Source organism: Saccopteryx bilineata, chromosome 3 (assembly GCF_036850765.1).
Source record: "Saccopteryx bilineata isolate mSacBil1 chromosome 3, mSacBil1_pri_phased_curated, whole genome shotgun sequence".
Classification (NCBI taxonomy): domain Eukaryota; kingdom Metazoa; phylum Chordata; class Mammalia; order Chiroptera; family Emballonuridae; genus Saccopteryx; species Saccopteryx bilineata.
Genome location: NC_089492.1, coordinates 245,464,005 through 245,608,183, shown reverse-complemented (window position 1 = coordinate 245,608,183; position 144,179 = coordinate 245,464,005). Strand labels below are relative to the sequence as shown.

General features: G+C 39.1%; 2 protein-coding genes and 1 non-coding gene across 7 annotated transcripts in view; 1 reads left to right on the top strand and 2 right to left on the bottom strand.

Moving 5' to 3' along the window:
• Nucleotides 1-11,934: 11,934 nt before the first annotated feature.
• Nucleotides 11,935-12,010, bottom strand: TRNAD-GUC (transfer RNA aspartic acid (anticodon GUC)). The gene has a single exon. It is a non-coding gene; the product is annotated as a tRNA-Asp (tRNA).
• A 27,418-nt stretch (nt 12,011-39,428) lies between these two features.
• On the top strand, nt 39,429-115,077 carry PRKAA2 (protein kinase AMP-activated catalytic subunit alpha 2). 3 transcript variants are annotated; one of them, XM_066269085.1, is made up of 10 exons: nt 39,492-39,647; nt 56,960-57,034; nt 62,527-62,668; nt 93,201-93,294; nt 94,217-94,361; nt 96,070-96,157; nt 97,523-97,747; nt 103,225-103,729; nt 105,451-105,577; nt 107,225-115,077. In XM_066269085.1, exons 2-10 carry the CDS (start codon nt 57,016-57,018, stop codon nt 107,461-107,463), a joined length of 1,584 nt encoding a protein of 527 aa, XP_066125182.1. In that variant the 5' UTR covers nt 39,492-39,647; nt 56,960-57,015; the 3' UTR covers nt 107,464-115,077. The 3 variants fall into 3 exon arrangements, with proteins under 3 accessions (XP_066125181.1, XP_066125182.1, XP_066125183.1); XM_066269084.1 differs by lacking the exon at nt 56,960-57,034 and having other exon boundaries at nt 39,429-39,647; XM_066269086.1 differs by lacking the exons at nt 39,492-39,647; nt 56,960-57,034 and adding an exon at nt 39,814-40,082.
• Nucleotides 115,078-128,094: 13,017 nt separating this feature from the next.
• The window catches only part of FYB2 (FYN binding protein 2), a 122,294-nt gene continuing 106,209 nt past the window's right edge, over nt 128,095-144,179 (bottom strand). For 2 of the 3 annotated variants that reach the window (XM_066269080.1, XM_066269081.1), the window contains exons 16-20: nt 135,577-135,660; nt 133,143-133,233; nt 129,214-129,370; nt 129,087-129,120; nt 128,095-128,747 (exon numbers count right to left, since the gene is read on the bottom strand). In XM_066269080.1, the coding sequence (XP_066125177.1) occupies nt 128,726-128,747; nt 129,087-129,120; nt 129,214-129,370; nt 133,143-133,233; nt 135,577-135,660 (388 nt within the window). In that variant the 3' untranslated portion in view covers nt 128,095-128,725. Of the gene's footprint in view, nt 128,748-129,086; nt 129,121-129,213; nt 129,387-133,142; nt 133,234-135,576; nt 135,661-144,179 lie in introns of those variants that run through there. The other variant, XM_066269082.1, reaches the window with a different exon arrangement.

Sequence of the window (144,179 nt, the reverse complement as noted above, 5' to 3'; positions counted from 1 at the left end):
TAGTCATAGATAATTTAAAATTTTTATGATCTATTAATGCACAATATTGAACAAGAAATCTTTTCTAAATGTTAAAATTAGAACCTTGCTATAAAGGAGGGCTTTGCTGTTTGATATTATTTTCATATTAATTTATTTAATTATATACATATAATTTAATAGATATTATTTTTATATCTGGGTAGGTAGTTCTATATTCCTGTAGTAACAGAACATAGTTTCCTTTCTTTATTTTGTTTCCTGTGGTCATTGGTGGAGAGTGAAAACTGAAGTATTTAATAAGCTTATCGTTCTATTTTATTAGGATGAAACTGTTTCTTCATGTAATTTTCTGCACTGGATTAGATGAAAGGCAATGGATTTTATTGTAAAAATGAATCATTGTCCTTCTAAGTTGTGTAGTATAAAGGGAATCGTGACAGATATATAACTATTAGTTATTAATACACACATATAAACACACAGGCATATTGTAGGTTATTGCCTGGCTTCTAAATATTTGCACTCTGTAAATACACTTAGGACCATAAGGTCAACATCATGTTAGCAGTGATACAAATGGACATATTCCACAATCTGCATATAACATTTGCATCTTTTTTGTTTCTAAAGTCACTTCAAACAGTCTGCCTTTCACTTACATTGCTTATGGTTTTCACACAAGTGTGCTTACAAGGTTGACTTTTGTATTAATCATGTTTTGCTGCAGTGACAAACAACCCCAAAATTTCAGTGGTTTACACTAATTAAGATTTATTTCATGCTCACAGACCCACGAATTGTCTACAGCTTTGATGAGCTCTATGTATTTTTATTTTTTTCACTGTGGGACTATTTAAGGAAAGCTCTTCTTTTGGCAGAGATCAGGAACTCAAGAGGTCAAGCCAACCCACATAAGCATATTTAATACCTCTGCAAGCATGGGTGCATGTCACATCTGCTCACATTCCATTGGCCAGAGCAAGTCACATGGCCACTCCCCTTATCCATGCAGAAGGAAAATATATTCCTTCACCTGGAAGGAGGGAGGAATAGGAGAGTAAAAATATTAGTTGAAAAATAATATAACCTATCATGACTGCAGATTTAAAACACAAGTTATATCCTTGAGTTACAAAAAAGCGTTAAATACTAAAATATCATTGCAAATTTATTAAATTTTAATACATATTTGGACAGGTACTTACAAAGGACTTGATTGTATGGGAGCCAGAGTGAAAATTTAGATTAAAAAATCTGTTATAGTAACTAAATCTAAGAAAGTGCAAAACAAAACACATTCATCCCTCTTTGGGGTTTCCATAGCACCTATGCTTACTTCAGATATATTTCATATAGCTATTCTTTCTGATTGTTCATTTCTGAAGACAGGCACAATATCTAATATCTTTCTACACCTAAGGCCTAGCAAAATCCCTAGCACAGAGTGATAACTCAGTGAATGTTGAAATACTGAAGGAATCATAAGTACAATACATAATCCAGAATACAATAGTTTCACCTTATCTGCAGTTTCACATTCCTTGGTTTTATTTATTTGGTTAACCTCAGTACAGCAATATTAAGTGGAAAATTTCAGAAATAAGTAATTCATAAGTTTTAAATTATGTGCTGTTGTGAGTAGCATGATGAACTCTCCCACTTGCCAATGCTGTCCTGCCCAGTGTGAATGAACTCTTTTCCCAGTGTATTCACACAGTATATGTTAGTCACTTAATAGCCCTCTGGATTATCAGATCAACTGATTCAATTTTTCAGTGCTGGCTTCAAGTAACCCTTCTTTTATTTAATAATGGTCCCAAAGCCATTTGCACAACTTTTATTACAGTATATTGCTATAATAGTTTGTTCTATTTTATTATTAGTTATTGTTTTTAATCTCTTACTCTGCCTAACTTATAAATTAAACTTTATCACTGTTATGTATGAACAGGAAAAACATAGTATATAAAGGGTTCAATGCTATTTGTGGTTTCAGGTGTCCCAGGAGTCTTAGAATATATTCTTCTCAGATAGAGACTACTGTATGTTATTCTTTTTTCTATGGAAGTTATTTCTACTTTATAACATGGGAAAACTAACATTTTATTTTTTATATATTTTTATTTTCTCCTTTGTGGTTTTTTTTTTTTTTTTGTATTTTTCTGAAGCTGGAAACGGGGAGAGACAGTCAGACAGACTTCCGCATGCACCCGACGGGGATCCACCCGGCACGCCCACCAGGGGCGACGCTCTGCCCACCAGGGGGCGATGCTCTGCCCCTCCGGGGTGTCGCTCTGCCGCGACCAGAGCCAGTCTAGCGCCTGGGGCAGAGGCCAAGGAGCCATCCCCAGCGCCCGGGCCATCTTTGCTCCAATGGAGCCTTGGCTGCTGGAGGGGAAGAGAGAGAAAGAGAGGAAGGGGAGGTGGAGAAGCAAATGGGTGCTTCTCCTATGTGCCTTGGCCGGGAATCGAACCCGGGTCCCCCCGCACGCCAGGCTGACGCTCTACCACTGAGCCAACCGGCCAGGGCCACCTTTGGTTTTTTGTTTTTTTTTTTCCTTATCTGGGTCTTCTCACTTTTCCTTTCCTCAATGAAGTAAAATAAAATAGTTGAACATGTTTGGTTTGATATACTTCAAATATCTTCCATCAGATAAGCTTTGTGCATGTGTGTGTGTGTGTGTGTGTGTGTGTAATATAGAGATATCTGTGCAAACACTTTTTATACATTTTGGAAATAACTACAGGGTACTCACTATTCATTTAATATACTGGTGATGAAAAGCAGTTCTTGAACTGGGTTCTTTCCACACTTTTTTGTGATTTGCTTACTGGGAAAACCTTCAGGGATTCAAATTATGTAGTTCTGAGCCTGTCAGAAGGATTATTACCGTAGTAGGACAGTTAAAAAGATTTCAGCTAGATTGTATAATGCAGTGCCTTCCCAGTAAACAGCAGACAACAATATACAGGAGTAAGAAAGGTGATGATAAAATAAATGGAAAATAAAATGAAAGTAAGTATAATGCAAACTGGTCTCTTAACATTCAACACTTCAATAAACCTTTCAGTTTCTATAAAATTATTGTTAAACTTACTTGGCTCAATTTCATATTTTTCATAATTCAACTTCACACTGAAGTCATAAAATATTTAAAATTAAAGTCATACAGGCCCTGGCCAGTTAGCTTGGTTGGTTAGAGCATTGTCTGAAAACAATAAGGTTGTGGGTTCAATCCCCAGTCAGGACACACATGGGAAGCAACCAATGAGTGCACAACTGAGTGGAACAACAAATAAATACTTCCCTTCCCCTTCCCTTCTTCTCTCTGTCTAAAAATTCAAAAATTAAGCTCTGGCAGGTTGGTTGGAATGTCGTCTAGAAGTGCAGGGGTTTCCGGTTCTATCCCTGGTCAGGGCACATACAGAAACAGCTAGATGTTCCTGTCTCTCTCTCTCACTCCCTGCCTCTTTCTCAATAAACAACCAAACAAACAAATAAATAAGTAAAGTTCATACAAAATTGCATCTTTGCAAGTCATCCAGAAATAATACAGAGATATCATCTGTACAACTTCCCCTGCTTTTCCAAAGCACAACTTTCCAATTCTGTAGCTGGTTTTAGATAAACTATATGACAAGAATAGAAATATTATTTTAATGTAGCTACACAATAGGAAACAAAATTTACTTATGGTTTTTATATATGCATTTTATCCTACTATGGGAACCTAATTGTTCACGACAAAACTTTTGAGGACCCAAATGGATATGATTTCTTCGTTCAAGTAAACTTGGCTTTTTAAAGTATCAGTTAAAATGTGAAAACATTTTAGGAACTAAACAAATTATTCAAATCACACAGCAAAACCAGCTTGCCTAATGAAATATTAGATTTGTAATAAATATTCATATTTTAATTTAATACCTTAGACACATCATGGCAGAAATAATAAAGTATTTAAAAATAGTTATCATTTGAAATCTCAAGATTCTTTGTTTAGTGCAGATACATATTTACCATCCAATAACATCAAGTTGTTTTTACCTGGTGCTTGACTCAAACTCACTAAAACTCATGTCATAAAGCTATGATATTGAGCTTCAAACAGCAAAGGAGTGAAAACATACAAATTCTTGTAGGGATTTATTTTTTAATTTATATTAGGAAAAATGTTCCTAATTCATGGGGAAAAGTAAGGAGCTATTCATAAACCTTTGGCTTATTTCCACGAAAATGCTTCATTTATTGAACAGGAAATACGTGTAGAATGTGCTTTTAACTCAGAATTCATTCCTCCAATTTATAAAAGCTGTTCATTCCTTCTATTACCAATCCAAATATTTCCTCACCTGATGATACCTTTCAAAAACCTTAACTCCTTAAATAAAGCTCAGCAATAAAGTGTCTGTGGCACCGTCTTTCGTGAGGAAGAGGGAAAAGCAATACCTTTTCAAACTATAGAAATGATCCCTGAAAGTATAGTCTTAGCAATACCTTTTCAATGTTGATAACTTCTAGTGAGTGACAAGGTTGGGGGTCACTTGGTATGACAAGAAACTTGCCAGAGGGGCATGCTTCTGGTTTAATTGATACTATGGCAACCTTTTTTCTGGTGAAAGCCTGAAGTTTGCTAGGATGTGTCCAGATTTTGTAGAATGGATTTTCGACTGCTGGGAATCAGCAACAGATTGTTGAGAACTTTACTGTTTGGATCAGGAATGGAAAACAAGTAAATGTCAATAAGGTGGAACAGACTTAACCAGCAAACTAAGAAGCAAAGTAAGAAACAGCGGGTTAGAGTTAACAACAGGTGTGTATACAACCAGTGCAGAGAGCCTTTCCAGCAATAATTTAGGGCTGAACCTGAGTTTTGGGTTCAAGGACTATAGTCTATGATAGTACTTAGAAACATGGGATTTATTTAAAATAGGTTTCATTAATTCTGTCTCAAAATATGTTTTTCCTTCATTTGCATGTTGTTTTCATTATGTGATCACCACACAATTTAGCTTTTGTCCTGTGAGCATCATAAAGATACCATATGATTTTAGACTAGGGGAATAAAAATAAAATGGTAGAAGAAACATAAAATCACAGTCCTCTTTTACAAGTCTATGTTTCTGAAGGTATTTATGTCATAAGCAATGAAAATAAGTAAAGTAAAAAAAAGTAAAGTAGCCTGACCTGTGGTGGCGCAGTGGATAAAGAGTCTACCTGGAAATGCTGAGGTCGCCGGTTCGAAACCCTGGGCTTGCCTGGTCAAAGCACATATGGGAGTTGATGCTTCCAGCTCCTCCCCCCCTTCTCTCTCTCTGTCTCTCCCTCTCCTCTCTAAAATGAATAAATAAATTTTAAAAAATTAAAAAAAAGGAAAGTAACTTCTTTCCTGAGAGTTTGGTGACAGAAATATATAATGAAGTGCCATTTTAATCCGTGAGTGAAAAAGTAAGTAACTTGGTTTTAAATTGTTTCAAAAAAAAAAAAATTGTTTCATGGGTATAATTTTTGAGGTTTGAATTGGATTCTTTAAAAATTAGCATTTAAACTTAACAAAAACAATTTATTTAATGATCGAAATTTATAGTAAGCCAGATAATAATTACCCCAAAAATCTATATTAAAATTGTTATGTTATATAAAAAGTAAATTAGAATCACTTAATAAAAGAAGAATGCCTTTAAATTTCTTTTCTTCATTGTTCCCCAAACAACATTTGAAAGAGCTTATAAAAGTCTTGCAATACAAATTTAAAAATATAAATGGAGATATTAAGGTGACTTATTTTTATTCTCATAAGGAAAATTTTAAAGCCCCATTTTTGAGAATATAGTGGAAGATAGCTTTGACCTCTATATTTTTTCCTGGAAAAACTCATGGGAGAGGCTGTGATAAATTTTTCATTATACATTATAATTATGAGCATTTCCCTAATCTCTGTCTGTAGCCAAGTAAGCCTGAAATTCTACACAACTTAATATAAAATCTATGTGATAGCAGGTGGATCAAATAATGAAAGAGTATAAGAGCAGGATAATAGTGGGATGCCAACCACATGCTCACTTTCCAAATTCTGGCAAGGGCCCCAAAGTGTCAAATTTGCACGGAGACTTCCTCCCAGCATGCTTTGTTCTCCCTCGTCCCTTTTCCCCAGTAATAGGAGAAGCTTTCTGGGGAACTAGGATGAAGACACAAAGAAGGGGGGGAAAGTGAGGGAAATACAAGCTGCCTTCAGTCTTTGGGAAAGTATAACATTTACCCAGAGAAGGTAAGCACTAGACAAGTGGTGGAAGAAAGCCGAAAGACAGGTGCTCTAGAGTTGGGCTGCCAAATTATGGTTTGTGGTGGTAACTGTATTGGATGATCCCCTTCACATGTTGTTCAGTCCTTTCCTGAGAATTTTGTTTCAAGTTCTGCTTTGTAAAGGGGCTGTAAACTATTGTAAAAGAACACAATCACCCTTTCAATTGTTAAAGAGTAGTTGTCACTGGGAGAAGAAAATAGCCCCAAATCCCTCCTCTTCAATTTTGAGGCTCTGTGGACTGTAGAGGGCGCCACATGGACAAGCAGTGCTGAGGAACACTGGGAAATGGAAAAGAGTAAGTGTCACTTTGGTTCCACAGAGAATACAGAGGTCAGCTTAACAAAACCTCAGGGAAAACTCAGTTCCTATAACATTTCTGTTTGTTTCCAAGGCTAGCATGGACAATATTATCTTCCTGTATCCCATACAAGTAAATCATTCATGGCTCTATTAGGAGTGGACTAATTTTGTACAAAAGGCCAAGTCTGAATTCCATTTGAACTTGGTGGAAATAGTGTTCCTTCCTCCTTTTATTCATTCATCAAGTATTTAAAGAATGCTTACAATGTGTAAGGCTCAGTGGGGCAAGAGGTTGTTAGAAAAGTTACTAACAATAGTATAAGTACAGTAGTTTATTAACAAAATAAGTTATATCATATTCAAGAGTGCTGCCTTTATGGCTCTCTCCTAAGGGAAAGGGTAGAATTATGCCAAGGGCTCTAGGAATTTCTAAGGGTATGCACTACTCAAGTCTAGCAGTATACACACACACACACAAAGAAGAGTTGAGAGTCATACAGAATGGCAGTATACTGAAGAATAAAATGTCCTTATTCTTAGGCTTTTATAGTCACTGTATATCAATAACTGTCCAGGAAAGTAATAATTACACAACAGCTACAGGTTAATAGAATGCCAGAATGAAAGATAAATTCTAGCTCAGGGTGATGAGGGAATACTTTGTGAAGGTGGAAAAAGATGGGCATGATTACATGATCTAAGACTTTAAAAGGCAAGATAGCACTTTAATTATTAAACAATACATTCTTAAAACATTTATTGAGAACCTAAGTGCTTGGGATACAAAGATAAACAGGATAAAATCCATGCCTTTAAATATTTCAGGCAGGGGACATATACACCAAAATAAAACAGAGAAAAAAATGCCACAGAACAAATACCATGTTATGGTACAATATGGTGCTAGAACAGAAGTGATACAAGATCTTACAGGACGGAACAGAAAGAAACCTTTAGTGCCGCCTGGGAGCAGAGAGGCAAATTAAAATAAAATTTTACCTAAACTGAGATTTCATTCATTTGTTACTCATTCATTCAACTAACATGTATTAAGTGCCTACTGTATGTTCACAGTTCTTGCTCTCAAAGGACTAATAGTCAAATGGTGGGCCAGACATATAAATAAATTAGTATAATGATAGATTTAATTAATTATAATGCACACAGCATTATTAAAGACAGGATGGTCAAATGTATCTGGGAGTTTGAGAAAACTCTGCATAGAAACATGTAGGAGTATTTGTTTGGCAGATTGTGATTGAGAATCCCAAGAAATAAAGAAGTTCCAGACAGTGAGAACAATGGGAGAAAAGGTACAGCAGCGTGTGAGAGCTTGGTGTGGACACCAAATAGAAACAAATTAGGCCTAACCTGTGGTGGCACAGTGCATAAAGTGTCAACCTGGAACACTGAGGTCACTGATTTGAGAATTTGTCAACCTGGAACACTGAGGTCACTGATTTGCCTGGTTAAGGCACATATAAGAATTGATGCTTCCTGCTCCTCCCTACTTCTCTCTCTCTCCTCTCTGAAATGAATAAATTTTTAAAAAGTTTATAAGAAAAAAAGAAATAAATGTAATGTGGTTAGAGCATTGGGTAAGGAAGATGAGGCAAGAAATTAGGTTGGTAGGGACTAGATTCTAGAAGGTTCTTAATACAGACTTAAAGACTTTAGATTTTATTCTGTAGGCCAATATTTTCTCAATTGGATTCCACTAAGTTGAGTTGCAAGGCTGTGTCTCAGGAAGACAAAGGCTATGCTAAATGGCAGATTTTAGGGGTCCATGAATTCAATGGTAAAGTGTTAAACAATTTTTAGGCAACATAAAGTTTTTTAACATTTTTTAAAAGGAGGTAATTAATAGGCTAAGAAAGATTCATCCACAATGCAATGCCAGAAATCTAAGAGTCATCCAAAATTGCTTCATTTCTCTCTTAATTCATAATTAAGCAGTTACTAATCTTTTTCTTTATAAATGGATTTTTAATCTTACAGTTGAAACTATTATATATATAGGTAAGCTATTGCTTTATTGACTTTTTTTATTCATAAGTGAGATTTTGAAATTAATTTTAATGGGGTGATATTGATAAATCAGGGTACATATGTTCAGAGAAAACATCTCTAGGTTATTTTGACATTTGATTATGCTGCATTCCATCACCCAAAGTCAAATTGTCTTCTGTCACCTTCTAACTGGTTTTCTTTGTGCACCTCCTCTCCCCCAGCCCGTAACCCTCACGTCTTGTCCATGTCTCTGAGTCTCATTTTTATGTCCCACATATGTATGGAATCATATTGTTCTTAGTTTTTTCTAATTTACTTATTTCGCTCAGTATAATGTTATCAAGGTCCATCCATGTTGTTGTAAATGATCCAATGTCATCATTTCTTATGGCTGAGTAGTATTTCATCGTATATATGTACCAAAGCTTTTTTTTTTTTTCATTTTTCCGAAGCTGGAAACTGGGAGGCAGTCAGACAGACTCCCACATGCGCCCGACCGGGATCCACCCGGCATGCCCACCAGGGGGCGATGCTCTTTGCCTCTAAGGCATCACTCTGTTGCATCCAGAGCCATCCTAGCGCCTGAGGCAGAGGCCACAGAGCCATCCTCAGTGCCCAGGCCATCTTTGCTCCAATGGAGCCTTGGCTGCGGGAAGGGAAGAGAGAGACAGAGAGGAAGGAGAGGGGAGGGGTGGAGAAGCAGATGGGTGCTTCTCCTGTGTGCCCTGGCCGGGAATCGAACCCAGGACTCCCGCATGCCAGGCTGACACTCTACCACTGAGCCAATCGGCCAAGGCCTGTACCAAAGCTTTTTAATCCACTCCTTCTCTGACGGACACTTGGGCTGTTTCCAGATCTTCACTATTGTAAACAATGCTGCCATAAACATGGGGGTCCATTTCTTCTTTTGAAACAGTGCTATGGTGTTCTCGGGGTATATTCCTAAAAGTGGGATAGCTGGGTCAAAAAACAGTTCGATTTTTAATTTTTTGAGGAATCTCCATACTGTTTTCCATAGTGGCTGCACCGGTCTGCATTCCCACCAGCAGTGTAGGAGGGTTCCCTTTTCTCCACATCCTCATCAGCACTTATTCTGTGTTGTTTGGTTGATGAGCGCCATTCTGATTGGTGTGAGGTGATATTTCATTCTGGTTTTAATTTGCATTTCTCTAATGCAGTGGTTCTCAATGGTTGAGAACCGCTGCTCTAATGATTAGTGATGTTGAGCATTTTTTCATATGCCTATTGGCCATCTGTATGTCCTCTTTGGAGAAGTGTCTATTCATTTCTTTTGCCCATTTTTTGATTGGATTGTTTTCTTCCTGGTATTGAGTTTTTCAAGTTCTCTATAAGTTTTGGTTATTAACCCCTTATCAGACATATTGTCAAATATGTTCTCCATTGTGTAGTTTGTCCTTTTATTCTGTTCTTATTGTCTTTAGCTGTGCAAAAGCTTTTTAGTTTGATAAAGTCCCATTTGTTTATCCTCTCTTTTATTTCACTTGCCCGTGGAGATAAATTGGCAAATATATTGCTGCGAGAGATATCAGAGAGCTTACTGCCTATGTTTTCTTCTGAGATGCTTATGGTTTCATGGCTTACAATTAACTCTTTTATCCATTTTGAGTTGATTTTTGTGAATCGTGGTCTAGTTTCATTTTTTTGCAGGTAGCGGTCCAATTTTTCCAACACCATTTGTTGAAGAGGCTTTCTTTACTCCATTGTATGCTCTTACCTCCTTTGTCAAATATCAGTTGTCCATAGAAGTGTGGGTTTATTTCTGGGTTCTCTGTTCTGTTCCATTGATCTATATGCATGTTCTTATGCCAGTACCGGGATGTTTTGAGTACAATGGCCTTGTAGTATAACTTGATATCTGTAAGTGTGATACCTCCCACTTTATTCTTCCCTTTCAAGATTGCTGAGGCTATTCATGTTCTCTTTTGGTTCCATATAAAATTTTGGAATATGTGTTTTATATCTTTAAAGGAAATCATTGGTATTTTAATCAGTATTGCATTGAATTTATAAATTGCTTTGGGTAATATAGACATTTTAATGATGTTTATTCTTCCTAACCATGAGCATGGTATATGCTTCCACTTGTTTGTATCTTCCCTGATTTCTTTTATCAATATTTTATAATTTTCCGAGTACAAGTCTTTAATCTCCCTGGTTAAATTTATTCCTAGGTACTTTATTTTTTTCGTTGCAATGGTAAAGGGGATTGCTTCCTTAATTTCTCTTTCTGACAGTTCATTGTTAGTGTATAAAAATGCCTCTGATTTCTGAGTATTGATTTTATATCCTGCCACCTTGCTGAATTCATTTATCAGGTCCAGTAGTATTTTGACTGAGACTTTAGGGTTTTCTATATACAATATCATATCATCTGCAAATAATGCTAGTTTTACTTCTTCTTTTCCAATTTGGATGCCTTTTATTTCTTTTTCTTGTCTGATTGCTGTGGCTAGGACTTCCAGAACTATGTTGAATAAGAGTGGTGAAAGGGGGCACCCCTGCCTTGTTCCTGATCTTAAGGGGATTGCTTTTCATTTTTGCCCATTGAGTATGATGTTGGCTGTGGGTTTGTCATAGATGGCCTTTATCATGTTGAGGTATGTTCCCTGTATTCCCACTTTGCTGAGAGTTTTGATCATGAATGGGTGCTGGATTTTATCAAATGCTTTTCAGCATCTATTGAAATTATCATGTGGTTTTTCTCCTTCCTTTTGTTTATGTGATGAATCACATTGATTAATTTGCAAATATTGTACCAGCCTTTCCTCCCAAGAATAAATCCCCTTGATCATGGTATATAATTTTTTTCATATATTGCTGGATCCGGTTTGCTAATATTTTGTTGAGGATTTTTGCATCTAAATTCATCAGGGATATTGGCCTATAATTTTCTTTCTTTGTGTTGTCTTTGCCTGGTTTTGGAATCAGAATTATGCTCGGCTCATAAAAGGGGGCTTGGAAGTCTTCCTTCCCCTTGAATTTTTTGAAATAGCTTGAGAAGGATAGGAGTTAGTTCTTCTTTTGTGTGTGTGTGTATTTTTCTGAAGTTGGAAATGAGGAGGTAGTCAGACAGACTCCAGCATGTGCCCAACCGGGATCCACCTGGCATGCCCACCAGGGGGCGATGCTCTGCCCATCTGAGGCGTTGCTCTGTTGCATCCAGAGCCATTCTAGTGCCTGAGGTAAAGGCCACAGAGCCATCCTCAGCACCCAGGCAAACTTTGCTCCAATGGAGCCTTGACTGCGGGAGGGGAAGAGAGAGACAGAGAGGAAGGAGAGGGGAGGGGTGGAGAAGCAGATGGGCGCTTCTCCTATGTGCCCTGGCTGGGAATCGAACCCAGGACTCCTGCATGACAGGCCAACGCTCTACCACTGAGCCAACTGGCCAGGGCCATTTCTTCTTTGAATAGTTGGTAGAATTCACTTGTGAAGCCAACAGGCCCAGGACTTTTTTGAAGGGGGGGAGTTTTTTGATAACTGTTTTGATCCCATTTGTTGTAATTGGTCTGTTTAGGTTTTCTGATTCTTCCAGATTAATTTTTGGAAGATTATATGTTTTAAGGAATTTGTCCATTTCATCTAAGTGGTCTAGTTTTTTGGCATACAGTTCTTCATAGTATTTTCTTACAATATTTTGTATTTCTGTTGTGTCAGTTGTTATTTCTCCACTCTCATTTCTAATTTTATTTATTTGAGTCCTCTCTCTTTTTTTCTTGGTGAGTCTGGTTAAAGTTTCATCGATCTTGTTTACCTTTTCAAAGAACCAGCTCCTGGTTTCATTGATACTCTAGTTCTTTTAGATTCAGGATCAAGTTGTTTATTTGAGCTTTTTCTAGCTTCTTAAGGTATGCCTGTAATGCTATGAACTTCCCTCTCAGGACTGCTTTTGCTGTGTCCCATAAATTTTGAGTTGATGTATGCTCCTTATCATTCATTTCTAAAAATTTTTTTATTTCTTCTTTGATCTCATTGTTAACCCATTCGTTATTTAATAACATGCTATTTAGTTTCCAAGTTTTTGAGTATTTTTCAGTTTTTCTGTTGTGCTTGATTTCTAGTTTCATGCCATTGTGATCAGAGAAAGTGCTCAATATGATTTCAATCTTCTTAAATTTGTTCAGACCACTTTTGTGCCCTAACATGTGGTTTATCCTAGAGAATGTACCATGAGCACTTGAAAAGAATGTATATTCTGCTGCTTTAGGGTGAAAGGTTCTGAAGATATCTATTAAATCAAGTTGATCTAGTGTGTCCTTTAAGTCTGCTATTTCTTTGTTAATTTTCTTTCTTGAGGATCTATCTAGTGATGTTAGTGGGGTTTTGAAATCCCCTACTATTATAGTATTGCTGTTGATCTCGTCCTTTAAATCCATCAAAGTCTGCTTTATATATTTAGGTACTCCTATATTAGGTGCGTAGATATTTATAATGGTTATAACTTCCTGTTGGATTGCTCCCTTTATCATTATGTAGTGACCTTCTTTATCTCTTACTATAGCCTTTATTTTAAAGTCCATTTTGTGTGATATAAGTATTGCTACCCCAGCTTTTTTTTCATTTCCATTTGCATGAAATATTTTTTCCATCCTTTTATCTTCAGTCTATGTGCATCTTTTGTTTTAAGGTGTGTCTCTTGTAGACAGCATATGTATGGGTCCTGTTTTCTTATCCATGCAACTACCCTATGTCTTTTGATTGGATTATTTAATCCATTTACATTTAAGGTTATTATTAATATGTAGTTGTTTATTGCCATTTTATTCTTTAGACTGTGTTCCTCTTTTGCTATATTCTTTTTCCCCTTTGATCTGATTACAACAGGCCCCTTAGCATTTCTTGCAGCCTTGGTTTGGTTGTAGTGAATTCCTTGAGTTTTTTTTTTTTTGTCTGGAAAGATTTTTATTTCTCCTTCAATTTTAAACGATAGCCTTGCTGGATAAAGTAGTCTTGGTTGTAGGCTCTTGTTCTCCATTACTTTGAATATTTCTTGCCATTCCCTTCTGGACTCAAGTGTTTCTGTTGAGAAGTTGGAAGGCATTCTTATGGGGCTCCTTTGTAGGAGATAGCCTTTTTTTCTCTAGCAGCTTTTAATATTTTCTCTTCATCACTTAGCTTTGGTATTTTAATTATGATGTGTCTTGGTGTACATTTCTTTGGGTTTCTCTTTAATGGAGTTCTCTGTGCTTCTTCAACTTGTGAGACATTTTCTTGCCTTAATTTAGGGAAGTTTTCAGCTATGATATGTTTGAACAAAGTCTCTATCCCTTGTTCTTTCTCTTCTTCTTCAGGAACCCCTATGATGCGGATGTTATTTCTCTTCATATTGTCACAGAGCTCTCTTAAGAGTTTCCTCTGACTTTTTGAGTCTCTTTTCCTTTTTTTGCTTTGCTTCCATGCCTTCATTTATCTTGTCCTCTAACTCGCTGATTCAATTCTCAGCTTCATCCATCCTGCTTTTAATTCCTTCCATTGTGTTCTTCATTTCTGATATTGTATTTGTCATTTCCGACTGATTCTTTTTTATTATTTCACTGTCGTTTTTTATATTTGCTAACCCTTTATTTTATCCCAATGACCATCTATTGTTGTTCTAAGATCTTTGAGTATGCTAACAATCATTTTAAACTCTGCATCTGGTAATTTGGTTATATCTGATTCATTCAGGTCCTTTTCTGGGGATTTCTCTTGATTCTTTTGTGTTGCATTTCTCTGCCTTCTCATCTTGTCTGTGTAAAATAAGGTTTTTGCCACTCTAGTCTACTGGGTGTGGCCTCTGTGTTCCCTAGGTGTGGTCTGTCTGCAGGCCTGCAACCCCCTCTGCTGCTGCTGCCTAGTGCATTTGGGTATGGGTGTTGCCTGTACCAGCCCACTGGGGCTGTTGCTGTGGTTTCAGCCTCTCCTTCATGGGTCGGGCTGTGATCGTGTGCTCAGGTGTACAAGCCTCTGTGGCCTTGGCCTTTGCCCCGCCCTTGTGGGTGGGGTTATGTTCGGCCCTGAGGGCAGGGTTGAGCACCTTTGCTCAGCTGTGGGTCTCCACCTGATTTCAGGATTTTGCCCTCCCTTCTGCAGGAGGAGCCCGCTCATGGGACGGTTGCAAGCCTTGGTTCCATGGGCTGGGTTGGGCTGCGTACCCACACTCAGTTGTGGGACTCTGCCTGTTCTGGGCTTTCGCTCCACTCCCGCATCAAGCCACAAGCCTCAGTTCTGTGGACGAGGCAAGGCTGCACTCTTGCGCCCTTACTCAAGGTGGGTCTTTGCCCCTTCCAGGGCTCCTGCCCTTCCCCTGTGGGCTGGATTGCAGGTAGCCTGCTGGGCTTGACCACTTTGCAGCGTCCCCTCCTCCCCAGCCAGGCAAGATGGAGCTCACATCTGGGCCTCAGTTGTGACCAGCCAGCTTCCGCCGTAGCCGACAGAACCATGCTTCCGTGTCCTGCCACTGCCCGCTCTCGGGAGAGCCCTCAGCCATGTGGGTGGGGGTGCTGCAGCTTAGACCCTAACACTCACTACTGTAGTTCCACAAGCTCCCTCCTTCTAAGCGACTCTGCTCTAAGTACCACGGGAGAGCTTGTTTGACTGGTGTTCCTGCTTCCCTTTGCTGGTATTGCTGTTTCCAGGGGAAATATTCACTTCAGATTTGGGGAGTGACTTGTCCCAGGGGTTAGGGTGGCTGTCTCTCAAAGTGTATCTCCCTGTGCCTCCTAGATTACACTCTCTTCCTACTGCTCCAGTTCTCTCCTCTCTCTCCATCCCCCAGAGCCCTGGGTGAGTGGTTGTGAGAGAGGTTTTCTGCGCGGTCCCTTTAAGAAGAATCCTGGGTCTGAGAAATCAGTCTCTTTCTCACAAACAGTATCCTGACTTGTTTCCAGCTAAATACTGTCCATATGCCTCTTCTAGGCTCTGGGGCTGCAGGCTGGGGCTTTGTTCCTGGGACTCAGGACCCTTCCCTCTCTGCTAAACTCACTTCCTGCCATGCGAGTCTTTCCAGGCTGTCATTTGCTCCGGGGAGCTGGCCAGCCCTCTCTACATTTCTGCTTTTCCTACCAGTCTCGGTGTGGCTTCTTCAGTGTTCCTTGGTTGAAGAGTCCTCTTAGTTTAGTCCAAAGTTGGTTTTTCCATATGATGGTTCTTAAAATTAAGTTGTAATCCACTTTGGTTCTGGGAGGTGGAAGTTGGTATGTCTGCCTACTCCATCGTCATCTTGTCACTGCTGTAGTTACTAATCTTATTTATTCTTTTTAAAAATAACTCTCACATCCATTCTTTCCATTTGTGTCCTACTAGAACTGCCAGTGGTTCAGGTCCTCTTCATTTCTCCACTGGTGAAATACAAGAGCCTTCTAACTTGCTGCTTCATACTTTTCAGTCCTATCCACAACTTTGTTATATCATATGTCATACTGTTTTGAAATTTATTAACCTAAGTGTATATGTTTTCCATTAGAGTACAAAAAAAAAGCAGGTATGGGATTCCCTGAAGGTTCATCAAACCGGTATGCACTGCCAAATATTCTCTAGTTTATTCACTCTATCTTACACCACCACTTTTTCCTTTTCTACTGGACCATTTCCATCAGCATACAAGAATGCTGTATTTTTCCTCATCCTAAAAAAAATCTACCCTTGTCTCCACATACCTCTTCATAGCAAAACTCAAAAACTTCTCTGCTCCCTTTTATAGTAAAACTTAAAAGAATTATATAGACTCATCTTATCTATTTCTTCACTTTAATTCTGGCTTTTATCTCCATTATTTCACTAAAAAATCATTTGTCTAGGTCACCAAATCCAATAGTCAACTCTTCATGCTCAACTCACTTGATGTATTGGTAACATTTGACATGGTTGATAATAGTGTCTTGAAATATTCAAAATACTTCCTTAAATTTCCTCTTATCTTAGTGGGTATTCCTTTTCAGTACCTTTTGCTAACTCTACCTTTTACAGATTTTTAAATCGTGACTATCTCAGTCTAAGAATCTCTTTTTTTGTTGTTGTTTGTATTCATTTCCTACAGAATCTCCAGTTGTATGGTAATATGTATATGCTGACGATTTTAAAACGTACATTTTCAGTTTGAACTTCTTCCTTGAAGTTCATGCTCTGTGATCAATTACCTATTTGATATGTCCTTTTGAATTTCTATTAAATGTCTCAAACTTACCAAGGTCAAGCAGAATTTTGTTGCTCCTCGTCACTTTCCTCTCAACTTGTTCCTCATGAAGTCTTTTGCATTTCAGTCAATAGTACTCTTGTTCATCTAGTTGTATGGGCCAAAACCTCAAAGTCTTTCATTTCTTTTCTGTGATTCTTCTCACATCTCTCATCCAACCACTGACAAATCCTCTTAGTGCCAACATCAAAGTATATGACAGATCTGAATGACTCTTATCATATTCACTGCTACTACTCTAGTTTAAGCTACTATCAATACTCAAATGGACACAACAATTGCCTCTTAGTTTCTTTGCTTCTATTCTTGTCACCTTAAGACTCTTTTCCACACAACCATCTAGAGCAATGGTAGTCAACCTGGTCCCTACTACCCACTAGTGGGCGTTCCAGCTTTCATGGTGGGCAGTAGCAGAGCAACCAAAGTATAAATAAAAAGATAGATTTAACTATAGTAAGTTGTTTTATAAAGATTTATTCTGCCAAACTTAGTGAAAATCTGACATAAAGTACTTGGTAAGTAATTATTATTATATGCTTTAACTTGCTTTATAAATTTTATAAAGTAAAGTTACTTCCCTACTTTATAAATCACCATTACCATGGAACCAGTGGGCGGTTAGAAAATTTTACTACTAACAGAGATACAAAAGTGGGCGGTAGGTATAAAAAGGTTGACTACCCCTGATCTAGAGAATTCCATTAAGTTTGTCATTCATAACCCATCACTCTTGTTCATGAATTATCCAAAAATAGGTGATTACAAGAAACCTAAAGTTTTTAATTTAGTTTATCCAGTATGATCTGGCTTTAGGCAGTCTAGTTGTAAACCCCTCCTTTTCATTCTTGTACTTACTGCTCTGGACACATTGACCTGCTTGATATTTTTCAAATATGCTCTTTTTACTGTCTCAGAGCCTTTGCACTTGCTCTTCTATCTCTCTGAAATGCTCTAATTCCGGATAGTTCAATGGCTCCTTCAACGTGATTTCAGGTCTCAAATACTATATTCTCAGAGAGACTTTCTTTGACAGCCTATATAAAATGCCTATTCAACCTTTCCCCCATTTCCATCTTTGTATCCATTTATTCTGCTTAGTTTTCTTTATAGTACTTGCCACTACTATATATATAATTACATTATTTATATTACAAATATATATAATACTAATTATATGTATAAATATATTATATATATATCATTAATTGTATATATAATTACATTATATTATAGAGTAGTCCCCCCCATCTGTGTTTTCACTTTATTCGGTTTCAGTTACTCTGGTCAGTCAGCCTTGGTTCAAAAATACTAACTAAAAAATTATAGAACGAAACAATTCATAAGTTTTAAATTGCATGCCCATCTGAGTATCATGATAAAATCTTGCATTTTCCTGCTCTCTCTTGCCCGGGTCATGAATCATCCTTTTGTCTAGTGTTTCCAAGCTGTATACACTACCCACCTATTAGTCACTTAGTATATCTGTCTAGGTTATCAGATCAGTTATCAGATATTGTAAGACAGAGTGACCACATTCAATTAATTATTACAGTATATTGTTATAATTGTTCTATGTTATTATTAGCTGTTATTAGCCTCTTATTGTGTATAAATTAGAAATTAAACTTCATCATAGGTATGGTGCATAAGGAAAAAAAGTACATATAGGGTTTGGTACTATCCATGGTTTCAGATATCATTGGGGTCTTGGAGCGTATCCCCCATGGATAATGGGGGACTGCTATACATTTGTTTGATCGATTATTGTCTAGTTTGTCCACAAAATGTGATTCTCTTCCTGACTGCCTCTTATCAGTCTTCTCTAGCTCATCTAGGCCCCATTTTGGGGCATGTGCTCAAGAACCCAGTTTTTTTGTTTGTTTGTTTTGTTTTTAAGAACCCATTTTTTTTTCTGAAGTTGGAAACGGGGAGGCAGTCAGACAGATTCCCACATGTGCCTGACCGGGATCCACCTGGCATGCCCATCAGGGAGCTATGCTTTGCCCATCTGGGGCATCACTCTGTCACAACCAGAGCCATTCCAGTGCCTGAGGCAGAGGCCACAGAGCCATCCTCAGCGCCCAGGCCATCTTTTGCTCCAATGGAGCCTCGGCTGTGTGAAGGGAAGAGAGAGACCGAGAGGAAGGAGAGGGGGAGGGGTAAAGAAGCAGACGGGCGCCTTTCCTGTGTGCCCTGGCCGGGAATCGAACCTGAGACTCCTGCACGCCAGGCTGACGCTCCACCACTGAGCCAACCGGCCAGAGCCTAAGAACCCAGTTTTAACAAGAGTCCTTCTAAGTTAGTGTAGCCAGGATAATCATTGTCAATATCCAGCAAAATTCTTTTTTTTTTTTCCAGAGACAGACAGAGTCAGAGAGAGGGATAGATAGACAGGAATGGAGAGATGAGAAGCATCAATCATGTTTTTCATTGCGACACCTTAGTTTTTCATTGATTGCTTTCTCATATGTGCCTTGACTGCGGGCCTTCAGCAGACCGAGTAACCCCTTGCTCGAGCCAGCAACTTTGGGTCCAAGCTGGTGAGCTTTTGCTCAAACCAGATGAGCCCATGCTCAAGCTGGCGACCTTGGGGTCTCAAACCTGGGTCCTCCGCATCCCAGTCTGATGCTCTATCTACTGCACCACTGCCTGGTCAGGCCCAGCAAAATTCTTTATTGTTAACTCTTTGGCTTGCCTTCAGCAAGGATCCTGTTAGGTCAGTTTAGCAATGAATTACCCTATCCTTTTAGTAATTTCCACCACTGACCCTACCACCCTGTTCCTTGGCTATAAATTCCCACTTTTCTTTATTGATTCAGAGTTAAGAGCAATCTCTCACCTCTACTGCAAAACCCCATTGCAGTTCTCATATCTATCACAGGAATCCTGCACAAAGCAGGCCTTACCTTCTTTAACAATGGCATAATTAATTTTTTCTTTAACAAATGTTAACGTCAATGGTAAACAAGACACACTATCTATCATGACTGTCTTAGTCTTATCACATATATGTCCAGTGCCTAGACTAGTGCTGAGCACTCAGCAGGCATCAAATGTATCTTTGTGCGATGAATAAATATATTTAGAACAAGGAACAAGATACTAAAAAAAAAAATTCTGGGAATCTTTAATTGGTGGAATAGCTGCTTGTATACCACTTTTAAAGCATTTCAATATTTTAAAATTTAAGGGTGAAAGTTTATTAATCAATACTTTATTACTTTATTAAGACTTTTAATTTCATAGAATCAGAATCTCAAAGTTAAGAGCTCTTAAAGGACACATAGTATAAGCCAATATTCTAATTTAAAAAATAAATTGAATTCTCTGGCTGCTATTGTTAGAAGATCTTTATTCTTGGAGAGAGAATTATTTTATTATTTACAAAGCATTTGGAAATTACTTAATTATCTTAAGTGTGCACTAATTAATCATATCAAAGCTTTGTAGCTATTGTTAACAGGATTGAGTCAATGGCCAAAATATTAACACCCACTTGAGGTCATTAAAGGTGTATTATAGAGGACTTCAAATAATAATATGTATACTGTATAGTTTTGTTAAGGGTTGTTTAATTCTAAAGTGCAGTCATAATAAAAATGCTAATAAATTCAAGGCAACATTGGTATCTCCCAGTCAAACCTTAGAAGTTTAAAGTGTTCATTCAGTATAGATAGGCACTGAATCCATGCAAATATGTGGGGGGGAGTAATTGATTTAACTGATCTAAAAGTGTGTTTGAGCTTTTTCCAGACAAGCTGTCAACACACACATGAAGCAACAGTCAAACAATGCTGTCAGATTCATACTATTTATGCAGCAACGCAAACAACCTTTGTTATTCCAATCAATGTATCTGCTTATGGAGGAAATCTGATCCAAAATGTTTTATTTTTTCTCAGCTACACTGAAAATTACAATGTTGACTCATACTGAAGCAATTTAGAAGTGTATGCAGCCACAAAATGAGTTATGTTAAGTTTAATATCTGTTACTAGGGTACCTGCTAAAAACTACATTTTTTTATTATTGAATTTATTGGGGTGATACTGGTAACAAAATTATACAGGTTTCAGGTACACAACTCTACAACACATCTCTGTACACTGTGTTGTGTGTTCACCACTTCAAGTCAAATCTCTATCTGTCGCCATTTATCCTCCGCATACTCTCCTCCCCTTTCCAACACTGCCCCTCCCCCAGCAATCACCACACTGTTGTCCTCGTTCATGAGTTTCCTCTTTTTTGCTTGATTTTTCCACCCCTTCATGCAGCCCCCCCACAGCTGTCACCTTGCTCTCTATCTAATCTGTCTCTATTTTGCTTATTGGTTCATTTTGCTACTTAGATTCCACATAGAAGTGAATTCATATGGTACTTGTACTTGGACTTTCTCTGGGTGGCTTATTTCACTTAGCATAATGTTTGCCAGGTTCATTAATGCTATTGCAAAGGGTAAGATTTCCTCTTTTTTGTTTTATTGTATTCCAAGTAGTATTCCATTGTGTACATATTACATTTCCTTGAAAGGGTTTTAATTATTGCATCTACTTATCTTTTTGAAGGGGTTGGGCCAGGCAATATTCTCTCAACATTACAAACCAATAATAATAAATGTCAAGAGGTAAATGTGTGTAGAAAAAAATAATATTCTAATATTAGTTTGTTGAGATATCTTGGACTATAGACTAGCCTAAAATACTTTATAGTAATCTCCCTTTTTCCTTTGATAGCTTCATTCTAAAATGAGCATTAGGATTTGGGAGGTGAATTTCCTAACAAAGGGAAATAGAACTTTAAATGTAATCCAGTTGAACACTATTAGTTTTACCAATGAGATGTGAAATTATCTGTTTAAGGACATTGCTTCATGGCTAATGTGGGACATGAACTCAGGAGTTTTATTTCTAAATACTGTGCTTTATCTACAACATCATACTACTTCTTATGATCAAGAATACTTATTGAGCCAAATCCAACAGAGTTTGGGATATCCAACAAGTAAAATGGCCCAGCTGTTTCACAAATAAATGACATTTTTTAAAAAGAGGGGGAGGAGAAATCATCATATATTAAAAGACATATCAGAACTACATCAACAAAATGGTAACTGTAGACTTTCTTTTTTATCTTGTTGAGAATAAACCAAAAGTAAAACTGTATTTTTAAGACAATGAGGGGAAATTGAACAAAGTGGTATTCCATAATAGCAAGGAATTATTGTTAAGTTTAGTAGCTATAATTAGTGGTAGTATGCTTACGCTAAAAACAAGTTCTTATCTGTTAGAGCTATACACCAGTACTTAGCAGTGAAATAATCTATCTGATTATTTATTTTAAAACACCACTGGAAATAAACAAATTTAAAAAATGCAAGGATTGGAGAAGACAAGATGGCGCTGAAGTAGGCAGACGTACAAACATCCACCTCCCAGAACCAAAATGGATTGCAAAATAATTTTAAGAACTATCATCTGGAAAAACCAATTTTGGAGTAAACTAAGAGGACTCTTCAACCAAGAAACACTGAAGAAGCCACACCAAGACTGGTAGGAAAAGCAGAAATGCGGAGAGGGCTGCCCAGCTCCACAGAGCGAACGGCAGCCAGGAGAGACTTGCGTGGCAGGAATTGAGTTTAGCAGAGAGGGGAGGGTCCTTAGTCCCAGGAACAAAGCCCCAGCCTGCAGCCCCAGAGCCTAGAAGAGGCGTAAGGACAGTATTTAGCTGGAAACAAGTCAGGATACTGTTTGTGAGAAAGAGTCTGATTTCTCAAACCCAGGATTCTTCTAAAAGGGACCGTGCAGAAAACCTCTTTCACAACCACTCACCCAGGGCTCCGGGGAATGGGGAGAGAGGAGAGGACTGGAGTAGCAGGAAGAGAGTGTAATCTAGGAGGCACAGGGAGAAACATTTTGGGAGACAGCCACCCTAACCCCTGGGACAAGTCACTCCCCAAATCTGAAGTGAATATTTCCCCTGGAAACAGCAATACCAGCAAAGGGAAGCAGTACACCAGCCAAACAAGCTCTCCCGCGGCACTCAGAGCAGAGTTGCTCAGGAGGGAGCTTTTGGGTCTATAGTAGTGAGTGTTAGGGTCTGAGCTGCAGTGCCCACACCCCACACGACTGAGGGCTCACTGGAGGGCGGGCAGTGGTGGGACGCGGAGGCGCGGTTCTGTCAGCAGGGTGGAAGCCGGCGGGCCGCCACTGGGCTCACATGTGAGCTCAGTCTTGCCCGGCTGGGGAGGAGTAGGTGTGCAAAAGTAGTCAAGCCCAGCCTGCCAGCAGCCTATAATCCAGCCTGCGGGAGAAGGGTGGGAACCCTGGAAGGGGTGAAGACCAGCTCCTGAGCAAGGGTGCAGGAGCACAGCCTTGCCCTGCCCATGCAACCGAGGCTTGTGGCCTGACTTGGGAGCCAGCTCCTCCCGTGGGGGTGGAGCCAAAAAGCCCACAACAGGCAGAGTTCCGCTACTGAGCTGAGCATGGGCACACAGTCCCGCCTGGCCTGTGGAGCCAAGGCTTGCAGCCGTTCCACGAGTAGGCTCCTCTTGCAAGGGCGGGGCAAAAGCCCAGAAACAGGCAGAGACCCGCAGCTGAGCAAAGGTGCTCGCCACTGCTCTCAAGGCCGAGCATAACGCCACCCACGGGGGTGGGGCAAAGGCCAAAGCCACCAAGGCTTGTGCACCCGAGCACATGATCACAGCCACTACTGTGAAGGATAAGTGGAAACCACAGCAACAGCCCCAGTGGGCAGCACTGGCAATGCCTAAAGCCAAAAGCCCTAGGCAGCAACAGAAGAGGGGGTGGCGGGCCTGCAGACAGGCCATACCTAGGGAACAGAGGCCATACCCAGTGGACTCCAGTGGCCAAAACCTTCCTTTACACAGAGAAAATGCGAAGATAACAAAACGCAACACAAATGAATCAAGAGAAACCCCAAGAAAAGGACCTAAATGAATCAGATATAACCAAATTACCAGATGCAGAGTTTAAAATAACAATTGTTAGGATGCTCAAAGATATTAGAACAATAGATGGTCATTATGAACACCTAAGTAAAGAGATAGCAAATATAAAAAAGGACATTGAAATAATAAAAAAAGCCCTGGCCGGTTGGCTCAGAGGTAGAGCGTTGGCCTAGCGTGTGGAGGACCCGGGTTCGATTCCCGGCCAGGGCACACAGGAGAAACGCCCATTTGCTTCTCCACCCCTCCGCCGCGCCTTCCTCTCTGTCTCTCTCTTCCCCTCCCGCAGCCAAGGCTCCATTGGAGCAAAGATGGCCCGGGCGCTGGGGATGGCTCTGTGGCCTCTGCCCCAGGCGCTAGAGTGGCTCTGGTCACAACATGGCGACGCCCAGGATGGGCAGAGCATCGCCCCCTGTGGGCAGAGCATCGACCCCTGGTGGGTGTGCCGGGTGGATCCCGGTCGGGCGCATGCGGGAGTCTGTCTGACTGTCTCTCCCTGTTTCCAGCTTCAGAAAAATGCAAAAAAAAAAAAAAAATAATAATAATAATAAAAAAGAATCAATCAGAAATGACAAATACAGTATCTGAAATAAAGAATACAATGGAAGGAATTAAAAGCAGGATGTATGAAGCTGAGAATCAAATCAGCGAGTTAGAGGACAAGATAAATGAAGGCATGGAAGCGAAGCAGAAAAAGGAAAAGAGACTCAAAAAGTCAGAGGAAACTCTAAGAGAGCTCTGTGACAACATGAAGAGAAATAACATCCGCATTATAAGGGGTTCCTGAAGAAGAAGAGAAAGAACAAGGGATAGAGACTTTGTTCAAACATATCATAGCTGAAAACTTCTATAAATTAAGGCAGGAAAACATCTCACATGTTCAGGAAGTACAGAGAACTCCATTAAGGAGAAACCCAAAGAAATCAACACCAAGACACATCATAATTAAAATACCAAAGCTAAGTAATAAAGGGAAAATATTAAAAGAATATCACCTACAAAGGAGCCCCCATAAGGATGACTTCTGACTTCTCAACAGAAACAATTGAGGCCAGAAGGGAATGGCAAGAAATATTCAAAGTAATGCAGAACAAGAGCCTACAACCAAGACTACTTTATCCAGCAAAGCTATTGTTTAAAATGAAGGAGAAATAAAAAGCTTTCCAGACAAAAAAAAAAAAACTCAAGGAATTCACTACAACCAAACCAAGGCTGCAAGAAATGCTAAGGGACCTGTTGTAAACAGATCAAAGGAGAAAAAGAATATAGCAAAAGAAGAACACAGTTTTAAAGAATAAAATGGCAAGAAACAATTACATATCAATAATAACCTTAAATATAAATGAATTAAATGATCCGATCAAAAGACATAGAGTAGCTGCATGGATAAGAAAACAGGACCCATACATATGCTGTCTACAAGAGACACACCTTAAATCAAAAGATGCACATAGACTAAAGATAAAGGGATGTTAAAAAATAATGCATGCAAATGGAAATGAAAAAGAAAGCTGGGGTAGCAATACTATATCACACAAAATGGACTTTAAAACAAAGACTATAGTTAGAGATATAGAAGGTCACTACATAATGATAAAGGGAGCAATACAACAGGAAGATATAACCATTATAAATATCTACACACCTAGTATAGGAGCACCTAAATATATAAAGCAGACTTTGATGGATTTAAAGGACGAGATCAACAGCAATACTATAATAGTAGGGGATTTCAATACCCCATTAACATCATTAGATAGATCCTCAAGAAAGAAAATTAACAAAGAAACAGCAGACTTAAAGGACATATTAGATCAACTCGATTTAATAGCTATCTTCAGAACCTTTCACCCTAAAACAACAGAATATACATTCTTTTCAAGCGTTCATGGTACATTCTCTAGAATAGACCACATGTTAGGGCACAAAAGCAGTCTGAACAAATTTAACAAGATTGAAATCATATAGAGCACTTTCTGTGATGACAATGGCATTAAACTTGAAATCAACCACAACAGAAAAACTGAAAAATATTCGAACACTTGGAAACTAAATAGTGTGTTATTAAATAATGAATGGGTAAACAATGAGATCAAAGAAGAAATTTAAAAATTCCTAGAAACAAACGATAATGAGCATACATCAACTCAAAATTTATGGGACACAGCAAAAGCAGTCCTGAGAGGGAAGTTCATAGCATTACAGGCATACCTTAAGAAGCTAGAAAAAGCTCAAATAAACAACTTGACCCTACATCTAAAAGAACTAGAAAAAGAACAGCAAGTAAAGCCCAGAGCTAGTAGAAGGAAGGAAATAATAAATATCAGAGCAGAAATGAATGACATAGAGGCTAAAGAAACAATACAGAGGATCAATGAAACCAGGAGCTGGTTCTTTGAAAAGGTAAACAAGACAGATGAACCTTTAACCAGAATCACCAAGAAAAAAAGAGAGAGGACTCAAATAAATAAAATTAGAAACGAGAGTGGAGAAATAACTGACACAACAGAAATACAAAATATTGTAAGGAAATACTATGAAGTACTGTACACCAATAAACTAGACAACTTATATGAAATGGACAAATTCCTTGAAACATATAATCTTCCAAAAATTAATCTGGAAGAATCAGAAAACCTAAACAGACCAATTACAACAAATGAGATTGAAACAGTTATCAAAAAACTCCCAAAAAAGAAAAGTCCTGGGCCTGATGGCTTCACAAGTGAATTCTACCAAATATTCAAAGAAGAACTAACTTTTATCCTTCTTAAGCTATTTCAAAAAATTCAAGAGGAAGGAAGACTTCCAAGCTCCTTTTATGAGGCGAGCATAATTCTGATTCCAAAACCAGGCAAAGACAACACAAAGAAAGAAAATTATAGGCCAATATCCCTGATGAATTTAGATGCAAAAATCCTCAACAAAATATTAGCAAACCGGATCCAGCAATATATGAAAAAAATCATACATCATGATCAAGTGAGATTTATTCTTGGGAGGCAAGGCTGGTACAATATTTGCAAATCAATCAATGTGATTCATCACATCAACAAAAGGAAGGAGAAAAACCACATGATAATTTCAATAGATGCTGAAAAGCATTTGATAAAATCCAGCACCCATTCATGATCAAAACTCTCAGCAAAGTGGGAATACAGGGAACATACCTCAACATGATAAAGGCCATCTATGACAAACCCACAGCCAACATCATACTCAATGGGCAAAAATGAAAAGCAATCCCCTTAAGATCAGGAACAAGGCAGGGGTGCCCCCTTTCACCACTCTTATTCAACATAGTTCTGGAAGTCCTAGCCACAGCAATCAGACAAGAAAAAGAAATAAAAGGCATCCAAATTGGAAAAGAAGAAGTAAAATTATCATTATTTGCAGATGAGATGATATTGTATATAGAAAATTTTAAAGTCACAGTAAAAAAACTACTAGACCTGATAAATGAATTCAGCAAGGTGGCAGGATATAAAATCAATACTCAGAAATCAGAGGCATTTTTATACACTAACAATGAACTGTCAGAAAGAGAAATTAAGGAAGCAATCTCCTTTACCATTGCAACCAAAAAAATAAAGTACCTAGTAATAAATTTAACCAGGGAGAGTAAAGACTTGTACTCGGAAAATTATAAAACATTGATAAAAGAAATCAGGGAAGACATAAACAAGTGGAGGCATATACTGTGCTCATGGTTAGGAAGAATAAACATCATTAAAATGTCTATATTACCCAAAGCAATTTATAAATTCAATGCAGTACTGATTAAAATACCAATGATTTACTTCAAAGATACAAAACACATATTCCAAAAATTTATATGGAACCAAAGAGAACATGAATAGCCTCAGCAATCTTGAAAAGGAAGAATAAAGCAGGAGGTATCACACTTCTGGATATCAAGTTATATTATAAGGCCATTGTACCCAAAACAGCCTGGTACTGGCATAAGAACATGCATATAGATCAATGGAACAGATCTGAGAACCCAAAAATAAACCCACACTTTTATGGACAACTGATATTTGACAAAGGAGGTAAGACAATACAATGGAGTAAAGACAGCTTCTTCAACAAATGGTGTTGGAAAAATTGGACAGCTACCTGAAAAAATATGAAACTAGACCACCAACTTACACCATTCACAAAAATCAACTCAAAATAGATAAAAGACTTAAATGTAAGCCATAAAAGCATAAACATCTTAGGAGAAAACATAGGCAGTAAGCTCTCTGATATCTGTCGCAGAAATATATTTGCCGATTGTCTCCACAGGCAAGTGAAACAAAAGACAGGATAAACAAATGGGACTTTATCAAACTAAAAAGCTTTTGCACAGCTAAAGACAATAAGAACAGAATAAAAAGACAAACTACACAATGGCAGAATATATTTGACAATGCGTCTGATAAGGGGTTAATAAATAAAATTTATAAAGAACTTGTAAAACTTAATACCAGGAAGACAAACAATCCAATCCAAAAATGGGCAAAAGAAATGAATAGACACTTCTCCAAAGAGGACATACAGATGGCCAAGAGGCATATGAAAAAATGCTCAACATCACTAATCATTAGAGAAATGCAAATTAAAACCACAATGAGATATCACCTCACACCAGTCAGAATGGTGATCATCAATAAAACAACACAGAATAAGTGCTGGTGAGGATGTGGAGAAAAGGGAACCCTCCTGCACTGCTGGTGGGAATGTAGACTGGTGCCGTCACTGTGGAAAACAGTATGGAGATTCCTCAAAAAATTAAAAATCGAACTGCCTTTTGACCCAGCTATCCCACTGTTAGAAATATACCCCAAGAACACCATAGCACTGTTTGAAAAGAAGAAATGCACCCCCATGTTTATGGCAGTATTGTTCACAATAGCAAAGATCTGGAAACAGCCCAAGTGTCCGTCAGAGGACGAGTGGATTAAAAAGCTTTGGTACATATATACTATGGAATACTACTCAGCCATAAGAAATGATGACATCGGATCATTTACAACAACATGGATGGACCTTGATAACAGTATACTGAGCGAAATAAGTAAATCAGAAAAAACTAAGAACTATATGATTCCATACATAGGTAGGACATAAAAATGAGACTCAGAGACATGGACAACAGTGTTGGGGTTACAGGGTGGGGGGGAGGAGAGGGAGGGGGTTAGGGGAGGGGAGGGGCACAAAGAAAACCAGTTAGAAGGTGACGGAAGACAATTTTATCAATGTCACCCTATTAAAATTAATCAAAAAAAAAAAAAAAGAATGTGTCTCATGGCTAATTCAGGCAGTTAGAAGAATAGTATAAGGACGCTAATTCTGCTTCTCAGGCCACATCCTGCAAAAGGGGCCTCAAGCAAATTGGTGATTTGGCTTCTCTGATTTTCCCAATTGGATTTAAAAAAAAAATAGGTCAGGAACGCCTTGAAATGGAACTAACAATACATGAGCATAAATTTAAAGGACTTTTAGATACTGGAGCTGATGTATCTGTTATTGCTAAGCTACATTGGCCTCCTTCCTGGCCCAGTCATGCAGCAGCCACAGAATTACAAGATATAGGGCAGAGTAAATCCCCTCAAGAAAGTTCTAGTTTTCTACATTGGGAAGATTAAGAAGGTCATTCTGGATTTTTTAAGCCTTATGCGCTCCCTGGATGGCCAGTTAATTTGTGGGGTAGAGATGTTTTGAAAAACACGGGAGCATTGCTTGTCAGTCCTAATGGTTTAGTCAGTACTCAGATGCTTCATCGGGGATTTTTGCCCACCAAAGGTCTGGGGAAAGAACAGCGAGGAATTTTCACCCCCATAGAAGTGGCACCCAATACCAGAAGGTGTGGATTAGGATATCAAATTTTAGCATAGGGGCCTTGGTAGTTCCTGCTATCCCAATAATGCATTGTGCAGACCCAATTACTTGGAAATCAGATAATCCTGTATGGGTAGACCAATGGCCCCTTTCTCAGGAGAAACTTAGGGCAGCTGCTCAATTGGTACAAGAGCAGCTACAGCTTGGGCACATTGAACCATCTAATAGCCCATGAAATACACTTCCATATTTTGATCTTGTTGCCTCCTCGATTATCTAGGGGCATAGGCGACCCTTACAGTTTATAGGTTTTGAGCCTCAAATTTATTGTTGTTCCTTTTTTCAAAGGATCAACAACAATGGCTCTGGGAAACTTCCACTAAATGGCAAATCGCTCTTGCAAATCAATGGACAACTTTATACTGAAACTGTCAACTTAAAATCAGCTCTAGACTAGAATTATATGCCATTATCATGGCTTTTCAGCATTTGCCATATTCCCCCTTTAATCTATATACAGACAGCAAATATTTACTTATGGTGTTTCCACTATAAAGACTGCAGTCTTAGGGACAAATGCTGATGAATTATTTCAGCACTTCCTCCTTCTTCAAAGACTTGTATGTCAACATAGAGCTCCATGTTTTATAGGACATACTCGAACTCACTCCATGCTTCCTGGAGCTTTAGCACAAGGGAATGCCCTTGTTGATCAAGCTACCCAAAAGAAAATTATTTGGAGCAACCATGACAGATCGAGTAATTCAGTCTCATACTATTCATCACCAGAATGCTGCAGCCCTGTGTAAACAGTTTCAACTTTCTCAGGAAGCAGCACGGCAGATTGGGAAATCCTGTCCAAGGGGTCCTATACTACAATCTGTCACTTAATTTGGAGTTAACCCTCAAGGACCCCTACCAGGTCAACTTTGGCAAATGGATGTTACTCATATACCTTCATTTGGCAAACAGTCCTATATCCACGGTACTGTGGATACATATTCTGGATTTATAGTAACCTCTGTCAGAACAGGAGAGGCTGCTAAGCATGTTATAGCTCATTGTCTGTATTCATTGTTCTATTATTGGATTTCGTAAACTGGTTAAACTGACAGTGCTCCTGCATATGGAGCAAAAGCATTTACTGTATTTTGTCAAACCTTTTGAATTATGTGTATTTCTTACAATCTTTAAAGTCAAGGTATTATTAAAGTGTACCCAGCAAATATTTTAAGGTCAATTTAAAAAAAATTAAAAGGGGGGGAGTCATATCCTGGAACTCCTATGGGTCTACCATACCATGCTTTTTACTTAAAAAATTTTAAATTTCTTTTGAATGCTGATGAACAGGAGATGCCAAATCTTTTTCTCCTGCAAACTACTACTTTCTTTATTTGATCCAGCTAATAACACTGTTTTGTCTTTTTCCAAATAGCCCCAGATATATGGAAAATATTTGTATAGGCGGATGGGGATCCTCAAACCCCTCAGCGAGATCTTCTGAGCATGGCTTTTAAGATACCAAGAGGCAGAAAAAGCCCAATAGAGAACAGGGGAACTACCAGCTTTTAGGATACACCCTTAAAGGCTCCAACACCCCAAAGGGGTCTCATAGCATGCCATCTGGGTCCTGCTTCAATAGTGGAAAGGAAGGTCATTGAGCTAAAGCCTGCCAGACTTACATTCCTCTGCTGTGAGGAAACAGGGACACTGGAAGGTAGGCTTCCCCCTTGCTCCTCTAAGGGAGAGTTCAGTCTCTTCCAGCCCTGCTCCAGCCACCTATGACCTAACCTTGCCCAGAAAGCTGGGATTTGCCACTGAAGGCTGAAGGTGCCCAGTGCCGTCGGCCCCATCTACGACACTGTGGACGAGCCTAGGGTATTTCTTCCAAGAAGCAGGTAAACTGATCTCATTTGCACAAGGGCCACTTAACTATGTCTTGCCTGAATAGTCAGGTTTTTTATTCTTCCCTCGAAGATCTCTGTTGTGGGTGTTGATAGTCCTATTTTCTGCTGCTTTGTTTAACATATAGTGTTTCCTTTATTCCTCCTACCTCAATGCCCCACTCATATTTCAGGCTGGGACCTACTCCTAATTTAGAGCTCTCTTTCCCCCTGTAGCCAACTTCTAGTATGAATATACCTTTGCCACTCAGCTTAGTGTATCCCAAGGTTCTCTTTACCAAGCCACAGTGGCAGAGCTTCAGGGAAAAGCAACCTGGTCTCATCTCTCCAGGCAGAGGAGAACAGAAGCTCCGTCTCCACACATGCTGCAGATGGCTTTTCCAGTCTACCTGAATCATTACCAGCTAGAAGCAGCGGTCATTGGGACTTGGATGTGAGCTGCAAAGTATAGAATTGTGACAACAATTCCAGTGCCATGCAGACTTTTCCTGGATGTGGACTTTTCCTGGACTCCTGCTCCTTGTGACGGCTCCTAATGGTCTGAACTGGGGTTGGGTTGCATTTTTCAGGGACTTGGCATGGTGTTGGGGCCAACTTGGACTTGGTGAACTTGTTAAGGACACTACTCTTTTATGGATTCTTGCTGTATTGGCCAAGAGTTTGCTTAAAGGCTTTAATCACTGTAAAAAAAAAATAGAAGACTGGATAAAGATGTGGCACATATACACCATAGTATACTATTCAGCCATAAGAAATATGTCATCGGATCACTTACAACAAAATGGTGGGATCTTGATAACATTATACGGAGTGAAATAAGTAAACCAGAAAAAAACAAGAACTGCAGGATTCCACACATTGGTGGGACATAAAAACAAGACTAAGAGACATGGACAAGAGTGTGGTGGTTACGGTGGGTAGGGGGAGAGAAGGAGGGAGAGGGGAAGGGGAGGGGCACAAAGAAAACTAGATAGAAAGTGATGGAGGACAATCTGACTTTGGTGATGGGTATGCAACAGAATTGAATGACAAGATAACCTGGACACGTTTTCTTTGAATATATGTACCCTGATTTATTGATGTCACCCCATTAAAATTAATAAAAATTTATTTATTTTAAAAAAATGCAAGGATTGGTAAATGATAACAATGTTGACAATCATTGAGTGTAGAGTTTACTTATACTACTTTAGTGTATGTTTGAACATTTTCATAACAAAAATGAAAAAAAAAACAAGCAATTAGTTGGCTTGTATTACATATAAGATACCATCAACACACTTTATTAATCATTGAGTATCCAACTTTCTTTTCATTTTAAACTGGGAACAATACAGTAACACCTTATCATAAATCTTAAGGTCCAGTATGTTATGGCTTATGCCTGTGATGGCGAACCTATGACACGTGTGTCAGCACTGACACGTGTAGCCATTTTCGATGACACATGGCCACATGCGGCTGCATACCAGAGAAGTATGGGGCCACATGCCGGGAAGGACGTTTCATCCTCAGCTCCTGCACGGCTAGGTGCAGTAGCTGAGGATAAAACATTTGCTGTAGTGTAGACACTCAGTGCTGGAGGTCTGTAAGCCAAAACAACAGAACTCCGGCACAGAGCGTCTAATTCTGGAACTTCTGGTTAGGCTGTTAGGGGATTTTTTACCTCACTTCCAGCTGGCCTGGTGGAGCAGGGAGCAGTGGAATGCCTCGGGGGACGCATCTCTGAGGGCCCTGTGATCGCCATTACCAGTAACCACATAACCACAGCAACCACCATCCAATCTACTCTTCTGGGGTGTCGTGGATTTTTAATTGACCACCATTACTGAAATAAGAGAGGGAGGCTGGGAGAGGCGAGGGCCTGTGCTATGGGTGCCATTTTCCGTCATTAGAAATAGCAGCAGCCACCTTAATTTACATAAGATGCAACTTATAGAATTTCAAGACAGCATCTGGGCTCAGGTGTTTGTCGACTTGAGGTCAAAGCTTGAGAATCTGGAAAAGTGCCGCTTGGAGAATCAAGAGGAGTGCCACTACGAACAGGAAATTTGGAGTGCCTGGAACCCATTACCAGACACTTTTAGCACCCTGAAAAATATAGCAATGGCTTTACTCACAATTTTTCCCTCTACATACTTTTGTGAGACCTTATTCTCAGCATTAAATAATATCAAAACCAACAAAAGAAACAGATTGACAGATGAAATTAGTAGCGCTTGCTTGGGCTCAAAGTGTACAAAATACCAACCTTCATTTGAAGATTTAGCCAATGAAATTCAGCAACAAAAAAGTCACTAGTAGGCAGATTAGTTAAAGAACTCCTTCTCCCCCTCACTTATCTTAGTTCATGGCACCCACACAAGTTAAATAATATCAAGACCAACAAAAGAAACGGACTGACGGATGAACAAAGAAGTCACTAAACAGGTAAGTTAAATAATTAGTTTTTGGTTTATTAAATACAGTTATATATTACAGTTATACATTTTTGTTATTTAAACTATAAATATCACGAAATTATGTTTTTTTTCTCAAAATGACACACCACCCGAGTTATGCTTGGTTTTTTGGTGAATTTTGACACACCAAGCTCAGAAGATTGCCCATCACTGGCTTATGCCTATCTCCAACCTCACTAATGACTATTACACCAAGATAGAAAATTATGCTTTGTATTTAATATATATATAAATAAAATAAACCTGCTATTAACTTTGACTTCTTTTTAAAGTGCTCTTCCCTATATTCTTGTTCCTTAATTCCATAGCTTAGTAACCATCTTCTTTATTTTAATTCAACAAATATTTCTGGAATGATATGCCAGATTGCATTAGGCCATAGGACTATAAATATATGAAGTATTCATTTATATAGAGAGTATATATAAATATAATATATAAATTATATATATATAAAATAACAGAATTGATAGATGCTATATTAGCTATATAAAAAAAGTGCTATAGGCCCTGGCCGGTTGGCTCAGTGGTAGAGCGTCGGCCTGGCGTGCAGGAGTCCTGGGTTTGATTCCCAGCCAGGGCACACAGGAGAGGCACCTATCTGCTTCTCCACTCCTCCCCCTCTCCTTCTTCTCTGTCTCTCTTTTCCCCTCCCGCAGCCAAGGCTCCACTGGAGCCAAGTTTGCCCAGGTGCTGAGGATGGCTCTGTGGCCTCTGCCTCAGGCGCTAGAATGACTGGTTGCAACAGAGCAACGCCCCAGATGGGCAGAGCATCGCCCCCTGGTGGGCATGCCGGGTGGATCCCGGTCAGGCTCATGTGGAAGTCTGTCTGACTGCCTCCCCGTTTCCAGCTTCAGAAAAAATACCAAAAAGAAAAAATAAATAAATAAAATAAAATAAAATAAAAGTGCTATAATGATCCTGAAGAGAAACATGTGATCAAAATTTGTTCTAGTGAGATAGAGGAAGGATGGCATTATCTTTCTATTCTATTAAAAAAAAACATATAATAATATGAAGAGACAATAAAAGAACATGTAGCCCCAAAATATAGAAAACAAGCATTATAAAGGTATGTGAGATAGTTAATATACAAAGATTTACTTTTCTGAATTTTGGGATATTTGTGTTGTCAAGTATTTCTAGATAGTTATTATTTTCTTTTCAAATATATATTCACTTTCATACACAATTTTTCAATTTGTTCTCCATAAAGTAGTCCCTCAGATTGTATAAGCTTAAAATGTCATGCAACCTGAACTGACTTTGTTGCCTATAATTTGTAAGGCACTGCTCTGGAAACTGAGGATACATTAGTGAACAAAATAAAGAAAACAACTCTCCTATGAAACTTACATTCTAGTTGGGAGAGTCAGACAAAACAAAAAACATAATAAACAAGTAAGTAGAGTGTTAGCAGTAAGTTGAGGAAGTTAAGGAGTACAGGTGAGATAAAACTGCAATTAAAGTAGGGTTGGTCTGAGTAGGCAGGCCTGACTGAGATGGTAACCCTGCACAAGTTGCATAAGGACTTGAAGGACCTGGTTACTGCTAATACCATTGGAATCTAGCATAGTATATCAGCTCAGTGGTACTCCATTATTCACCTGAAAAAATCCCAAAGACCCAGTAAGGCAGTAAGAGGAGGGTAGGGCAGTAACAGATGTACTAGGGTTAAGAACTGAAATGCCATTGGAAAATAGTGACAAAATGCGGAATGCTGCATTTATCAGAACATCTTTGGGAGTCACACTCCCAAGAGGCATGACTGTCAAGGAGATTTGGTCTGATTAACTGTCAGGTTTGTACTGCTGGTTAGGGAGAGACAAAGCTGGAGCCATATCTGAAAGGTTCTGGGCAATAGAAAGGCTGAGGTTGCCGCCAGCGTTGTCCTTTCCCACCCTTCTCACCCCATTAACATTCAACCTTTCCTCTAAACAAAAGTCAGGAAAAGAGCTAAAAATATGTTCATAGGGTATATTATTGGCCTTCCCTAGAAATAAAAATATGAGACTGGGACTATAATTGTAAAACTTTTAAATTTTTCTAGAGCACCATGTTTTTATTAGGCAGCTGTGGCATTGTAGGAAGATAAAGGACAAATCAGAACTAGATATGAGTTCTGACTCTGACACTTAGCTGATTAGCCTTGAGCAAATTGGAAAAGAAAAAAATTAAATTTTACCATCTATAAAATGGGGATGATAATGTTTCTTTTATGACATTTAAATGAGATAGTTGTGTTTAAGTGAACTTTTAAATCAAAAAATTATCAAACACGCCTGACCTGGCGGTGGCGCAGTGGATAGAGTGTCGGACTGGGATGCAGAGGACCCAGGTTCGAGACCCCGAGGTCGCCAGCTTGAGCGTGAGTTCATCTGGTTTGAGCAAAAGCTCACCAGCTTGGACCCAAGGTCGCTGGCTCAAGCAAGGGGTTACTCGGTCTGCTGAAGGCCCACGGTCAAGGCACATATGAGAAAGCAATCATTGAACAACTAAGGTGTCGCAATGCGCAATGAAAAACTAATGGTTGATGCTTCTCATCTCTCCGTTCCTGTCTGTCTGTCCCTGTCTATCCCTCTCTCTGACTCTCTGTCTCTGTAAAAAACAAACAAAACACTAAAGTGCCATAACGAAATACTGATGATTGATGCTTCTCATCTCTCTCCGTTCTTGTCTGTCTGTCCCTATCTATCCCTTTCTCTGACTCTGAAAAGAAAAATTATCAAACACTTGTTTGACATAAAAAATAGGCCCTGGCCAATTGGCTCAGTGGTAGAGCGTCGGCCTGACATGCAGGAGTCCCGGGTTCGATTTCCGGCCAGGGCACACAGGAGAAGCGCCCATCTGCTTCTCCACCCCTCCCCCTCTCCTTCTCTCTGTCTCTCTCTTCCCCTCCCGCAGCCAAGGCTCCATTGGAGCAAAGATGGCCCTGGCGCTGAGGATGGCTCTGTGGCCTCTGCCTCAGGTGCTAGGATGGCTCTGGATGCAACAGAGCGATGCCCCAGAGGGGCAGATCATTTCTCCCTGGTGGGCATGCTGGGTGGATCCCAGTCGGGCACATGCGGAGTCTGACTGCCTCCCGTTTCCAGCTTCTGAAAATTGCAAAAAAAAAAAAAATAATAATAATAAAAAATAAAGCTACAAGGTAGTTCATACTTAAGTTGTAATTATCAACAGTTGAGAGTGCAGAATGTGTTAAAACATCTATTTAAAGTTTGTCCCCTGGCTGGTTAGCTCAGTAGGTTAAGAGTATGGTCCTGAAACAACGTTGTGGATTTGATACCCAGTCAGGGAACACATGGGAAATACCGTATTTTTCGCTTTGTTAGACACACTTGACCATAAAACACACGTAGGGTTTTAAGGAGGAAAATAAGAAAAAAAATATTCTGAGCCAAATGGTGTGTTAAAATATTTAATAAAATACCATATTTTTTGCTCCATAAGACGCACGGGCATTTTCCCCTCCACTTTTGGGGGAAAAGTGCATCTTAGGAGCAAAAAATATGCTAACCTAAAAATGCACAACTGGGTGGAACAAATGCTTCCCTATCCCCTTCTTTCTCTCTCCCTTCCTCTTTCTAAAAAAACAATAAAAATTAAGCCCTGGCTGGATAGCTCAGTTGGTTGGAGAGTTGTCCAGGAGTGTAGAGGTTGCCCGCTCAATTCCCTGGTCAGGGCACATACAGGAGTGGCTCAATGTTCCTGTCTCTCTCTTCCCTACCTCTCTCTCAAAAATAAATAAACAAATACAATTAAATAAACCAATAAAATAAAGTTTGTCTTCATGTAGCTTCAAGAAAGCAATCTAATAGACTTTTCAACTTCTTTTAATGGAATGTTAAAACAAGAGACAGGCAGACATCTTAAACCTCAAAAGCTGAATAGGTGGGTATTTTGTTTTCTTACTTGAATAAATACTGAAGGAGTGACCTTTAACCAAATGAAAGCTCAGTTTCAAAAATAACTGGCTATTTTCTCCAAATTGCCAGCTAGGTAGAGTGATTCTTACATGATACTTCTTGTTGGTAAGAAAGATGATCTCAAGAATGAACAAAAATAGCCTCTGCTCAACAGCTGTGATATCTATAATTTATAAGCTGTGATCAGCTCTCAGATTGTTTTGGTGTCTAAACAATAATGGATATATGTTTGCCATTTGTATATTTATCACTTCTCAGAATATAAACTTTTGTTACATCTTATTCTCTTTGATCAATACATTTTTCTCTTTACATATAAACAGTATGATGAGACTTCTTGGAGGAATGTGACCTTGAAACTCTATTGTTATGCACAATATTAAAAATGTTCAACAAACCCTTAAACATTTATTGTCAAACAGCAAACGATTTTTAAACACTGTAAGATAGGCAACATGGAAAGAATAGGACAATATGGAAGAAAGGAAGGAAGGATGGAAGGAAAAAAGGAAGAAGGCAGGAGGAAAGGAGAGAGAAATATATAATCACTTTATTACTAAACGTTTGTCTAATACTGTGTCTGGGCATCATGCTTCTTCTAGTCTTCCCTACCATCACTTCTGTCTTTATCATATTTATTTTTTCTTTAATTTGTGCTCTTATATTGCCCTTGCTCTTCACAATTTCTCTTTGTTCATATGCATTTAACTTTCTATGCTTACTACATTCTGTTCACATTGTCATTTCTTTCACCATATCTGCGGGGTTCTGTCAAAAACTATTTCTACACTATATATTTATATAAGCATGTTTTCAAATCCAATTGAGCAAAATATTGTGGCTGTGATTTACTGGAGAACTGTGTAAATTAGAATTGAGAGCTCTAGAGGAGAAGGTGTCTTGCATATTTAGGACAAAATAATTGATGCTTGTAAGATACAGAAAGGAGGACTATTGAAGAGAGCAAGAGATTTTCTCCATGTGCCATGTCCTGTACCCAAAATATTCAGTCCTTGATCTGAGAAACTTCCGCGCGGCTGTCCTCGACTGCCCTTGGTTCGAGGCTCTTCCCCACCGCTTCCTACCCACTTCCTAGACTCACGTTGTCATTTTCACGTACTGTCTCCCTCCCCCCCCCCCCCCCCCACACACACACACTTCGGCCTGTTTCTCTTCTTTAAATTCTATTTTCACCTCTTTCCATTCCCTAGGATTCGGCCCTGAATCGCACCCTCACATTTTCACTCCTTTCGGTGCTCCTCATAATAGGTCCGCACAGCCCACTGTCGCCCTCGGGCCCTACCCCCAGGTAAAGGGAGCCGTCCCCTGCACCCCTCCCGCGCACACCTGTCCGCCTCGGACCCACCCCGTTAGTTGCTCGGGGCCCTGCTCCTACACCCCCTTTCAGCGCCCCGGGCCCAGCCCCCGGGCCTCCGCCTCCCGCCCGGGGTTCCGCGCGCCCCGCCCCCACGCCCCGCCCCCGCCCGTGGGCTCGGCGCGCCCCGCCCGCAGCTCCCCGACGGGCACCACCTGGTCCCGGCCCCGCCGCCCGCGCGCGCCCCCGGGCGTCCCCGCGCCGCCCCCACCGCCGCGGCCCGCTGCACTGTGGGTAGGCGGCGGCCGCACTGAGCAGCCCGTACCGGCGGCGGCGGCGGTGGCGGAGCGAGGCTGCGCGTGCCGAAGATGGCTGAGAAGCAGAAGCATGACGGGCGGGTGAAAATCGGCCACTACGTGCTGGGCGACACGCTGGGCGTCGGTACCTTCGGCAAAGTGAAGAGTTGAGTACGCGTCCGAGGCTGCCGCGCCCGCTGTCCGCCTCGCGGGAGCGCGGGCGAAGCTGCGGGAGCCCCGGAGCCGCGGACAGCGGCCGGCCTGGCGGCAGGTGGAGCCGCTCCGGGCCCCGCGGAGCTTGGGGGTCCGGGATGGGCGGCGGGCCCCGCACGGCGGCTGCAGCCGGGCAGGGGCCGGGAGAAGAGGGGCGAGGGCGCGGGCGGAGGCACAGGCGTCGCGGGGTCCAGGACAGAGCCCCGCCGCCAGCCCGGTGTTCGGGAGCCGGGCGCTTCTCCCTGCCGGACCTCAGTACGCTGCTCTCCGAAACGCGGAGACGGCACCGTTCGTCAGGTGCCCTCCGGCTCTGAGACCGTATGGATAGGGTTGGGAGGAACACCACTTACGGTTGATTTCGAGTTCCCATTCCGTGCCAGGTGCCCTGGTAGGTGTTTTACAGGTGATTTCATTGAATCCTTACAGCAACTGTCTGCAGGTGTTCTCTTCACCTTGAAGGTGATAAAACGGGGGCCCCTAGAGTTTTAGGACCTTGCCCAAGGTCACACAGACATTGGCAGAACCAGGATGAAAAGTAAAATGTCTTCCAGTTCTGGCCAGGCTGGAGGGCCATCCCTGCCATCCGGACTTGTTCGTGCGGGGCGACTCGGGTGGGGCTGCCGATGGAGGGACGGGTAGGGGCTGGGAGGTAAGGAGATCTTCCTGCTGGGCGTGGGGAAGGATGGAGTAGGTCAGGGATTAATGAGAACGGCGGAGACTGCAGTTTGGTTGGCGGGTATAAACTGGTTCTGGGAAGGCGTCTGGAATGGGGAAGAAGAAAGGCTCCTGGGGGTCGTACCTTGGAGGATGTGGGGTTGAAGAGGCCAGAACTGCTAAAGCTGATTGTGCTGAGTTCTGTTTTTGTTGATGACGGAATTCCATTATGGATGTAGAAAAACAGGCTGCTTTAGACTTTTTTTTTTTTTTTTACTACTTCTTACTAGTTAAGTATTAAACTTTCCGTTTTTGTTGTTGTTAGCAGAGAGTCACATGGGACTTAATTTATTGGTCCTTTCTCCAGAACTCGAGCCAGCTTATTAAAAATACTGACAGCTGCAAATAGAGAGTTATAAGTAAAACGATGGCTTTTTTCTCTCTTGTAGAAATATTGGATAGGCAATCTGGATATTTTATTCTGAGGTCTCTATTTCCTTTTAAATTCCTATTTTAAACTCTAGTCTGTTAAATATAAGAAATTCGTACATTTTTGTGGCAAAGGTCAGCTCTTATCCCACATGTCTGGTACCCCTTCGTTTGTTCAGAAAACACGTATTGAGCGCCTGCAGTATGCTAGCCAGGGTTGTCGGCAGTAGGTGCACAGCAAGGAACAAAACCAGATTAACATCCATTCTTTTGTGGAATTCATACTGTAGTAGGGGCTGACAAACAATAATATGTATGAGAAAAATGCGTCAGGGAAGGGAGGGTAGGAAGTTTTTTGAGGTTGGCAGTTTTCAATAAAGTATCAGGCAAGACATCACAGACAAGGTGGTGTTTGTGTAGAGACCTAAACAGTTTGTAAAATTCTTTGAAGTCCCATGAGGGCTGTGAAGTTCTAGGTTAATTTTGAAAGACCTCATAAACGGGGTGGATAGTTAGGAGAATGTATTTAGAATGAATGTAGGAAGATTCAGGAATTGGGTTAATGCTTGAAATGTTGTCATTAAATACCGTTATTGAAGACTATTGTGTTTTGACATTATGCAGGTCCTCAAACAAATGGTGCCTTTGCTCTCTGGACAAGTACAGGGTATATAACTTACCTTATGTCATTCCAAATTGTGTTGAAATTTTTGTTTATTTTTAAAAAAATCAACTGTAATGGGAATGTAGACCAAAACACCTATCTAATCAATTGGCTTATTGTCTAATCCAAACTTTTTAAAAAATTGATTTTGGCAAGAGAGGTTGGAGGGGTGGGGAGAGAAAAAGAGAAACAAGCAGTGCATTGGTTGATTCTTTTTTTTTTTTTTTTTTTTTTTTAATTTTTCTGAAGCTGGAAACAGGGAGAGACAGTCAGACAGACTCCCGCATGCGCCCGACCGGGATCCACCCGGCACGCCCACCAGGGGCGATGCTCTGCCCACCAGGGGGCGATGCTCTGCCCATCCTGGGCGTCGCCATGTTGTGACCAGAGCCACTCTAGCGCCTGGGGCAGAGGCCACAGAGCCATCCCCAGCGCCCGGGCCATCTTTGCTCCAATGGAGCCTCGGCTGCGGGAGGAGACGAGAGAGACAGAGAGGAAAGCGCGGCGGAGGGGTGGAGAAGCAAATGGGCGCTTCTCCTGTGTGCCCTGGCCGGGAATCGAACCCGGGTCCTCCGCACGCTAGGCCGACGCTCTACCGCTGAGCCAACCGGCCAGGGCTATTGGTTGATTCTTGTATGTGCCCTGGCTGAGGATGGAACCCAGGATGATGCTCTAACCAACTGAGTTACCCCTCTAGGTCAATTGGCCCATTGTCAAAGCACAACTTAAATCCCTTCTGTATACACTACTCTTGTGCTGCTTCCAAGGCACTGGCTCCTTAAAATATAAATCTACAGAAGGTATTTTGATTTATGAGAAATCCTCTACCTGGAGGACCCCGGTCCAATGAGCAGCCATTGGGAGGAATGTTCCTAATACTTCGTTAGAGCCTCTCTAAAGTTAGATTGTGGTTTTCCAGTCCAAGGTTAGAATTAGTACAATTGTTTGTTTAATACAAATTATAGAAGAAGCTGCATTCTAAAGTTACATTTAATTCTTCAAGGGTTGAGAAACAAAAGCACATGCATTTTTAAAAATAGTTTTATTGAGGTATATTTTGCATATCAAAATTACCTTATTCAGTGATTTTTAGTAACTTTACTAAGTGGTGCAGCTTTCACCATAGGTCAATTTTAGAAGGTTTTCATCACCACAGAAGGATCCCTCATGCTTATGTAAGTTAGTTAATTCTCATTCCTAATGTCAGTCCCAGAAAACCACTAAACTATTTTGTATCTGTATAAATTTGTCTTCTCTGGACACTTCTTATAAATGGGATCATTCAATATGGAGTATCTCATGTCTGGCTTTTTAAACAATGTTTTTGAGGTTCATGCATGACATAGCATGTATCAATAGTTCCTTTTTATTGCTGAATTATTTTCCCCATGTGTAAGCCTGTCACATTCTGTCAATATATTCACCAGTTGAAAACATTGTTTTCGGTTATTACAAATAATGCCACCACAAACATTTGCATGCAAGTCATTGTGTGGACATATGTTTTATTTATCTTGCATATATACAGTAACTAGGATAGAATGACTGGGTCATATCATAGTTTTTATTTTTTAAAGATTTTATTTATTCATTTTAGAGAGGAGAGAGAGAAAGAAGGGTGGAGGGGCGCAGGAAACATCAACTTCTATATGTGCCTTAACCAGGCAAGCCCAGGGTTTCAAATCGGCAACCTCAGCATTTCAGGTGGACAGACACTTTATCCACTGTAGCACCACAGGTCAGACCATATCATAGTTTTATGTTTAGCTTTTTGAGATATTGCAAACTGTTTTCCAACATGGTCATACTATTTCATAGTGTACCAACAATGTATGAGGGTTCTCATTTTGCCACATCCTGGTCAACATTTATTACTGTCAACCTTACAGGTATTCTAAGGGGTGTGAAATGGTATCTCATTGTGACTTTAATTTACATTTCCCCAGTGACTATTGGTGTTGAACATCTTTTCATGTACTTATTAGCTATCTATATATCTTCTTGGGTGAGATGTCTGTTCCCATCTTTTGGTTATTTTTGATTGGTTTGTTTGCCATCTCATAAGTTGTTATAAGAATACTTTATAAATTCTGGGTACAAATTCCTTACTGGATACATTTTAGAAATATTTTTTCCCAGTCTATTGTTTGACTTTTTATTTTCTTAATGGTATCTTTTGAAATATAAAAGTTTTTAATTTACTTCAGGTCTAATTTATTGGTTTTTGTTTACTTTTATGGACCATGCTTTTGGTATTATATCTGAGAAATCTTTGCTTTAGATCTCAAGAATTTTTTCTTGTGTTGTCTTCTAAATGTTTTATTGTTTTAGCTCTTACATTTATGTCTATGACCCATTCTGAGTTGATTTTTGAGCACTAAGTTAAAGAAGGGTTCAAGGTCAATTTTTTGAGTATGGTTATCCAGGTGTCCCAGCACATTTTGTCGGAAACACAGAAAACACATGCATTTTTTTATTTGTATAGATTTAGACTTTGTACGGTTAATTTATATTAAATTAATAGTAGATTATTTAGTTTTATATGGTTATAAAAACATGGAAATGGAGGAGTGAGGAATATCTTACGTGCCTTCTCAACCGGTATGCTAATTATAGATTTTGAAAATGGCGGTTTTCATTTATTAGCACTGGCTTAGGGTGTTTTTTTTTAACCATATGGAAATTCTTTTCTGTTTGTTGATAAAGCCTTGTTTAAAATTTTTTAAATAGAATTTGTACTTAATTCTGTTTTAAGATTACTTATGGAAACAGATTATGCAGGCTAATAGAGTTTAAAAGTAAAACTTTTATTTACTTAAGTAGTTTCTCTATATTTGTTGTTTCGGTTGTTACTCTTCCTAATGTAGGGCAGAATTGCTGTTTGCAAGCTCTTGTAATTAGACTTGTTCAGTTCTTACCTAAATTAAATTAGTAAAGTGATAGAAATTCTAGGAGAATAGATCTGTTGTTTGTGTTATACAAAAAATGGCTGAAGAAAAATACATTTGCAATGTAATGTTAATTATTTATTTTAAAAGAAGCCTGTATTTTTAAGATGGGGACTGATAAATTTGGTTTTTGATATTATTACTATAATGATATCAAGGGATACTTTGTAAGCACATTAAGCTTCTTTCTGGCCAGCAAAGTCTCATCGAGGAATTATCTTCTCATTACTTGAATGCCCCATTGAATTGGCTTTCAAGAATTTAAATAAATGTTTTGCTAATTCTCTACTTATTTTTGAGGTAATTGGAAAGATTAGTGAATAGAATTTTAATTGAAATTAAAATTTTCCATTGATATGAGAGAGAACCAGAGGGACAGTGGTGAAGGGGAAAGGTGGAAGGAGACAGAGGTGGGGGGAGAATCAACTCATTGTTCCTCTTAGTTGTTTCATTTAGTTGTGCTCTCATTGGTTGCTTCTTGTGTGTGTCCTGACTGGGGTCGAACCTGCAACCTTGGTGTGCCCAGAAGACACTCTATTCGTGGAGCCACCTGGCCAGGGCCTTTCTTTGAAATTTTTAGACAAACAGCGTTACCTTTTTGGACATATGAATAAATGTCCAAAAGGTGTTATATTGATTTTTGGACAACTACTTGGCCACTTGGTGGACTTGAGAGTTGTGCCTGTAGTATTTTGAGCCCTTGCTGGAATTGTGTTTGACTCCCATGTAGTGTCAAGGCGCGGCACAGGACATTTAGCCTCTTTGGGCCTTGTTTTCTTCTAAAAGAGAATGCTGTAATGTGTAATCAATCTGTCAGGGCCTTTACAATGTGATAATTAAACTATTTTCAAAAGTTATTGATTGATTTAAAATTTTTTTAAGGCTTTATTCATTTTAGAGAGGGAGAGAGAGAGAGAGAGAGAGAAGGGGAGGAGGAGCCGGAAGCATTAACTTCCATACATGCCTTGACCAGGTGAGTCCAGGGTTTCGAACTGGCAACCTCAGCATTTCAGGTCTCCGCTTTATTGCACCACCACAGATCAGGCCTATTTATCAATTTTAGAGTGGGAGGGGGAGAGAGAAACATTGATTTGTTGTTCCACTTAATTATGCATTTATTGGTTGATTCTTGTCTCTACCCTGACTGAGGATTGAACTTGCAACCTTGGCGTATGGGGATGATGCTCTTACCAACTGAGTTACCTGGCCAGGGTATCATTAAACTCATTTTTTTTTTTTTTTGGTGTGATAGAGACAGAGAGAGGGACAGATAGAGACAGACAGACAGGAAGGGAGAGAAATGAGAAGCATCAATTCTTCGTTTTGGCATCCTAGTTATTCATTGATTGCTTTCTCATACAACAGAGCGAGTAACCCCTTGCTCAAGCCAGCAACCTTGGGCTCAAGCCAGAAACCGTGGGGTCATGTCTATGATCCCAAGCTCAAGCTGGTGACCCCATGCTCAGGCTGGTGAGCCCACGCTCAAGCTGGTAACCTCTGGGATTCGAACCTGGGTCCTCCGCAACCTAGTTCAACACTGTCCACTGCACCACCGCCTGGTCAGGTTAAACTGATTTTTTAAAAATAAATATAAAAAATTAATGTGTTTAGTTTTTCTTTTCAGTTTAATGACAATTTGAATTACTGAAAACCAGAGCTGAAATGTAGATGTAATGTAGAATAAAAGAAATACCTGTAACACTTGGGTGATAAAAGTTACAGCCTGATTTAGTTTTTACTATATTCTAAGTACTATATATGGACTTGATTTTATTTATTTGCGAGAGTAATCCTGAGTTTGGTAGTATCTCCATTTTACAAACGAAGAAATTGAGGATCAGATATGTTAAGTAAGTTGCCCCAAGTCACAGTGCTAGTAAATGGCAGAATTGACAGTCAAATTTGATTCTCTGACTCCAAAGTTTGTGCTTTATGGAATGTAATGTCAATATGCATAGTATATTATCTGGTGAGTTTCAAACCTACAGGATATAATTTTACATGTTAGATATTTAGCAGGGATTGAGAAAATAAGATTTAAATGTTTTTATTTTGGTTCATGTTTAGAGAGAATAAAAGATTTTTGAAACTTCATATGTATGCTTAAAATTTATATTTTTATATTCCCAAATTTAATTCTCATACCTCAGTCCATTCCATTTCTTATGAATGTGCTGAATTCTAATAATTTTAACCCAAATTTGTTAGAAATACTGGGTATTTCAAGTGTTTTTCTTATTATGGAAGTAACCTTGCCCCAGCCAGGTAGCTCAATTGGTTGAGCGTCGTCTCAAAACATGAAGGTTGTGAACTCACTCCCTGGTCAGGGCACATATAAGAATCAACCAATGAATGCATTAATAAGTGGAACAACAAATCGATCAATCTCTCGGTCTCACTCTTCCTCAATCTCTAAAATAAATAAATAACTTATTTTTAAAAGTAACCTTGACTAAGATTACCAGTAACCTTTAGTAGCCATACTAAAGAGAACTTGCAGAAATGATTTAATGACCTAGAGAGAACATTGATTTCAGAAAGGCATTAATTAGCCCTGGATTTTAATTCCATTGCATTACTAGTTATATGGCTTTGGGAAAACCATTAAACTTCTCTGAGCTTGTTTTCTCCTTTGTAAATAGCAATAAACAACACTTGGCCTACCTACCTTCTAGAATTTTTATGAGGATTAAATGACTTGAGGTACATAAAATGGCTTTTAAAAAGGTAAATTGTCAAATGGCTCCTGTGAATAAATTCCACACCCTGTGTGAGGTGTTCATTGTTTGCTTGGTTAGAAATGCCTTCGTTTCTAAAATCAACCTTGACAGAACTGGAATAATCTGCCCCTATTTTTTGGTTGCCTGACTTGAGGAAAATTTAAAATAACCAGTTTATTTGTGCTATATAATACTTAATTATTAATGTTTATATTAAAACACAGTGTACATTTTGGGTAAGTCATGTAACTTGTTCTTTCAGATATGGAAAATGAGTAAGAATGAAATGGAAATAATGGTGAACATTCATATAAATTACTGGCTGAACTGCCTTTAGTTTTGAAATAGTTCCAAATAATGAAGCTATATTTCTTCTCAAATACTAGAAGATTAGTGTTTGAATCAAAATCAAATCATTCATATCCTTTAAACAATGAGGTAAATGATGTGCTATTTAGGTTTTTTTTTTTTTGCTGTCATTTTTTTAAAATTAATTTTAATGGGGTGACATTGATAAATCAGGGTACATATGTTCAGAGAAAACATCTCTAGGTTATTTTGACATTTGATTATGCTGCATTCCCATCACCCAAAGTCCAGTTGTCTTCTGTCATCTTCTAACTGGTTTTCTTTGTGCCCCTCCCTGCCCCCAACCCCCTCCCTGTCTTCCCCCCCATCCCTTAACCCCCACACTCTTGTCCATGTCTCTGAGTCTCATTTTTATGTTTCACCTATGTATGAAATCATATAGTTCTTAGTTTTTTCTGATTTACCTATTTCACTCAGTATAATGTTATCAAGGTCTATCCATGTTGTTGTAAATGATCCAATGTCATCATTTCTTATGGCTGAATGTCATATATTATTTATATTGCTTCAATATAGGTAGTTTTGTCCTTCTGAATGGATTTTGTTCATAGGAAGCAATGTTATAAATGTAGATAGATTCAGAGTAAGTCCACAAAGGCAACATGAAATATAGTGTAGGTCAGTGTTTTCCAGTCGCCTGTATGCAGACCAATGTCAGTAGGACCAGGGCAGTTGAAAAACACTGGCATAGAGAACATTGGATTTGGAGGACCTGGTGTGAAACTTTTGCTGTGTTGTAAGTCAGCTGTGTGGCCTTAAGCCAAAATCACTTATCTGTAGAAAAGAAAATAATACTGTATGTTCCCTTACACTGTTCTGAGAAGTACATGAGAAAATGTAGAAGATACTCAACAATCCTTAACTCGGATGTACTTTTATGTACCTACGATCTGTTGTATACTTAAACTCAATCTGGGTTTAGCTCTGAGAATAATCTGTGGTCTGGTTCTGAGACCAGAAATTTATTTGGTGAGGGGGAAGAAGAGTTTACTTTGTTTTTCCCAGGTCGTCTTTTATATTTTATTCAAATATGTACAGAAAACTCTAATTCTCTAGATGCCGCTCACTCATCACCCTCTTCTATACATTGCTTGCAATGCATGTGTGTAGGAGAGGCTCTAACATGCGGGCCTCAGATCCCCTGTTAGCACTCTCAGCACTCGGCAAGGAGGGAGGCAGAAATGGGGAAAGGGCGGACGATGTGAGCAGCAGCTGGCAGTTTCACTGTAGGGATCATTTTTAAGGCCGTGTCTCAAAGTAGAACAAAAAGAATGAAGTTCATTTTGAAAACTACAGGAAATACAGAACTAAAAATGCCTTTCTACAAACTTTGTCCTAAGACATCTATGTAAATTAGAAAAGATTCTTTGTAGTTTGGTCATATACTGAGGTAATTACCTCATTTCCTTGGACTTTCTCCTTTTCCGTGCTGACACAGCACTGCTTTATCTAGTGTGATTTTTTGGGGTTTTTTTCTGTGAAAACAATAAAATATTCACTTATCTCATTGTCCATGTTAGGTTTCCTTAAAGCATTTGGTACTGCTGTTGGTATTATTGCTTTGTAATGGTAATACTGTTCCATTTATTTTTCTGGGATTCCTGTGGTTTTCTTGATGATAGAAAAATACTTTGTAGAGAAAGTAGTTAATTTTTTAAAGGCAAGCAGATAATTTAATTTGATTTAGCAGAGGATCTAATCTCAAATCCTTTAAGAGCTAATGAGTAAGTAGGTGGTACAAGACTTCTAAAATACTGAATGTATTATAAAAATGAGAGCAAATTTCCCTTGTATATATTTATTGGATGCAAATATAAGAGAAAGCACCTTGAATTTGGTTAAGTGATTGAAATGCATATGCAAAGCAATGTGTTTATTTTGAAATGTTAGGAACCATTTTATTTTTAGTGTGGTGTTATTAAGGAAAGAATTTCAGGCAGCTCTTATCTCCGCTAATAATAGAAACCTTCACCCCTTCAAGGGAAACAGTATTTTTGCTTAAGTGGTGTCTTATATTTAACAATCTTTGTCTCTAATACATTTTACTGTATTTCTTTTGGTGATGCCTTTGTTTTTAAAGTGCTAGTAATTATTTATATGCCCTTAGATTTTAAAAACAACCTTTTATATAGTTGAAGATGATCAGATCTTGCTATAATGTGTCTTATTTTGAATGCCAGTGTATCATTTATTGAAATATACTGCTCACAAAAATTAGGGAATATTTCAAAATGAATATGAAGCAATAAAAAAAGAAGCATTTGATATGTCATTTTCTACTCAATCATGATAAATGAGTTTGCATCTCATTTGCATAATCAAACAACTTTGACTTGTTTGCTTTTCTGATGTTATTATTTAATAAAAAATCAAATGCTTTTTTATTGCTTTATATTAATTTTGAAATATCCCCTAATTTTTATGAGCAATATACTTTTTAAAATCTTTTTTCTACGTACTATTAGAAACACCATGAGTAATATGTTCTCGTTTAACATCTCTGCATTTGTAGCCTGACCAGGCGGTGGTGCAGTGGATAGAGTGTTGGACTGGGATGCGAGGACCCAGGTTCAAGACCCCAAGGTTGCCAGCTTGAGTGTGGGCTCATCTGATTTGAGCAAAGCTCACCAGTTTGGACCCAAGGTCGCTGGCTTGAGCAAGGGGTTACTCGGTCTGCTGTAGCCCCACAGTCAAGGCACATATGAGAAAGCAATCAATGAACAACTAAGGTGTCTCAATGAAAAACTAATGATTGATGCTTCTCATCTATCTCTGTTCCTGTCTGTCTAGCCCTATCTATCCTTCTTTCTGTGACTCTCACTCTGTCTCTGTAAAAAAAAAAAAAAAAAAATCTCTGCATTTTAAATTACAAATTAATTATAAGATAGTTGTCTAGCTAATGGAAAATAATGGAATAAAATATTTTAAATATACTACACCATTTTTCTAAATTCTTACTTTACTTGATAAATACCATAAGTATTAATTTTATTTTCTTTCTTAATGTGCTTGAGTATAACTTGGTATTATATTGTATTCTATAATTGACTTCAGTTCTCCCTGACTCAGTTAATGAAATTTATGTGTGTGTAAACTATTTATTGTTTATAGTCGTATTGGATTTTAAGCAAATTTTTTACAAGTGTTTAAAGTGTGTTAATGATATGACAAATGATGATTTATTAATTTAAAACTATTGGAACTATTCATCACAGAATTTACTTAAGTGATTCTTGCCTGACAATTGAATTCTAAGTCAAATATGAAATGATGGATCTACTGTTTCTCAGATTTATACCAGGCCCCTTTAGTGCTCTACTAATTCAGTTAGATAGTATAGCAGTTATATTATAAACTTTATTTCAGCAAGAAGTTAGACTGTGTATTATAATAGCTTTCTGGATGCAATGAAGAAATGTGTTCTGTATAAGTACCGCGCGCTAACCGATTGCGCCACTGGAGCTCCAAGAAATGTGTTCTGAATGGCTCATTGCTGCTGAACAGCTGTTCCCAAAGAAGTTAGGTGTCATCCTGCAGGGACATCTCAGGCATTGACTCTATTTAAAAAGTGTAGTAAGATTTCCTATTTGGGGTGGCACAAAGCTAGATGAGATAATTAATAGACAAATCACAGAATCAGAATTTAAATTTATACCAGCTGTTTGGATTGCTAGGTCAAAACCAAGAAGGTGAAATTTAATAGGGACAAGTATCCAATCTAGCTCTTAGGGTAAAACAAAAACAAAAAGGAGGTGCATAAAAGAGGAGAACAGTTGATAGTGGTTCTTAAGACGTTGAAGTTTTAGCTGGCCACAAGCTTACAAAGTATTAATATATATTATGAATGCTTAAATGTAGAAATTTCTCATAGTTCTGCTGTATTTAGGATTAAATTCTGAATATTGAGTTTTGTGTTTGACACTACAATTTGGAAGAAAATTACCCATTTCACTCAAAGAATTACCATTATTATTAGGGTAGCACAAAAAGTATGCCATGTGAGATATGGCAAAGGAAACATAAAGTTTTTTTTCATACTATAAGATGTATTTTAAATGTGATTGCTTTTAAATGGCAAAAGTACCGTCACCTGGAAAAAAGAGTCACCATATTCAATAATGCTTTGAAGGATAGAACTGTGACTATTGGGTGAATATTTTAAAGAGACACATTATAATCCAGAAAAACAAGGTTCTTTCCATTACAAAGACTGTCTAGAAGTGATTTAGCGTTTTACCACAAATTAATTAGATTCTGTCATTGACATATTTACTTAGATACTGTATGGTAATCTTTCAAGGTTACCACAAAATTATCTAGTTTGAATGGAAGTTTGGTATAGATAATCTATTAAGTCCTTTTTAGCCTTAACAATTCTATTATTGTGTATACATTTTTTTTTCTAATGTGATTGACAAGCTTACAAAGCAGATCATACCTGGCTATGACTTCAAACTTGTATCAAATCAGCCTTAGTCAAGAACAGTGATAAAATCTGGAGAAAATTTAAACGTTTGTTTGAAGGCAGCCAGGGCTTGAGCAGTCAATATCCCTGTCAGAAGAAAAATGAGTGAACCTGACATTTTATTTGGCTTTTGAGTCATTTGCTGATTTGAAATAATAGTAAATGTGGCTAAAAGGGAGAAAAACTAGGCAGAGTTTAAGTCCTGGAGACTTAAAACAAAGGTTACAGCTTATCAAGGAGGGAGAATACATGGTAAACATTCGGGGTTTTGGTTGCAGTTCCCTGAAGACTAAACTTCTTCCTAGAATCAGCTTAATCCTAGGCTTATTAAGATGATCTGCTTCTTATATTTATCCTCCGGAGGAAAATTAAATCACCTGGAGCCTCGACATTTTTTCACACACAGTGTTCAACATTGTAGACAAAGCCAAGACAATGAAAACAAACTCATAGGTGATTCAGATATTAAAGTTTTCAGACATGGAGTTTAAAATAACTTGTATTAATATGTTTAAGATGGAGAAGTTTAGCAGAGAAGTGAACTCTCTAAAAAAATAAAGGAAATCCTGTAAGAAAACGATAGAAAGTGTAGGAGATATATAGGAATGCAGTAAGACGTCAATGTATATATTATTGGAACCTATAGAAAAAAGTAAGTTGCAGTTTCTCCTGACATCTACCAAGATAAATGTGATTTATTTGTTTGTTTCTGTTACCAAACACCAGTATATATTGTGAAAATGATCTGTGATTGATGAAGTACATCTGGACTGGGAGGATTATGAAGAGACATGTTACCAAGGGACTAAATTACTTCTACATTGTTTTACTACCATAAAATTTTAGGCAAACAGACTTCTAGCTTTCCTTATGATGTCTTTTCTAACTGAATGCACTGCTGGTAAAGGGCTTAGAAGCTTCATGAATGGGCTGTTATATGATGTGGTTATTCTTTGAAATTTATGAATACTGGAGTACATTGTATTCATGCATGTGGGTTTCAGCCCCCATAACCTAGTCTGCCCTGTGTAATGAGGGGTCTGGGAAGCAGCAACTGGGTATTTTAAGGAATCCTAATGAAGATATATTTGATTCTACCACATTGATATGCTGTGTTTACATTCCTAAATTGTTCTAAAAAGCTAAGTAAAATTAGTGTTAGATTACTACCTATTATGTCCTATTAATGTGAATGTCGTTTTTAAGCCAAGACATTGATGATCATACAGAGGAGGTACTACCCAATTCCAGAAAGAGAGGCGAGGCTGAGTGGGGCAGAGACAATATTTAAAGAGATGATAGCAAGACATTTTCCAAAACTGATTTACATACATCAAGCCACAGATTCAGAAGCTCTATGAATTTCAAACAGTAAATATAAGAAAACCGTTCCTAACCACATCTTTGAAAAACTGCTCAAAACCAGTCCTGTTTGCTTGAGATACATGAGTGGATTGCATCTATCTCTGCAGAGATGGGAGAAAATATTAAGAGAAAGTCTTATGGTAGCCAGAGAATGAAAGACGTATTTTGCTTTCAAAGGCACAATAATCTGACTTTCTTAACAGAACAGTGAAAGTAAGGAAATGGTGTAATGGTATCTATCTTTAGAGAGGTGAAAGAAATGAATAGCCAAACTATAATTTTGTACCCAACAAAAATATCTTTTAAAAATGAAGGCAAAATACATTTTTAGGTATACATAAATTGAGAGTATAGTCATCCCTCGCCATATCGCAGTTCACTTTTCATGGTCTCACTGTATCGCGGATTTTTAAATTGTATATATCTAATTTTGTATCATGGATTTTTTGTTGTATCACAGGATTTTGTGGTATATAGGTATTTTTATATATTTATTATTTTAATTATTTTTGCAGTAAAATAAGCATTTTCTAGCCTAAAATGTTGAAAACTATAAAAAGAGTGTGGGAAAGGTTAATAACAATGTGAGAAAGGTTTATAAGAGTGTGAGGAGGGTTTATAAAGCCTTAAAATATATATAAATAATACAATAAATATAAAGTCACTACTTCGTAGATTTTTTGCCTATCACGAGGGGTTCTGGAAGCTAACCCCTGCGATAGACAAGGAACCACTGTATTTGTCACCAGCAGACCCACAGTAAGGGGAACATCAAAGAGGATTCTTCAAACAGAAAGATATTGACTATACTACAAAATAATAGTCTTGTGAGGTTTAAAATGTAAGTAGAAATACAACAGAAAAAGTGGGAGAGGAAACATAAAGTGTGCTGAAGTCCTTGCATTGCCTAGGAAATGGTAAAAATATTAGTGTATATTAAATTCTCTTATGTCAAGGCTGTATATTGTAATCTGTATTGTAACCACTAAAACGAAGACATAAAAACCTTACGGATAAGAAACAGCTTATTTCTCATTTTGTTTTGGAGAGAACTCAAGTCATTTTATAGTTCTTTAAAGAAAAATTACATGGAACATAAAACTGTGTTGATTAAATATACTCAGGGACAGTTTATGGAGATGGAAAGGGAGATGTTTGAAGACAGGAAAAGAGTTTGAAGGAGACAAAGCATGTAGAACAAGATATAAACACAGAAAGAAAATAGACACAGAAGGACCAGAGTTGCAAAGACATAGAGAGGGGGAAAAAAAAAAGACATAGAGAGGGGATGATTTAAGAAGCTTTGGGAGTGTTTCTGGCAGATTCAACTGTTCATCTGAGTGAGGATATCTGTGAACATTTTTTCAAATCTTTTATTTTTGACCTAAGTGCTAATGCTTTCTCTAGCAATTTTAAATAATGACTTCTATACTGGAAAACTGTTTTTCTGACTCTGTAAATGATTTGTCTTATATGATTATGTAAAAGTAAGCTGATTCTTCTCTGGGATTCTTGATTGACTTAGTTTTAAAGAAAAAATTTAAAATTATTTAAAACAAGTACAAACATAGGTTTTAAAAATAAAGCAGAATGCAGCATATCATATAATCAGTTCTCCAAGAAGTTAGATGTAGAGAAAATCTGCTAAAAAGATCTTATCTTCAGGCCTTTACCAGTTTATTTAAAATAGCCACTTTTCCCACCTCCTCACCTGTGACACAGACTACTTTATTTTTTTGCCATTATGTCACCATTATATGTTTGTTTATTGTTTATATTCTGTACCAGAAGTCAAGTTTCATTTATACTTGTATTTTCAGCATTTGGAGCAATGCCTAGGACACAGCAGACACTCAGAAAATATTTGTTGAAAGAGTAAATGAATGAACAAGTACACAGATAAAGAGTAAAAACAACTAGGAGAAAAAAGGTCAAGGATGTATGAGTTCTTTCAATAAAAATGACCTCAGTGGTAGAGCGTCAGCCCGGCATGTGGAAGTCCCAGGTTTGATTACTGGTCAGGGCACACAGGAGAAGCAACCATCTGCTCCACCCTTCCCCCTCTTTCCTCTCTCTCTCTCTCTTCCCCTTCCTTAGCGAAGGTTCCATTGGAGCAAAGCTGGCCCCTGGCGCTGAGGACGCTCCATGTCCGCTCCATGTCCTCTGCCTCAGGCACTAGAATGGCACTAGCCGCAAGGGAGCAACTCTCCAGATGGGCAGAGCATCGCCCCCGGGTGGGCATGCTGGGTGCGCATGTGGGAATCTGACTGCCTCCCTGCTTCTAACTTCCGGAAAATACCAAAAATAAAAAATAAAAAAATAAAAAAATCGTGTGCCTGTTACATATTATGGGACTGTTTCCATCCGTGTTTTATTTTCTTGACATTTGGCAGCTCTTGATGAATAACTTTAGTACTGTATATCTGATGCAGTACAAAGGCCATATTCTCTGCCAGCCTGCGTTTTAACTGAGCACAGCAATTCTCCTTACTTGATTACTCTCATCCATTGTCCTTCCTCTCCTAGCCTGTCACTGTTAGACCCCCTCCCTTCATTATGCTCGAATTTCCCAACTCAGCTACTAGAGATAAAAGGATAAATACGCAAGTAAGCGTTCCCAATGTGTTATAAACAAGTAGTGTGAGTTTTGAGCTTGGGCTTTGGAGGCAAATATACTACCTTGCCAATCACTGATCTCTGATTCCTGGTTTCCTCATTATGAACTGGCAGTAATAATATTTACCTCGTAAGAGTTCTGGTAGTACTTATTTAATCAGTGCCAGATCAAAAGGAATAAAGTTGTTTGCTTCCTGTTCAGAACTATTCTTTCAAGAAATTTAAAATTTAAAGGACTTCCAGGGAAAGGAAATTCGAAGAAAAGTGATGAGACAGTTCTGTTTTCACCACAGGCGAAGAAGAAAGGAGCCTTGTGTAATTTTGGCAGGAGACTGGCGATGGTAGGGGTTAGAACATGTGTGCGTCAGCTGACTCCTGACTCTTGAGTGAGGGCTCTTGATATAAATGAGTAAGGGTGACTGACACCTGACAAGGCCCTACTTGCTGACACATGGTGTCCCTTGGCTTGTCATCAGCTTGGTGTGGGTATAATGTCCAAACATTCTTCAACTTTTTTTACTGAATTGTATACCACATATTCAAAAAGTTACAATCTAAGTGATTTTCTACATAAATCCTCAATAAGTTTTCTCAAACTCCACATACTCATATAAGCACACTGATAACAAAAAAAAAAGACCACTATCTCACAAGTCAACCTTGTGTCCCATTTTAGCTACTGTTTCTTCCTCCATCCACTAATCACAGCTTAGTTTAACTTATTTTTTAAACTTTATACAAACAATCATATTTGTGTCTGGCTTTGACTTGAGTTTATGTATGTGAGATGTATCCACATCATTGTAATTTGTTCCTTTTCGTTGCGGTATCTCTTTCATTCATAATATATCATTCCATAGTTGATGGGCATTTTGGGTAGTTTTTAATTTTTTATTATTATGCATAAAGCTGCTTTTAACATTCTTGTACTTGTATTTTCTCCACTTATATTACTATTTTAGATAAACATACGTATTTAAAATATATATAAATATTATTTTAGAAATACTGTTTTTTTCCTACTTTACATTTCAGATTTTTGTCATGACTGGGGCTACTTTCTGAATCATCTACCATAATCTTCTAGAGTAATGTGTGTGACTATAACAGGTATGCACCAATAGAACATTGGAGCCTTGGCTTTTTTCATTTGTCTTGTAGAATTATACTTACGAGCTTCACAATGCACTGCTTTTTGAAAGTGATCTTTAAAAGACTATTTAGTATGATGATATTCTACATTTGTAAGTATGGAATCATTTTCCACTAATATATCATCACATTCTTGATAAATATCTTTATTTTTACCTTTTGTTGATTCTGTCAACTGCTTTATCTCAGCTAAGGTTGGATACATGTTTGGTAGATGTATCTTTCATACGTAATCATTTGTCATTCACAACGATTTAGTTTAGAAAGTGTCTTCTTAATATGAAAGGTTTATGAGAACTTGAATATGACAAGAATGTCTATCAGAAGTGTAACTTTTGGGTAAAACAATCAAGTTATATTTCGAATGGGCAGTATACTTTGAGAAGAGGATTTTGTTGTATTCTTTTTAGTCCAAGTTTTGTTTCCAATCTATTACTGTTCATTTTACCATGGCAACAGGGCTCTCCAGGACTCTTAGGAAATGAGAAGAGAACAAACTTTTTCCCCTTTAAGAATTGCCTTGGAGATAGCAAGATGTAGCTTCCTAAGTTTTTCTCCATAAAAACCCTGTAGGTTTTAAGTAAGAAAATGTATATGAAGTGCTTAATGTTCATGTATACACATATACACATGCATGTGTACAGAGTGTCTGGTATGTGGTAGACACTCATTGTTACCATTATTATTATTTTTTTTTTTTTTCATTTTTCTGAAGCTGGAAACAGGGAGAGACAGTCAGACAGACTCCCGCATGCGCCCGACCAGGATCCACCCGGCACGCCCACCAGGGGCGATGCTCTGCCCACCAGGGGGCGATGCTCTGCCCATCCTGGGCGTCGCCATGTTGTGACCAGAGCCACTCTAGCGCCTGGGGCAGAGGCCACAGAGCCATCCCCAGCGCCCGGGCCATCTTTGCTCCAATGGAGCCTTGGCTGCGGGAGGAGACGAGAGAGACAGAGAGGAAAGCGCGGCGGAGGGGTGGAGAAGCAAATGGGCGCTTCTCCTGTGTGCCCTGGCCGGGAATCGAACCCGGGTCCTCCGCACGCTAGGCCGACGCTCTACCGCTGAGCCAACCGGCCAGGGCCATTGTTACCATTATTATCTGCCTTTCAGAAATACCTTTCTTTCTATTGATATCGTAGCTACCTTTCCCTAAGTTACTTTACTTGCTGGGCCCCAGAATGGTCTTCTCATCCTGCCTTTGGAGATCCATTCTGATTAGTTCCCTTCCTGTAGCACCCTTTGTTTTCCCTTTTGCTACTTAAGGCATAAGTCCATGGACCAGCAGAATCGAGAACTTTCTATATAGAGATCTTAAAGTGCCTCGGGACTTTATGTAGGATGATGTCCTTCTCTTTGTGTTCTCACCTGTGTTTTATTTAGAGCCTCCTGAAGGATTGTGTGCATTTTTGTAGTCTGAATTTCAGGTCATACCCTCCTAAATATACCCTGAAAAAAAAATTTTGTGTGTGTGTGTGACAGAGAGAGAGGGACAGATAGGGACGGACAGGAAGGGAGAGAAATGAGAAGCATCAGTTCTTTGTTGTGACACTTTAGTTGTTCAGTGATTGCTTTCTCATATGTGCCTTGACTGGGACAAGTGACCTCTTGCTCAAGCCAGCGACCTTGGGTCCAAGCTGGTGAGCTTTGCTCAGACCAGATGAGCCCGTGCTCAAGCTGGCGACCTCAGGGTTTCGAACTTGGGTCCTCTGCGTCCCAGTCCAACACTCTATCCATTGTGCCACCACCTGGTCAGGCCCTGAAAATTTTAAAAAACTTCCAGCTGTGTTTGATAACATGGTGATAGACTTGATTTTTCTTATATAGGCTAATAATTTCCTGGTAGCATAGCATTGTGAATGTCATGTCCAATGAGATACCTTTTCAACTGCCAAAAAAGTTGCTAACAAATTTTGTACCTCAGTCAAGGGCCTTGTATAGCCGTAGGGAATACCACATGTAACTACTAGTCCTGTGGAGCATATGAAATTAAATAGGTTTTACTTTATTTTTATTTATTTATTTATTTATTTATTTAGTATTTTTCTGAAGTTGGAAACAGGGAGGCAGTCAGACAGACTCCCGCATGCGCCCAACTGTGATCCAGCCAGCATGCCCACCAGGGAGCAATGCTCTGCCCATCTGGGGTGTTGCTCTGTTACAACCAGGGCCATTCTAGCACCTGAGGCAGAGGCCACAGAGCCATCCTCAGCACCCGGGCCATCCCTGCTCCAATGGAGCCTTGGCTGCAGGAGGGGAAGAGAGAGACAGAGAGGAAGGAGAGGGGGAGGGGTGGAGAAGCAGATGGACGGTTCTCCTGTGTGCCCTGGCCAGGAATCGAACCCAGGACTCCTGCATGCCAGGTTGACGCTCTACCACTGAGCCAACCGGCCAGGGCCCTGGTTTTATTTTTGTGGACTGAAGATTTATTTTTCCTGACATAGTTCAAATTATTATAGAGCATGTCGGTAACCTTTATAGCAGAAGTATGTTTTGACAACTCTTTGTTTGAGCCTAGAAGATAAACATTATAATTCAGACCTAAAATAAAGCTTTATTTTTAATTATCCCTTTATTTTATTAGATATAATTTAAATTCTATGATATTAAAATTGAATGAGGAAGTATTTTGTATGAATTAATAATGGTATATAGAAAGAGAAGTGTTCCAAATTATATATATTTCATAAAAATATAGGATCTGCAGTTTGGTAAAGAATGCTGGACTTCAATATGAATGATGGAGATTTGAAAAATTGGAGTCCTGGTGCAAAAACAGTCATGTATTTATAGCTACATACATAATTCAGATATATGAAGTCTTCTTGTGCATCAAGAAAAACATGTCAAAGATGGAGGGCATCCAGAAAATAGCAACTAAAATCATCAGGAGGCTAGAGTGGCTTAAAAGTCTTACACCTGTCATGTGGAATGATCCTTGGGGATGTAATTAGAAAAATCTTAAGACTTGGAAGGGGAATTAGGCTTGATCTAGTCCAACCTGTTACTTATAATCCTGACAAATGGCTGAGCATCCGCTGTCTAAATAGTGAATGGTGCACACTGCTGGGTTTAAATCCCTGCCCTACCACTTCGTAGCTGAATGACTGTGGGCAAGTTCTTAGCCTCTCTGTATCCCATTTTCCTGGCTTACTGTGGATTGCCAGGAACTGTGCCCTGGCAATAGACAAAGACTACAAGAGACCTGACCTTCAACCCTCTGTTATTGAGTATTGAAAGATGAACTGAGAATCAAGTAGATTTTAGTGTTACACGTCCTGTGGATAAAAAGTATATTGAAGGTCCAGTAGTTATATTAGAAAGGAAATTTTTAGTAGTGGTAAAAAAGGAGTTGAGAAGAGCATTCATGACTCCATTAGTTGACGTTCTGTTATTTTCAGTTCTGTCTCTAGAACAATTTAAATCACTTTTATTCTTCTATGTGACAGTTCTTCACCTTAACAAATGTAAAATTCAAAAATGTATTGTGTAATTGTAGATTGTATAAATGTAGATTTTTCCTGTAAAAGTCCATAGGTTTAGAATATTTTTTGCAATTTGTCTATAATTTAGGAAAAACAAGATGAACCACTAATGGGTGATAAATTTGTAAAACTAATCTAAGAAATTGTATGGACTATAAATTATCATTTATTTTTATTAGTGCATGAGTAGTTCAGCAAAACTGGAAATTTTAGGAAGTAAATTCAAGCCTTTTGAGATTTATAGTATTCTGAATAGTGTATTAATTATATTTAACTATGAATGACAGAAAATTTGAAAATAAGACTGGCTTAAACAAAATAGTATTTTGCTGTCTTATAACAATCGGCAGGTAGTTCAGACTTGTCATGTCTGATGGTGTCAGAAGCATGGGCTTCTTTCTCCTCTCATTACTAACCTTTTTAATCCTGTCCTCAAGGTACAAGATGGTGGCTTGGAATTCCAGGCTTCAGGATGTAGGAAGGGATGAAGAAGTTATTAGGAACATTTCTGCTTTCACGTCATTGACCAGAACATAGGAACATAGTCACGTGGCCACATAGTTACAAGAGATGCTAGAACACAATTTTTACTTTTGATAGGCATGTGTTCAGGTATAATTTGGGAGTCTTATGTCTGGGAAAGATACTGGCACAACTAGTGGTGTGACAAAACTACTTTGCTAACCACTTAAATCCCAAGTGCCTAGTACAACACATACCATAGTAGACATTCATTAAATAGTTGTTTCTTGGATGAATGTTTCTTAGTGTTCCTGTCAGAATAGATAGTGGTCTGAGTACTAACTAATATACTTGACAAGTTATGGCAAATTTGTTTATCCTTGGTTTTCTTTAATGTTTGTTCTTGTCTGTGTTCTCCCTTTACAAATAAAGTATCCCTAATAGTCTTCCAACAGATTTAATACCATACAAAACTTATCTCATCTCTTTTACTGCTGATATTCCTCCAGCCCACACTAAATAGAGACCTAATAAACCTCTCTTTTCATGTCTTTGATCAGTACAGTCCTGTCATGTTGTAAGTACTCAGTAAAATGTTTTTAGACTGAATAAACAAACAGGAAAGGGGGGCTGAAACATTTGTTCCTCAAGTGAGGAGTTTTTCATCCGAACAGCATTTAAGTATATCACTAGTAGTGTGGGTACTGTGCACGTGTTATAGGAAAGGGGAAAGGCTATTGTTTCATTTAACACAACATTTATTTATCATTTGTATGTACCCTATGCTATGTACTTCCTGAGAGATTCAGATGAATACTGTCATTCAAGAAATGTATGAACTAATAGCTCATGCCATATGATTTGTCAAAAAACATAAATATTTATAATAGCTTAAAAATAGTAAATGGCACATAATATCTAAAAATAAACATAACTGTACTATGAAGGTTTGGAAGAAGTAGAGATTCGATCAAATAAGGGGAAATATAAATACTGGATTTCTTTTAATACAGGGAGATTTTATGAAAAAGGCCAAAAAAGGACTACACATGAGTTTTCTGAGAAAATAGTAATGAAAGAAATGAGCAGTTTTTAATTTTACAGCAATCATATGTTGTCCTGTAATACAATGACTAGCATTAACCAGAAGAGGAGAAATAGAGATTAACAAAACATAATGAATTCTTTTCTATCCAAGGTGTTCTAAATGTGATTATATTTGTTACGTAGGAATATAGAATTCAGTGATCCTTTCCACAAATATTTAGTGGACATCTCTGTGCTCAGTGCTGAGAACACAAAGAAGACTAAAGTACCGTTTCTGCCCTCAGTAGTGTACACTGTAGTGAAAAAGACAAGTGAAAGGGGTAACTTCAGTTCTGTTGCACTAAGTGATATAAAAGTAGTTTATATGAGGAAAGAAACAGGGTATAGCGGAAGGAAGTATAAATAAATGAGTGTGTTGCTATGACAGCAGTTTATTTTTCTTTTTTTTGTTTTCAGTTGGAGAACATCAGTTGACAGGCCATAAAGTGGCAGTTAAAATCTTAAATCGACAGAAGATTCGCAGTTTAGATGTTGTTGGAAAAATAAAACGCGAAATTCAAAATCTAAAACTCTTTCGTCATCCACATATTATCAAACTGTAAGTATTTTTGTACTCAGTAAACCAAAAGAGAAACTGTCTTGAGACACTATTTATGAATTTACAAATAGTTTGTCTTTGATTAACCTTTCATAAAAGGACTTCTTTTCATATTTATATTTAGCAAGTGTTAATTTATTTAACCTCTATCAATTCTTTTTTGCATACTTTTGGTGTAGAATTAAAAGTTACTGTTTCAAAATTGGTACTGTTTTCAAGTGATGGGTGCAGCTTTGGAAGGTGACTTTTTTTTTTTACTCTTTTTTTTTTTTTTTTTTTACAGAGACAGAGAGTCAGAGAGAGGGATAGACAGGGACAGACAGGAATGGAGAGATGAGAAGCATCAACCATTAGTTTTTCGTTGCGCATTGCAACCCCTGAATTGTCCATTGATTGCCTTCTCATACGTGCCTTGACCGTGGGCCTTCAGCAGACTGAGTAACCCCTTGCTCGAGCCAGTGACCTTGGGTCCAAGCTGGTGAGCTTTTGCTCAAGCCAGATGAGCCCTTGCTCAAGCTGGCGACCTCGGGGTCTTGAACCTGGGTCCTCCACATCCCAGTCCGACGCTCTATCCACTGCGCCACCGCCTGGTCAGGCTGGAAGTTGACTCTTATTTCTAGTATTCACTTTGAAGTTTTTTAGGACTTCGATATTCCTAGATTTATTTTGTAATTTTCTTTCTAGTCAATTTTCATTAACATATTCAGGATATTTTTTTTTTTTGAAAAGGTAGAAAGTAACTATTAAAGATTACCTACCAGAGTATATAATTTGCAATATTACTTTAATTATTGGTAGTAAAGCTCTTGGGAAGGCAAATGAATTCTTGAGGGGATAAGAAGTTACAAACTTAGAAGATAAGTAAATATTTATTAGATGTTAGTAAATAAGCCAATTAAATAAATTCCAATGTAATTAATTTTTGAAAAAATTTAAATATGCAACAGTATTCCCTTAAATCATTTGAAATTATGGTGTAATATTCACTGAGAAAATGTGATATGCTAAACACTGGAAATTGTATTTGTTTATCTTAAAGCTTGGGTAAAGTTTTATAAAATAAGTATTACTTTTACTTATTGAGTACCTAATGATGGCTAGAAGTTATATTGAGAGTTTTACATACATAATTTCACTTCATCCTCCTGATATTATCTTCATTTTATTGATAAGGATATTGCATATCTAAAGAGTATCAGCAACTTGTCCAAGGTCAGATATCTAATAAGTTGTGGAGCTGGAAGCTGAGTTCATATCTGATTCCAAACTCCATGCTGTTAATATCTATTCTGCACAAAATTGAGTTATATAAATCTCTTTTAAAGGAAAAATAAATTTGTGTATATTTTTAATATACAGTCATGCATTGCATGGTGATGTTTTGGCCAACAGTAGAACATATGTACAACAGTTGTCCCATAAGGTTATAATGGAGCTGAATTTCCTGTAAGAAATGGAAGATACATTGTTCAGGAGGAACCTTTTTCTCTGACGGGAGCAGTATCTTTAGGGCTTGGCAGTAGATTCCTTCTCATTTACAGCACCTCAGTTTTTTGTTTTTGTTTTTTATTTGTTCATTTTAGAGAGGAGAGGGAGAGACAGAGAGAGAAAGAGAGAGAGAGAGAGAGAGAGAGAAGGGGGGAGGAGCTGGAAGCATCAACTCCCATATGTGCCTTGACCAGGCAAGCCCAGGGTTTCGAACCGGCAACCTCAGCATTTCCAGGTCGACGCTTTATCCACTGTGCCACCATAGGTCAGGCAGCACCTCAGTTTTGAGTATTCACATTACATCCCTATTAGTCACTCATTGACCTATTCAGCTCAGAGGAGCCCGTCCCCCCAGTGCACCATATCCAGAGGGCGCCACAGCCCTCCCAGACCTAGCTTCATAGTCTTCAGAGAACATTGCTGTCTGCCGCGGACCAGCGCAGCTCCTAAAAACGGTGCAGAATTAAGGAAACATACTTATTAAGAAAAAATGGGACCAGAGGACTCTTCAAATGCTGATGGCAATATCCGAGTGCCCCATAGCTCCAGTTTGCTTTATTATATAGCCATATGCAAATCAAGGAAGTCCTTGATACAAAGTTACACATCCAAGGCTAAAACAGGAACTCTCCCAAGGCATAAACAGGAATCCCCCTACCATTCGTAAGTGAAATCAACCATCATCTAAACAAAGAGTAAGAGGAAGGGCATGTAAATTGCTTCCAGCAACTTAAGGAAGCAAGTGAAGTGGGTGCAAATACTCAGCATCATAGCCAATATGGAGGTGGAGGGGGGAGAACTGACCCTTTTGCTAAGCCTCGAATCTGCAAAGGCTTTTTACCATTTACGGTCCACAACAGCTGTTCATTCTTTGCTGAGGACCTAAGATTCTGTACAAGGACACAGGTCCACAGGAGCTGCTTTTACAACTAGTAAGTGCCACTGCCACTTTGCTGAGAGCTTTCTGCGGCAGTGTGGAGCCAGCCTGTCCCTCTACTTTAGAAATGGTTTTTAGGTTGTAATGATGTAAAGCAAAGTTTGCTTTCTTCTATTAATTCAGTTAGTTCTTTGTGCCAGATAATGTCAAGGGAACCAAAGTAAATTTCTAAAGTTAAAATACTGAGTCCTCAGTTCTATATTCTCTTCATCTTAAACACCCTCATGTGTATGTATATATGTGTGCATGTGTGTGTGTGTGTGTGTGTGTGTGTGTGTGTGTGTGAGGGTATGAATACCACAGAATTTCTTAATCTGACCATTGCTCCAACATGGAATAGCCAAAAGCACGTTGCCGTGTCAGTCCTCTGTGTTCCTTGATCTCTCCGTCCGAGGTCTCATTCCTCCTGATCCTCAGGCCCCCTTTCACTTCCCCTGACACTATGTGGTAATCTATGCCTTACCCTGCCAGTTTCTCCTGGATATTTCCAGCCAGTCCAGCCCACATATCTGCTCACGAACCAGCACTGACAACCTCAGGGTTCAATTTCTGTCAGAGGGGGTTGGGGGAGGGCTTGTGGGACAGTGCTCATGAAGTCTGCAGTCATGTGCAGTAATGTCCTGGGCTGCCGCGCTCCTGCAGTGCTCACTGACTCCCTGGAGCATCTTCCAGCCCTGCACACTCCGTTCAGAGTCAGTGCCCTAGACAGGTGGAGCATTTTTTAAGGCTTTTTATACCAGACTTTTACTGTACCTTTTCTATGTTTAGATAGTGTTTAGATATACAAATACTTATTGTATTACAGTTACCTACAGCAGTGATTTTCAACCTTTTTAGAGCTGCGGCACATTTTTTACATTTACAAAATCCTGGGGCACACCACCTACCAAAATGACACAAAATGACACTCTAACACAGTACATATTATACATATAGTTAATAATATAGTTTCTAAATGTATTTATACTCACTTAGTGTGAAACCTGGGCCTGTTTCAATGAACACAAAAGGGATATCCTGGCAGGAATGGTAGAAAGACACACACGAAGCTCTTCCTCAACAGTTCTCAGTCTCTCTCTGTTTTTAGTTTTTATCGCAGTCAAGCTTGAGAATCTCAGCTCACATAGATATGTGGTTGAAAACGGGAGCAATGTCAAAATAGCTTTGTTGGCCAGAATGGGGAACTCCTTGGCAACAGATAACCAAAAACTGTCCAAAGGAAGATCAGCAAACATTAGCTTTAAAGTTAGATAACATTGTGATGCATTGTATATCACCCTCTGTGGGGGCCTCTTTTAAAAAGAAAAAGGTCAAATATCTATATACACCATCAGGATAGACATAACCAGCTGAGGCTGAGGCTTCATCTAGTGGTGGCAACATTTACCTCCAGTCCTGACCAGGATTAGAAATCGGGACCATGGGGAGGAGTAGCAGCTTCAACTACTCGCCGCGGCCACACAATGAGAAGTGCGCGGCATCCCGAGCAGGGACCTTCCTGGGTGTGGATGAGAGGCGGCCTACTATTGGTTCATCGCTGGTGGTCGGGATGAATCCTAGAAGGTGATTGGTCAGTGAGTGTTCCCTGTGCCTCCACTCTTCCTGTCACTGATAGCTGGAGGGATTGTGAGGGGAATGTTTATGTTCGAATGGAGGCGGCTGGCGGCAGGCTGGATAAATAGCCTCCGCAGGCCGTATCTGGCATGCAGGCTGTAGTTTGGAGACCCATGTTTAATTTCCCCACGGCACACCTGACCGTGTCTCACAGCACACTGGTTGAAAAACACTGACCTACAGTATTCAGTACTGTAACATGTTATACAGGCCTATAGCCTACGAGCAGTAACACGTTGTCTTATATAGCCTAGATGTGTAGCAGACTTTACCATCTAGGTTTGTGTTAGCATACTCTATGATGTTCACACAATAACAGAATAGCCTAATGATGCATTTTCAGAATGTGTCCCTGTTTTAAAAGACATATGACTATACTGTTACTTTAGTATACAGAAACAAAGAACTATAGTAAATGTAAACTCCATATGCTTATACAATAGCTTTGACACAGTTAGGAATCCAAAATAAATTCACAATTTAGATACAACTAAAATAATGAAGTCAATGAAATTAAAAATAATGTTTATAGTGTAGTGTGACAAAAAATGGTGTTTTGCAGACCCGGCCGGTTGGCTCAGTGGTAGAGCGTTGGCCTGGCGTGCAGAAGTCCCGGGTTCGATTCCCGGCCAGGGCACACAGGAGAAGCTCCCATCTGCTTCTCCACCCCTCCCCCTCTCCTTCCTCTCTCTCTCTTCCCCTCCTGCAGCCAAGGCTCCATTGGAGCAAAGATGGCCCGGGCGCTGGGGATGGCTCCTTGGCCTCTGCCCCAGGCGCTAGAGTGGCTCTGGTCGCGGCAGAGCATCGCCCCCTGGTGGGCAGAGCGTCGCCCCCTGGTGGGCGTGCCGGGTGGATCCTGGTCGATTGCATGCGGGAGTCTGACTGTCTCTCCCCGTTTCTAGCTTCAGAAAAATACAAAAAAAAAAAAAAAAATTAGAAAAAAAAATGGTATTTTGCAAAACCAAGTCACTGTTAAGTAGTAGAACTAGTAGAAGGAGGTCTAATACTATATTATTTATTTTGCTTCAGATAATATTGCAGAGAAAGCCTGTATATATTTAGCCTAAACTTTGTTACTGAGAAATCTTGGAGATCAGCATTAACTGGGAAGAGTTTGATAACCTTGTAGGTACACTGCTGTAGCTCATAACAAGGCTAGCATAGTAGCTGTGGTAGGTGAATAATGGCCCCAAGATGTTCTAATCCCCAGAAAAGGAGAATTAAGTTATAGATTTGTGAATGTAAAAATGTTCAAACCTAGACAGAAAATTTATAAAAGTTTATTTGAGGCAGAGGATAATCCTAGAAGCAAGATATCAACAGATTGGGAGAAATGCTTCTGAGAATAACAGTTTTCAGTTTCTTTCATGCATTTGCAGTTAAGGAGGATTAAGAAGATTAAGTAAGGAAGACCACATGAAGGTGGGAGAAAGTGAGGTGGGGATCAGATTATAGTAAAGATTATGTGCTCTCTTGAGGGTGGTCATACTTTAGAAGGAGGGGTCTGAAAAGAGGTATTTCAAAAGTATGTTGACCTCAATGTACAGAAAGAACAGATAGGCCTTGCTTAAGATAAAGATAAGCTTTTTACTAAAGAAGTTACATGTCTGGGATGTAAGTCCCTACCATGACCTGCCCAGTTAGGAGTCTATGATCAGATTACCCTAGGAGGTTACTTTCTATAGAACTTCTTTTTTCATCTACAAATTTAAGGTTGCTAATAAGCTGACCTTTTTTTTTTTTTTTTTTTTTTAAATTAAGTGAGAGTTGTGTGTGTGGGGGAGAGATAGACTCCTGCATGCATCCAACCAGGATCCACCTAACAGCCCCCCTACTGGGTGATGCTCTGCCTATCTGGGGCCACTGCTCCATTGCTCAGCAACTGAACTATTCTAGTACCTAAGGCGAGGCCATGGAACCATCCTCAGCACCTGGGGCCATCTTGCTCAAACCAATCAAGCCATGGCTGCTGGAGAGGAAGAGAGAGAGAAGGGAAAAAAAGGGGTGGAGAAGCAGATGGTTGCTTCTCCTTTGTGCCCTGACCGGAAATCAAACCTGGGACTTCCACACACCAGGCTGACACTTTACCACTGATCCAACTGGCCAGGGCTTCAGCTGACCTTAAAACAGGGAGATTTCCCTGGTTGTCTCGGTGAGCCCAAAATAATTACAATGATGCTTTAAAGTAGAAGAGGGAGTCAAAGGAGTCATAGAGATTGTAGACTGGAAGCAAGGTCAGAGGGCTAAAATGTGAGAAGGGCTCAACTGGCTCTATTTTGGCTCTGAAGATGGAGGAAGGAGACCACGAGACAAGGAATTCAGGTCTCTAAAAGTTGGAAAATACAGAGAAACAAATTTCCCTCCAAGAGCCTCCAGAAGGCAATGCAGCTCTCCTGACACCTTGGTTTCAGCCCAGTGAGACGTATGTCAGACTTCTAACCTATGAAACTCTAAGAAAACAATTTAGTCTTTAGTATCAGTAGCTATATATATTGCTAGTGAACTCTGCTATGTTCAGTAATGGGGCTCATTCAGCACATCTTAACAATAGTATGAATATGCCACTGACTGTTCAGAGAAAGCTTTTCTTGGGTTTGGCATGACATTGAATAACCTATGGTGACTCAGTTCTCCACCACTACCATGGAGACTGCACCCAATTATAAACAAACAGAAAGGCTCCTGAAATTGCATGGCAGTACTTGATTATAAGGTTATCATCTAGAACCTATGGTATATTCTAGATCAGTGGTCCCCAATCCCCAGGCCATGGACCGGTACTGGTCTGTGGGCCATTTGGTACTGGTCTGCAGAGAAAGAATAAATAACTTACATTATTTCCATTTTATTTATATTTAAGTCTGAATGATGTTTTTTGTTTTTAAAAAATGACCAGATTCCCTCTGTTACATCCATCTAAGACTCACTCTTGACGCTTGTCTCGGTCACGTGATATATTTATCCGTCCCACCCTAAAGGCCGGTCCGTGAAAATATTTTCTGACATTAAACTGGTCTGTGGCCCAAAAAGATTGGGAACCATTGTTCTAGATGATATAAAATATATATATGTATAGGATTTTAAAGATTATCATAAGAATTTAAGTAAACCTATGAGATCAGTGACTCACCTCTCCTCTTCTTTGTTTCCTTAACTTTATATTGGTGTTATTTGAGGATTAAATGTATTTGCGCTGGTGTAATGCCTTGTGTTTGAGGTGCATTGGCCCAAAGCGGGAGTTGGCAATCTGTGAGCTGATTCCAGTTCTCTTTCATGATTCTGAGTGGTTTTGTGCTTCTGACTCTGTGTTAGTAATGACTTTATTCTAGCTATTGAGTGACTTTTTTTTTTTTTTTTTTTTTTTTTGAGAGAGAGAGAGGGGGACTGACAGGAAGGGAGAGAGATGAGAAGCATCAATTCTTTGTTGTGGCACCTTAGTTATTCAATGATTGCTTTCTCACATGTGCCTTGACTGGAGTGGGGGCTACAGCAGAGCAAATGACCCCTTGCTCAAGCCAGGGGTCATGGGGTCATGCGTATGACACCACGCTCAAGCCGGCAACCCTGCCCTCAAGCTGGTGAGCCCATACTTAAGCTGGATGAGCCTGCACTTAAGCTGGAAGAGCCTGCACTCAAGATGGCGACCTTGGAGTTTCGAACCCGGGTTCTCTGCATCATAGGCCGACACTATCCACTGCACCACCACCTGGTCAGACATGAGTGACTTCTAAGCTGTGTTTCTTTGTTCTTTTTTACTGAGTGGCTACTTCCTGTAAGAGTATAAAACCAGGAAGCCAGACTAAAAGTATCACATGGCAAAGTGAGAGTGGAGAAGGGAGAGAAATCTATGTATTTACCTTGTTTCTTGTCCTCGTCATCTAGACTGCCAACCCTAAAGGACCCCAGGGGAGGTACGAGCCCTGGTTTCTGAGCTTTTCTGACAAACACAGATTTTGTCAGGAAGGGGGGTTGCAAGTTTTGTCGTGAAGATTTATTTTTGATGTCATTCTACCAGTGTTTTCTTTTCTTTTTTTTATAATTTTTTATTCATTTTTTTTAGAGAGGAGAGGGAGAGACAGAGAGGAGAGACAGAGAGAGAGAAGGGGAGAGGAGCTGGAAGCATCAACTCCCATATGTGCCTTGACCAGGCAAGCCCAGGGTTTCAAACTGGCGACCTCAGCATTTACACTACCAGTGTTTTCTTACCTCAGTTTTTATAATTATTTATAATTGTTTAACTTTGGTTTCATTACCTCATTCTGGTTTAGAATTATTTAATTATTTGCTATTTTGCTTTGTTGCAGGAGTTACAGAACATTCTATAACCTTTTCAGGGTTGGTCAGAAAGTAATTGGCAGTGGTGAATTTGATCTTTAAAGCTTCTGGCTTCCTAACTTGTGCTGAATCCACTTGGTTACATTGCCTCTTTAATTGTGGATCTGAATTTAAAAAAATAAAATGCACTCTCATGTATTCTTGCTGCAGAGCAAGCTTATTGACATAGCCTCTAATAATGTTAGTGATTTAAACAAGGAGAGAGACCTGATCCTTTTTGTAGTTTTGTTTGTTTTGTCCAGTCGTGGACTAGCTGCCAAGAATTGTTTCATTGTTACAGAATGGGTCTCTAAAATTAGCAAGAAAGTTTGAAAACTAAATACCAAGAAGTAAGGATATTTATTGCACGGTTTCTCTATTAACTCAAATTGGGGGGTAAAAACACTTAGAGGAGATGGACAATAAACCCTATATTAGTAAAATATCATGTATGTTAGACAGTGTAGAGGTGAGGGGATATGCCAAGCAGATACCTGAAGAGGAAAATAAGAGATGGGGGAACAACAAACACAAAGTTTCTGAGGTGGAAATTCCCACAGGCCAGAGATCAAGGGAGCAGAATGATCTAAGGGGAATTGAAGTAAAAGATGAATCAGAAAACCAGCTTGCGTGAGTTATTAAAGGTCTTTGTAAAGATTTTGGCTTTTACTCTGAGTAGGATGGTAAGCCATTATTGCAGTTTTGATCAGAAGTAGGATATTGCCTGACTACTGTTGAAGCACAGAAACCAGATGCAAGTCAATTGCAGTATTCTGGGTAAAAGAGATGATGCCTTGGAATAGAGCATTGTCTGGAAGGTACTGAGAAATAAGCATCTTCTGTATACGATTTCCAGGTAGAAATAACAGCTTTCACTGAAAGATTAGATGTAGAGTGTGTAAGTAGAGAAGTCAAGGAAGCTCCCAAGGTTATCTTGAGCAAATAGAAGAATGGAGTTCCCATTAATTGAAGTGGAGGAGGCTGTAAAAGAAAGAAGCTTGAGGTGGGGTGTTGAGGGGTGGTATTAAGAGTTTTATTTTGGGTTTATGAATTTGACATGTTTTTTATCCATCCAAGTAAACATACAAATAGGCTATTGAATATGTGAATCTGGAGTTAAGGGGAGAACTGTAAACTAGAGATAAATTTAGAAGTCATCATATACATGGTATTTGAGACTGAATAAGATCACTAAGGATGTGAATGTAGATAAACAAGAAGTTCAAGGATTGATCTCTAGGGCACTATGATGCTAGGGAGGAGGAGCCAGAAAAGGAGACTGAAAAGTTATTGAGGTTGGAGGAAAACAGAGAAAATCTGGTATATTGTAGACAAGTGAAGAATGTATTTGAAGAAGAGCGAGATTATCAACTATTTTTTTTATTTTTTACTTCTTCAAAATGCAGGGCACACTCAGCAATGAGCTAGTGTCCCCTCCCTCCAGCACTCCCTGCCCCCCCCCCCCCCCCCCGGCAATCTGCTTCAACTTTTCTTATACTGCTGAATATTGAGCAACATGAGACTGGGATTTGACCATTAGATTTGGCAAGGTAGAGGTTGCTGGTGTCTTTGAAAAGAACCAATTTGTTGGAATGGTGAGGGCAAAACCCTCACCATTTATGAAGGGCTTAGGAGAGAATAGGAGATGAAGAAGGGGAGATAGTAGCAATAGACAGTTCAGGAATTTTATTAAAACGAGAGAAGAGAAAGGAGTGACGTCACGGAAATGGCGCCGTGAGAAGCGCGTCCGACAGCTCTCCCCTAAATCACAACAAATTTATCAACTAGAAACAGAAAAATTTATCCTCGGAGCATTCCGGAGTTCCACACAAACTGAAAGCAAAAGGACTGTTATCACTTGAATCTGAGAGACGAGGGTGTGGAGGAAGCTACCGCAGCAGCGACGCTCATTCAAGCCGCGAGGGAGTGCGCCTGCGTGCTATCAATAAGACCACCCTCAGATGCCGATAAGAAAGAGGAAATCGAATATTATGGATACAAAAGAAAGAGAGGTAACACAAATAGATGTGGAAAAATCTATGGAGAAAAGACTTAACATATTGGAAGCCTTGGAGCTAAATGACAGAGAATTTAAAATAGAAATCTTAAAAATACTCAGAGATATACAAGAAAACACAGAAAGGCAATATAGGGAGATCAGAAAACAACTCAATGAACACAAAGAATATATTACCAAGGAAATTGAAACTATAAAAACAAATCAAACAAATGAAAAACTCAATTCACGAGCTGAAAAACGAGGTAACAAGCTTAGCTAACAGAACAGCCCAGATTGAAGATAGGATTAGTGAAATAGAAGACAAACAACTTGAGGCACAACAGAGAGAAGAAGAAAGAGACTCAAAAATAATAAAAAACGAGAAAGCCCTACAGGAATTGTCTGACTCCATCAGAAAGAATAACATAAGAATAATAGGTATATCAGAGGGAGAAGAGAAAGAAAATGGAATGGAGAATATACTCAAACAAATAATAGACGAGAACTTCCCAAGCCTGTGGAAGGAACTAAAGCCTCAAATTCAAGAAGCAAACAGAACACCAAGTTTTCTTAACCCCAACAAACCCACTCCAAGGCACATCATAATAAAGATGACACAAACCAATGACAAAGAAAAAATTCTCAAGGCAGCCAGGGAAAAGAAGAGTACAACATATAAAGGAAGGCCTATTAGATTATCATCAGATTTCTCAGCAGAAACTCTACAAGCTAGAAGAGAGTGGACCCCAATATTTAAAGCCCTGAAAGAGAGGAACTTTCAGCCAAGAATACTATACCCATCAAAGCTATCCTTCAAGTATGAAGGAGCTATAAAAACATTCACAAATACAGAAAAGATGAGAGAATTTATCAACAGAAAGCCCCCACTCCAGGAAATACTAAGGGGGGTTTTCCAACCAGATTCAAAGAACAAAAGAAAACAACACCACAAGTAACAGCTCCACCAAGAACACAATAAAACCAAACTTAAACTGTGACAACAAAGGAAAAAAAGGGGGGAGAGGATGGAGATTAACAGTAGCAAAGGATGATGAAGTGCAGAAATACTTATAAGATAGGGTACTACAATGAATATGGTAGGTACCCTTTTCATTACTTAATGGTAACCACCCTTAAAAAAACCACCACAAAAACACTTGACTTAAAAAAGGTAGCAACAGAGGAAAGAAGTATGGAACACAAACAAACAAAAACAAATGATAGAAAAACAAAAGAGAAGAATCAAACTAGATACAAAACTAACAGAAAGCAATTTATAAAATGGCAGTAAGGAACCCACAAGTGTCAATAATTACACTAAATGTAAATGGATTAAACTTACCAATAAAAAGACACAGAGTAGCAGAATGGATTAAAAAAGAAAATCCAACTATATGCTGCCTACAAGAAACACATCTAAGCAACAAGGATAAAAACAAATTCAAAGTGAAAGGCTGGAAAACAATACTCCAAGCAAACAACACCCCAAAAAAAGCAGGTGTAGCAATACTCATATCTAATAATGCTGACTACAAGACAGAAAAAGTACTCAGAGACAAAAATGGTCATTTCATAATGATTAAGGGGAAGTTGAATCAAGAAGACATAACAATCCTTAATATATATGCACCAAACCAAGGAGCACCAAAATATATAAGACAGCTACTTATTGACCTTAAAACAAAAACTAACAAAAATACAATCATACTTGGAGACCTCAATACACCGCTGACGGCTCTCGATCGGTCATCCAAACAGAGAATCAATAAAGATATAGTGGCCTTAAACGAAATACTAGAACACCTGGATATGATAGACATCTACAGGACACTTCATCCCAAAGCGACAGAGTATACATTTTTCTTTTTTTTTTTTTTTTTTATATATAAATAAATTTTTATTTTAATGTGGTGACATCAATAAATCAGGGTACATACATTCAAAGAAAACATTTCCAGGTTATCTTGTCATTTAGTTATGTTGCATACCCATCACCCAAAGAGAGATCGTCCTCTGCCACCCTCCATCCAGTTCTCTCAGTACCCCTCCCCCTCCCCTCCCCCTCTCCCTCCTTCCCTCCCCCCACCCCCCTTAGCCACCACACTCCTGTTCATGCCTCTCAGTCTCGCTTTTATGTCCCACTAATGTATGGAATCCTGCAGTTCCTGTTTTTTTCTGATTCGCTTATTTCACTCCGCACAATGCTACCAAGACTCCACCATTCCGCTATAAGTGATCCAATGTCACCATTTCTCCTAGCTGAATAATATACCATGGTGTATATGTGCCCCATCTTCTTCATCTAGTCCTCTATTTTTTTTACAGTGATTAAAAGCCTTTAAGCAAACTCTTGGCCAATACAGCAAGAATCCATAAATGAGTAGTGTCCTTAACATGTTCCCCAAGTCCAAGTCGGCCCCCTCACCATGCCAAATCCCTGAAAAATGCAACCCAACCACAGTTCAGTCTGTTAGGAGCTGTCACAGGGAGCAGGAGTCCAGGAAAGTTCCCCACAGGAAAAGTCCGTATGGCACTGGAATTGTTGTCACCATTCTATACTTTGCAGCTCATGTCCAAGTCCCAATGACCGCTGCTTCTAGCTGGTAATGATTCAGGTAGACTGGAAAAAGCCATTTGCAGCATGCGTGGATATGGAGCTTCTGTTCTCCTCTGCCTGGAGAGTTGAGACCAGGTTGCTTTTCCCTGGAGCTCTGTGACTGTGGCCTGGTAAAGAGAACCTTGGGATACACTAAGCTGGGTGGAAAAGGTAAATTCATAATACAAGTTGGCAAAAGGAGGAAAGAGAGCTCTAAATTAAGAGTAGGTCCCAGCCTGAAATATGAGTGGGGCATTGAGGTAGGAGGGATAAATGAAACACTATATATTTAGCAAAGCAGCAGAAAATAGGACTATCAACACCCACAACAGAGATCTTTGAGGGAAGAATAAAGAACCTGACTATTCAGGCAAAACATAGTTAAGTGGCCCTTGTGCAAATGAGATCAGTTTACCTGCTTCTTGGAAGAAATACCCTAGGCTCGTCCACAGTGTCATAGATGGGGTCGACGGCCCTGGGCACCTTCAGCCTTCAGTGGGAAACCCCAGCATTCTGGGCAAGGTTAGGTCATAGGTGGCTGGAGCAGGCCTGGAAGAGACTGAACCCTCCCTTAGAGGAGCAAGGGGGAAGCCCACCTTCCAGTGTCCCTGTTTCCTCACAGCAGAGGTGTGTAAGCCTGGCAGGCTTTAGCTCAATGACCTTCCTTTCCACTATTGAAGCAGGACCCAGATGGCATCCTATGAGACCCCTTTGGGGTGCTGGAGCCTTTAAGGGTGTATCCTAAAAGCTGGTAGTTCCCCCTGATCTCTATTGGGCTTTTTCTGCCTCTAGGTATCTTAAAAGCCATTCTCAGAAGATCTCGCTGAGGGGTTTGAGGATCCCCATCCGCCTATATAAATCTTTTCCATATATCTGGAGCTATTTGGAAAAAAGACAGAACAGTGTTATTAGCTAGATCTAATAAAGAAGGTAGATTTGGTGTCTCCTGTTCATCAGCTTTCAAAAGAAATGTAAATTTTTTTTTTTTTAAGTTAAAAGCATGATATGGTAGACCCGTCGGAGTCATTGGCCTGGTGTGCAGGATTCCCGGGTTCGATTCCCGGCCAGAGCACACAGGAGAAGCGCTCATCTACCTCTCCACCCCTCCCCCTCTCCCCCCTCCTGGTCCCTCTCCTCCCGCCCACAGCCAAGGCTCCACTGGAGCAAATCCACCCTGGGCACTAAGGATGGCCCCATGGCCTCCGCCCCAGTTGCTAGAATGACTCCGGTTGTAACAGAGCAACATCCCAGATGGGCAGAGCATTCCCCCCGCTAGGCATGCCAGGTGGATCCCAGTCAGGCGCATGCAGGAGTCTGTCTGCTTGCCTCCCCCCATCCCCATCCTCAGAAATATACAAAAAATAAATAAATAAAAGAAAAAATACAAAAAAAAAAAATACAAAAAAAAAATACAAAAAAAAAAAAGAAAAGGGGGGGGGGATTCCCTTGTGCTAAAGCACCAGGAAGCATGGAGTGAGCTTGAGTATGTCCTATGAAACATGGAGCTCTATGTTTACATATAAGACTTTGAAGAAGGAGGAACTGCTGAAATAGTTTGTCAGCATTTGTCCCTAAGACAGCAGTCTTTATAGTGGGAACACCATACGTAAATATTTGCTGTCTGTCTATAGATTAAGGGGGGAATATGGCCAATGCTGAAAAGCCATGATCTTTGTGCCCCTCCCCTCCCCCAACCCCCTCCCTCTCCTACCCCCACCCTGTAACCCCAACACTGTTGTTCATGTCTCTGAGTCTCATCTTTATGTCCCACCTATGTGTGGAAACATATAGTTCTTAGTTTTTTCTGATTTACTTCTTTCACTCAGTATAATGTTATCAAGGCCCATCCATGTTGTTGTAAAAGATCCTATGTCATCATTTCTTATGGCTGAGTAGTATTCCATAGTATATATATACCAAAGCTTTTTAATCCACTCATCCTCTGATGGACACTTGGGCTGTTTCCAAATCTTTGCTATTGTGAACAATGCTGCCATAAACATGGGGGTGCATTTCTTCTTTTCAGACAGTGCTATGGTGTTCTTGGGGTATATTCCTAACAGTGGTATAGCTGGGTCAAAAGGCAGTTCGATTTTTAATTTCTTGAGGTATCTCCATACTGTTTTCCACAGTGGCTGCACCAGTCTGCATTCCCACCAGCAGTGCAGGAGGGTTCCCTTTTCTCCACATCCTCGCCAGCACTTATTCTGTGTTGTTTTATTGATGAGCGCCATTCTGACTGGTGTGAGGTGATATCTCATTGTGGTTTTAATTTGCATTTCTCTAATCATTAATGATGTTGAACATTTTTTCATATGCCTATTGGCCATCTGTGTGTCCTCTTTGGAGAAATGTCTATTCATTTCTTTTGCCCATTTTTGGATTGGATTGTTTGTCTTCCTGGTATTAAGTTTTACAAGTTCTTTATAAATTTTGGTTATTAACCCCTTATCAGACGCTATGTCAAATATATTCTCCCATTGTGTAGTTTGTCTTTTTATTCTGTTCTTATTGTCTTTAGCTGTGCAGAAGCTTTTTAGTTTGATAAAGTCCCATTTGTTTATTCTGTCTTTTATTTCACTTGCCTGTGGAGACAAATCAGCAAATATATTGCTGCGAGAGATGTCAGAGAGCTTACTGCCTATGTTTTCTTCTAAAATGCTTATGGTTTCATGGCTTACATTCAAGTCTTTTATCCATTTTGAGTTTATTTTTGTGAGTGGTGTAAGTTGGTGGTCTAGTTTCATTTTTTTGCAGGTAGCTGTCCAGTTTTCCCAACACCATTTGTTGAAGAGGCTGTCTTTACTCCATTGTATTGTCTTACCTCCTTTGTCAAATATCAGTTGTCCATAGAGCTGTGGGTTTATTTCTGAGTTCTCTGTTCTGTTCCATTGATCTATGTGCCTGTTCTTATGCCAGTACCATGCTGTTTTGAGTACAATGGCCTTATAATATAACTTGATATCTGGAAGTGTAATACCTGCCGCTTTTTTCTTCCTTTTCAGGATTGCTGAGGCTATTCGTGTTCTTTTTTGGTTCCATATAAATTTTTGGAATATGTGTTCTATGTCTTTGAAGTAAGTCATTGGTATTTTCATTGGTATTGCATTGAATTTATAAATTGCTTTGGGTAATATAGACATTTTAATGATGTTTATTCTTCCTAACCATGAGCACGGTATATGCCTCCACTTATTCGTATCTTCCCTGATTTCTTTTATCAATGTTTTATAATTTTCTGAGTACAAGTCTTTAATCTCCTTGGTTAGATTTATTCCTAGGTACTTTATTTTTTTGGTTGCAATGGTAAAGGGGATTGATTCCCTGATTTCTCTTTCTGACAGTTCATTGTTAGTGTATAAAAATGCCTCTGATTTCTGAGTATTGATTTTATATCCTGCCACCTTGCCAAATTCTTTTATAAGGTCTAGTAGTTTTTTGACTGAAACTTTAGGGTTTTCTATATACAATATCATGTCATCTGCAAATAATGATAGTTTTACTTCTTCTTTTCCAATTTGGATGCCTTTTATTTCTTTTTCTTGTCTGATTGCTGTGGCGAGGACTTCCAGAACTATGTTGAATAAGAGTGGTGAAAGGGGGCAACCCTGCCTTGTTCCTGATCTTAAGGGGATAGCTTTTAATTTTTGCCCATTGAGTATTATGTTGGCTGTGGGTTTGTCATAGATGGCCTTTATCATGTTGAGGTATGTTCCCTGTATTCCCACTTTGCTGAGAGTTTTGATCATGAATGGGTGCTGGACTTTATCAAATGCTTTTTCTGCATCTATTGAAATTATCATGTGGTTTTTCTCCTTTCTTTTGTTTATGTGATGAATCACATTGATTGATTTGCGAATATTGTACCAGCCTTGCCTCCCAAGAATAAATCCTACTTGATCATGGTGTATGATTTTTTCCATATATTGCTGGATCCGGTTTGCTAATATTTTATTGAGGATTTTTGCATCTAAGTTCATCAGGGATATTGGCCTATAATTTTCTTTTTTTGTGTTGTCTTTGCCTGGTTTTGGAATCAGAATTATGCTCGCCTCATAAAAGGAGTTTGGAAGTCTTCCTTCCTCTTGAATTTTTTGAAATAGCTTGAGAAGGCTAGGAGTTAGTTCTTCTTTGAATATTTGGTAGAATTCACTTGTGAAGCCATCAGGCCCAGGACTTTTCTTTTTTGGGAGTTTTTTGATAGCTGTTTCAATCTCGTTTGTTGTAATTGGTCTGTTTAGGTTTTCTGATTCTTCCAGATTGATTTTTGGAAGATTATATGATTCAAGGAATTTGTCCATTTCATCTAAGTTGTCTAGTTTTTTGGCGTACAGTTCTTCATAGTATTTTCTTACAATATTTTGTATTTCTGTTGTGTCAGTTGTTATTTCTCCACTCTCGTTTCTAATTTTATTTATTTGAGTCCTCTCTCTTTTTTTCTTGGTGAGTCTTGTTAAGGGTTCATCGATCTTGTTTACCTTTTCAAAGAACCAGCTCCTGGTTTCATTGATCCTCTGTATTGTTTCTTTAGCCTCTATGTCACTTATTTCTGCTCTGATCTTTATTATTTCCTTCCTTCTACTAGCTCTGGGCTTTACTTGCTGTTCTTTTTCTAGTTCTTTTAGATGCAGGGTTAAGTTGTTAATTTGAGCTTTTTCTAGCTTCTTGAGGTATGCCTGTAATGCTATAAACTTCCCTCTCAGGACTGCTTTTGCTGTGTCCCATAAATTTTGAGTTGATGTATGCTTATTATCGTTTGTTTCTAGTAATTTTTTAATTTCTTCTTTGATCTCAATGTTAACCCATTCATTGTTTAATAACGTGCTATTTAGTTTCCAAGTGTTTGAATGTTTTTCAATTTTTCTATTGTGGTTGATTTCTAGTTTAATGCCATTGTGATCAGAGAAAGTGTTCGATATGATTTCAATCTTCTTAAATTTGTTGAGGCCGCTTTTGTGCCCTAACATGTGGTCTATTCTAGAGAATGTCCCATGAGCGCTTGAAAAGAATGTATATTCTGCTCTTTTAGGGTGAAAGGTTCTGAAGATATCTATTAAATCGAGTTCATCTAATATGTCCTTTAAGTCTGCTGTTTCTTTGTTAATTTTCTTTCTTGAGGACCTATCTAATGATGTTAATGGGGTATTGAAATCTCCTACTATTATAGTATTCCTGTTGATCTCGCCCTTTAAGTCTATCAAAGTCTGCTTTATATATTTAGGTGCTCCTATATTAGGTGCGTAGATATTTATAATGGTTATATCTTCCTTTTGTATTGCTCCCTTTATCATTATGTAGTGACCTTCTTTATCTCTAACTATGGTCTTTGTTCTAAAGTCCATTTTGTCTGATATAAGTATTGCTACCCCAGCTTTTTTTTCATTTCCATTTGCGTGAAATATTTTTTTCCATCCTTTCATCTTCAGTCTGTGTGCATCTTTTTGATTTAAGGTGTGTCTCTTGTAGACAGCATATGTATGGGTCCTGTTTTCTTATCCACGCAGCTACCCTATGTCTCTTGATCGGATCATTTAATCCATTAACATTTAAGGTTATTACTGATATGTAATTGTTTATTGCCATTTTTTTTCTTTAAAACTGTTTTTCTCTTTTGCTATATTCTTTTTTTCCTTTGATCTGTTTACAACACGTCCCTTAGCATTTCTTGCAGCCTTGGTTTGGTTGTAGTGAAATCCTTTAGTTTTTTTTTGTCTGTAAAGCTTTTTATTTCTCCTTCATTTTAAATGATAGCCTTGCTGGATAAAGTAGTCTTGGTTGTAGGTTCTTGTTCTGCATTACTTTGAATATTTCTTGCCATTCCCTTCTGGCCTCAAGTGTTTCTGTTGAGAAGTCAGAAGTCATCCTTATGGGGGCTCCTTTGTAGGCGATTGTCTTTTTTTCTCTAGCAGCTTTTAATATTTTCTCTTTATCATTTAGCTTTGGTAATTTAATTATGATGTGTCTTGGTGTTGGTTTCTTTGGATTTCTCCTTAATGGAGTTCTCTGTGCTTCCTGAACATGTGAAATATTTTCCTGCCTTAATTGGGGGAATTTTTCCGCTATAATATGTTTGAACAAAGTCTCTATCCCTTGTTCTTTCTCTTCTTCTTCAGGAACCCCTATGATGCGGATGTTATTTCTCTTCATGTTGTCACAGAGCTCTCTTAGAGTTTCCTCAGACTTTTTGAGTCTCTTTTCTTTTTTCTGCTCTGCTTCCATACCTTTATTTATTGTGTCCTCTAACTCACTGATTCGATTCTCTGCTTCATCCATCCTGCTTTTAATTCCTTCCATTGTATTCTTTATTTCAGATATTGTATTTGTCATTTCTGTCTGATTCTTTTTTATTATTTCAATGTCCTTTTTTATATTTGTTATCTCTTTATTTAGGTTTTCGTAATGGCCATCTATGGTGGTTCTAGTATCTTTGAGCATCCTAACAATCGTTATTTTAAACTCTGCATCTGGTAATTTGGTTATATCTGATTCACTTAGGTCCTTTTCTGGGGATTTCTCTTGGTTTATTTGTGTTGTATTTCTCTGCCTCCGCATTTTCTCTTCACGAGAGTGGCTGTGATCACGTGCTCGGGTGCACAAGGGTTGGTTTTCCCCGCCCCCATGTGTGATGTTATGCTCGGTCCTGAGGGCACTGGCGAGCACCTTTGCTCAGCTGCGGGTCTCCGCCTGTTTCTGAGCTTTCGCCCTGCCTTTGCAGGATGATCCCACTCAAGGAACAGCTGCTAGCCTTGGCTCTACCACCAGGAAAGGCTGCGTGCCCAAGCTCAGCTTCGTAGCGGAACTCTGCCTCTTCTGGGCTTTTGGCTCCACCCCCGCGGGAGGAGCCTGCTACCAAGTCAGACCGCAAGCCTGGGTTGCACAGGCGGGGCAGGGATGTGCTCCTCTGCCCTTGCTCCGGGGCTGGTTTCTACCCTTTCTGGGTTTCCCGCCCTTCTCCCGGAGGCTGGATTACAGGCTGCCGGCAGCTGAGCTTAGCCGCTTTTGCACGCCCCCTTCTCCCTAGCCGGGCAAGATTGAGCTCACACCTGAGCCCACTGGTGGCCAGCCGGCTTCCGCCCCTGCCAGCAGAACCGCGCTTTTGTCTCCCGCTGCCGCCCGCTCTCCGGTGCGCCCTCAGCCGTGTGGGTGGGTGCGTTGCAGCTCGGACCCTAAGACTCACTACCGTAGACCCGAAAGCTCCCTCCTTCTATGTGACTCTGCTCTGAATGCCGCGGGGGAGCTTGTTTGGCTGCTCTCCTGCTTCCCTTTGCTGGTATTGCTGTTTCCGGGGGAAATATTCACTTCAGCTTTGGGGAGTGACTCGTCCCAGGGGTTAGAGTGGCTATCTCCCAAAAATGTTTCTCCCTATGCCTCCTAGATTGCACTCTCTTCCTGTTACTGTGGTTCTCTCCCCTCTCCCTCCGTCTCCAGGAGCCCCGGGTGAGTGTTTGTGAGAGAGATGTTCTGCGTGGTCCCTTTAAGAAGGATCCTGGGTCTGAGAAATCAGACTCTCTCACAAACAGTATCCTGACTTGTTTCCAGCTAAATACTGTCCTTATGCTTCTTCTGGGCTCTGGGGCTGCAGGCTGGGGCTTTGTTCCTGGGGCTCAGGGCCCTTTCCCCTCTGCTAAAGTCACTTCCCGCCACGCGAGTCTCTCCCTGCTGCCGTTCGCTCCGAGAAGCTGGGCAGCCCTCTCCGCGTTTCCGCTTTCCCTACCAGTCTCTGGGTGGCTTCTTCAGCGTTCCTGGGTTGAAGAGTCCTTTTAGTTTAGTCCAAAGTTGGTTTTTCCAGTTGATAGTTCATAAAATTAGTTTGTAATCCACATTGGTTCTGGGAGGTAGATGCTGGTACGTTTGCCTACTCCAGCGCCATCTTGTCTCTCCTCGAGTATACATTTTTCTCTAGTGTACATGGAACATTCTCAAGAATTGACCATATGTTGGGCCACAAAGACAATATCAGCAAATTTAGAAAAATTGAAATTGTACCAAGCATATTTTCTGATCATAAAGCCTTGAAACTAGAATTCAACTGCAAAAAAGAGGGGGAAAAACCCACAAAAATGTGGAAACTAAACAACATACTTCTAAAAAATGAATGGGTCAAAGAGGAAATAAGCGCAGAAATCAAAAGATATATACAGACAAATGAAAATGAAAATACGACATATCAGAATCTCTGGGATGCAGCAAAAGCAGTAATAAGAGGAAAGTTCATATCACTTCAGGCCTATATGAACAAACAAGAGAGAGCCGAAGTAAACCACTTAACTTCACACCTTAAGGAACTAGAAAAAGAAGAACAAAGACAACCCAAAACCAGCCGAAGAAAGGAGATAATAAAAATCAGAGCAGAAATAAATGAAATAGAGAACAGAAAAACTATAGAAAAAATCAAAACAAGGAGCTGGTTCTTTGAAAAGATCAACAAAATTGACAAACCCTTGGCAAGACTCACCAAGGAAAAAAGACACAGGACTCAAATAAATAAAATCCAAAATGAAAGAGGAGAGATCACCACAGACATCATAGAAATACAAAGAATTATTGTAGAATACTATGAAAAATTATATGCCACCAAATACAACAATGTAGAAGAAATGGATAAATTCCTAGAACAATACAACCTTCCTAGACTGAGTCATGAAGAAGCAGAAAGCCTAAACAGACCAATCAGCAGGGAGGAAATAGAAAAAACTATTAAAAATCTCCCCCAAAATAAAAGTCCAGGCCCAGACGGTTATACTAGTGAATTCTATCAAACATTCAAAGAAGACTTGGTTCCTATTCTACTCAAAGTCTTCCAAAAAATTGAAGAAGAAGCAATACTTCCAAACACATTTTATGAGGCCAACATAACCCTCATACCAAAACCTGGCAAGGATGGCACAAAGAAAGAAAACTACAGACCAATATCTCTAATGAATACAGATGCTAAAATACTAAACAAAATACTGGCAAACCGAATACAACAACATATTAAAAAAATAATACATCATGATCAAGTGGGATTCATCCCAGAATCTCAAGGATGGTTCAACATACGCAAAACGGTTAACGTAATACACCATATCAACAAAACAAAGAACAAAAACCACATGATCTTATCTATAGATGCAGAAAAGGCTTTTGATAAAATACAACACAATTTTATGTTTAAGACTCTCAACAAAATGGGTATAGAAGGAAAATATCTCAACATGATAAAGGCCATATATGATAAACCATCAGCCAACATCCTATTAAACGGCATAAAACTGAGGACTTTCTACCTTAAATCAGGAACAAGACAGGGTTGTCCACTCTCTCCACTCTTATTCAATGTGGTGCTAGAAGTTCTGGCCAGAGCAATCAGACAAGACAAAGAAATAAAAGGCATCCATATCGGAAAAGAAGAAGTAAAGCTATCACTTTTTGCTGATGATATGACCCTATACATTGAAAACCCGAAGGACTCCACAAAAATATTATTAGGAACAATAAACCAATACAGTAAGGTCGCAGGATACAAAATTAACATACAAAAGTCCATAGCCTTTCTATATGCCAACAATGAAATATTAGAAAACGAACTCAAAAAAATAATCCCCTTCATGATTGCAACAAAAAAAATAAAATACCTAGGAATAAACATAAAGAACGTAAAGGACCTATATAATGAAAATTACAAAGCATTGTTAAGGGAAATCGAAAAAGATACAATGAGATGGAAAAATATTCCTTGTTCTTGGATAGGAAGAATAAATATAATCAAAATGGCCATATTACCCAAAGCAATATACATATTTAATGCAATTCCCATCAAAATCCCTATGAGAATTTTTAAAGAAATGGAACAAAAAATCATCAGATTTATATGGAACTATAAAAAACCCCGAATAGCCAAAACAATCCTAAGGAAAAAGAATGAAGCTTGGGGCATTACAATACCTGACTTTAAACTATATTATAGGGCCACGATAATCAAAACAGCATGGTATTGGCAAAAAAATAGACACTCAGACCAATGGAACAGAATAGAAAGCCCAGAAATAAAACCACATATATATGGTCAAATAATCTTTGATAAAGGGGCCAACAACACACAATGGAGAAAAGAAAGCCTCTTCAACAAATGGTGTTGGGAGAACTGGAAAGCCACATGCAAAAGAATGAAACTCGACTACAGCCTGTCCCCGTGTACTAAAATTAATTCAAAATGGATCAAAGACCTAAATATAAGACCTGAAACAATAAAGTACATAAAAGAAGAAGACATAGGTACTAAAATCATGGACCTGGGTTTTAAAGAACATTTTATGAACTTGACTCCAATGGCAAGAGAAGTGAAGGCAAAGATAAATGAATGGGACTACATCAGAATTAAAAGTTTTTGCTCAGCAAGAAAAACCGATATCAAAATAAACAGCCAACTATATGGGAACTGATATTTTCAAACGACAGCTCAGATAAGGGCCTAATATCCAAAATTTACAAAGAACTCATAAAACTCAACAACAAACAAACAAACAATCCAATAAAAAAATGGGAAGAGGACATGAACAGACACTTCTCCCAGGAAGAGATACAAATGGCCAACAGATATATGAAAAGATCCTCAGCTTCATTATTTATTAGAGAAATGCAAATCAAAACTACAATGAGATACCACCTCACTCCTGTTAGATTAGCTGTTATCAACAAGACGGGTAATAGCAAATGTTGGAGAGGCTGTGGAGAAAAAGGAACCCTCATTCACTGTTGGTGGGACTGTAAAGTAGTACAACCATTATGGAGGAAAGTATGGTGGTTCCTCAAAAAACTGCAAATAGAACTACCTTATGACCCAGCAATCCCTCTACTGGGTATATACCCCAAAACCTCAGAAACATTGATACGTGAAGACACATGTAGCCCCATGTTCATTGCAGCACTGTTCACAGTGGCCAAGACATGGAAACAACCAAAAAGCCCTTCAATAGAAGACTGGATAAAGAAGATGTGGCACATATACACTATGGAATACTACTCAGCCATAAGAAATGATGACATCAGATCATTTACAGCAAAATGGTGGGATCTTGATAACATTATAAGGAGTGAAATAAGTAAATCAGAAAAAAACAAGAACTACATGATTCCATACATTGGTGGAACATAAAAATGAGACTAAGAGACATGGACAAGAGTGTGGTGATTACCAAGGGTGGGGGGGGGAGGGAGGACATGGAAGGGAGGGAGGGAGAGAGTTAGGGGGAGGGGGAGGGGCACAGAGAACTAGATAGAGGGTGACGGAGGACAATCTGACTTTGGGCGAGGGGTTTGTAACATAATTTGATGACAAAATAACCTAGACATGTTTTCTTTGAATATATGTACCCTGATTTATTAATGTCATCCCATTACCATTAATAAAAATTTATAAAAAAAAACAAAACAAGAGAAATGATTGGTAACTAGAGAGGAATGTGGAGTCTAAATTGGCTTTATTTTTATGATGGGAGATATAGGATGTTTGTATGCCAAAGAGAGTGACTGTCAAGAGGGAGAAATTGATACAGGAGAAAGAAGAGCTAATTGTAGAAACCAAGTCATTTAGTTGGCAGTGGCGGGGGGGGATCCAGTGCATAATGGGAAGAGTTAGTCTTAGACAGTATATGACCCTGAGATGTGTGGCTGGGCACAGGAGGAAAAGATAGATAGAGGTGAGGAGGTCAAGGAACTTATCTAAATGAGTATGATTTATATCCCAAATGATGACCATAGTAAGAGTGGGGGAAAAAACTAAATCAGAATGTGGGCAAGTTGGCAAGGAGATTGGTTAATGGCTATACTGAGAAAAGGTATTGGATACTGTGATCTGGTGATCGGCACTTCAGAGACAGTGGTTTGAGGAAGGAGGTTTTGGATGAGGATTTGCTTTAAATAGTTCATTATTAGGGCATACAAATTGACCAGCATTTAAAATTTCAGTATGAATTAATAAATCTAGGCTCTGACTGGCAATGGCTGTTAATATCCCAAAAAAGAGAGATGGGCATTATATGCCTTTGGCTCAACATGTACAGTATCCTATTGAAATTGATCAAGTCTCTAGAGCTAAAAGGGGGCTAGAAATTATGCATTATGCTACTATAAAGACTGGATCAGCAGAATGAGACTCTCAGAAAAACAAAGGTTTTCTTCAACAAAGGAATAAAAAAGAAAAGGAGCAACCTATAAATGAAAAGGAACATAAGAGCATATCAGCCAAATGTATATATTGTATTTGAATCCTAATTGAATAAAATTATAAAAACAAAACATTATAAGCTAATCAAGAAACTTGATTGGATATTTGATACCATTCATGATTTGTTAAATTTATGCCTGATAACAATATTACATAAGTATGTATACATACATTTTTTTAGTTATCCTTTATAGCAGGGGTCTCCAAACTTTTTACTCAGGGGGCCAGTTCACTGTCCCTCAGACCATTGGAGGGCTGCCAAATACAGTGGTCCTCTCACTGACCACCAATAAAAGAGGTGCCCCTTCCAGAAGTGCAGTGGGGGCTGGATAAAAGGCCTCAGGGGGCCACATTGTGGCCCGCGGGCTGTAGTTTGGGGACGCCTGCTTTAGAGCTACATATAGACTTAGTTAAAGGGGAAAAAAAGGCCCTGGCCAGTTGGCTCAGTGGTGGAGCGTCGGCCTGGCGTGCGGGGGACCCGGGTTCGATTCCTGGCCGGAGCGCAAAGGAGAGGCGCCCATTTGCTTCTCCACCCCCCCCCTCCTTCCTCTCTGTCTCTCTCTTCCCCTCCCGCAGCCAAGGCTCCATTGGAGCAGGGATGGCCCGGGTACTGGGGATGGCTCCTTGGCCTCTGCCCCAGGCGCTGGGGTGGCTCTGGTCGTGGTAGAGCGATGCCCCGGAGGGGCAGAGCATCGCCCCCTGGTGGGCAGAGTGTTGCCCCTGGTGGGCGTCCCGGGTGGATCCCGGTCGGGCGCATGTGGGAGTCTGTCTGACTGTCTCTCCCCGTTTCCAGCTTCAGAAAAATACAAAAAAAAAAAAGGGGGGGGGGACAAGGCCCTGCTGGTTCGATTGGCTCAGTGGTAGAGCATCAGCCCGTTGTGTGGATGTCCTGGGTTCAATTCCAGGTTAGGGCACACAGGAGAAGCGACCATCTGCTTCTCCACCCCTCCCCCTTTTCTCTCTCTTCCCCCCTCTTCCCACAGCCATGGCTCTATTGGTTTGAGTTTACTGGCCCTGGACAATGAGGATGGCTCCATGGAGCCTCTGCCTCAGGTCCTAAAAATGACATGGTAGCCAGTATGGCTCCAGATGGGCAGAGCGTTGGCCCCAGATGGGTGTTGCTGGGTGGATCCCAGTGGGGCACATGCAGTAGTCTATCTCCCCTCCTCTCACTTGAAAAGAAGAGAAGAAAGAAAAAGTGAAAGCCAAATTCAATGTAAGTCGATGACTGAAAAATATATATACTTTTAAAAAGTTAGGAACCAGGACATGGTAATTATCTTATAGGATGTTATAGAAAATATTAATTTCTATATGTCACACATAAATAATAAAAGCATAATCAATAAAAACAGGCAGGAAACATAATTAAACATGTCATAAGAAATGTGTATGGTGTCTGGAGAATACATAAATACACAACCTTCTTAAATATTTTAGTATTGCCAAAATTTCTTTGGAAAACAGTTGACATTTTTCTTTTTTGGAAACAATTGGACATTCATATAAACTATAACTCATCAATTTCACTCACAGGTATATATCAAAGAGAAAATCTTACCATGTACAGGAATGTTCACAGCAGTGCTATTTATAATTGCAAAATTGTAGCAATGACCTAAATATCCTTTTGTTTAGTGGAAAGTTGTATGAAGAAATAGCCTCTCCATTGACAGGAGACTAAATGAGTAAGTACAAAGGAATATTACACAGTGGTCAAATTAAATAACTATAGCAAACACAACAATGTGATGATTCTCAATGAAACAAGTCCTAAAATATTATATATGGAATGATACCTTTTTTTTAAAACCTAAGAAAAGTTAAAATAAAAATGCACATATAAGCCTGACCAGGCAGTGGTGCAGTGGATAGAGTGTCGGACTGGGACGCGGAGGACCCAGGTTCGAAACCCCGAGGCTGCCAGCTTGAGCGCGGGCTCATGGGGTTTGTGCAAGGCTCACCAGCTTGAGCCCAAGGTCGCTGGCTTGAGCAAGGGGTCACTCGGTCTGCTGTAGCCCCCTGGTCAGAGCACATATGAGAAATCAATCAATGAACAACTAAGGAACCGCAACAAAGAATTGATGTTTCTCATCTCTCTCCCTTCCTGTCTATCTGTCCCTCTCTCTGACTCTCTCTGTCTCTGCCACAAAAAAGAAAATAAATAAATAAATAAAATGCACATATGACTATATACTTTACATATATATGGAGAGAGTGATACACATACACACATACATACATGTATAAATAACACTATAAAAGAGAAAACAAGGGAAGGACGAGCAGGGGTTGCAGGGTGATGGCCACTTTGGATGAGCAGAAGCTCATGGGGTGGGGGACAACTACTGTATGGCTAGATGGAAGGTATGCAAAGGCCCTGGCATTTCATTGGGATGATGGATTTGTAGGTACTTATATCATTAAAAATAATAAATAAAAACAGACCATTTGTGGACCAATAAAGAGGAGGGCCATGAACCAGGGATAATAATTATTTCATTTCTTTTTTTTTTTTTTTCTGAAGCGGGAAATTGGGAGAGACAGTCAGACAGACTCCCGCATGCACCCGACCAGGATCCACCTAGCACGCCCACCAGGGGGCGATGCTCTGCCCCTCCGGGGCATCGCTCTGTGGCGACCAGAGCCACTCTAGAGCCTGGGGCAGAGGCCAAGGAGCCATCCCCAGCGCCTGGGCCATCTTTGCTCCAATGGAGCCTTGGCTGCGGGAGGGGAAGAGAGACACAGAGAGGAAGGAGGAGGGGGGGCGGTGGAGAAGCAAATGGGCGCTTCTCCTATGTGCCCTGGCTGGGAATCGAACCCGGGTCCCCCGCACGCCAGGCCGACGCTCTACCGCTGAGCCAACCGGCCAGGGCCTATTTCATTTCTTCATAACTGAGCTGTAATTGAAGAAAAGTATTCTGTGTACATTGCTATATAGTATTTTTAAATCTCTATAGATATCATCTAAAAGGTATACTCATGAATGTTGATTTTTGTCTAACTTTAGAAAGATTTATTTTTGGTCAGTTTTATATGCTATTTAAATGGCTATTGCTGAAAAATGAACACTACTTGGACACCTGGGGAATGCTTTAGATTTTTCTGCATGCTTGAGTTTTCTTCTTTATTATTATTATTATTATTGTTGTTGCTTAATTAAAGATAGTATTTCTGAAAAAGTTTCTAATGTATATTAGTTTGCTTTTCAGTTGTATGAAAAAAATGACGTGTGAGTGATTCATGATTGAATTTCTTGTAATGCTTCAATGTGATCGATTATTTTAGAGGGCACACAAAGATTTGGCTTTCTCTGGCCAGGCTTAGTACACATTCTAGAATTTGTTTTTTTCACTAAATTCCTGATAAAAAGTCTTAGGACTTTTTTCTTCAAAAATCTGTTTCCCTTTATCCCTACCTTATTCTGCTAATTGAAGTTTTATTGCTTAAAGTTTTATTGTAATTGTGCTGTAATTTTTCAGTTTCAGATTATCAAGGTTGTGACTCCAAGCTGCTCTCATTGTTAAAAAGTGCTAATTCACATATTTGTTTAAATATTTGCTTTGTTGTAGATACTTTGCTAGGTGCATACTCATTAACCTAATCATCATTATAATAAATGTCTAATAGAAACTGAGGTGAATGCTCTGAAGCTGAGTGAGATGTTTCTGTGAGAACAGAAAGGATTTACTCTGGATTTAGGAAGGCCCTGTAAACTGAGATTTAAAGGGTGACGAGGAGCCAGTTAGAGGGTGGCTCACAGGTCATGGTACAGGATCCAGGTTAGCAGAAACAGTTTACACAAAGGAGCTGTGGCAGAGGAAATGCAGCATGACTAATAAAAGCAATAGATTACCATAGTGTGGGAATTAAAGGTGACACAAAACTACAGAGATGACAGAAGCATGATTAATCCAGTTCCTGGGAGCAATGAGAAACCTTTGAAGATTTCTAATTAGGAATCTACTGAAGAACAGATTCGTGTTTTGGAAAGAATGCTTGTTTAATGCCCATCTTCCTGGGTAGACTCTAGGCTCCACAGTACGGGGAGGAGCTACTGACCTCACCATTGCCTCATCTGGGTGGACTAGTTATTCAAAGGTTCCCCTGCGTCTGACACATTCTGTATCGAGGTGCACTGCTCACAGAGTGGCATCGGGGTCCGTTCTCAGCTCCTGTGCTGCCTTCCACGGGGTGCCGTTAAACCATGCAAAAACTGCACAACTAGACTTAGTGGCCCTAAAGAGCAACTCAGTGTAAAGGAGACATTCATGATCAGGCAGGTCTTTCATAAACAAAGCAAACCTATTTTAGAAAGTAGAACAATTGTTCATTTATAGGTATGAAATGCAACTTCAGTTAAAACAATGTTCTACTTTTTTTCAGAATTTTCACTTTTGTATAATTGTGTGTTTGGAGGGAAGGTTTAGTCTTTAGGAAAAATTTATTTTGTCAAATAGAGCTAGGGTTCTTTAATTTTAATGTGCCCTGCTTTGAATTCCTGGAAATAAATAAATAAACTTTCATGCACATATATGTACCTCTGTTTCATTTTTATTATGGGAATTTTTAGGTGTATACGAAGTAAAGTGATGCAGCCTCATCTTGCTCTCATTCAGCTTCCACATTGTCAGTGTATTGTTTTATCTGCCCCCCCACTTCTCTACCCTAAATCACTTTGAAGCAAATCCCAAATTTTATGTTTTTAACCTGCAAATTCTTTAGTATCTATTCTGGTACATAAAGGCTTCTTTTTAATATATATAATTTAAGCACAGTTTATTTTAAAACCTAAAAAATTAATATTATCAACCATCCAGTCAGTATTCAGACTTTTTTGATTGTTTCATAAATGATTTTTAAAGTTGGTTTGTTCAAATCAGAATCAAAACAAGTGTGTACAGAATAACTGGTCATTATGCTTTCATCTATAGCTTTTCCTTTCTCTCTATTTTTCCTTAGGGTTTATTTGTTGAATAAAGGATCATTTGTTTACATTCTGGATTTTTTTATTATATCCCTGTAGTATCATTTAAGCTTTCCATTAATACTTTTTACTTATGTTTAAATATATGCTATCTCATCTCCATGGAGTAAACAAGTTTTGTTTAAGTGGAAAAATTTAATGCTTCGCTTAGTTGTTGAAGATTGAAGGATTTCAGAGATTTTGTAAACATGAATGGGAACAACTGGAAGAAAGTCCATAGGCTGCAGAAAGTGGATGAATTTTGTTAAGCTCCATGTTTATAGCTCTCTGATTATTTTGATAACATTATAAATTTGTTGCCATCTTAAAATACTGTAATAGATGTACAGGTTGATTTTGGATAAAGTAATATTTTTTATTAACTTTTTTTTTATTTGTTGACAAAAAAGATACCAGGTGATCAGCACTCCAACAGACTTTTTTATGGTAATGGAATATGTGTCTGGTGGTGAATTATTTGACTACATCTGTAAACATGGACGGGTGAGTAACACTGCCTATTACAATAAATTCCCAAGCTAAAAATGAGGGAAGTAGTGAGGTAGTTTTAAAGTTGGGGTCGCTTTTGTAACAGTGCTCAACAAAACAGATCATTAGACATACTATCTTTTTTTTTCTTTTTTTGTGTGTGACAGAGACAGAGAGAGGGACAGACAGACAGGAAGGGAGAGATGAGAAGCATCAGTTCTTTGTTGTGGCTCTTTGTTGCAGCTCCTTATATGTTCATTGATTGCCTTCTCTTATGTGCCTTGATTGGGGGGGGGCTATAGCAGAGTGAGTGACCCCTTGCCCAAGCCAGTGACCTTGGGCTCACGTCAGCAACCTTGGGCTTCAAGCCAGCGACCATGGGGTCCTGTCTGTGATCCTACACTCAAGCCAGCAATCTTGCACTCAATCTGGTGAGTCCGTGCTCAGGCCCGATGAGCCCGCGCTTGAATCTGGGTCTTCTGCATCCCAGTCCAACGGTCTGTACGCTGCGTCACTGCCTGGTCAGGCATATTTTCTTTCTTAAAAAGTATACCTTTGAAATGAAACTAAGTTCCATTTAGGTGCCAGCGTGATGCCTATGCATTTCAAAATGAAAAATCTGTTCTGCAGCATCATTTTGAAGCTTCACTTATTTCTTTTCTTAGCACTTTCCCATAAATTCTATTCTAGATTGTTTTACTTGCCGATTCCCCAAAACTTTTACACATTTAGTAATATTAATTGAGAATTAAATATTACTGCCTAGCAGCAAAGAAAAACCTGTTGAGCTTTAATGCAAGTTTTTGGTTTGATTTGTTGGAAATTCTAGCATAGTCTAATGAGCTTTTACTCATTGATATTTAGGCTGATAATGAAACTGGAACTCGTGCTATAGATGTCTCAAATATTCTTAGTGCAGCTTCTTTTACACTGATAGGTTGAGGAGATGGAAGCCAGGCGACTCTTTCAGCAGATCCTGTCTGCCGTGGATTACTGTCACAGGCATATGGTTGTTCACCGAGATCTGAAACCAGAGAATGTGCTGTTGGACGCGCACATGAATGCCAAGATCGCTGATTTCGGTATGTAACCCTAGTGTTGCTCAGAAGTGTACTAGCTGCCTTTCAAAGTGTTAGTATCGATTCTTAAAGAAGTAAGAACTTTCCACTTCAACATTGTAAATCTTGTACTGTAAAAAAGGATTAGTTACACAGCCTTCAATTCAGCTTGTTCTTTTTATTTAAACATACTTTTAAAAAGTGCAGCAAATACTTCTAGAGAAGTTAGAGGGTTAGGCATCAAGGTAAGCCATTCAATCTGCATTTATACCTAAGGCACTGAAATGTAACTCTTTTGAAGTTTTTATGTGGGGGCCACAAAGTCCTTTGAAAATACAGGCACTTTCTTTGATGAATGCACTTAGACCCCTGGCTTTAGGTGACCCCTGTGTTTTGGTCGTTTGACCCCCACCAGGGTCGGGACCCACAGGTTGAGAACCGCTGACTTAGAGAGACGTAAAAATTCGCATGCTGTTTTAGAGCTTTACAGCCCTTCTGTGAATCAGGGGGTCTCAGGGAAGCATCTACCACTGGTTAAAAGAATAGGAGTTTCTGTCAGGGATGGAAGAAAAGCTAACATGTAATTTTTATGCACCAAACACTTTCTGGGGTAAACATAACTGGAAAGGGTGCCATAGTAGGGTGTTTTGGGAAATGTATTAGGAAGTAATATATATATATTTTTTTTATTTTTTACAGAGACAGAGAGTGAATCAGAGAGAGGGATAGACAGGGACAGACAGACAGGAACGGAGAGAGATGAGAAGCATCAATCATTAGTTTTTCATTGTGCGTTGCAACACCTTAGTTGTTCATTGATTGCTTTCTCATATGTGCCTTGACTGGGCTTTCAGCAGACTGAGTAACTCCTTGCTCGAGCCAGTGACCTTGGGTTCAAGCTGGTGGGCTTTTGCTCAAACCAGATGAGCCCACGCTCAAGCTGGCGACCTCGGGGTCTCGAACCTGGGTCCTCTGCATCCCAGTCCAACGCTCTATCCACTGCGCCACCACCTGGTCAGGCTAGGAAGTAATATATTACAGAGAGAAATGGAAGTGTCCCAGAGGTCAGCACTGCTTATTTAAATTTTTTGTCAGTACCTTATGTTTAAAAACCAGGAAACTGCTTTCTCTATTTCTCTTCTCTAAAACACAGAACTCATTTAGTACTATAATTCATCTAGATTTTTGATTCAATGTATTATTTCAAAATAATTATTTTGAAATAATACATTGAATTATTATGTATTATTTATGTTACATTATATGTTAAATTAAAGCTTTCCAAATTAAAAACTTTTGAAACATAATCTTTATAAATTGGAGCCTGTCTGATTTCTACTTAGAGAATTTTTAAAAAAAAGGCTTTTGAAAGTATAACAAAACCATAATAGACTACATTCTTTCATCTGTAGAAGTGGATAAATAATATTTTGATGCTCTTATGTTTGGAAAAGTTCATATAGGTTAGAATAATGTCATATTTGTGAAGTGAATCAACATTTTTATTTATAGAAGGAATTTAATTTCAATCACAGATGTGATGGTGTTTTAGCTTTTTTGTCATAGTGTAAGAGCGCTCTAAACTGAGCTCTTTATAACAAATGCTTTCCACTGCTTTTTTAAATAATTAAAGTGTGATGCATGGAGCATTAAAGACATTTTTTCTCATATATTTATCTATATCTACTTTTAGAAATATCTAACACCAGGTAAACATTACTTTTATTTTCAGGTTTATCTAATATGATGTCAGATGGTGAATTTCTGCGAACAAGTTGTGGATCTCCAAATTATGCAGCACCTGAAGTAATCTCAGGCAGGTAATAATGTGTCAACGAACAGTAAGCTTTTTCTAATCTTTTGTTCATTCTTATAATGCTTAATTATGCATTCTCTTTACAAGATAAGATTTTTAGCACTAGAAACAAATTATTGCTTTAATTTTTTCATTCTTGAAGAGAGAATAGTTATATTAAACAATTTTTAAACCTTTAATTTTGTTTTATTAATGTATTTAAGAATGTTTTCATTAAAAATGACAAATGTTGATTTTTTTTATTTTAGAAAAGTGCAGATAAAGTATTTGCTAAATTTAAGCTAGTGCCATTATTTTCTTAGTAGACATGATCCTTTAATGACATTTTACATATTCTAAGTATATAGAATATTTTATATTTTGCTTTTGGATGAATGCAGTTTTGGGGAGCAGTATGTCATTTCATGAATTCAACTGCACAACTGGAGATTTTGTAATTATTCAAGTAATTTTTTCATTGGCATGTTTTTTAAAATGCTTATGCAGATTGCAATGGTAAACCCAAGTCTTCTACAGAGACCAATGTCTGATTTTAAAAGTTAACAGAATCCTATGAGAGAAATGATAGTAAAGGTGTTATCATGGGTAGCAAGTGTACGAGCCTGGACAATACAACCAACAGTATAAAAGATGGACAGCAATTTTTATTGAAATGGATTACACTCTTTTAATTGGAATTGTAGAGATTTACTTTGTTAACTCAGACCCAGTTTTGAGTTTGGTAATGTGCTGTCAGGAATTTTAATACTGTACGTAGTCAAAAGAAAAAGGAATAACCTTCTAGGCGTAGGTTTTCTGGAGTAAAGCTAATCTTAGACCCATGAGCTTGCAAGTGATTAGAATGAAAGTAGCAGATACTTAGGATGATGTGATACAGGAGGAATACTGTCAAAGACGTTGCCACAGCATTAATTAGGGACTTTACTGTCTCAAATATTTTAAAAATAGGTATACCAGAGATGAAATTCTATTACATAATGTATTTTTTTGGTAATTGTTTCATGGTAAAAAGATTTAGCCTATATACTTTATGGTATTGAGTTGTTTTTTTTCCAAGTTTATGCTCATCTACTTTGATGTTTCTATAAAAAATCAATCATAGAAAGTTTTATATTTTTTAATTAGTGAATTAATAATTTCAGTGAAAAGAGTTTGTGCCAAAAAAATGAAAATCCTCTTTTCTCTTGGAAGACTTGGATAGTAATTGGTTTAGACCAATTAATTATTCTCCATGAGGAACAACCATTGAGTGCTGAGGAGTGGCCATGGGCTTCCTCAAGACCTTGAAAGCAGTCTGGACCGAGTTCATACCATGTGTATAGTGAGTGACTCTTGCATTTCAGGTGCGTGTTGTCACCTTTTCTCTTAGGTTGTATGCTGGCCCCGAAGTTGACATCTGGAGCTGCGGTGTCATCTTGTATGCTCTTCTTTGTGGCACCCTGCCATTTGATGATGAGCACGTGCCCACATTATTTAAGAAGATCCGAGGAGGTGTGTTTTATATCCCAGAATATCTCAATCGTTCTGTCGCCACGCTCCTGATGCACATGCTACAGGTGGACCCCCTGAAACGAGCAACTATCAAAGACATAAGGTGAGCCTTTTTCTCCACTGTGTGCACATCTAGTGTCACTAACTGCTGTAGTGCTTTATGCACATTGTGCTTTCCTTAATACACGAGCCTGATCATGCCACTTGTCTGTTAAATATTTCACACTGTTTCCTAAATTTCCTAGCTGAGCTGGCAAAGCATCAGAGGCTCTTCATAGCAAGGCTCTCCTCACCTCTCCTGCAGTCTCATTTCCTGCACTCACTGCTGCACCTGGCCAGGGCTTTAGACACATGGGATTTTTCCAGTTTCCTCAAACATATGATACTTTATGCCTTCATGTCTCTGTTTATATGTTTCCTTGTGCCTCTGATGTCTTGTCTGCCTTTTTTGACTTGATGGATTTCTATTCATCTTTGAAATTCTGTTCACATATCACCTCCTTTGTGCAATCACTTCTATGTATAATTTCCCTAGACAATGTTAGTTCTTTCCACTTTCATGCTTTTCACATTTTGTTCATGCTTGTATTGTTTTCTTCTCACTTTGCATCTAGCTGTTTTCCAGTGTGTCTTTCTCTCAAATTTTAGTTAAATAAGGGTAAATGGAGAGTGTCTTCCTCATCTTTATATATGCAGTGCTAGAAGGTCAGGCTATAGTATATGCCCAGAAAGTATTTGAATAAATTTCCAATAGAAAACAGGGTGAGACATGCATTTTATATATGGTTGATGAAATAAAGAATAAAAGTTTTGCAGAGATTTTGAATCCAAAAATAGTTGCTAGTGAGTTTACTATGAAGGATTTTTTGTTATGTGAGAAACTTCGGAAGTGCAGCGGCTGGTGTTGCTGACTATGACCTTTATATAGTGCGCGCAAGCCAGGATGGTTCCTTGCCTTTCTCTTGTACTTATTATACATGTTTCTTTGAGGGGTTTTTTTTGTTGTTGTTTTTACCTAACATTTTTTTTTTTTTTTGTATTTTTCTGAAGCTGGAAACGGGGAGAGACAGTCAGACAGACTCCAGCATGCTCCCAACCGGGATCCACCCGGCACGCCCACCAGGGGTGGAGCTCTGCCCACCAGGGGCGATGCTCTGCCCCTCTGGGGCGTCGCTTTGCCGAGACCAGAGACACTCTGGCGCCTGAGACAGAGGCCAAGGAGCCATCCCCAGCGCCCAGGCCATCTTTGCTCCAATGGAGCCTTGGCTGCGGGAGGGGAAGAGAGAGACAGAGAGGAAGGGGGGGTGGAGAAGCAAATGGGCGCTTCTCCTATGTGCCCTGGCCGGGAATCGAACCCAGATCCCCTGCACGCCAGGCCAACGCTCTACCACTGAGCCAACCGGCCAGGGCCTCCTAACATTTTTTTTAAAAAATATTTTTTATTCATTATAGAGAGGAGAGAGAGAGAGAGAGACAGACAGAGACAGAGAGAGAGAGAGAGAGAGAGAAGGAGGGAGGAGCAGGAAGCATCAACTTCCATTTGTGCCTTGACCAGGCAAGCTCAGGGCTTCGAACTGGCGACCTCAGCATTTCCAGGTTGACGCTTTATCCACTGCGCCACCACAGGTCAGGCCTTTACCTAACATTTCATCAGGTATTTGCTTACAGACACATTCATTTGACTGCTCTCCAGAATCCTTCTCCTCTTCATAAGCCAGAATGACTGTTTTAGAGACCCTTGGTTCTTGGAACATTTATTTATTTATTTATTTATTTTTTTCTTTTTTGTATTTTTCTGAAGCTGGAAACGGGGAGAGACAGTCAGACAGACTCCCGCATGCGCCCGACCGGGATCCACCCGGCACGCCCACCAGGGGCGACGCTCTGTCCACCAGGGGGCGATGCTCTGCCCCTCCAGGGCATCGCTCTGCCGCGACCAGAGCCACTCTAGTGCCTGGGGCAGAGGCCAAGGAGCCATTCCCAGCGCCCGGGCCATCTTTGCTCCAATGGAGCCTTGGCTGCAGGAGGGGAAGAGAGAGACAGAGAGGAAGGAGGGGGGTGGGGGGTGGAGAAGCAAATGGGCGCTTCTCCTATGTGCCCTGGCCGGGAATCGAACCCGGGTCCCCCGCACGCCAGGCTGACGCTCTACCGCTGAGCCAACCGGCCAGGACTGGTTCTTGTAACATTTAAATGATGGCTGAGGCAGTTGTTTCCATGACTGGAAGGAGGACTGGTCCGTTTGTGTTCGTGCACTGTTTTCTTCCCCAGCATTCCAGGCCTCATGCATACACATGCAGAATTGTAAATTAGCACCGGATTTAGTTATGGAAATGAATTTACAGGGGGAAAATCCTTTTGTGTTCACACTTCTTTAGATTGTTTGCTTCATTTAATTGGCTTTTCCTTAGGAAGAAAATTAGATATGTTAATATATATACTTGTGTCTGTATCAGCACATTTAGAAGAATAAAGTATTGATTGTGTTATTTTAAAACAGATATTTGTCTATGTACTGACTTCAGAAGAAAATGTTAGTGAAAGTTTAAGAGCATATAGGCAGTATAAAATAGCAACATTTATTTTTTAAAATTTAAAATAATATAGCAACTTAAATTAGTAGTTTTCATAATTTTTTTATTTATCCAAATTCAGATTTTTAATGTTTGGGAATTCTTGACTTAATAAAATACAGTTTAACAGGGAAAGAATTACTAATTGTTGAATAATTATTATATACCAGGTATTTTGCTAGATACTTGACATGTTTTATTTCATTGACTCTTAATAGGTAGCTGTTATTAATCTTATTTTACAGACCATGAAACTGATACCTGATTTAGACATGTAATATAATTTCCTTTTTTTGTAATATAATTTATCTTCTATTATTTATTTTGAAAAAATTAATACTCTCAGTCATTTTTATTGCTAAACATGTATTAAATACTTATCATGATATAGCAGATAAATTCATTAATGAATTCACTTTTGTCTTCGTCTTTCATGTGTCTGTTCATTATTTATTCTGCATTTATTGAGCATTTACTCTATTGGGTACTGAAGTATAGTTAAATAAGACATGGCCTCTATTTCAGGAAGCTCCCAGTTAGGGGAAGAGTAAGAAAAACCAACAACTAAAAAAGTATGAGTGTTTAATAGAAAGATCTACTAGATGCTGATGAAGTTTCATCTTGGTGTATTCTCAGGCCTGGCACACCATCATTTCTCACTTAGTCTGTTGTGCTAGCATCACCACCACCATCTTCATTATTATTTTTGTCTTTTCAATTCCATTTCTATATCACAAGCAGAAGAAATTTAAAGAAAAAAAATTACATCCTGTCACACCTGTCTCTTTAAAATTTTCCATTGCTTTTAAACCATAGGTTCAAATGCCCAAACCTTTTTTGTAGACTGTAGCTGTCAGACTTTCTGATATCTTTTGCCACTCCAACTCAAAACTCGTTATGCTTTTATGATAGTGGTTCCATCCCTTCAATGTAGCAAAACTCGGTCTCAGAGTCTGCATGTATTGTTTCTTTGCTGGGAGCACCTGTTCTTCAACTCTTTGCTTAGGTGACTTCTAATCATTCTGCTACCTGCTTCAATATTACTCAGAGTGGCTTCCCTAATCACATGCCCCCCATTTTGAATTATATTCTCTCATTTACCTTGTTTTCATTAGACTCTTTATCACAGAAATTTCAATTTTGTCTATTTGTAACTATATATTTATTTTGTGTTTGTTTAATCATTATCCAGCTAGAATATAATGTCTTTATGACGTGAAAGAGGGTGTCTTTTCCCCATTGAATGGCCTTCATGAATATTCCTAAATGAGTTGGTATCCAGGCAAAATATATATTGGTTTGAATTTAAGCTTAGAGAGTGCCCCATTCCCCCATGTAGTAATGCTTACGCAATCTTGGAAGAGTAGTCCATGGGATATCCTAGACCCAGAAATGTCAGAATATAAGATTTAGGAGACTGATTCTTGAAATTTTTGGTTTTGTACCCCTTTACACTCTTAAAATTGAGGTCTCCAAAGAGTTAGAGTGTGTGCATGTGTGTGTGTTTTAATGCAGGTATATCTATCCGAATTTACCATATTAGCAATTAAAAATGAGAAATTTAAAAATTATTTAACTCACTTTAAAATAATAGTAAACCTATACATGTTAACCTGAATAACATGTTTTATGAAAAAATAGCCTTATTTCCCCAAAAGATAATGGTGACAACAGTGGTATTATTTTACATTTTTTTAATCTTCTCAATGTGTGGTTTAATCAGAGCCAGCAGCTAGGTTCACATACCTACTACTTCATTCAGTTTGTTGCAGTGTGTTGTGTTGTATTAGTTGAAGTCCATGGACTAAATGTTGACCTAACTCATATAAGGGGCTAGAAAAGAGAGGAACATTTTAATAGCTTTTAGATAATTGTACGTATTTTCCTTTGATATGAAACCAAAGCTTAACATTTTAGTTTTATTACCAAATCAGAAAACATATCCATTAACTATTGTACTTCTTATATTGAAATCTACTGGTCCCTTTTGCATTTTGAGTGCATTTATATCCATATATAATTCTGTAACATCATCCATTGGTCATTTGGAAAATATTGAGTTACTGAGTTATAAGGATTTGCCAAATGATGACACATTTCATTATACATTATCAAAAATTATATGGGCCCTGGCCGATTTGCTTAGTGGTAGAGCGTCGGCCCAGTGTGTGGAAGTTGTGGGTTCTATTCCCGGCCAGGCACACAGGAGAAGTACCCATCTGCTTCTACACCCTTCCCTCTCTCCTTTCTCTTTATCTCTCTCTCCCCCTCCCATAGCCAAGGCTCCATTGGAGCAAAGTTGGCCTGGGTGCTGAGGATGGCTCCATGGCCTCTGCATCAGCTAGAATGGCTCTGGCTGCAATGGAGCATCGCCCTCTAGTGGGCATGCAGGGTGGATCCCGGGTGGGCGCATGTGGGAGTCTGACTGCCTCCCACTTCTAACTTCAGAAAAATAACACACACACACACACACACACACACACACACACACACACCCATTTATTGTTGCTACCACTACAAAGTTACCAGAAAAGTCTTTATGTTTTGGAAAATGTTTAGGCTCATGAAGACAGATACAAATTATACAAATTTTGTTTGAAAGCACACACACACACACACACACACCCATTTATTGTTGCTACCACTACAAAGTTACCAGAAAAGTCTTTATGTTTTGGAAAATGTTTAGGCTCATGAAGACAGATACAAATTATACAAATTTTGCTTGAAAGCTTAGATTTTTATCATTGACATCAAATACTTCCAGTTGTCTTTTTCACGGTGACAGGTTCAGTTTATTTTTGAGAAAATGTCAGTCAAATACCCAAGTCTGAATAACCAGTAGTTATTTGAGGGTAAACACTAATTAACTTACCTAGGATCACACAGCCATTAAGTGTCTAGGGAGCAGGTCTTTCTGATTCTGTTACATTGTATTGCCCCATGTCTAAATTATTTGGGACTTGTCAAAGCATGTTTTTACAATAGTGTATTGTGGTATTTTTCCTAGAGAACATGAATGGTTTAAACAAGATTTGCCCAGTTACTTATTTCCTGAAGACCCCTCCTATGATGCTAACGTCATTGATGATGAGGCTGTGAGAGAAGTGTGTGAAAAATTTGAGTGTACAGAATCAGAAGTCATGAACAGTCTGTATAGTGGTGACCCTCAAGACCAACTTGCAGTGGCTTATCATCTTATTATTGACAATCGGAGAATAATGAACCAAGCCAGTGAGTTTTACCTCGCCTCTAGTCCCCCAACTGGTTCTTTCATGGACGACAGTGCCATGCACATTCCCCCAGGCCTGAAACCTCATCCAGAAAGGATGCCACCTCTAATAGCAGACAGCCCTAAAGCAAGATGTCCATTGGATGCACTGAACACAACTAAGCCCAAATCTTTAGCTGTAAAGAAAGCCAAGTGGCATCTTGGAATCCGAAGTCAAAGCAAACCATATGACATTATGGCTGAAGTTTACCGAGCTATGAAGCAGCTGGATTTTGAATGGAAGGTGGGAATTTGTTAAGATCATTTGTAGAAGCCTTTTTTTTTTTTTTTTGTATAGTAAGTTGCTCTGAGCGGCCGAATTGAATACTGGGGTCAATAAAAAAGTTGTTTTTGATTTATATATAAATTTAGTGGTCTTGATGCTTCTGGATATAAATGCCTTTCTTTGCAGTCATATACCATGTGCATTCAAAACAAAACCAACCTGTGTAAGGAAGAACAGTGTTGATGTTGAGGATCTACATATTTTTTTATTTAAAAAAATAGCATTATTTATCAAAGAAACAAAAAGTAATCAACTTGAAGTTAATTGAGAAAATAGCCTCTTTCGGTATTCATTATAGCAGTAAAAAGTCATGCATCTTCAAAGATAGTTTGTGTTTCCTTTCCTTTTTAGGCAGGGTTTTTCTTTTTGCCAGTAGCAGTTGCTGGTAGTGGTCAATACAGATTATATCATCAGAATATATTTATTCAGTCTATCTCTCTCTCGTTGAAGTGAGAGGAGGGGAGATAGAGAGACAGACTCCCACATGTGCCTCAGCCGGGGTACACTGCAACCCCTGTCTTGGGCCGATGCTGGAATCCACTGAGCTACTTTTAGTGCCTTAGGCTGATGCGCTTGGACCAACCAAGCTATTCTCAGTTCCAGAGGCCAACTGGTTGTAGGTGGAGAAGAAATAAAGGAGAGGGAGGGAGAGAAGCAAATGGTCACTTCTCCTGTGTGCCCTGACTGGGAATTGAACCTGGGACAACCATATGCTGGGCCAATGCTCTCTATCCACTGAGCCAGCTGGCCAGTGTCTGACTTTTCTCTTGAGAAAACCTCTGTTATTTGGCTGGTGTTTTTAATCCTTAGTTATATTTTTCTTACTCTCAGCTCACATTTTACTTTAAAAAAAAAGTGCTCAAATTCATTTCAGTTCCATTTATTTGTTGAGGGGGGGACATTTTTTAATCTCAGCTATTCCTTTAACTTATTCTTTCTTGAGGATTGTGAATGTATTTTTAAAGGTAGAAGAAAAACATTTAAACATACAATGTAAATATTCATTTGACATGTTTGAATAAATAAGTCATTTTCATTTCATTATTTATACGTAAAATGCATAAAGTATTTCCTTAAAGCTATTTAAAACTCAGATCTCTCTTTTCTGAAGCACTTACTATTTAGTCATTTGAAAAAAGAGATGCTAATATCTTGAAAATTTCTTAACTGAAAAATTTTTGTAACTAATTTGATAGATGTTTTTGCAAACCCAGAATCTTTTTATCTCCAAAAGGCAGATGATATCTTTCTCACAGGATTTTTTGTGATAACTTAAATTTTGTGACAGTACTTGTTACAGTGCCTGCTGCAAACTTGTAATATAGTACTTTCCCTTTATTTTTTCTACTCCATATTTATAGGTAAAATTATTCAAGTTGAGGCTGGGCAACCAAAATCATTACTGATGTTTTGGAGGGAGGCATATCTACAGTGAAGGCTAGACTTTATAATCCCTGAGTTCCTTTTCATTTTAGTCGCTGTACACACACAGTATTAGTAGTGGGGATTAAAAATACTAAATTACCATGTAATATAAAAAAAGGAACATTCAGGAATTTCTTCTTTATCCCACCTCTATCAGTGATTTGTTTTGATATTCTTTGCAGTAAGAATAGGGAGATATTTTATTTTATAGTTTGTTGGTTTTAACATTCCTTAACAAAGGTTTCTCGTTTTAGGTAGTGAACGCATACCACCTTCGGGTAAGGAGAAAAAATCCAGTGACTGGCAATTATGTGAAAATGAGCTTACAGCTTTACCTGGTTGACAGTAGAAGCTATCTTTTGGACTTTAAAAGCATTGATGGTAAGGAAGTTGTGCAGGCATGAGCTCTGAGAAGATAAGACTTGCCACTAGTTAACAAGATGTTAAAATCATCTCAGAGGCCTGGTGGGTAGGTTTTTTATGCTGTTTTTTTCAGTAATCTAGATCTAGCTAAAAACGTAAGTGAAATGAAAAGGATAAAGACCCACGGGATGTCTCTAATCCAGCACCTTTCCAGAAGAAGTGCATCCTTGCCATAAAGTCACCTGAAGTGTTGGCGGTGGAGCAAAAACCAGGAAAGCAATTTTTACCTAAAATCAGTTTATGTCACGTTCTTTGTCACGCTTCCTCATTCACATATTATTGCTGTTAGCATTACAATATCTAAACTTCTTCATCAGCTTCTTTCATCCTGTTTGGCCACGGTGACCAGATAGGCCTCTTCTGGGATGTAGGTTAGATTTTGGTGCTGTGGCTGTCTGGGAACCAAAGGAGCCGGGGACGAGGTCCTGACCAAACATGTAGTGTGTACCAGGAGTCAACCTGTGTATTTCCTTCAAAGTAGAATAAAAATAGCATCAGCCAGCAGTCAGGTGCTGAATGGAACAAGAGAAGAGCTGAATACAAATATAAGGAAGTTGTTTTAAACAGAGCTTTCGAATTTTATTCTCAAATTAGCATCATCTGTAGCAGTGTTTATCTAGTCCCAGACCACCATCATCAAATTACAGAGTTCTTGGCCCTGGCTGGTTGGCTCAGCGGTAGAGCATCAGCCCGGCATGTGGAAGTCCTGGGTTTGATTCCCGGTCAGGGCACACAGGAGAAGTGCCCATCTGCTTCTCCACCCTTCCCCCTTTCCAACCTTCCCCCTCTCCACCCCTCCCCCTCTCCTTTCTCTCTCTCTCTCTCTTCCCCTCCTGCAGCCAAGGCTCCATTGGAGCGAGGTTGGCCTGGGTGCTGAGGACAGCTCATGGTTTCCACCTCAGGTGCTAGAATGGCTCCGCCTGCAACGGAGCAATGCCCTGGATGGGCAGAGCATCGCCCCCTGGTGGGCATGCCGGGTGGATCCTGGTCGGGCACATGTGGGAGTCTGACTGCTTCTCCACTTCTAACTTTAGAAAAATACAAGAAAAAAAAAAAAGAAAGAAAGAAATTACAGAGTTCTTAATAAAATGCAGATTCTTGTGAGCTATCCCCAGACCTACTAAGTCAGAATCTCTGGAGATGGGAAACTGGGAATCTGTATTTTTAAAAAGATTTCCCTCACCCCTCCCCTCAGGCAATTCCAGTGCACCAAAGGTTCAGAACCACGGTGTGATGGTAAATTTTATTTTTATCATACATAATATTTTGTTGATACACTGCCAGAACAATTTAAGGATGTGCTTCTACATATGCAAGAATATCAGTTTGATTTCAAAGTTAATGCCAAGTCCTTGTTGAGAAGGGGTTGTGGGGTCACGTTTTGACTGTATGGGAGTGTTGTGATTGATTAGTGATGTCTGTTATGCTTGTGGGAGGGAATAGGTGTTGTCACCCTGCTCTTAAAACACTGAAATATGACACTTATTTTTAAGTCACCTTTGTTCAGGTGTGTTTCCTACTGAATATTTTGAATACGGCATCTTATAGGAGGGACTGGGGCAAATATACCTTTCCAATGAATTGCTATTTTGTGGTCCGTTTCAGATGAGGTGGTGGAGCAGAGGTCTGGGTCCTCAACCCCTCAGCGTTCCTGTTCTGCCGCCGGCTTACACAAACCGAGATCGAGCTTTGACTCTGCGACTCCCGAGAGCCACTCGCTCTCCAGCTCCCTCACTGGCTCCTTGACCGGGAGCACCTTGTCTTCGGCCGCCCCGCGCCTGGGCAGTCACACCATGGACTTTTTTGAAATGTGTGCCAGTCTGATTACTACTTTAGCCCGCTGATGATCTTTTCCTAGTTTATATCTTTCTGTTATTGCACTGTGAAAATCACATATATTCTTTAAATTATTATTTTATTCATGTGTATCATACACTCTAAAATGCTGATTGACAGACATGAATATCGACAGGGGACACTCAATGCCATTGAAATTACTGAAAACAAAAAAGCCTGACATTTATTTACCTGTAGAAATATGTAATTCTATTTTGTCTATGATGAATTTATATAGGCAGTATCTTTAATAGGTGAACATTGATGAAGCTTGTTAATTAAAATTGTGAATTCTGTACAGATGATTAATAGACCTTCACGGGTGAGCCCTGTGAGTCGAAGGGTGGTTAGGCAGCCCCTCCTCGCTTTCCTCTTCAGGGTAGGGGAATCAGTTTACATCCTAACAGTTTCAGCAGGCTTGAAGTATGTTTATGCACCTAATTCTTTTGCACAGGAAGATTAAAAAAGAACCATTAGTAAGATAGTATTTAAATGTTGAAATTGTAAAAGCCTTTCCCCAAAATTTTAGAAGCCAAGTTCTAGCAATTTTTCCCTAGTGTTTGACGAAAAAGCTGAGGTCCTGAAACAGGTAACCATGATTTCCTGGTTCCTTTAAAACAAGTATAACCAACTAGAGGTTTTATCTTGATAGTTCCATGAATAATATACTTATTTTAAGAGCCTTCAAGGTTCTATTCAGTATTAGGACATCTGGAATTGCAGCAACTTCTGTCATAAACTTACATTTATTTTCAAACATGCCTTTAAAACCTACCTTTCTCAAATTCTTTTTGATTGTTTATTTTTATACTTTATCAAGCATGATGAAAATTGATAGTTACATGAAACAAAGCAAAAGATCAATGGTCCCTTAAAAGAGAATTCTTATTTTTGATCTCTTAGTGTGTGCGTGTGTGTTGTTTCATCCCTCAAGTTAATTCTTCATCTGAAGTTTATAATTGCAGCCACCCTCTTCCTCAGTTTCCCTGGTCACCGTTGTCTCTGTTTATTGTTTGCTTCTTTGTGGCTGATTGGATCAGCTTTTAAATCTTCTCTGTTGTCCTTTCTTTGTTCTAAGTCTTGGTTGCTAGCCATTTAATTTGAAAACACTGTTCTGGCCTTAAGGGCTTTAATTTAACTCCAAAGCTTCATAGGTTGTGACCTTCACTGTTGAAACTCTTAGGGCAAGGAAGCCTTAGACAGTAAAAAAATTCTCTCTTATAAATATATCTGTTGTTTACATATATACATATATGTTTTCACACACCAATGCTTTTAAAGGAAAACCAAACAGTTTTGTTTTTTGTTGTTTTTTACAGGGACAGAGAGAGATGGATAGACAGGAACGGAGAGAGATGAGAAGCATCAATCATCAGTTTTTCATTGTGACACCTTAGTTGTTCATTGATTGCTTTCTCATATGTGCCTTGACTGTGGGCCTTCAGTAGACTGAGTGACCCCTTGCTCCAGCCAGCAACCTTGAGTCCAAGCTGGTGAGCTTTTTGCTCAAACCAGATGAGCCCACGCTCAAGCTGGCGACCTCAGGCTCTCGAACCTGGGTCCTCTGCATCCCAGCCCAATGCTCTATCCACTGCACCACCGCCTGGTCAGGTGAAAAACCAAACAGTTTTTATTTTGTCCAAGTAATTTTTTTTTTAATCTTAAAAACACAACCTATATGCAGCAGGGTAGATAATAGCTTATTAATTTTATGTTAGGAAAAGTAATTTTTAAATTATGTATAATTTATCTAGTTTGTATTTATTCATTTGTTTTCTTTAGTATGTAATAATTAACAATCTCATTCACCTGACCCTAGAAAAGATTAAGCTCTTGAAATCAAAAAGTGACTAAGCCTTGACAGGTTTCTCTTTGCCAAAAATGTTTCCTACCAGAAGCAAATGAGAATGTTAGACCAAATTTCTCCTGCATTTATGGAAGACAAGCATGTCTACCTTTAAATGAGTCAGGAATTTTCAGTGTTATATTGTATTATTTTGTAGATATTAAAAAAAAATTTTTTTTGTTAAGTAATTGTTTAAGTTCGATTTCTTAATATCAAAATAAAAGGAATCCTTGTTGAGAAAGAAGGTGAGGTTGCAATTAAGAAGTTTTAGGTTTAAACCTTTGAAAGGTTGCCACCTAGTGGCACCAAATGGTGCTTTTTTGTGACTATTTTTATAGAGATGAGCAGTAGTCCTGTTGTATTAGTCTGATGTGCATTATTGATAAAGCATAATTTTGGCATCTCCAAATGTGTGAATACCTCTTTTGGGATAAACAAGACCACCTCATAACATTTGCCTGACAGTAAATGAGATGACCTTAGAAATAAGAAACTAGTCTGATTCCTTAGTGACAAAATCCCCAACAATTTTGAAGGCTGGGAAACAGCAGGAAGGAATGCAGTGGTATTTTAACTTCATTAGTCTTAATCATATATAAGAAACTTATTCATATCAAAATTATATGGATGATTATCATATTTTGAAAGTTAGAAATTATTTACTGTTTTCTCATTTTTGCCAGTATTCATGAATATCTACAGTTCAGTAGGTACTAGTTGAATTTTAGGAGAACCAAGGGTCACAGTTTTGATTTTTGTTTAAGTTTTTAAAGCACAGCTATTGTGTGAATTTAGACTTTTTTTTGTGGAGAGAAGATTACAAGAGGCTTAGTCCAGTATAACAGGAACTAGAACATCAGAGGAGGCTTGTTGCTCCTGAGCAGAGAGGGAAGGGATCAGTACTACACTCCCACATTTCAATCTCACAAACTGGTGAATTGTGAGTGTGTATAAGGTAGGTCGGGCTGGGTAGGAACAATGATTTTTTTTCCAGTTAAAATTCTGGAAGAGAATGCCTGTTAGTAGCTTATAGATAAAACCTTAGGCAGATCATGGAAATGGACCCCATAGGGCCCTAGAAGAGTACCCACCTCCCAGAGTGTATCCTGCGAGATGGCCTGCAGAACGATTCCATCTGAGCAAGTCTGGGAAAGGTCCCATGCGACTCCCCTGCTGGAGGGTTAGAGGGCATGAGTGGTCAAGACTCTGCTGAGTCCTTCTGTGACGAAAGACCACCATTTCACTTTGTTTAACCCTGCTTTGCGAGAATTAATTTGAACACGTTTTTAAACTTTCTGTCCCATGGGGGGAAAAATTGGAAGGTACTATTTTAGGAAAATTATTGTCCCAGGTTGTCATAATTAGGATAGTTAAGAATAAGGATTTCCTTTTATCAGTTGTTGGAGACGATCTGGTTCAGAGTCAGAATAATTTCATTTTAACCTGTGGACATAGTCATCTTGAGCTGGACTACACAGAAGTGTGTATAGATACAATTTGTTTCCTAGCATCTCGATTTCCTTATTCAGGAGGTATTGTTTGGGAGCAAAATTTATTATTTATGCTGATGAGTAACTGAAAAATCTTGAACAAGATCACTTGTAAAAAAGTACTAAGAGACTAGTGACTAATGCTTATGGCTCTATGGATAATGAGTCAATATCATTGATTCTTACTTTCAAAATGTGTATTCAGTGAACATTTTCTAAATACTTTTAAGTAGGACACCATATTTAGATCTAATTCCTATCCTTTAATGTAGGAACAAACAACATCTCAAATTGAATTTGTAGGGAGGGAGGTGGGCAAACCTATTATAAGTTGAATTTTTGTTTCGATCAAGTTAATAGATACTTTTGTAACCTGTAGTGTTTGCATTCCTTGATACTAGCCCTCTACAAAGAGAATCCAGGAGCATAAATTAAATCAGAGACGATCATAGTTCTGTGTCAGGGAATTTCTCTGTTTGCAGTACAGGTAGTTCTGTTTTCTACAAATCGGTTTTCCATGACAGTTAAATAATTCTGGGCTTGCATTCTCATTCCCTAGCCAGTCTGTACTCAGGGAATAGAAGCTGATTTTTAGTATTAGGTGAGACATAAATGAGAACATAATCATGGACAACTGTTACAGATTTTCTGACTGCTTGGATTTATCTGGACCCTCTGTTAATTGTGCAGCATACTGAATTCATGTAAGCACTGCACTTTCTGTTCGTACAATGTAAAAGCTTGGAAGGTGTCTGCCACAGACATTGACTGCTTGTTCACTGGTTAATCATTGAAATCCTATGAATGCTTGTGAAATCTCATTATCTAAATTCTAGACATGGTCACAGTTCTGCATGTTTTTGTTTGTTTTCAAAATCCCTCTAGCTTTTCAATCTGGCATTTCTTTACCCGGTTATCTTGTCACTGACTTTTAAAATAAGGAATTAATTTATTTTAATGATAGTTCTCAGAGATTCTACTTTATTAGAAATTCTGGATGAGGGATAATGTGCAATCTGTTGGTAAGTCCCCTCCTATATTGGGATTCATTTTTGTAACCTCTAAAGCGGGAGGGATAGATGAAGAGACCTCTGAGGTACCTTTGAGCTTTAAAGTTCTGTCTTACATGATTTGTGTTAGTGTCCACTATTTATATATTTAGAGTTTTCATACTAGTAAGAATGTTCTCTATGTTGGTGAGGCATTTGGAAGGTTTATACTTGATTTATTTTCTAACTGCAGCTGCCTCCTGGAATACAAATGGCAGAAATCATTCAGAAAACCAAGCCTGTTAAAAACATCATGTGCACTTGACATAAAGCAAAATGTGGCTAATTTGAAGTGATAGGAGTGTTCCTTACATTTTTATAGTGATTTTTAGATTGAGAGACCCACCACCTCTATGAACTTAACACGCAGTAAGTAACCTTGTGAGGTAACCACTTTCCAGAGGAGGAAGCAGGGCCAGAACGCTCTTTGTAAAGATTTCACGCATTCAAGTGTCCGCGAGGACCACTGCTCTTAGATACCACCTTCCTGGTGGGGGGACAGTCTGAACCACGGGAACAGCTGAGGGGTTGAGTGATAAACACAGAGGGATTGCGTTCAAATCATAGAGTGACATGATGTCATCTTAACGGAATGTTTGGGAGTTTAATTATTGGAACCAGTTGATTGTACCAACTTGGTGTAATTACAAAATTTAGGGTTAACATTGAATTTTGCAAGTACTTGTAAGTTATTGACGGTGCTTACGAAATACAGGAGAAACTTTTTAGGACATGCTTCTTTAATTTACATGGTGGTTATAATACAACCTTTTTAGAAAGTAAAACTACAGAGGCTCCCGCCCCTACCCTAAATTATTATAGTTGTTGACTGTTATCTGAATTAGGCTTATCTAAATTTCATATACAGATTGATGATTTTTTATTTTATATGCATATTAGATGGTAAAACACTATTTTCATAGAGTATATTTCTATTCACAAACTACCTAATTATTATTAGCTTGATGGAGATTCTCTCAAACCTTATAAACCTTTGAAGTGTAATTTTTGTTTGATGAGCTTTAAAAGTTATATAAATCTTATTTAAACAAGTTGCTGGCATTCTTACTAGCCTTTCCCACATATAATTATGCATTTGATGGCACTGAACAGTAATAGCAGAGCAAGCAGGACCCACGGTTCAGACTGGATTGGGTTTTAATTAAACTTTTTCAGCCATAACCTGATAAGAATCAGGCTGGTCTAGAAGTTACCAGACTGTGGGCCTGAATTAATTTTGTGAGCTGATGTTAATGTTTACTGCCAGCCTTGCATAGCAATGCCAGTTTGCAGCCACAACTGTGTATGTGAATTTTGATAACTATTGTTTATATCTACAGCAGTTTAGATTTTATGGAAGTAGCTCATGATTATTGGGACAAGCAGGGTAGGTAAGTTTCACTTCCAGTAAAGTGCAATTAAGGAAATTCTAGAGTAGAGCGCGCTTTACAGGAAAAAGTATTTGTAGAATATCCTAGCATGAAAACTTTTTTGAGCATTCACAGAATCTTGACAAGGTTCATACAGTGTGTTTTTGGTTCGTTTGCTTATTCAAGGTTTGCTACTTTGTGTTGCTTTAAAATTTCAAGGAGAAATAGGAACATTCTAGCCAAGGAGAATCCCATAGTTAGTTTTTGCTGCTAATTTACGCATGCATTTTTCACAACTAAAAGTTCCTTTTAAGTAAATTTTGTTACAAAGAAAGGCCATTTTTTAAGACAGATACCATTTTCCTAAAATGGAAAAGAAACAGATCTGATCTAAAAACAAAAACACCTTAATTGTGCCTTCTCTTAAATTATAGGAACAGTAAAAATTAGTCAAAAACTTGTTTAAACTGTATTTTCTTTTGTTGTAACTCCTCCCACTTTTCTTTGTATCTGCTCTCTTTGAACGACCACACGGCTTGCTTTGGGCTTGCTGGTTTTCAAGCTCCTTGGGCCAGACCTCAGCCTCTCCCCGCTGGGAGCTGGTCACTGGATGTATTTTTCTATTTCTCTTGTGTCGCTTTACTTTTAAGTCACCTTGTTGAAAGTTTGGCTGCCTTCTCGTGTGTGCAAAATAAATGTGACGAATAACAATCTTGATATTTCAACCCTCATAAAAAGTCTGTCAAGGAAAGACTTGATGTAGAGCAAAGGACATATCTAATCTGGAATCTGAGTCTCACTGGCTGCTGTGTCAGCAGGTCACAACCACAGTTAGTTTTCTCATCCGCAAAGTGTGGATAATAACCTACCTCACAGGTGTGTGTGAGAAACTGTTTGAAGGCCCTTGTTTACATACAGGGTTTATTATCCTCGTATTTAATGTAAATCCTCACCTTTTTCTATAGGTATGTTTGATACTGATAGGATGAGTATCTTGATTTTAGGTAAGTTTTATGTGGTAAGAATATAGTAGTAAAAATGTTTAAAACCACAGTTTCACAAATTATGGTATCCTTGTTTTAAGTGACTTAAGATTTCTTGAACACATTGAATATTGAGTTATCAAATTTGTCTTTTGTTGCAAAAAATATTCAGTACTTTTTAAAATGTTGGCTGAAGCTGCCTTAATGTACCAAAATACAGCTTTTTCTCAAGACTGTTCACAAATGTGTGCTTGTACAATGTTCTGAGTGTTTAATGTAAAATTGTTACAAAACTGTAAACTCTAAGCATAGTAAAACTTAATTATTGTTTTAGGAAGATTGCTTGTATTCTTTATCATGTATACTTAAATATCATATAGTGAATTTTGATTGCACCAAATAAAACTTAAAGTTGACAGCCATTAGGTTATGTCCATGACAATCAAGAAAGTGTAAGATTGAATATTATTTCATTTTTTTCCAAGAATATTCTGCATTCTTTCTTAGACCATCTTTGAGAAAGGAAAAAAAATCCATAGGCTGATACATTAAACTGTTGAAACACTTGATTATATATCTATTAAAATGTTTTTAGGCCCTGGCTGGGTGGTTCAGTGGGTAAAGCTTTGACCCAGTATGCCAGAGGTCACAGGTTCGACCCACAGTCAGAGCATGTAGGAAAAGCAATCAATGAGTACACAACTGAATGAAACAACTAAGGGAAATGCGTTGATACTTCTCTTTCTCTCCCTTCCCCTCTTTCCTCTCTCTCTTTCAAATCAATGGCAAAGTTAACTTAAAATAATGTCTTTAGTTGTTGAAATTGGGATCACTTTTTGTAATTTGCTTTCAGGAAGAAAAAAATAAAGACCAGATTCCCAGTGCTTATGTGTTTTAATAACTAAGCGTCAAACTTCAGTTTTGTTCGTTAGGAATATTTTTTGAGGGTTCAGTGATCAGTGGTAAGGATATGTCCTTCAGTAACTTTGGCAAAGATGTCTTTTTGAATTACATCGCCTTTCATAGGTATAGGCTCACCCTAGTTAATACATGTACTGCACAAACTCATAGGTAACAAAAGAAAAAAGCATATTCAATTGCTGATAAGCTTTTTCACAAAGTCAAATACTCTGGTTAATTTGAAAGCTATTTTTGTTTCTGTTCAATTATTAAGCTAATACTCTGCATGTCAGTTAATAGTTACAGAAAAAGCTGTTGTAGAAAAAGATTGCCTCAGACTCCTTGGAGATTTCATTACCATCTTTGTCTTCTTTGTTGTACGTTGTAGCTTCTAACTTTAGCCATTGTATTATTTTCTGTTGCTGCCATAACAGATTACCATGAACTTAGTGACTTAACCCAATTTTTTTATTATTAAGGTAACTGGTTAATAATATACTTTCAGGTGTACAACGTTATAATTGGGTATCTCTGTACACTACAGTGTTCTTATCTCCAAAAGTCGGGTGTCCACCCGTCATTATAGATCTGACACCCTTTACCCGTTTGCCCTCACCCCACCCCACTTTCCCCAGTGACCACCACTTTGTTGTCTGGATCTCAGTTTTATTTTATTTTTTTGGTTTGTTCATTTATCTTTTTATCTTTGTATTTCACATGAGTGGAGTAATGGTTTTTGTCCTTTTCTGTTTGACTTATTTCACTTAGCATAATATTCTCAAGATCCATCCATTTTGTTGCAGATGGCAATATTTTATCTTTTTTATGACTGAGTAGTATTCTGTGTGTGTGTGTTTATATATAAAACTACAATTTCTTGATCATTCATCCATCGATGAGCACTTAGGAGGTTATTTCCATGTCTTGGTTATTGTAAGTAATGCTGCAATGAACATCGGCATAAATCTTTTCCCATTAGTGTTCTCCTTTTCCTTGGATAAGTACCCAGAAGAGGAATTGTTGGATCATATTATTATTTTTTTAAGGAACCTCCATACTCTTTTCCATAGTGGCTGCACCAATTTACATTCCCACCAACAATGTATAAGGGTTCCCTTTTATCTACTTCCCCCCCAACAGTTGTTACTTGTCTTTTTCACAATAGCCATTCTAACAGGTGTGATGTCTCATTGTGGTTTTGATTTACATTTCCCTACTAATTAGTGCTGTTGACTTCATGTGCCTGTTGGCCATCTCTATATCTTCCTTAGAAAATGTCAATTTAGATCCTCTGCTCACTTTTTAATTGGATTGTTTCTTTTTTATCATTAATATGTATGAGTTCTTTATATATTTTGGGTATCAATTTTGTGTTAAAGAAAAGATATCATTTGCAAATATCTTCTCCCATTCAAGTGGTTGCCTTTTCGTTTTCTTGATGGTTTCCTTTGCTGTGTAGAAGGCTTTTAGTTTGATGTAGACCTATTTCTTTGTTGTTTTTGTTCCTTTTGCCTTGGGAGTCAAATTCACAAAAACTCCACTAAGATCTTTGTCCATAAGCTTATTGCTTATGTTTTATTCTATGTATTTTATTGTTTCAGGTCTTACATTCAAGGCTTTAATGCATTTTGAGTTAATTTTTGTATGTGATGTAAAATAGTGGTCTAGTTTCATTCTTTGGCATGTGACAATCCAGTTTTCCTAAACCATTAATTTTTTTGTTATTTAATATGTAATTTTTATTTTTAATTGAATTTATTGGGGTGACACTGTTTAACATAATTATATGGGTTTCAAATGCCCAATTTTCCAGTACACCTCTGTACACCATATTTTGTGTCCACCCCTCCAACTTAAGTCTCCATTCATCACCATTTATCCCCCCGTACCGTCTTCCACCTCCCTCCCATTCATCACCATTTATCCCCCCCGTACCATCTTCCACCTCCCTCCAGCAATCACCACACTGTTGTCCATGTCCATGAGTTTTTTCTTTGTTCTTCTTTTGCTCAATCCTACCCCCTCACCCAGATACCCCCTACCCTGACAGCTATCCTCCTGCTCTCTTGAGTCTGTCTCTATTTTACTTGTTAGTTGTTTTTTCATTAGAGTACACATATGAGTGAAATCATATGGTACTTGCCTTTCTCTGACTGGTTTATTTCAACTTAGCATAATGCACTCCAGGTCCTTCCATGCTGTGGTAAAAGGTAAGAGATTTTTTTTAATGACTGTGTAGTATTCCATTGTGTAAATGTACCACAGCTTTTTAATTCACTGGGCTACTGATGGGCACGTGGGCTGTTTCCAAAGATCTTGGCTATTGTAAATAACGCTGCAGTGAATAAAGGGGTGCAAATTAATATTTTGGATTCTTAGGATATACTCCCAAAAGTAGGATTACTGGGTCAAAAGGCAGTTCCATTTTTAATTTTTTTTTTTTTTTTTGTATTTTCTGAAGTTGGAAACGGGAAGGCAGTCAGACAGACTGCTGCATGCACCTGACCGGGATCCACCCGGCACGCTCACCAGGGGGTGATGCTCTGCCCATCTGGGGCATTGCTCTGTTGCAACCAAAGCCACTCTAGCGCCTGAGGCAGAGGCCATGGAGCCATCCCCAGCGCCCTGGCCAACTTTGCTCCAGTGGAGCCTTAGCTGCGGGAGGGGAAGAGAGAGACAGAGAAGAAGGAGAGGGGAAGGGGTGGAGAAGCAAATGGGCGCTTCTCCTGTGTGCCCTGGCTGGGAATCGAGCCTGGGACTCCTGCACGCCAGGCCGACACTCTATCACCGAGCCAACCAGCCAGGGCCCCATTTTTAATTTTTTGAGGTAACTCCATACTGCTTTCCACAGTGGATGCACCAATCTGTATTCCCACCAACATGGCACAACGATTCCCTTTTCTCCACACCCTCGTCAACACTTGTTTGTTGATTTATTGATGGTAGGCATTCTGACAGGTGTGAGCTTATATCTCATTGTGGTTTAAATCTGAATTTTTCTGATTAGTGATGTTGAACATCTTTTCATGTATCTATTGGCCATATGTATGTCCTTAGAAAAGTATTCAGGTCCTTAGCCCATTTTTTAATTGGATTGTTTGGGTTTTTTGGTGTTGAGTTTTGTAAGTTCTTTATATATATTTTTTGGATATTCCTTATCAGCTGTATTGGCAAATATATTTTTCCATTTGGTGGGTTGTCTTTACATTTCACTGGTTTCCTTTGCTCTGCACAACTTTTTAATTTGATGCAGTCGCATGTGTTTATCTTTTCTCTTGTTTCCCTTGCCTGAGGAGTTATATCAGAAAAAAAATATTGCTATGAGAAATGTCCAAGATTGCACTGCCTATGTTTTCTTCCAGGAGGTTTATAGTTTTGAGTCTAACATTTAAGTCTTTAACCCTTTATGAGTTTATTCTTGTATGGGTAAGAAGGTGGTCTAGTTTCATTTTTAAAAAAAACATATCTGTCCAGTTTTCCCAACACCATTTATTGAGTTGACTATCTTTACCCCTATGTATGTTCTTGCCTCCTTTGTCAAATATTAGTTGACCAGGTAGGTGTGGGTTGGTTTCTGCACTGTCTATTCTGTTTCATCAACCTATGTCTGTTTTTATGCCACTACCATACTGTTTTGATTACTATAGCCTCGTAGTCTAGTTAGATACCAGGTAGCATGATCCTCCAACTTTTTTCTTCTTTCTCAAAATTGCTGTAGTTATTTGGGGTCTTTTGTAATTCCATATAAATTTTTGGAATATTTGTTCTAGTTCTCTGAAATACACCATTGATATCTTGATAGGCATTGTGTTGAATCTATAGATTGTTTTGGATAATATAGACATTTTAATGATGTTAATTCTTCCTACCATGAGCACGCTATTTGTTTGTATCTTCTTCAGAGTTTTTCTTCACTGTCTTATAATTTCCCAAGTACAGGTCTTTTACATTCTTGGTTAAATTTATTCCTAGGTATTTTGGGGTTTTTGTCATAAATTAGTTGTCCATATATGTGTGGATTTATATCTGGGCTCTCAATTCTGTTCCATTGGTTTGTGTATCTGTTTACTGCTGATACCATACTGTTTTGATCACTGTAGCTTTTTAGTATAGTGAAACTGGGAAGTGTGGTAGCTCCTGCTCCCCCTCCCCTACCAGGATTGTTTTAGCTACTTGTGATCTTTTGTGGTTCTACACCATTTTTAAATTTTTATGTTCTATTTCTTTGAAAAATGTTGGAATTTTAAGAGGGACTGCAGTGAATTTGTAGATTGCCTTAGGTTAAATAGACATTTTAACAGTGTTAAATCTTCCAACCTATGAATATGGGTTCTTTTCACTTTTTGTGTCTTCTTCACTTTCTTTCAACAATGTCTTGTAGTTTGCCTTAGGTTAAATAGACATTTTAACAGTGTTAAATCTTCCAACCTATGAATATGGGTTCTTTTCACTTTTTGTGTCTTCTTCACTTTCTTTCAACAATGTCTTGTAGTTTTTAGTGTACAGGTCTTTCACCTCCTTTGTTACGTTTATTCCTGGGTGTTTCATTCTTTTTGTTGCGATTGTAAGTGGGATTGTTTTCCTCATTTCTCTTTCTGATAGTAGTTCATATATAGAAACGCAGCAGATCTGATATAACTATGCTACCCCTGCTTTCTTCTGCATACCATTTATTTGAGTTGTCATCTTCCACCCCTTCACTTTGAGCCTATGTGTGTCTTTGGAGCTGAGATGAGTCTCTGAGAAGGCAGCATATAGTTGAGTCTTGTTTTTTAATTCATTCATGTACTTGGTGCCTTTTGATTGGTTAGTTCAGCCCATTTATATTCAGGGTGATGATCGACATATGTGGACTTACTACTGCCATTTTATCTTTTAGTTTCTGATTGCCCTGTATCTCCATTGTTTCTTTCCCCTTGTGTTATTTCTGCTATTTTAGTTTGGTGGTTTTCTATGATGTTTTTATCCATTTCTCTTTTTTTATTTTTCAAGTCCAAGCTCTGGATTTTTGTTTTGTGGTTACCATGAGATTTATAGAAAATGTCTCATAGATAAAATAGTCCTTTTTATTCTAATAGTGTGTTATCTTCAGTTACCTAAACAAATTTCGTCCTTTTCCTCCTCCTCTTTATGTTTTTGTCATCACAAATTGTCCCTTAATATATTTGTGTTTGTTACCAAATTGAAGTAGCTACAGTGTTTAATGCTTTTCTCCTTTAACTTTTCTTATATTTAAGTTTTTAACATCCTATACCAAAATGGAATTGCAATTTCCTGTTTCTCTCAGACACCTTACTCAAAATTTTGTGTATTTTTGTCTTTTTCTTTTGAGTTGAAGAGCCCCTTTCAACATTTCTTATAACATGGGTCTTGTGGTGGTAAATTCCTTCAGCTTTTGTTTGTCCGGGAAGCCTTCATTTCCCCTTTATACCTAAAGGGTAACTTTGTTAGATAGAATGTTCATGGCTAGTGATTTTTCCTCTCATATTCTTCTCCCTCCTTGCCTGTAGGGTTTCTGATGAGAACTCTGATGATAATTTGATGGGGTTTCTTTGTAGTCTACTGTCTTTTTTTTCCCTGGCTGTCTTGAGAATTCTTCATCATAGGTTTTTTCAAGGCTGTCGTGGTAGTTTAACCTGGGGGAGAACCGCATCGTCACGTGCCACGTAGAGGACTGGAGCGAGGGACCCACATCAGGTCAGTTCTCTCCATGGTACATGTCATTATAATCTTGCACATTAAATTAAGGTCATTTGTATTTCTTGATTTACAGATTTACAAAACAAAATGTTTTTTGGTTCTTTTGTTATTTAAGAACAACACACAGTGAATTTATACCAACCTTATATTTATAAATATTTAAGCCATTTTATATTAATAATCCTTTAAACTGAGATGGAGGGCCCATAAAAGCTTTTATTGGTTATTGTTTTACTTTTCTATGAAAAGGGTAAAACTTTTGTATGTAAGTGCACATGTGCATATACATTTGTTTATGTACACACCTATAAATACCTATATATATTAAAAGTCAAATTTGAGAAACACTGATGATTATCAAAATACACATTTGGCTTCAGCTGAAGTTATTGGAAGGCAGAGAGAAAAAAGGACAGGGAAGCAAAGGAAGAAAGATGAGTAAAATGAGAGGAGGAAAATCAAGAGGAAAGGATTGAAAGAGAAATTTTAATATCAAAGTGGAGAATGGAAAAACATGGGCATTTGACTGATACAAACTGACTTCAAACTCAAACATCTGCCTCCACTCTCATCCCATTGCAGCCGTGCAGTGTCCTCTGGTTGACCACATAATGTGCCCCGTCAAGACCCATGTCCTCAAAGAGTGCCCACTGCTCCAAATTGTCCTTTTTGCCCTCTAAAAAGAGTTCAGGACCATTGGTCTCAGCTAGAAGCCATAAAGGAAACAGCTGCTCCACTAAGGTGCAAGCAACACTTAGCAACCCCATCACGCACTCCCTGCCTTTTATTAGTGCCCTCAGAAGGTACAGCTGTAAACCACAGGAGTGAACTTCTAAAACGTGGCATTTGTGGCCTTACTGTAATCTTTAGAAGACATTTTTAGGGCAAAGAGATTTCCTCATGCCCTTTGGACCTCACCTTTAGTTAGCCTTTGCTGGCCTTGGAAGCCCATTTCCCTGTATTTACCTCGTGGTGGAAGAAATGTCAGTAACTTCAGGTGTGCAGATGACACCATCTTATGGGCAGGAAGTAGCAGTGGTATGAAATAATGGGTGAAAGTGAAAGAAAGTGTCAAAGTAGGATGGCATCTGAACAAGACAACATAAATCGTGACTACAGAAGAAATGTACAACTTTAACACAGACAACAGAGACATGGAATTTGTTAAAGATTTTGCTTACCTTGGTTCAGTCATGAATTCAAATGGAGCCTGCAGCCAAGAAATAAACAGAAGGCTGAGACTTGGAAGGGCAGTGGGAGAATTAGGAAGGATCACCAACAGCAAAGACGTGTCATTACAGACCAAGGCTAAGAGCATCCGCATGCTCGTGTTCCCAATTACAGATACTATGTATAAATTCGAAACTTGGACAGTGAAGAAGGTGGATAGGAAAAATTGATTAATCTGAAATACAGTATTGGAGGAGAGTCCATGGATACCCTGGAAACTAGAAAGATAAAGTGGGTCCTAGAACAAATGAAACCTGAAACATTGCTGGAGGCAAGAATGACAAAACTGAAGGGTACATTGTGAGAAGGCAGGGTTCTTTTGAAAACACAATCATGCTGGAAAACAGAAGGCAGCAGGAAAAGAGGAAGACAAATATGAGATGGATTGGCTGCATAAAAGGAGCCATTGGCATGTATCTATAGGAGCTCAGCAGGGCTACTGAGGACAGGACATTGTGGACATCACTCATTCATAGGGTCACCAGAAGTCAGAGCTGACTCAATGACAGATAACTCATACATGCCTCATGGTAGAACATACTGTTTTCTCACATGCTCCTGATTCTTGTATCATTTTTTAGAGGGTTGAACATACCAGGTCTGAGTACAGACCCATTTTAAGCATTCAAGATGGAGCCAGGAATACGTGCAGAGGCTCTAAAAGAGTGTTAAGGATATCCTAAATGAAACCAAAACTGTGAACACAGACATTTTATGACATTTCTTTATTCTGATTAAAATGATGTGAGGGACTTATGTTGTCATTAGCCTTAGAAGTCCCCAGTACTTAAGGGACTCAAGTGGCTGGCTAGGCTTGAGCAGAGAAGAAGGGAAGGCCAGAAGGATCAGATTGTTTCCTGGGTGCTTTACAAATGAGAATCTGTGGTTGGGTTGGCATTTCCCTGGTAATAAACTAACTAATGTTGAGTATTTTTTCATATGCCTGCTGGCCATCTGTCATTGAAATTTTTTTCCCCAGAGCTAAGGTCATTGTAATTTAAAAATTTTTAAGTTGAATTTATTGAGGTGACACTGATTCATAAAGTCATATAGGTTTCAGGAAAATTCTTTGGCATTAACATTTTTTTTTTTTGTATTTTTCTGAAGTGAGAAGCAGGGACGCAGAGAGACAGACTCCTGCATGTGCCCGACCAGGATCCACCTGGCATGCCCACTAGGGGGCAATGCTCTGCCCATCTGGGGTGTTGCTTTGTTGCAACTAGAGCTATTCTAGCGCCTGAGGCAGAGACCAGGAGCCATCCTTAGTGCCTGGGCCAACTTTGCTCCAATGGAGCCTTGGCTGCAGGAAGGGAAGAGAGAGATGGAGAAAAAGGAGAGGGGAAAAGATGGAGAAGCAGATGGGCGCTTCTCCTGTGTGCCCTGGCTGGAAATCGAACCTGGGATTTCCACACACTGGGCTGATGCTCTATCACCAGACCAACCAGCCAGGGCGGGCATTAACTTTTGAATTTTAATGTTTCTTGGACCCTTTGCATTGAGCTAATTAGGTGTTGTCAGCTTCTTATACTTCTATGTCCTGTTACTTCTCCCTCTGTTCTCCTTCTAGGATGGCCATTATCCTTATATTGCCCTTTATGATGGAGTTAGAATGTCCTCATAGGCTTCTTTCATTTTTAAAAATCTTAGTTTTCTCTTCCCCTCAGTCTGAATCATTTCTAAATTTCTTTGAGCTCGCTAATTCTCTCTTTCTTATGATCTGATCTGTCTGCTTTATTCCCAATTTTTTGATACATTCTTCACCTCATTTTCTGAGTTCTTCAGCTTCAGAATTTCTTTGTGGTTCTTTCTGAGAGTTTCAGTCTCTGAGAGTTTGTTTAATCGGTAAAGTGCTCCTTCTGTTCATTAATTTTATTCTTGAGCTTGTTGACCTTCCTTTCTGAGTATTCTTATATCTTGTTGAGTTTCTTTATGACTGCCCGATCACAATCATCCATGACTTTTAATTTGGTTTCTCGGGAATTGTCATTTTCTTTTTGTGATGCCACGCTACCTTAGTGGTTCATGGTGTTTGATGTGTTGTTCCTCTTACGGAGCTTTTACAGTAGTGAACACATTTTGTGTTTAGGTACCATTTTGATTTTACCAATTCAGCAGTTTGATAATTAGAAGTCTTTTGTTTCCAGCAGGAGGTGCTATAATGCAAGTTTCAGTTTTTCTCTTACCTGCACACTACTTATGTCTTTCTAATCTCTGGTGCTTTCTCCACTGTGTGGTGGTGGTGGAGGGGACGGTGTCATTGTGGTTGTGGAAGTTGCCACCAGGGTGATCAGGGTGGTGGGTGCCCCTACTGTGTCTGGGTTGCCTGAGTTGTGTCACCACCACCATGATGGGAAGCTGGCAGGTGTGGGAATGGCCAGGTTTGCCAGACTGTCATGTCATGGTGCTCCCTGCTTCCTTATGGCAGCTGGCCCTGTGTCTAGGAGCCTAGAGACATCTCTACCGCTGCTATAGACTCTGGTGAGCACGACCACAACCCATGGGAGGGAGTTGGATTCTTGGGTGCTGCTGCTGGCCTCTTACCTTCTGGCAGGCAGTGTTGTGGCCACACCACAACTCCTCCACCACCACTGCATTGACTGGGGGTGCAGGCTCCACCCTGGCAGCTAGAGCAGCCCCCCACTTCGGCCTCCACTGTGCATGCCAATGCACTCATGTGTCTTAGGGTGCTGAGCAGAGGAACCTTTGTTCAGTTATAAATGTCCTACTGGTTGTAGATTCAAGAGGATATACACAGGGGTGTTTCATGCTGCTGTGATGCTGATTTTACTCCCAACCACCAATTTATCTTATAGTTCTATAACTCAGAAATTCAGTGAACTTAGCTGGTGTGTCTGCTTCCAGTCACATAAGACTGAAAATGAAGCATTTGTAGAGCTGGGCTCGGGTGGAGAATCATTTAAGTTGTTGGAAGAATTTAATTTCCTGTTGCTGTGGGACGGAAGTCCCATTTTCTTTCTGGATCTGGGCTCCGGATCCAGAGTAGCACCTGGAGGCCATTATGGTTCTTTGGACCACTGCTCCCTTCATCTTCAAAGCCAGCAACAGGGGTCTCATGGTTCAGATGTCCGCTGCCTCTCCTTCCACTACATATCTGAGTGGCTGACTCTTCTGGTTTTAAGGGCTTACACAATTGAATAGGGCTCACCTGGATAATCTATTTAAACTGGAACATAACATATGTGCAGGTACGGTGCTGGGGCATGCTACTGCGGAGGCTGAAACTCTGCTTACACAGCCATCGAGCAGGAAGGGCAGGCCTAGAGGGTCTCGGGTAGCAATGGAAGTTTATACTAATGGCTGCTGAGAAGAGAGAACAAGCAGTGCTGATGTGATCCCAGGTTCAAATGATAACGGTGACAGTCCGTATTTATATACCTAAAAGCAACATTTTGAAAAACGTTATACTTTAGTCCTCATTTAATGACACATGCAAGTCAAGATCTGTAAGTACAGATTTTAATTTGTTTTTCTAAATTTAGAATAAGGAATTTGTATTTTATTAGTGAAAACGTTTTTTTCCTTTATTTTCTAATTTCCATGGGTAGGGGATGCTTATTGTGGGACATTTGAAAAGTACAGGAACTTTGAAGCTGAAAAGGAATTATCCTAAAATCATTCAGGGTTGTTACCCAGAAACAACCACTTTTTAGGAATTTGTCATTATATATTCATTCTTTTTTCTCTTCCTAGTCTTCCCCTAGAATGTTTAAAAGTTCTGAAGGTATACAGGAGAGGATCTGGTCCATGGCATGGAGTGCCGTCCTGGGAGACCAAGTGTTGCGCAGAAGTACCCACAGGAGGAAGGGGAGGTCTTGTTGTGGCAGGTGACTCGGCTGAGAAGTGAATCTGTGTGGGCCCGTGTTCACCTCCGGTGGGGTCAAGTACCTTTGGATGTTTTTATCTGACAGAATGTTATCTTTACTGGTATGTGTCCATGCAAAATCACCATATTTCCCCATGTATAAGACACAGCTTAATTTTGGGGCCCAAAATCTGAAAAAAAAAATGTATCACATAATGTTACTGAACTCGTTTTATTCATCATAAAATTCATACAACTCCTCATCAATGTCAAAACTCCCATCTGTTAGCTTGTCCTCATCTGTCTGATGACAAATCACTGTCTTCAACAGTGAGTGCAAAAACAAGCATGAAAAAGTGGGAAATGCAAGTAAAAGAACTTATAACCACTGTATAAGATACACCCAGTTTTTAGACCCCAAATTTATTTTTAAATGGTGTGTCTTATATATGGGGAAATACGGTAAAAGTAGAGACTCAGTCTTTCCATTGAAACTTTTGCTAAGATTAGCGTTCTAGGAGACAGATGATACCACTGACGTCTTAGTTATAATGTTCACATTAGAGAATCTTGCCAATCAATAGTGTGAGAAATTTCAGTGGTAAAAGGATGGAAGAAATGTGGCTGAAAGTAAAATAAGACAATCACGTTGAGTATAGATAGAAGCCTTTATTGTTCCTAAAAATATAGTCCATGTCAACAAGTAGTAACTGGTTAGTTTTGTTTATACTTTAAAAACATAGAAAAATGTTGTTTTAAGAGTTTATTAAATCTATATAAAACTTGTATCCCAGCAATTTTTTTCAAGTCTTAAGATTTGAATTTCAAAACATCTTCCAACTTCAGAAAAGGCCAGGCACTGAAATTAGCAACATTTGTGCAGTATTGTGTGTTAAGGATTTTTAGGACACTTTTATTTGTGTTACTACATTACAGCCTGACAACAACCCCATGAAGTAGATGGGTGAGTGTTATTAGCCCTCTTTTACTGATGAGACAATTGAGACTCAGAGGCGAGTCCCAGATGGAACGTGTAGGGGACAAACTCATCTCAGTTGAAATTTAGTCCCATTGCCATGGTAGGTTTAAAATACCTCATGTTTTGGTCAGGTGGCAGGAGTGATAGAAGGTTTATGATTCTCGTTTTTACAGGATTATTGCACGACAGATCTCTCCTCAGCACAGCCCTACCCTCGCTCTTACCTCCTGCACACAAGCCGCACTTACCCTGCTCTCGGCAGGCGCAACCTCCACACCGGCTGTTCCCGTCTGGCCTGACTGCCCCGCCTCTCAGTAGGTGAATTTAATTCAGGGGGGGCCAAGCAGAAATACAGTCTCACTTTTGGTTCCATCCTCAATCTCAGCTCCCCAAAAGGAAATCTTGGAGTCATTCTCTGATTCTTTCTCTCTCCTCTAATCAGTCACCGAGACTGATTCTGTTCTGTTTCCTGACCTCCGTGATCTCTCTGATGGGGCTCCTGCCCTATGTTTTTACTGAGGCTGTCTTATCCTCAAATGCTCTTTTGCCTAGAATATTGCAAAAACAACTGCTACATCACTCGTATTGTTGTAAATTTTTCTCTCTCTAAACATCTGTCATCGCTTTCCGGCTTGAGACCTTTGAGTCAGAACTCTTGTCACGTTCTAGCCCCAGCGTACCCCACGCCAGCTCTTGCCTATTCCCACCAGACACGGGGCACCCTAGTCCCCTTCCATTTCTTCCCAGCCAGCAGAGAGCATGGCTTTCCATCGCTGTGCCTTGTCTAACAAGTATACTTGTGACTCAGGACCGAGCTGCAGCGCCATCTTATCTATAAAACCTTTCTTAATCTTCTAGGCATTGCATTCATATCTATTTCCCTCTGTAAACTCTACAATACTTTCCATTCTTATCTTCTAGAATAAGCTTGGCCTTTATTGACAAGTGCCATTTGGAAATTGAAAAAGAAAAAAAGCTAAAAGCCTAAGAAATAATCTCACAGTATAAAGGATGAGGCCACAGAATAAATTTACCACTTGAAGGCCAGACTCACCCTGCTTAACAGACAGTATAAATCATTTAAAATATAGTGTTATTTACAGCTCAGCCTATTTTTCTTTCACATATAAATGAAAATATATATGAATTCTATTATTTGAATAGGTGTTCAAGCATAGACAAAATAATAATAAGTATTACTTATTTTGGGCAACAGGACATTTTAAACCAATACAGCATGCATATATATATATATATATATATATATATATATATATATATGTTAAAGTGATGTTGGGAGAACTTATGAATAAATTTTCAGTATACTCTTCCCAAAGAAACCAATTTTAAGCAGCATTTTTAGTCTGATTTTGTTTTTGTGATAAAGCAGAACACGTATACCTTTTTTTTTTTTTCAAGACTGAGCTGTAATTATTTCAAGGTTATACTTTGAGTATTTAAAAGATCTTGGTCACACTGTTTTTTTTTTCAGAATTAAATTATGCCCAACCTAAATGTACAACATCTTTTAGAAATTACAAATGCTCGTGTACTAATATTAGACGCGCGCTAACCATCTGTACAGCTGACTAGGTAGTGCCATAAGGCATGCTTTCTAACTTTGGATGTAGCTCATTAAATTAGTGCTGAAATGCTAGCACATGGTTTCACAGTCTCTGAGCCAGCAGTGGAGTTGATTCTGAAATAGACCTGGAAAGATAGCCTTTAGGAGTAAAACCAACTAAGTGTGGAGGATTTGTTTTTGTTTTCTCCTAAATTCCTATCAGAGTTTCCACAGATTCTACCATCTCATTCTGACCATGAACTGAAACTAACATGAGCAGGACTGATGTCTTAGAACTAGTCCACTTGTGCATCCATACATTTGATCTTGATCTTCCTAAGGTGACCAACCTTGATGCCTAAGAAAAAATTAAAAAACATATTTTGAAATATAGACCAGTGGCATAATGAACAGGAGATTTATGGGGAATTTTGTATCCAGTTTAATAATTTTATGCTCTTTTAAAATGTTTATAATTATTCTCTGGAGAGAAGTTTGATGACATACTCAAGAGATACAATAATAAAGTCTCTTCCGAAGTAACCCTTATAGAAAGAGCACACTGCATATCTAATTTTTAGTGTTTTTTTTTCCTGAGTATAAATAAATTCAGTAGTATTTCCTTGAGCCTAATGTACATGGCAATGTGTTGAGTATTTAGAATTCATGATTTGAAGTATAAAATCTAACCACTCACTTGAAATTTAGATGTTCAATGAGCACATATCCATCTAGAGAAACAAAAATCATTAAGAGTTATATAGATAATGCTTTGAGAATTTCTGAAACAGTATAGTTTTATGGGAATTAAGCCAATGACTTACATTTGCCTTCAGAATTGCGACATACCACTAGATTTCCCTCTGTGGTATCAATGACTTCCAGTTCTTCTCCACGGGTTATTGGCAAGTCAAATATTCCATTTCTGGAGTTACTGGAACATGCCACTGCGGTGTTGATGACAGTAATCTCTTTGTCATACTAAAATGAGAAGTTCCTAATCAGATTAGGGTCATATAGATTTCATGTTTTCATTGTAATAAAATTAATGGAGGACATAATATAGTAACCTCAAAGTGCTAGATATTAGTAAATAATATCTAATTTTTTAGATAGAATAGAAAACAGCAAGCTATTTCATGAAAGTAAAGTTGTTTAAGGAAATAATTGTGAAATGCTACAATCTTATATTTGCTTGGTATGATCCTATTTTCAAAGTGTCTTCACATCCATTATCTAATGGTACTAGAATGAATCTGGTGAATGAGAAGGCTGTAACATGGGTATTCATTAAGTACTAGCTTCCAGTAATAAAGTTACCACCAATCCCAGGAAAGGAGAAGTTAAAAAGGGGTGTGTGTTGTGGGGGGGGGAGAAAACCCTCTTAAAGTTTATAATGTTCTTACATAACTAGTGCTTCTAGGTGGAACTCTCTCCACCCCACCCCTTCCTCTCTGTGGTAGCTATAGCACACATTTTAAAGGAGTAGGAATGGGTGTGTGGGCATTCCCACTCTCCTTTTGTGGTCAAAGACAGTCATTTGTGAAAGGGGAAAAAAAAGAGCAATTCAGTGTCTGCCATCAGGGGAGGGTTTTTTTTGTTTGAAACTAACCTGCCCACATATTTATAGGTACATCACCTTCTGATTAATGAAATCCCTTGACTGAAAAATAACATAGTTCCAGAATATGTAGTTTATATTTACAGATGTCAACTTTACCAAATTGGGGTGGCCAGACACCTCCCTTTGCTTAGTCTTCAGTGACAAATATTTATTGTGATTGGGTGTGCCTCCTTCCACGCTCAGAAGTGTCCCGGATTTGGCTGATGGATTATAAGATCATCCTCTACCAAGTGGGGTCTGAGCCACAAGATAGATTTGTCTTACAAAGTAATAGCTTCCTAATTGATTCCTTACCCTTTCTAGACTGTTGTTCACAGTGACTACACAGTGATTTCTTAGAATGAAAATTAGATTTGGTCACCTTCCTTTTCAGAGTTCTAAAAACTCTTCATTGCTCTCAGGACAAGATCCACATTTCTCAGCCTGACATTCGAGGTCCTCTGCAGACTGTCACTCCCCACACCCTCATTCTTATCCATGTTATTGAAACATCAGGCTATATCAGGGGTCGGGAACCTTTTTGGCTGAGAGAGCCATGAACATCACATATTTTAAAATGTAATTCCGTGAGAGCCATACAATGACCCTTGCACGTTATGCATTATCCAATAAAAATTTGGTGTTGTCCCGGAGGACAGCTGTGATTGGCTCCAGCCACCCGCAACCATGAACATGAGCGGTAGGAAATGAATGGATTGTAATACATGAGAATGTTTTATATTTTTAACGTTATTATTTTTTTTTATTAAAGATTTGTCTGTGAGCCAGATGCAGCCATCAAAAGAGCCACATCTAGAGCCCTGGCCAGTTGGCTTGGCGGTAGAGCATCGGCCTGGTGTGCAGGGGTCCCGGGTTCGATTCCCGGCCAGGGCACACAGGAGAGGCGCCCATCTGCTTCTCCACCCCTCCCCCTCTCCTTCCTCTCTGTCTCTCTCTTCCCCTCCCCCAGCCAAGGCTCCATTGGAGCAAAGATGGCCCGGGCGCTGGGGATGGCTCTGTGGCCTCTGCCTCAGGCGCTAGAATGGCTCTGGATGCAACAGAGCAACGCCCCAGAGGGGCAGAGCGTCGCCCCCTTGTGGGCATGCCGGGTGGATCCCGGTCAGGCGCATGCGGGAGTCTGTCTGACTGCCTCCCTGTTTCCAGCTTCGGAAAAAAAAAAAAAAAAAAGAGCCACATCTGGCTCACAAGCCATAGGTTCTTGACCCCTGGGCTATAATATGACAATCCTGAATATACCACCTACCTGTCATAGTTTAATGCCATTGCTCATGCCTAGAATGCCTTTTATTTTTCTCTTAACCACCTTGCCTGATGAATGCTATGTATAATTTATAGTTTCAATTGCGTGTTGTATATAATTGTTATAGCATTATAATAAACATTTTGTATTATAAAATGAAAGTGAAAGACAGTTTTATTGATGCTTTCACTTTCCATGCCTGGCACAAACATACCCAATGTTTTGTGATTTGAGCTAAATAAAAGTTATTGAAACGACATACTTTTTCTAATGGGATATCAAAGAAACACTCCACAGGCAATAAGGAGAAATGGAATTTCTGCCCCATACGGGGCAGTCCAAAGACAGTGGGGGAGAAAAGCACTGGGTGCAATGTCTGGGTCTTTTCATCAAGAAGTTGTGCCTGACCTGTGGTGGCTCAGTGGATAAATCGTCGACCTGGAAATGCTGAGGTCGCCGGTTCGAAATCCTGGGCTTGCCTGGTCAAGGCACATATGGGAGTTGATGCTTCCAGCTCCTCCCCCCTTCTCTCTCTCTGTCTCTCTCTCCCTCTCTGTCTCTCTCTCCCTCTCTCTCTCCTCTCTAAAAATGAATAAATAAAATAAAAATTTAAAAGAAGTTGTTACACTGTTGTTTTTCAACTAGTCAAGTAGCATCAGAGTTTGCAGTAGACAATTTCATCCCACACTTTAATAGTATGAAATTATCAACTGAAAACCTAATGTGTTTCTGTGACATGAAGAGCTATATGTGCCATATTAAGAAGCCCAAACTTTATCCATTTGGAAATGCGGAATTTTTGAAAGATTATAGGCAGAGAAGTAACTTGGACAAATTTTATGAGCAGGATGCATACTCAATCCAATGTCTGGCACATGGGTGGTGTTTAATATGTATGTCTCTTAATAAGTTCTTGTTTTGACAGTATGTAAACTCAGAGGGGAGGATAGTCTGACTTAGTTGGAATTCTGGAAGAATGTTCCATGAGATCCTAATGACAGGATAAGAGATCAAGGAGCATCAGATGCTTCACTTATTTATCTATTCATTTCTTTTGTTTAGTGATTCATTCATTCACTGAATGTTTTATGTTTTATGTTGGGAGCTAATTTGAGAGGAAAATCTCAAAAGGGACTCAAGGTTTAGTTTCAAGTGTGCATGCATGCACACACAGGTTGTAATGCGATCAACTGGTTCTAACTGTACTTACAGGTATGTGTATAATAGATTTTTTTTTCCTGAAGTTGGAAATGGGGAGGCAGTCAGACAGACTCCTGCATGCGCCCAACCGGGATCCACCCAGCATGCCCACCAGGGGGCGATGCTCTGCCCATCTGGGGCATTGCTCTGTTGCAACCAGAGCCATTCTAGCACCTGAGGCAGAGGCCACAGAGCCATCCTCAGTGCCTGGGCCAACTTTGCTGCAATGGAGCCTTGGCTGCAGGAGGGGAAGAGAGAGACAGAGAGGAAGGAGAGGGGGAGGGGTGGAGAAGCAGATGGGCGCTTCTCCTGTGTGCCCTGGCCAGGAATTGAACCTGGGACTCCTGCACGCCAGGCCAATGCTCTACCACTGAGCCAACTGGCCAGGGCCAGGTATGTGTATAATAGATTTTTAAAGTGTGCTGAGGGAGTAACTTTGCCTGAAGGAGTTGGGGAACAGTGGGTGATGTTTGAACTGTGCAACTTAGGAGTTTTCCCAGGCATAGCAAATAGCATATACAAAGGCAGGGTAATACAGAAATGCATCAGGAAAAAATAAAAATACCAGCTTTTTAGTCAAAAACCATGACTTAATCCCAGGGAGGCAGAGGTACAACACACAGAATCTTTCAAAACAGAAGTTTCTTGCCTTTCATATTGTTGATTTTTACCTACAGGGCAGAACTTACCTCAAATCTTTCTCTGAAAAGGTTTTCTCTTTCCAGTCTCTTCTTTTCCAAGTTTTGCTTCTTGATTCTAAAGAAATTCCTAGGCGATAAACTGGCAAGAAAAATGCAGGTAGGGTTAACTGTACTACAACAAAACTCTTATGCTTCCAAACCTATAAAGTCATCCTATTTTAGGATAAATTTAGGTATAATTTCTTTGTGTATATAATTTTTATCACACACACACATTTCTACTACAGCATATTGTCAAAACAGCTGAACAGAGTAATACCAGTTCTTTTCCACTACAATTAAAAACCACTTTTTTGACAGCAAGATAACTGGAAATAACATCTAATTAGTTAAACAATTTAAACAAAAAACCGCTTTGAATCAGATTTACAAGTATAATTAAGAAAGAAAAACTTAAGGAGAGTTATAAATTGTCCCATTCACCCTCAGATTATTTAATGGAAACCAGTAAGAGTGAGTGAATGGTCACATCTTGTGGGTTTTCAAACCTAACTGGGGAATCAAAAGTCTCTGCAACAAAAAACTGTCCAGTTTGCTGAATGATTTTAGAGAAGACAGAATTAAAAAAATAAAGCAAGACGTCACAAAATACACGACTCAAGTTTCAGGGTATAAAAGTGGAAGTCTCGACAGCAGAAGCTGATTGTGCTCATAATTTATACTTCCTTTTCCTCCACCCCGCCCTTCCATGGGGGGGGGGGCACTGCATTTTAGTGCTTTTATGTATTTATGTATTGACAGAGGGAAACAGGTCAACAAGTCCTGTCACTTTTACTCAGAAGTATCACCTATATCTGTTTCATTCCGTGCAAGATGAGTCTCTGCCCTATTTTAGACTATGGCTACCTTCCTCTTGTCTTTCCTTCTGTGATTCCACCTATATACCGGCGACCAGTCATCTTTCTAAAATTTAATTGACCGTGTCATTCTCTTACATAAAACCTTCTTATCTTTCCACGGCCTAGAAGATAAAGTCCTATTCCGAGGGTCTACAGGGTATGTGATAATGTGGCCACTCTGCCTTTCCAGCTGCCCCTTCCCATCGACATGCAGAGTCTGTGGGCATGGAACATCTTACAAGGTGGGCTACCATCCCCATGGCTTTATACCTGTCATACCCTTCCCCGGTGTCTCTAAAAACATATCACCTTAGACTACTAAAGGGATAATGAAAGGACTGTTCTGATATAGAAAGCATTTCTTATTGGTAGAATGAATGACGGTAGAAACCATTCAAAAAGAAATCAGGAGCCCATAAAAATTGATCCATCAATCTGCAGGAGTCAAGATAGCCTCAGTATATTGCATTTGTAAATTTACCACATTTTCACATTTACTCCATTGAGAATAAAAGTAAACTATTACAGCAGTTTGTTGTAAGAATTAAAAAAAGAAAAACCACTAGAAAAATCTTTCCTAAAAAGACTTATGTGTAGTCATTAAAATACTGAAAAGCATTTTTTTTTAGGGGGTTAGGCAGTGGACAGTAAAAAATTCTGTTATTTCCTCTTTGAATTCTGTTTTGCTATGCTATGCAAAGGTATGTGGTTTAAAATGGGAAGTGCTTCCTAGTCTGTGAATAGATCTTTCCAACCTGGGAAAAATAAATTACATCAAGTCTGAACCCAAAGAAAATAAACATAAGGGGAAGGTCATTGCATACCATCCTCTGAGTTTAAATTTGGTAGAGACTAATGTCTTATTTCTTTCGGGGTGTCCCTGCAGGACCTTTCTAGACAGGTTTTCCAAAGCAGACAGACCACACAGTGTTCCCAGCTTAATGACTATTTAGACGAGGATTTCCTGAAGACGCTGGTTCGAAAGTGTACCTGGGGTCTGCCCCATGTCCTAACAACTGAGGGGAGTGGGAGCACTGAACACCAAGCAACCACCTGGGACAGTAAAAACATCACCTCCCCCAACAGCCAAATGCGAACTTGAACAACATGAGTGAGGGTTAGATTCTGAGTTGATAAAATATTTTGTAATTTTAACATGAACATAGGCATAACTGGAATTACATTGTATTTTAGGGAAATCAGTCTTACTATATGATACCTACTCTTATTTAAGTTCAAACTGGTATGTTATTTAAGGTTTGTCTTACAGGAGAGTAGTGCTTTCAGCCTGAAAGAAGACTGGAAACGTCATGGTTTGGTCAGGGCTGGCTTGAACTCTTTCCCCGCTCCCTATTCACCAAAAGCAGGGATGACAGTGAAGAGGACACACGAGTGTGGCTCTATGTTCCCGCATCCTGTGTCTCTTCTGATCTTCTCGCTGAACTAGAATTTAGGTGTTGCAATTCTCATTTTGTAGGTGAAGAGCCGAAAATCAAATCTGCTGACTTGCCAAAGTTTACGCAGCTGGTGAGAGGTATCAACGGCAGCAAGTGAGCTGTAATGTAGGGCACCTGTGTACTTACCTCTCTGATTCTTCAGCACTTTTCTCTTTTTTCTCCTTTGTTTTAAAAAACTTGGACTTCCACTTTTTTACTTTATCTTCATTTCTGAGGAGAAAAACATTTTTTGGGGGGGCAAGTAAATTAAGATTGAATGGAAATAGTTATGGAATCATCAGTGCTCTCTGGACAAGTATGTTTTAAAAACATATTTGAAAATCATCGAGAAGTATACTTTGATAATCTATGGCAAGACCAGATAGTACATATTTTAGGCTTGGCAAGGCATAACATCTCTATGGTAACCACTTAACACCGCTGTTGTGACTATATTTACAAAAACAAGTGGCCGGCCATATTTAGTCCCAAGACCATCTAGTGTTGACCCCTGATCTGTAGCAATCCAAATTTGAAACCAGAAGCAAAAACATCAATCTGTAATACAAACTTGAAACCAGAAGCAAAAACATCAATCATATTATCAATATGATTATTATATCATACTTTCTATCTTTTTCTGAGCTTCATTTTCTTTCCCTTTAAAACATGAATAATAATATTAATCTCCACTATGAGAAAAAACTAGTCAACTGGTGTTCAGCATTTGTAGAAAAGGATTCAGGGAGGGGAGAGGAAGAACTAATACTTTTTCTGCAACTCTGTGTCAAGTCTTTGTGCTTTCGCATATGTTAATTGATTTGTTTTTTCACAATAAGCACTTTTTTAAAGTAGTCATTCATACAGTTTTACAAAGGAGGAAATAGAGAATCAGAGAAATATCTTGGTCACAGAAATGCTGGCTTTGCACCCCCAGGGCCTTTGACTCCAAAGTCTATGGTCTTTTACCATGCTTTTGCTTCAAAACATTTCTTTGCTTGGTATGACGCAGTTACCAATATGTCCATCATTGATATGAGCAAAACAGGACCCTATTCCATCAACCATCTGTCTGTCTCTGGTGTCTGCATAACTGAACACTTAACAAACTCTTCATTGAGTAAATTATAACCACAGGATAGTATGTCACAGGAATTTTTGAGATTTTTCAGAGATATTATGTTCCCATTCCCTTCAGATTATGGTCACAGATGTCCAACAGAATGTCAAAGACCCAGCATTTATGAAGATGCAGCTTAGATATGTTTTTAAAGAAGCCCCCAGGTCTGGTCGAGCGATCTCCAATCCCTCTCTTTTCTCAATGTCTGCTGCCTTTGGAGTCTAGAACGTAGAGCTCAGCAATTACTGCTTATAAACTATCTAATGGTCGCTCACTTTCTCTCTTCGCTTTAGGTTCTCAGAAGATGGGATCCAACAACATATTCCAAAGTGTCCCATCAGCTTGGCACAATGCCAGGCACGCAGTGAGCGTTCCGTGAGCACCGGTGGGTGGGCTTGTCTGGAAGAAGCTACAGCTGTGAGGGCAGGGAATGGGCAAGGCCAATGCCTACTTCAAAGCTTATTTCCTGATTATAAAGCAATACAGTCTGAGTATTTAAAAACTGGAAGCAGAAGTAGAGAAGAGACAAAATAAGCATAATCAGGTCTCTCAAGACATCTGAGTTTCCTTCTAAATATTTCTCAAGTCCTTTTAAAAACTGAATTGAAATTATACTATACATACCATTTTTCCATTCTACTACTTTTTCAGTTGTCACAGTGCAAATATTCCTCCATTAAAATATTTTCATGTTTATGTTGACTACTATACTTATTAAAGCACTTACTGTTTGAGTGGTTTTAAATATCTCATTTTTATAAATAACCCTGAGACAGATATTTATGTTTTCTTTGTTTGTTTTACTAGAGCAAGTTATTGAAGTAAAATTACTGGGTTAAGTAAAGGGTCTAGGTATTTTAATTAATTAATTAACTATTTTAATTCAGTAAGAGAAGAGGAGGCATAGAGACAGACTTCCTCATGAGCCTGGACAGGGACCCACCAAGCAAGCCCACTAGAGGGTGATGCTCTGCTCATCTGGGGCATTGCTCCATTGCTCAGCAACTGAACTCTTATTGCCTGATGGCGATGGAGCCATCCTCAGTGGCCGGGGCCAACTCGCTCCAATCGAGCCATGGCTGCAGGAGGAAAGAAAGAGAGAGAAGCAAGAAGGGGAGGGGTGGAGAAGCAGATGGGTGCTTCTTCTGTGTGCCCTGACTGGAAATCAAACCCAGGACTTCCACACATTGGGCCGATGCTCTAATGTTGAGCCAACCAGCCAGGGCCGGGTCAGGGCATCTTAGATACACATTGCCAAATTAATCTTTCAGAAAGATCATATCATACCAATTTATACCCTTGCTAACCATGTAAACATCACAATCAAGTCTGCCTCTTTGTCAACTTATTTTTGCTTTTCTAGGGATCTAGTTGGAGACCTTAATGAATTTGGCAGGGTAAGGATTGTTATTACATCACAGGTTAAGAAAATAAGGTTCAGAGAAGATGACGTAACACACGTCCCACTGATATCAGGTTGTAGAAGCTGTTCCAGTGTCTTTTGCAAGATTCTCCCTTCCTTCTCTTGCTGACTCACTAGGACCGTGATGGTGAACCTATGAACCGTGTGTCAGCACTGACACGTGTAGCCATTTTTGATGACATGTGGCCGCATACCAGAGAAGTATGGGCCGCATGCTGAGAAGGACGTTTCATCCTCAGCTCCTGCACGGCCAGGTGCAGTAGCCGAGGATAAAACCTTTGCTGTAGTGTAGACACTCTGTGCCGGAGGTCTGTAGGCCAAAACAACAGAACTCTGACACAGAGCGTCTAGTTCTGGGACTTCTGGTTAGGCCATTTTTCTCGAAGTGACACAACATCCGAGTTATGCTTGATTTTTGGGCGAATTTTGACACACCAAGCTCAAGAGATTGCCCATCACTACCCTAGGAGATATTCTAATGAACAAAAGGAAATGAAACACAAAGCCAAGGTTTAGATTATCTAGCACCAGTTTCATCCAGAACGGTTTGGGCTATTCCTCAGTCCAATCCCTACCAAGACATGACATGAAACTAGCCAAGCTTAGAAGAACTCAAATACCATCTCCCCCCCCCCCTTCTCATTTCAAATTCTGCTACTTGCCATCAGTGTTCTACCTGCCACAGATACCTTTAATAATTGGTTCTTCTAAGGCCAAAAAAAAAGATTTCCTTTATCACATGAAAATCAGATTTTGATAGGGTAAGTGATTTGGTAAATATTTGTTTATGAAGTGTTTCTCATGTACCTACCATGTCTTAGGCGCTATATTAGGAGCTGTATAATGGAGAGGAAGGTATGGTTTCAGTATACAACTAAATGGAACAACTAAGTGGAATGGCAAGCTGATGATCCCCTCTCTGTCTCTTCCTTCTCCTCTTGTTCTCTCTCTCTTCCCCTCTCTCTCTCAAATCAATGGAAAACTTAAAAAAACAAAAAAGGAAGATATGGTTTCTACCAGAGGAATTCACAATTTAATAACATCTACTTAAATTCTCTGAACTAACGTCTCCATTCCTTTAACCACCCTAGAAGACATTTTGGTCACCTTTCACCTGAGTGATTGTAATGACATTCTAACATTTGTTCTACTGCAGACTTTCTCCACAGCAGCCTGCAAAGGGGCTGGGTTACTCTTCCTGAAGCACAGCTCTGATTAGATTGTCCTCTTGCTCAGAGTTCTGGACTTACTTACTTGGCAGTACAGGGCAGAAGGATATTCAAAAAGGGTCCTCCAAATTCAAAACTACTCAATCCTGGATAAAAGTCTTTTGTCTTATTTTGCCTTAACAAATTGTCACACTTGACAAGAAGAATAAGAACTACTCATAGTACTCTAATAGCCACCACCAAGTCAGCTGAGACCAGACAGAGAGTAGTATGCAAGCACAAAAGGCAAGTCTGTCCTGAGGAAAATGCTAGCATCAGCACCATAACATTTCAGAAGACGGAAATTTATGTCAAGGACAAGGTAGGAGATAAGATGGATTGTCACACTGAATTTTTTTTAAGAGCCAAATTTATATGAGAGACAATGAATGTGAATATGGAAAACAAAATTAAAAAATAAAAAATGTTTACTAGAGAAATACTAACTAAAAGATCAGTAGGTAAGGATCAAAAATGTTTACTAGAGAAATACTAACTAAGATCAGTAGGTATTATATTTCCCCATGTATAAGATATACATTTTGTTTAAAAAATTTAGGGACTAGGCCCTGGCTGGTTGGCTTAGTGGTAGAGCGTCAACCCGGTATGTGGAAGTTCCAGGTTTGATTCTCAGTCAGGGCACCCAGGAGAAGCACCCATCAGCTTCTCCATTCTTCCCCCTCTCCTTCCTTTCTGTCTCTCTCGTCCCCTCCTGCAGCCAAGGCTCCATTGGAGCAAAATTGGCCTGGGCGCTGAGGATGGCTTCATGACCTCCACCTCAGGTGCTAGAATGGCTCCCGACACAATGAAGCAACAATCCAGATGGGCAGAGCATCGCCCCCTGGTGGGCATGCCAGGTGGATCCCGGTCATGCACATGCGAGAATCTGTCTGACTGCCTCCCCACTTCTAACGTCGGAAAAATAACAAATATAAATAAATAAATAAAAATTTAGGGTCTAAAAACTGGGTGCGTCTTATACAGTGGTTGTAGAAGTGTGGCATTTCCAATGCCATAGATAGAACTGAGGATGAGGCAATATATGAAGGCAGTGATTGGTCATTAGACACAGATGAGGATAAGCTAATGGATGGGAGTTTTGACAGTGATGAGGAGTTGTATGAATTTTATGATGAATAAAACTTGAGTTCAATAACTTTATGTAATACATTTTTTTTTTCAAATTTCAGGTCCCAAAATTAAGGTGCATCTTATACATGGAAACATCTTATACATGGGGAAATATGGTATTTAATATTGGGCAAATTACACTTTAAGACAGAGAATCACTAGGCTATAGAGCACACTGTAGTACATAAGTAAAGAGAATGGACTGGGCATCCAATTGCTTGGGTTTGAATTCTGGTTCTAACACTAGCTGTGTGAGCTTAGACAAGTAACTTAATCTTTGTGCCTCAGTCTCTCTTCTATAAAATTTATATAATAACAGCATCTACCTCATAGGGTTGTTGTGAGATTGCATGAGTTAATACATATTAAATATATGAAACAGTGACTGAGTAAAAGTATGTAAGTATTTTTGTTAATAGTATTAGGGATAGAGATGGCTGTAACAGAATGAAGAAACATTCAATTCACTAGAATAAATTCTGTACGCAACTAATAATATATAAAGCAACAAATGATAGAACTTTTGGAAGAAACTGACAAGTCTATCATCTTTGTGCAAGATTTCAGCCAATTTCTTTTAAATGTTGACGGATCAAGCATTTAAAAATTCATGAATCAGTAGAAGATTTTAATGAGAATGAACACACTCTTGATTTAAAGGACATAAATTGATCCTTGTATCAAAATATTAGAGAAGTAAAAAAACAAACAAGAGGGCATAGATTTCTTTTTTTTTTTTTTTTTTTTTTTTTTTTTTTTTTCATTTTTCTGAAGCTGGAAACAGGGAGAGACAGTCAGACAGACTCCCGCATGCGCCCGACCGGGATCCACCCGGCACGCCCACCAGGGGCGGTGCTCTGCCCCCCAGGGGGCGATGCTCTGCCCATCCTGGGCGTCGCCATATTGCGACCAGAGCCACTCTAGCGCCTGAGGCAGAGGCCACAGAGCCATGCCCAGCGCCCGGGTCATCTTTGCTCCAATGGAGCCTTGGCTGCGGGAGGGGAAGAGAGAGACAGAGAGGAAAGCGCGGCGGAGGGGTGGAGAAGCAAATGGGCGCTTCTCCTATGTGCCCTGGCCGGGAATCGAACCCGGGTCCTCCGCACGCTAGGCCGACGCTCTACCGCTGAGCCAACCGGCCAGGGCGAGGGCATAGATTTCTAAAATACACATGGAACGTCTATAAAAACTGACCATGACTAGGTATAAATCATGTGTCAGAACATGTAAAAGTACTGATATCAACTACTTCCTCAGCATACTAATAGCTGGTCAGCTACTGTCTCAGATCACAATGCTCAAAATAGAAATGACAGTGGAATGGGGTAGAGAACTTGAAATATAGATCCTCAGATGTATGGAAACTTGGTATGACAAAGATGGTACTGTAGATCAATGGGAACAATAGGGACCACTCAATCATGCTAGGATATCTACTCATGGATGAAAATCTAATTAGATCTCTACTTCCCTAGGAATACAAAAATCCATTCTAGTTAGGTCTAAGGTTTAAGTGTAAAAGGCAAAACTAACAGTTTTAGAAGGAAATATGGGAGAACATTATAGAACCTTGGGATAAAGATTTCTTTAAAAGATAATGCAACAATCATAAAATCTCTTGTTAACTGAGTGAACAAATTAAGTTTTGGTGTATGGTCACATGATATAGATTAGAAAGCCACCATCCCTACCTCAAGGAGTTTCCATTGAGAGAAGAAGCAAGAAATAAGACCACTGCAACCATGGTAAAGGTTCTGATAAAGAAGGGGTAGCTCACCCAAACAGGTAAGGTCAGAGAGGGTTTCCTGGAGAAAGTAAAAACTGAATTCGGTTGTAAATGAGGGATAAAATAAATAACCAGACAAAAAGTATGGCTAAGTGTGATAGGAAGCACCAGACTTCTTTTTTTCTTGAATTCTTACCTCCTCACAGAGGTCTCCTCATCTACTCTAAAATGACTACCAGTCTTCTCCCACAACACATACCTTAGGCCCACTCTTTCAAAATATCCAACCAAATTCCAATGTGAAATTACAGTCTATATTTTTAAAATTTATCTTTCTTCAATCAGTTAGGAATAGAAATTATACCTGTTTTCACTGCTGTATATTCAGCACCTAGTATGGTGCCTAACACACAGTACATGGTCATTAAATATTTGTTGACTGAGTTGATGAAGTTGGAACAAATGTGATGCTTTAGAAATGCTGGACAGCTTGTTAAGTTCAAGAGACTCCAAGTAGTATAGTGTGGGTGGAACACAGGCGTGGTAGGTGAGCAGGAAGTTCAGGTGAGGCTGAGAGCGTGCCAGGGGCTGGATCATTATTGAATTTTATGTTTTCCTAAGCAGTCTGGATTTCATTCTGAGAGTGTCTGACAACCACTACAGATTTTAAAGCTGGTGAATGGTTGGTTTTGAGACACAATCACATTTGCACTTCAGAAAGTTTAGGGAATAAACTGAGGCAGAGGCGAGGTGGCCATTCAGAGAGTTGTTGCGATAATCTAGATAAAAAAACAGTGAGAGCCTGCATTGTGGCTGTGCAGGGGGGATGCAGTAGCAGGAGCGTTTTGAGAGTTATTGGAACAGAAGAGGGTGCAAGGCAGGAGAGGAGGCGTTAAGGATAATGCCTAGGGTTTTGGTTTGGGCAACTGTGTGTTTATTTAAAAAGTCACCAATATAGAGATTAAAAGAGAGAGACCATATTTGGATGGGGAGGGTTGAGGCTATAAGTTATTACAGAATTCTAAATTTCAAATAGAATAGTTGGCCCTGGCTGGTTGGCTCAGTAGTTGAGCACTGGCTTGGCATATGGATGTTCTGGGTTCAATTCCTGGTCAGGGCACACAGAAGAAGCGGCCATCTGCTTCTCCACCCCTACCCTTCTCCCTTCCCTCTCTATCTCTCTCTTCCCCTCCTGGAGCCATGGCTTAGTTGGAGCAAGTTGGCGCCAGGTGCTGATGATGGCTCTATGACCTTGTCTTAGGTGCTAAAAATAGATTGGTTGCTGAGCTACAGAGTAATGGCCCCAGATGGGCAGAGCATTGCCTGGTAGGGGGCTTGCTGGGTGGACCCTGATCAGGGCATATGTGGGAGTCTGTCATTCTGCCTCCCTGCTTCTCACTTAAGAAAAGAAAAAAAAAGAACAAATAAAATTAGCTGGCTTGTTAGAGTGAAGCAGAGAAATCCAATTTCAAAATGTAAATTCTGATATGACTGCCATAATGATTATTACTAAAGGCCTAGATGTGGATGAGATCTTTCAAGAACATATAAAGAAAGAATGGAAGATAGCTGATACAGGAAACATAAGGACCACATAATTTTGAAAGAGAGGAAGGGTAGAATTAGAGCTCACATGTACACACACACAACCAAAAACAAACAGGAGGAGCAACGGCCAAAGATGAGAAATAAGAAATAATGATAACATGGAAACCTGAGGGAAAGTTAGTCTTTTTTTTTCTTTAAAGGATGGCAGAGTCAACTGTTCAAGGTATAATTGTGAAGCCAAGAAAATTAAGTACTTAAAGGCACGTCCTGGATTTAACAAAGACAGTATTAGTGATCTTACGAAAAATTAGTTCACTGGTAGGACGGTGACAGAAGCTAAAGTACAGTGAGCTTGAAAAGATGAGCAGAGAGGAGAGCTATATTTTTGGCCATTTGGTTGAGAGGAGAAGGACAGATAAGTAGATGGAGAGGGGAAATCAAGTTTTGAAATGCTTTCTTTTTTTGATGTTATCATTATTTACTCTTTGAGAACAGAGATTTTGTCACATAGTGCTTGCTAACTTCCATGCGGCCGTGTCCATAGGAGGTTATGAAATAAGTGTTGCATTGAGATAAGTTTTAAGTCTCTAGAGTCAA

Bases quoted from the DNA above. Each gene is read 5' to 3' on its own strand.
- PRKAA2 (XM_066269084.1), top strand. From the start codon at position 39,554: ATGGCTGAGAAGCAGAAGCATGACGGGCGGGTGAAAATCGGCCACTAC. The intron at 62,669-93,200 runs GTAAGTATTTTT...TTGACAAAAAAG, and splicing joins CATCCACATATTATCAAACT to ATACCAGGTGATCAGCACTC. The intron at 97,748-103,224 runs GTGAGCCTTTTT...TATTTTTCCTAG, and splicing joins GCAACTATCAAAGACATAAG to AGAACATGAATGGTTTAAAC.